This window comes from Pan paniscus, chromosome 8 (genome assembly GCF_029289425.2).
Source record: "Pan paniscus chromosome 8, NHGRI_mPanPan1-v2.0_pri, whole genome shotgun sequence".
Taxonomy (NCBI): Eukaryota; Metazoa; Chordata; class Mammalia; order Primates; family Hominidae; genus Pan; species Pan paniscus.
Window position 1 is genome coordinate 96,747,276 of NC_073257.2, and position 144,179 is coordinate 96,891,454.

A 144,179-nucleotide genomic window follows, 5' to 3' on the forward strand; every position below is an offset into this window, starting at 1 on the left:
AAAGTTAAACCAGTAGGATTTCCCACATGGTATGGATATGAATTGTGAGGGAAAGAAAGATCAAGGATACCTATTAGCTTTTGGGCTCACAGAACTGAGTTTATGGTCATAACATTCTCTGGAAAGACTGGAATGAGGAGGGTGGGTGTGGAAGTTAATGTTTGACTAGGCTAGTTCAGAGAGATCATTACACATCTAAGTGAAAGTGTTGATTTGACATTTGGATATCTGGCTGAAGGTGAAAATTGAGGCTGGAGTAATAGACTTGGGAGTCAGCAGCCTAGAGATGGGACTTAGACCAATGAGACTGGATGAGATCACCTAGGGAGAGAAGAGAGAAGGAGAAAAGGGAAAATGAAAAGGCCAAGGACAAACCTCTGGGGATTGTTAACATTTAGAGATGTAGCAGTGGATGGGACTGCAGAAAAACTGAGATGGAGCTGTAATTGAGGTAGGAGGAAATCCAGGTGAGTGTGGAGTCCTAGGATTCAGGAGAAGAAAGTGTTTGAAGGACTTTATTGTCAGCTTCATCCAATGCTGCTAGAGAAGGCTTATAAAACGAGAACTCAGCATAAACTCTTGGGTTTAGTGGTATAAATGGTTTAGGTGACCCTGATAGAAACCATCTCAGTGGAGTGGTGGAGAGATAATAGAAGACGGAAAGTGATACAGTGAGTGTGGAAATTTCTTATGAAGATAAACGGAGAAACGGGAAAGAGCTGGAAAAGGTTGCATGGTCAAATGGAGTTTTTTTTAAAAGATGGGCAATATTAATGCATGATCTGCAAAGTGGAAGAAGACAGAGAAAGAAAGAGAGAGAGTGAAAGGACGTAGGCATGTAGGTGAGGAGGTGGATTCGAGGATGCAAAGATGAAATTATTTTTATTTGATTATATATATTTTCTTTTTCTTTCTCTATTTCGAGGCTAGGTCATTAGGTGAGAGTGGGAACATATGTTACTAGGAAATGAAATAGTCATGACTGTTGAAGTTGGGTGTTAACTTGAGTCTTGAGGACATAAACCAAAAGTGAGGCCAGTAGCATGGTTGCAGACCTTTTTTTTTTTTTTTTTTTTTTTTTGAATGATTTAGCTCAGGATTTGGCAAATTTCTTCTGTAAAGTGATAGATAGTATTTTAGGCTTTGTGAACCATATAGTTTTCGTCTGACTACTCAATTCTGCCGTTGTAGCATGAAAGTAGCCATAGACAACACAGAAATTAATAAATGTGTCTGTATTCTGTATTCCAATAAAAACTTATTTATAAAAGCAGGCAGTGTTCCATATTTGGTCAAAGGTTATAGCTTGCTGACTCCTGGTTTAGCTGCGCGGGTGTGCATGTGAAGGCGGAAGATACGTGGATAGCAATAGTCTTTTCTCCAAGTGAGTATATGGATTGAGAGAGGTGCCAGTGAAACGGGGAGGTTCCCTTGTCCTCCTCAACACGGTGTGCAATGGGGATGTGGCTCGCTTCTTCAGTGCCCCGCTGCTAAAACCTCTAGGGGAGCGTACAGAGGGGCAGGCTGCCGGGCTCCTACCCCATGGCAGTGTCTAGGGGTGAATGTTTACAGCTGAAGCCCCACTGGGCGTGCATTACAGGGTGCTTTTTTTGGGTTTAGCGTCTGTTGGCGGCTTGTGTTAACCAGCTTAATTAGACCCCCTTCCTTGTCACAAGGACAGAGGGATTTCTGTATCCCGGGATTTCTTGCCTTGGTGTACCGGAAGAATCGAATCTTCTTGGCTTGGAGAATGAGCGCAAAGTTTTATTCAATAGAAGTAGCTCTCAGCAGATGCGGAAGCCAGAAGGAGATGGTTTTCCCTTGGAGTCAGGCCGCTCAGTGACCCCGCTCTTCTCTGATGGCTCCGGTCAAACTGCGGTTAGGGTCAAACTCTGCATCATTCCACCAGTCGATGGCCTGCCGGCATGCCGGTGCCTGTAGGAGTGCTCTTCCGCCGCTGTGCTCTCCACGACCAGCCACTTGTGTCGTCTTCCGCTGATGTGTTTCTCACGATGTCCCGCTGCTTCTGTCTCTGCCTTGCTAGGGTCTCAGGTTTTCATAGGCCCAGGATGGGGGCGTGGCGGGCCAGGGTGGTCTTGGAAAATGAAACATTTGGGCGCAAAGGCATAAGTGCCTGTCCTCACCTAGGTCCGTGGAGGTGGAGCTCTAGTCAGGAACCCACCTTTCTCTACCCAGCAACCCACCTTTCTCTACCCAGCACTTCCCTTCTGCCTTCCCTATCATTTAAAAGGACTATACTCTTCCCTTCCCAGCACTCCCGTATCACCAGGAGATTCGGAGGGCTTACAAAAGATTTCGATAAATGTGCCAGAGGCTTCAAGTAGGGCAAGGAGGAAAATGAACACATAAGGACAATGATTGACAAGGATTCCAGGTTTCAACGAGATTAGAGAATGTCAGTAGTGGCAATACTAAATCAGTGAGCCGGAAAGACAGGAGAGGGAGGCAAGATACAGAAGGGTGCATGAAAGAGAGATTGTTGGAAGGTGGGGTAGTTACTGGTGGCAATAAGGTCTGAAGGGTGTGTAATTGAAATGTTTTGGAAGGGAAGATTAGGTTGTTGATTGGATTAGCTATGCGTATTACAAGAATGATAATGTAATTGGTGAGGAAAAGGAAGACAGTGATCCAGGCCCTGTGGAAGAGTGACCATGAGGTCAGCAGATGACCATAACCATAAAAGGCAATGAGGGTAAAGTTCAATGACTTGAACTTCAAAAGAATGGAGGTTTATGAGAGAGGAAAGAGGGTGTTTCAATGGCGAGAACGAAGGATCCTGACCCCACCTCCATTCAGAGCATACCAGGTTATGAAAAGAAAGGTTGCCACTACTGAGAGAGCTGCAGGTGTGCACAGTAGACAAATGAGATATTTCACTGAATCAAGGAAAGGAAAGTTCAGCCAAAGGCCAAAGCCTGAGAATTTAGTGATGATGGGAGGATGAGTTCCTGTGGTCACAGAAGCTGTTCCCTAAGCTGGAGGAGCTGTGGCCATTGAGAGTACCTGGTGGTTGAGCACCCTGTGGTAGTGGCCTCTTTCCTCCATACAGGGGGCAGGTGGGTGGGCAGTGTAGCAGTCAGGAGAACAAGGCAGTTGGCTTCTGGTCAACCCTCCCTTCTGTGATGTGTCAAGATAGATTTTTTTCAAAACCTTTTTTTTCAATGCACTTTTAATAGACTTGATTGATGATTGGTTTTAATTGACAAATAAGAATTGTCTATATTTATAGGGTATAGGGTAATGTTTTGTTCTATGTATCCACTGTAGAAAGATTTAATCAAACTAATTAACATATCCACTCTCCACCAACTTATTGTTGGTGGTGAGAATGTCAAAAATGTTTTCTTTTAGCAATTTTGAAATATATAGTACATTATTATTAACTGTAGTCCCTGTGCAGACCAATAGCTCACTAAAACTTATTCCTCCAGACTAATTGAAACTTTGTGCCCTTTGAGCAATATCTTCCTTTACTCTGTTCCTCCTCCCACCCCAGTCCCTGGTGACCACTGCTCTACTCTCTGCTTCTATGAGGTTGGCTTTTTTAGATTTCACATGTAAGTGAGATGATGTGATGTTTGTCTTTCTGTGCCTGGACTATTTCATCTCTCATAATTTCCATTTCCTTTTATTATAGCAAATACAGTGACCAAATTACATCTGTTCTCAAATTTAAATTGGGATGACTGGAACTTTGTTTAAAACTTATGAAGAAACGAGTTCATATTTAATTAAAATGTGTTTATGTCTCACATTCAGGATAATTATATTCCCACTGCATTTCTGGAAGGGGGTTGAAGGATTTCCAACCTGCAGCAGATTTCCTAGCTTTGGTTTGGGTGAAGTCAGACTAGATGGTGACAGTGACACCTGGACAAATGGAGAAAGGTGGCAGGATGGACTTCTCTGGGGGAAATTCTGTGTCTACACAGCAGAACACAGTCTAGAAATGTCTTTGCACTGAAGTGAGGGGCATGTGTTAGAGTTTGTCCTCTGGAGGCTGTTTTTTTTCTTCCATGGGCAGAGCAAGTCTCTGGTAAATCCAGCAGCATAAGATGCCACAAGGGGAGGGATGCTCAATGACAGGTTACAGCTAAGGGCACCGTGGGAGGCGAGAGCTGGGTTTTGCATTCCCGTAAAGGGGTATATTTAACTTGACATTTCCTTTGCCAACAAAAAGGAAAAGAAAGAAGCATAATGCCATATAATAAAATGATATGGGACAATTGGGGAATGGAAATTAGGCCATATTAATAAAATCTTAATTTTATAATTACATTCTTAAGTGGGGCGATCACCTTACTTGATATTAATTTGGGTGGGGAAAGTTTTTATGGGCAATTATTGTGAAATTTTATATACTCTTTCGTGGGCTGTGAATGAAGGAATAGTAGAACTTAAAACTGTGGATACAAAGCCACAGGCTCTATTGGGAACACCTGCTACCAGATTCTGATGGAATTTGCTGAGAAGTACAGTGTCATTTTGATTCTGTAATTTCCTCTCTGTGCGTATATGTGTGTTTGCTATATTTGGAAAAGATTTCATAGTTGTACCAAAGGTGACTGAGAACCAATGTAAATAATTTCAGGGAGTATCTGAAGGCACTGGAATGCAGCAATGCTTCTAGAATTGCAGAGGTAAGCAGGCTGTTCTGCATCCCCCTGGGTGCCACATCAATAGCACCATCTTTGTGGAAGAAAAATAATTTCCATTTAAAATTGTAAGTGACACCAGTGATCAGTTTCCTGCAAAGAGCAGGGATCAATAAATGGATTCTAAGCAATTATCAGATTCTAATTATTTTGTATTTCAAAAGATGCCAGAAATCTCTAGGAAAATGTTGAGATTTTTAGGAAAAATGTTGGAATAAAAGGCTAGGAATGCAGAAGTAAGTAGCAAAGGATTGAGGCATTAACTCATCCAATACTTAATATTTTTAAATGAATTTCTTATTCTTATGCTTGTGTCATGCATTATTCCAGGAGTTGAGGGCAAAGTAGTGATAAAAACAGAAATCTCTACCCTCATGGAGCTTACATTGTAGTGGATAGAGACAGATTGTAAAAAAATATATAAAGAAGAAAAACACAGACTGGGTAGACAAGAGCTAGGGAGAAAAATGAAGCTGGAAACATGGATACTGAGTGGTGTGTGCAAGGAGTCAGTTTTCAATAGGGTGGCAAGGAAAAGCTGTTCTAGGAAATAGCATTTGAGCAAGAATTTCGCAATGCAAGGGAGTAAGTGATATTTAAGAATGGATGGTCCAGGCAGAGAGAATAGAGGTTGCAAAAGCTGTGACTCTGAAGCATGCTGTGTGCCTCTGCAGACCAGCAAGGGGACACTGTGGTTGGGTGGAGTGAGGTGGGAGTAGTAAGAGATGAGGACAGAAAGTGAAGTGTGGGAGCAGCATGTGCTGAGCCTTGTGCCTTGCAAGTCATTGTAAAACATGCATGGCTTCTCTAACTCAGATGGAGTGGCTTAAGCTGACTTTTCTTTTAACAGGTTTATTCTGGATAAAATAATTGCAATTAGATTGTAAGCCATCAGGAGTGCAAGTAAGAAGATCAATTAAGGGGCCATGGAAAGTTCCAGGTGAGAAATGATAGTTGCTTTGGACTAGGGTGGTAACAATGGAGATGGGCAAAGGGATAATATTCTGGGTATATTTTTGAGGAGATCTATGAGCATTTGCTGATAGATTGGGATGAGAAGTGAGAGAGGCAGAGAAATTAAAGATGAGGCTAAACTTTTGGGTCTGAACAACTGGAAGGATGGAACTGCCATTCATTGACCTAGAGAAGACTGGAAAGTTGTGGGTGATAGGGAAGGTCAGGACTTCAGCTTTTTTACCTGCTGCATTTGAGCTGCCTGTTGGGCATGCAAGTAGAGAGGTCTTGTGGCAATCAAATATAAGAGTCTTGAAGTCATAGAAGAGATCAAGGCTGGAGCTCTAAATATGAGTGTTAGCAGCATAATAATAGTATCTAAACCCATGACATGGAATGAGAACACTAAAGGAATGTGTGTAGATGTTTTTTTAAAGGTCAAGTAAAATGCTGAGAATTGGCGATCGGTTTTAGCAACCTAGAGGTCACCAGTGAGTTTGACAAGAGTGGTGGGGATGGTAGAACTGATTGGAGAGGGTCCAAAAGAAAATCAAAGGAGAGAAATTTGAAACAGCAAGCAAATAAAATTATTTTTTTAACTGTATATTAAAGGGTGAGCAGAGAAATAGAGTAGTGGTCGGAGGGGGAAGCAGTGTGAAGAGAACTATTTTATTTTATTTGTTATTTATTTTTTAATATTTAAGAAATGATACCAGGTTTGTGAGTGATCCGCTAGAGAGGGAGAAAGTGATGACACAGAAGAGAAGGAGAATTGCTGAGCTCCATTAGTGAACAGGTGAGAAGGGCAGTGATCTGGTACGTAAGTAAAGGGATTGCCACTATCTAGCACTTAGAGCAGTTCACGGTATCAGCAGGGAAGGCTAAGTACTTAGGCCCTGATTCTGGTAGGGCATAGAGATGTTGGCATTTATTCAAGATGACTTCTGATTGCTTCTATTTAATTCAGGAAGTTTGGGTGCAGAAAGTGTGAAGGTGGCTAAATCTGCAGATATTTATTCTCTACCAATGAGCTTGGGGCTGGACTGGATGTGATCTGAGATGCTTGGGGGATAGCTTCAAGTGCAGTGGGTGGGATTGGGCCAGTGTCCTTCTATAATGTTTCCTTATGCCCCAACACTACCTTGTCCCCTACCACCAGGATCCAATTATTGATGTGAGGCCCTGAATTTTGTCTGAATTATTCCTGATTTGTATATTCCGTCATTCTAAAAGAATAGACAGAAATAGTGTTTATATATATATAATATATATATAACATTTATATAACATTTATGTATAACATATATATATTTATATATATTTTCTTTATTCAGTCAACAGTTGGGGGGACACTTAGGTTGGTTCCATGACTTTGCTATTGTAAACAGAGCTGCAATAAACATACGAGTGCGGGTGTTTTTTAATATAATAATTTCTTTTCCTTTGAGTAGATACCAGTAGTGGGATTACTGGGTCAAATGGCAGCCCTATTTCTAGTTCTTTGAGATATCACCATACTATTTTCTATAGAGAATGAACTAATTTACATTCCTACCAAAAGTGTATGAACTTACCTTTTTCACTGCATCCATATCAACATCTGATGTTTTTTGACCTTTTAGTAAAAGCCATTCTGACTGGTATGATATCTCAGTGTGGTTTTAAGTTTTATTTCTCTGATTATTAGTGATGTTGAGTATTTTTTCACATGTTTGTTAGTCTTTTGTATTTCTTCTTTTGAGAAATGTCTATTCATATCATTTGTCTGGTTTTTCATGTGGTCTTTTTTTATTATACTTTAAGTTTTAGGGTACATGTGCACAATGTGCAGGTTAGTTACATATGTATACATGTGCCATGCTGGTGCGCTGCACACACTAACTCGTCATCTAGCATTAGGTATATCTCCCAATGCTATCCCTCCCCCCTCCCCCCACCCCACAACAGGCCCCAGAGTGTGATGTTCCCCTTCCTGTGTGCATGTGTTCTCACTGTTCAATTCCCACCTATGAGTGAGAATATGCGGTGTTTGGTTTTTTGTCCTTGCGATAGTTTACTGAGAATGATGATTTCCAATTTCATCCATGTCCCTACAAAGGACATGAACTCATCATTTTTTATGGCTGCGTAGTATTCCATGGTGTATATGTGCCACATTTTCTTAATCCAGTCTATCATTGTTGGACATTTGGGTTGGTTCCAAGTCTTTGCTATTGTGAATAATGCGGCAATAAACATACGTGTGCACGTGTCTTCATAGCAGCATGATTTATAGTCCTTTGGGTATATACCCAGTAATGGGATGGCTGGGTCAAATGGTATTTCTAGTTCTAGATCCCTGTGGAATCACCACGCTGAATTCCACAATGGTTGAACTAGTTTACAGTCCCACCAACAGTGTAAAAGTGTTCCTATTTCTCCACATCCTCTCTAGCACCTGTTGTTTCCTGACTTTTTAATGATTGCCATTCTAACTGGTGTGAGATGGTATCTCATTGTGGTTTGATTTGCATTTCTCTGATGGCCAGTGATGGTGAGCATTTTCTCATGTGTTTTTTGGCTGCATAAATGTCTTCTTTTGAGAAGTGTCTGTTCATGTCCTTCGCCCACTTTTTGATGGGGTTGTTTGTTTTTTTCTTGTAAATTTGTTTGAGTTCATTGTAGATTCTGGATATTAGCTCTTTGTCAGATGAGTAGGTTGCGAAAATTTTCTCCCATTTTGTAGGTTGCCTGTTCACTCTGATGGTAGTTTCTTTTGCTGTGCAGAAGCTCTTTAGTTTAATTAGATCCCATTTGTCAATTTTGTCTTTTGTTGCCATTGCTTTTGGTGTTTTAGACATGAAGTCCTTGCCCATGCCTATGTCTTGAATGGTAATGCCTAGGTTTTCTTCTAGGGTTTTCATGGTTTTAGGTCTAACATTTAAGTCTTTAATCCATCTTGAATTGATTTTTGTATAAGGTGTAAGGAAGGGATCCAGTTTCAGCTTTCTACATATGGCTAGCCAGTTTTCCCAGCACCATTTATTAAATAGGGAATCCTATCCCCATTGCTTGTTTTTGTCAGGTTTGTCAAAGATCAGATAGTTGTAGATATGCGGCATTATTTCTGAGGGCTCTGTTCTGTTCCATTGATCTATATCTCTGTTTTGATACCAGTACCATGCTGTTTTGGTTACTGTAGCCTTGTAGTATAGTTTGAAGTCAGGTAGTGTGATGCCTCCAGCTTTGTTCTTTTGGCTTAGGATTGACTTGGCGATGCGGGCTCTTTTTTGGTTCCATATGAACTTTAAAGTAGTTTTTCCCAATTCTGTGAAGAAAGTCATTGGTAGCTTGATGGGGATGGCATTGAATCTGCAAATTACCTTGGGCAGTATGGCCATTTTCACGATATTGATTCTTCCTACCCATGAGCATGGAATATTCTTCCATTTGTTTGTATCCTCTTTTATTTCCTTGAGCAGTGGTTTGTAGTTCTCCTTGAAGAGGTCCTTCACATCCCTTGTAAGTTGGATTCCTAGGTATTTTATTCTCTTTGAAGCAATTGTGAATGGGAGTTCACTCATGATTTGGCTCTCTGTCTGTTGTTGGTGTATAAGAATGCTTGTGATTTTTGTACATTGATTTTGTGTCCTGAGACTTTGCTGAAGTTGCTTGTCAGCTTAAGGAGATTTTGGGCTGAGACAATGGGGTTTTCTAGATATACAATCATGTCATCTGCAAACAGGGACAATTTGACTTCCTCTTTTCCTAATTGAATACCCTTTATTTCCTTCTCCTGCCTAATTGCCCTGGCCAGAACTTCCAACACTATGTTGAATAGGAGTGGTGAGAGAGGGCATCCCTGTCTTGTGCCAGTTTTCAAAGGGAATGCTTCCAGTTTTTGCCCATTCAGTATGATATTGGCTGTGGGTTTGTCATAGATAGCTCTTATTATTTTGAGATATGTCCCATCAATACCTAATTTATTGAGAGTTTTTAGCATGAAGGGTTGTTGAATTTTGTCAAAGGCCTTTTCTGCATCTGTGGTGATAATCATGTGTTTTTTGTCTTTGGTTCTGTTTATATGCTGGATTACATTTATTGATTTGCGTATATTGAACCAGCCTTGCATCCCAGGGATGAAGCCCACTTGATCATGGTGGATAAGCTTTTTGATGTGCTGCTGGATTCGTTTTGCCAGTATTTTATTGAGGATTTTTGCATCAATGTTCATCAAGGATATTGGTCTAAAATTCTCTTTTTTGGTTGTGTCTCTGCCTGGCTTTGGTATCAGGATGATGCTGGCCTCATAAAATGAGTTAGGGAGGATTCCCTCTTTTTCTATTGATTGGAATAGTTTCAGAAGGAATGGTACCAGCTCCTCCTTATACCTCTGGTAGAATTTGGCTGTGAATCCATCTGGTCGTGGACTCTTTTTGGTTGGTAAGCTATTGATTATTGCCACAATTTCAGCTCCTGTTGTTGATCTATTCAGAGATTCAACTTCTTCCTGGTTTAGTCTTGGGAGAGTGTATGTGTCAAGGAATTTATCCATTTCTTCTAGATTTTCTAGTTTATTTGCGTAGAGGTGTTCGTAGTATTCTCTGATAGTAGTTTGTATTTCTGTGGGATCAGTGGTGATATCCCCTTTATCATTTTTTATTGCATCTATTTGATTCTTCTCCCTTTTTTTCTTTATTAGTCTTGCTAGCGGTTTATCAATTTTGTTGATCCTTTCAAAAAACCAGCTCCTGGATTCATTAATTTTTTGAAGGGCTTTTTGTGTCTCTATTTCCTTAAGTTCTGCTCTGATTTTAGTTATTTCTTGCCTTCTGCTAGCTTTTGAATGTGTTTGCTCTTGCTTTTCTAGTTCTTTTAATTGTGATGTTAGGGTGTCAATTTTGGATCTTTCCTGCTTTCTCTTGTGGGCATTTAGTGCTACAAATTTCCCTCTGCACACTGCTTTGAATGCTTCCCAGAGATTCTGTTATGTTGTGTCTCAAAGAACATCTTTATTTCCACCTTCATTTCATTATGTACCCTGTAGTCATTCAGGAGCAGGTTGTTCAGTTTCCATGTAGTTGAGCGGTTTTGTGTGAGATTTTTAATCCTGAGTTCTAGTTTGATTGCACTGTGGTCTGAGAGATAGTTTGTTATAATTTCTCTTCTTTTACATTTGCTGAGGAGAGCTTTACTTCCAAGTATGTGGTCAATTTTGGAATAGGTGTGGTGTGGTCCTGGAAAAAAATGTATATTCTGTTGATTTGGGGTGGAGAGTTCTGTAGATGTCTATTACGTCCGCTTGGTGCAGAGCTGAGTTCAATTCCTGGATATCCTTGTTGACTTTCTGTCTCGTTCATCTGTCTAATGTTGACAGTGGGGTGTTAAAGTCTCCCATTACTAATGTGTGGGAGTCTAAGTCTCTTTGTAGGTCACTCAGGACTTGCTTTATGAATCTGGATGCTCCTGTATTGGGTGCATATATATTTAGGATAGTTAGCTCTTCTTGTTGAATTGATCCCTTTACCATTATGTAATGACCTTCTTTGTCTCTTTTGATCTTTGCTGGTTTAAAGTCTGTTTTATCAGAGACTAGGATTGCAACCCCTGCCTTTTTTTGTTTTCCATTTTCTTGGTAGATCTTCCTCCATCCTTTTATTTTGAGCCTATGTGTGTCTCTGCACGTGAGATGGGTTTCCCGAATACAGCACACTGATTGGTCTTGACTCTTTATCCAATTTGCCAGTCTGTGTCTTTTAATTGGAGCATTTAGTCCATTTACATTTAAAGTTAATATTGTTATGTGTGAATTTGATCCTGTCATTATGATGTTAGCTGGTTATCTTGCTCGTTAGTTGATGCAGTTTCTTCCTAGTCTCGATGGTCTTTACATTTTGGCATGATTTTGCAGCGGCTGGTACCGGTTGTTCCTTTCCATGTTTAGTGCTTCCTTCAGGAGCTCTTTTAGGGCAGGCCTGGTGGTGACAAAATCTCTCAGCATTTGCTTGTCTGTAAAGTATTTTATTTCTCCTTCACTTATGAAGCTTAGTTTGGCTGGATATGAAATTCTGGGTTGAAAATTCTTTTCTTTAAGAATGTTGAATATTGGCCCCCACTCTCTTCTGGCTTGTAGAGTTTCTGCTGAGAGATCCGCTGTTAGTCTGATGGGCTTCCCTTTGAGGGTAACCCTACCTTTCTCTCTGGCTTCACTTAACATTTTTTCCTTCATTTCAACTTTGGTGAATCTGACAATTATATGTCTTGGAGTTGCTCTTCTCGAGGAGTATCTTAGTGGCGTTCTCTGTATTTCCTGAATCTGAACGTTGGCCTGCCTTGCTAGATTGGGGAAGTTCTCCTGGATAATATCCTGCAGAGTGTTTTCCAACTTGGTTCCATTCTCCCCATCACTTTCAGGTGCACCAATCAGACGTAGGTTTGGTCTTTTCACATAGTCCCATATTTCTTGGAGGCTTTGCTCATTTCTTTTTTCTCTATACTTCCCTTCTTGCTTCATTTCATTCATTTCATCTTCCATCGCTAATACCCATTCTTCCAGTTGATTGCATCGGCTCCTCAGGCTTCTGCATTCTTCACGTAGTTCTCGATCCTTGGTTTTCAGCTCCATCAGCTCCTTTAAGCACTTCTCTGTATTGGTTATTCTAGTTATACATTCGTCTAAATTTTTTTCAAAGTTTCAACTTCTTTGCCTTTGGTTTGAATGTCCTCCCGTAGCTCAGAGTAATTTGATTGTCCGAAGCCTTCTTCTCTCAGCTCGTCAAAGTTATTCTCCATCCAGCTTTGTTCCGTTGCTGGTGAGGAACTGCGTTCCTTTGGAGGAGGAGAGGCGCTCTGCTTTTTAGAGTTTCCAGTTTTTCTGCTCTGTTTTTTCCCCATCTTTGTGGTTTTGTCTACTTTTGGTCTTTGATGATGGTGATGTACAGATGGGTTTTTGGTGTGGATGTCCTTTCTGTTTGTTAGTTTTCCTTTTAACAGACAGCACCCTCAGTGGCAGGTCTGTTGGAGTACCTGGCCGTGTGAGGTGTCACTGTGCCCCTGCTGGGGGGTGCCTCCCTGTTAGGCTGCTCAGGGGTCAGGGGTCAGGGACCCACTTGAGGAGGTAGTCTGCCCATTCTCAGATCTCCAGCTCGTGCTGGGAGAACCACTGCTCTCTTCAAAGCTGTCAGACAGGGACATTTATGTCTGCAGAGGTTACTGCTGTCTTTTTGTTTTTCTGTGCCCTGCCCCCAGAGGTGGAGCCTACAGAGGCAGGCAGGCCTCCTTGAGCTGTGGTGGGCTCCACCCCGTTCGAGCTTCCCTGCTGCTTTGTTTACCTAAGCAAGCCTGGGCAATGGTGGGCACCCCTCCCCTAGCCTCGCTGCCACCTTGCAATTTGATCTCAGACTGCTGTGCTAGCAATCAGCAAGACTCCGTGGGCGTAGGACCCTCTGAGGCAGGTGCAGGATATAATCTCCTGGTGCGCTGTTTTTTAAGCCCATCGGAAAAGCGCAGTGTTCAGATGGGAGTGACCCAATTTTCCAGGTGCCGTCTGTCACCCCTTTCTTTGACTAGGAAAGGGAACTCCCTAACCCCTTGCGCTTCCCGAGTGAGGCAATGCCTCGCCCTGCTTCGGCTCACACACGATGTATGCACCCACTGACCTGCGCCCACTCTCTGGCACTCCCTAGTGAGATGAACCCGGTACCTCAGACGGAAATGCAGAAATCACCCGTCTTCTGCGTCACTTATGCTGGGACCTGTAGACCGGAGCTGTTCCTATTCGGCCATCTTGGCTCCTCCTCCAAACTCATGTGGTCATTTTTTTTCTCTTGTTGAGTTGTTTGAGTTCTTATAGATTCTGGATGTTACTCCTTTGCCAGAGGGATACTTTGTAAATATTGTCTCCCATTCCGTAGGTCATTTGTTTATTCTGTTGTTTATTTCTTTTGCTGTGCAGAAGCATTTTAGTTTAATTAGTCTTGTTTACCTATTTTTGGTTTTGTTGTATTTGTTTTTGGGGTCTTCATCATAAATTCTTTGCCTAGATTGATATCTGGAAGAGTTTTTCCTAGGTTTTGTTCTAGAATTTTTATAGTTGCAGGTCTTACATTTAGGTCTTTAATCCATCCTGAGTTAATTCTCATATATGATGAGAGATAGGGGTCCATTTTCATTTTTCTGCATATAGCTAGTCAGTTATCCCACACCAATTTATTGAATACAGTGTCCTTTCCCCATTGTTTATTTTTGTCCATTTTATTAGAAGATCAATTGATTGTAAGTATGCAGCTTTATTACTGGGGTCTTTATTTAGTTCCATTGATCTATGTGTATATTTTTGCACCAGTAACTTGCTGTTTTAGTTACTATAGTCTTGTGTTATAATTTGAAGTCAGGCAATGTGATGCCTCCAGATTTGTTCTTTATGCCTTTAAGTGCTTTGGATATTTGGGCTTTTTATTGGTTCCATAACAACTTTAGGATTTTTTTCTAATTCTGTATGAAAAGACTGGTAATTTGATAGGAATAGCATTTAATCTGTAGATCACTTTGGGCAGTATGACCATTTTAACAATATTGATTCTTCCAATCTATGACAATGAGATGTTTTCCCATTTGTTTGTGTCATCTAAGATTTATTTCTTTCTCTTGTCTCATTTCTCTGGCTAGGACTTCCAGTACTATGAGTATTGAAGTAGTGAGAGTGGACATTTCTCTTGTTCCTGTTCTTAGGGGAAATGTTTTCACTTTTTTTTTTTCATTCAGCCTGATGTTGGTTGTGGATTTGTCATATATGGGTCTTATTATTTGAGGTATGTTCTTGTGATGCCTAGTTTGTTGAGGGTTTTTATGATGAAGGGATGTTGGATTTTGTTGAATGGTTTTTTTTCATCTATTGAGATGATCATGTGATTTTTGTTCTTAGTTCTGTCTGCGTAGCAGATTGTTAATTTGCACATGCAGAACCATCCTTGTATCCCTGGAATTAAGCACTCTTGATTATGGAGAATTATCTTTTTGATATGCTGTTGGATTCAGTTTGCTAGTATTTTGCTGAGGATTTTTGCATCTGTGTTCATTAGGCATACTGGCTTGTTGTTTTCTTTTTTTGTTGTGTTCTTGCCAGATTTTGGTATCAGGGTGTCACTGGGCAGAAAGATTTAGGGAGGAATCCATCCTGTTTGATTTGTTGGAATACTTTCAGTAAGATTGGTGCCAGCTGTTCTTTGTATATCTGGTAAAATTTTGGCTGTGAATCCATCTGGTCCTCGGATTTTTAAGGGGGATTTAAAAAAATTAATGATTTAATTTCATTATTTATTATTGGTCTGTTCAGGACTTTTGTTTTTTCCTGGTTCCATCTTGGGAAGTTACATGTTTCAAGGATTTTTTTTCACTTCTTCTAGATTTTCTAGTTTTTGAGTATAGAGGTGTTCATAATAGTCTCTGATGATCTGTGTTTTTCTGGTGTCAGTTGTGATGTCATCTTTATCATTCCTGATTGTACTTATTTAAATTGTTCCTTTTTTTTTGAGAGGGATTAGTCTAGCTAGTGGTCTGTCAATTTTGCCTATTCTTTGGAAGAACCAATATTTCATTTTGTTAATTCTTTATATCTTTTTTTGTTTCAATTTCATTTAGCTTTGCTCTGATCTTTGTTATTTATTTTCTTCTGCTACTTTTGGGTTTTGTTCTTGTTTTTCTACTTCTTTAGGTGTGATTGTTAATTTGAGATTTTTCTGTCTTTTTGGTGTAGGCATTTAATGCCATAAACTTTCCTCTTAGCATTTTTTTTTGCTGAATACCAGAGGTTTTAGCATGTTGCATCTCTATTTTCACTCATTTCAAAGAATTTTTTGATTTCTGCCTTAATTTCATTGTTTACCCAAAAGTCATTCAGGAGCAAGTTGTTTCATTCCCATATACTTGTGTAGTTTTGAGGGTTCCTTTTGGTATTGATTTCTAATTTTATTCCATTGTGGTCTGAGAAGATACTTGATGAAATTTTAACTTTTTAAAAAATTTATTGAGACTTGTCTTATGGTCAAGCCTATGCTCAATTTTGGGGAGTGCTTCATGCACAGATGAGAAGAATATATATTCTGTGGTTGTTGGGTAGATTGTTTTACAGATGTCTATTAGGTCCATTTGGTCTGTAGTCCAGTTTACGTCCAGAGTTTCTTTGTTGATTTTCTGCTTTGATGATTAGTCTAGTGACGGCAGTGGGGTGTTGAAGTCCTCATTATTATTATTATTATTATTATTATTATATTATATTATTGTATTGTATTGTATTATTATTATTGTATTGCTGTCAGTCTATATTCTTAGGCTTAGTTGTATTTGTTCTATGCATCTTGGTGCTACAGTGTTGGATGCATATATATTTATGATAGTTAAATATTTTTTCTTTTATTGAACCTTTATTTTTATATAATGCTTTCCTTTGTCTTTTTGTACTGTTGTTGGTGTACAGTCTATCTAAGAATGGCTACTCCTGCTCGTGTGTATTTCCAATTGCATCATATATCTTTTTCCACCCTTTTACTTTTAGTCTGAATGTGTCTTTAGCCAGTAGGTGGGCCCTTTTGCAGACAACAGGTGGCTGAGTTTTTTAAGAAATCCAATATGCCATTTTGTGTTCTTCAAGTGGGGCACTTAGACCATTTACATTCAGAGTTAATACTGATATGTGAGGTTTTCTTCCTAATGTAGTGTTGTTGGCTAGTTGTTTTGGAGTTTTGATTGTGAATTTGCTTTATGGGATCTGTGAGCTTTGTATTTATGTGTCCTTTTTTTTTGGTATTATTCTTTCATTACCATATTTAGAACTCCTTTGAGCATTTCTTGTAGGACTGGTCTAGTGGTAACAAATTCTCTAGCAATTACTTGTCTGGGAAAGACCTTATTTCCCCTTTATTTATGAGGCTTAGTTTGGTAGGATGCAAAATTATTGGGTGGCACTTTTTTTTTCTTTAAGGAGGCTAGAAATAGGCCACCAATATTATCTGGATGTAGGGTTTCTGTTGAAAACTCTACTGTTTGTCTGATCAGTATTACTTTGTAGGTGATTTGACCCTTTTCTCCAGTTGCCTTTAAGATCTTTTTCTTTATTGTTGACCTTGGATAGACTGATGACTGTACGCCTTGGTAATTGTCATTTTGTATGGTGTGTCACAGGTGTTCTATGGGTTCCTTTATCTGGATGTCTACCTCTCCAACAATATTAAGAACATTTTCTTGAATTATTCTCTTAAATATGTTTTCCAAGTTGCTTATGTTTTATTCTCTCTCAGGAATGCCAATAAGTCATAGGTTTGGTCACTTTACATAATCCCATATTTCCTAAAGGCTTTGTACAGTCTTTAAAATTATTTTCCCCTTATTTCTGTCTGATTGTGTTCATTCAAAAGACTGTTTTTCAAGCTCTGAAATTATTTCCTCTCCCTGGTTTACTTTATTGTTAATGCTTTCAATTATATGTTGAAATTTCTTAAGTGAATTTTAAATTCCAGATGTTATGATTGATTAAAAAAAATTTATCTCTTCCTTCATTTCCTGGATTGCTTTCATAGTTTCTTTGTGTTGACTGTCAATCTCTTCTTGGCATCTTTGAGCTTCCTTGCAATCCGTACTTTGAATTTTTTATGTGACATTTCTGAGTTTCCATTTTATTTATGGTCCATTGTTAGAGAGCTAGTGTAGTGACATCACTTTTGGTGGGTTTCTGCTGGGAAATCTGCAGTCCACCACCTTTGGTGATGTTACAACATTCAGATTTTTCATGGTGCCGGGATTCTTACACTGGTTCCCTCTTCTCTGGAGTCACTGCCACTTCTAACTTTTGAAATTATTTTTGTGCATATATATATTTTTTCTTTTTTTTTTTTTTTTCCTTTCCTCTCCTCCCTAGGGAGTGTGACTATAGAGTATGTTTGGTAGGTTCTTTTGACTTTGCTTCTATAACTCTGTGCACTTCTGGGGGCAGGTTTATATTGGGCTATGTGGTTCAATCCGTAGGCCAGTAGATGGCACTGCAGGTAAGAGCCAAGTGCACCACAAGCAGATGGGTAATTATGGAATCTTTGCTTAATGTGAGGTGCTTTCTGTTGTTTCAGGTGATGGGCTAGACAATGGAGTGCCTGGTGTCCTGAGCTTCCTGTTCAGCAGAGGCAGAGGACCCTCTGGCTTGGCCACAAATTCCCCAATGACAAGAGCAGTCACCAGCCCTAAAGAGGGTGGCTGGGGGAAACGTGCTGAGGTCTCTGTGGGGAGGGGTGTGAGGGGCCCTCACTGGCTCAATCTCCTAGATAGGCAGGAATGCAATCTGTTTCTCTTTCACATCCCTGTCTCAGGGTTCATGACTTTCAGTTCAGATGCACACTGTATCCTATCTCTAGAAATCAATATAGCTGAGAACCTTGGAAAATAAATGCCTGTCCTTGAATCTCTCCATGGGAGTGGTTTTGGGGTGGAACCTCTTCACTCAGCATGATATAGTTAGTTTTATGGCTTACCTGCTGCAGAAATGCTGCTGCCTTTTATAGGGAGGGCTTCTGCCTCTTGGCCCATGCAGGTGGGTGTTAATTGTGGTGGTGTTGATTGGTTGGATCAGTCCAACCTCAGGCCCTGAGGGAAGTGGTCAGGTGCCAGCAGTGTTGGAATGGGCTAGGTAGTTCCCCACTTCCCAGGGCCCTAGATGGCCCATTGGATGGTGTGTATGAGTCAGGAAGGGGCTGGACCAGGGTCAGGTTAGCCCAGAGTTCAGGTGCTGGCTCAGATGGGGAGGGGTAGGCTAGTTTCTAGGTCTCTAGCAGAACTCTCAGGCAAAAGTAGGCAAAATGCTCAGGTGGTGAGAGATGTGCCTGAAGGCAGATCACAGGGCTATTGGGGCTGGGCTTTCAGAAGGGCTGTGGGCTGCACCTGAAATGTTTAGGCAGGAGCAGGATGGCTGTGCTCTGGGCCTTTCAGTGGGGGAGGGCTGGTCCCCTCAGCTGGACAGTGAAGACTGGCAGCTGTGGGGTGTGTGGTCCACTCCCACTTTCCTCCTGCAGATGTAGTGCTGGATTTCACTGTTAGGGGCACACAAAGGTGCCAGGCTTCCCCACTCCCTCCCTGCCTGGGGTGGTGAGGCAGAGGCATTGGTAGCAGCAACTGTGGAAGAATTGTCACTGGCTTCTGAGAATTGAGCTCTCAGAAGAATGCTGAGTATCAGCCATAGTGTTCAGACAGGGGTGAGAAGCCTGCATTAGGGGCCTGCCACTGAAGCCAGCAAGTCCCATTTGGTAGGGAGCAATGGAGGTGGGAAGTCATCGGGTGCATAGTCTGCTTGTTGCTCCTCTGCACCTCAGCTACAGTATCTGCACTGGAGGCACTAAGAAAATGCCCTGTCTCCCTGTTCTCTCCTTGGCCCAGGGATGGCAATGAAGGAGGCAGCAGTGGCAGTGATTCCAAAGGGCTTGTGACCTCTGGGAGTTACAATCTCAGAATAATGCAGAGCTGCAGCCACAGTGTTCAGGCAGGGGTGAGGCAGGTGCTCTGGGGTCCCAAGCTGGCAAGGCCCACTTGGCAGGGAGAAGTGCAGGTGGGGAGTTTAATGATACAGTCTGGAAGCTCCTCAGTACTGTGGCTGCAGCATCTGTTTTTGGGATGTGCAAAAGTTTCTGGCCTCCCTTCTTGGTGGGGTGGTGACAGTTGGTGCTATGTGGGATTGAGTTCTGCCTCTGCACAGGCTCCAGGCAGCTCTCTTTGTTTGTCTGGAGGCCCATGATGAAGGTGTGTATCTCTTGTTGGGGGTCTCTCATTCACTCATTGTTTTCCCACATTAGGGAGCCTCCCTCAGCTCTGCTGGTCCTGGGTGAGCAGCTGCCCGGCTTCACTCCTCTTTGTTCTCTGTGGGTCCTGTTACTTCCCTGGTGAATCCCAGTGTGATCTCTTAGAAGATCCACTTGAAGAGTTAGTATTTACTTGTCACTTTGTTTCCTCCCGTGAGAGAGGCATGCACTACCTACTTCTAGTCAGCCATATTGAACTGGAACTTTTTTCTTTTTTAATTTTTTTTCCTTTTAGCATGCCCTATAATTTTTTTTTTGAAAGCTGTACCTGATGCATTGGATAAAAGAAACTAAGGTAAATCAACTGTTAATATGAGATTTTATGTTTATATGGCTAGCAGTTAGACTGTTTATTTATTGTTTGTTATAGTTATAGGTGTCAGAGGCTAAAATTTCCTCTAGTATTCTCTTTTGTTTTTGTCTCTACTGTTGTCTTCAAATTTCCCTAGAGACTCCTTCTTGAATAGAGTCTGAGCCTTGCAGTTCTTTTCAACAGTAATCTGTTATGATATAGGAGAATATAGAATGTTGTAAGGTATTGGGGTAGAGGGAGCCTGTTTACTTATGATCAAGTATCAGTCTTTTGGTGGGCCTGTGCTTCTATGCTGTGACCTTCCCAAGTGCTTCTCAGCTCACTCCCTTCCTCTCTTAGTTGAAACAAAATGGCTGGGTATTTCCCACTTCTATTGTTGGTTTGGCTTAGGTAAAACTCATGATGGTTAGGCTCTGGTAAAATCGGGTCTTTTTGAGATTGGGTCTTAGTTAACAAGAACAGAAAGATCTGAGTGTATTTTAAAATGGTTACTTTTGGCCGGGTGCGGTGGCTCACGCCTGTAATCCCAGCACTTTGGAAGGACAAGGTGGGTGGATCACGAGGTCAGGAGATCGAGACCATCCTGGCTAACACAGTGAAACCCTGTCTCTACTAAAAAATACAAAAAATTAGCTGGGCGTGGTGGGGGGTGCCTGTAGTCCCAGCTACTCGGGAGGCTGAGGCAGGAGAGTGGCGTTAACCTGGGAGGTGGCGCTTACAGTAAGCTGAGATTGCGCCACTGCATTCCAACCTGGGTGACAGAGTGAGACTCTGTCTCAAAAAAAAAAAAAAAAAAAAAACGAGGTTACTTTTCCCCTCTCTCTGTCTAAAGTATAGGGGATTTTTTTTCTGATCCTTGCTCTGATAACTTGGTGGGGCTCCTGGAGATAACACTGAAGAACATGTCCCCACCCCATGGGCCCCCAAGAGGTTTATCTCTCAAGTTACTCCATACTGAGCCTCAAGAAATTAGTCAATTACCCTTTAAGCGCTCCTACCCACAGGCTCCACATGTGGTTTCTGCCCCTAATAAGCTCCAATTTTCTGTATTCACCTGTATCTCCAGATCTGGGGAAAGCAATCTGCCCTGTTTCCTCAACTGACCAAAGATTTGTTGATTTTTCTGTTTTTCTTCTTGCAAAGAGGTGAGTGACGACTTCCAAGCTCTTGCATGTTGGACGGGAAATAAGAGTCAAAAGGCCTTTCAATGGGAAATTATTCAGGTCATGATACACTTAGCCCAAAAGAAAGCAAAGGAGAGAAATTAATGCCAAAAATTTGTTGTTAAAAAGACAGAAGAAAGATGATCAATGGGATGAGTGAAGAGAAATAAGGAAGGGGAATTCTTATATTTTGATGGTTTAGAATTATATTTTGACCTAATCAAAAATAAAAATCTATTTTCTTTTCATGTTTTTCTTCCTCTTGCCTCTTCCTCATCTTTACTCTTGTCTTCCTTTATTTCCTCTGTCCTTCTCCTATTTTATTCTTTTCTTTCCTTGTGTTAGGAGTTGGGGAGATTTCTTCTCTGGTGCAGTCATGTCAGTACTGATATTTCTGCTAGGGGAAAAGTGGCCCATCCCCTTTTAGACTGGCTGCACTGGCATGCCAGACAGATGCATCGTGTTGGAATCACCTTGATGCTTACATTGGAGCCTGTCCCAGACCTTTTTTTCTTTTTTCAAATAATATCTTATAAAAAAAAATTTTATTGAGGAATAACTGACATACAAGAAGCTGTACATATGTAAACACAACTTGATGACAAGATCAAGTTTGAAGATAAGTATATACCAGTGAAATTATCACCACAATCTGTGCCATAAGCACATCACTCTTTCATGATTCTTACTGTACATTTTATTTGTGTTAACAATAGGACAAACATAGGGTGGCTTGGCTCTCAGGGATCCCCCCTGAAGGTCACTAAGTGAACTCTCAAGTGAGGACGATTTACTCACTTACCAAGTGCTGAATACAAGTGTCTAGGAGAAGGATTGAAAGCTATGAAGTACCTCTTCACTTGACATGTCAGAGTTTAGGGCATTGCTTTCCATTGTTTTTAATATACTTTGCTTATACTCTTGTGGACCATTTCAGTCTTCATTAATTTTCACAGGGCTCTTGCTGTAGAGAGAATGAACATATAAGCTCTCCTTTTTTGGCTTTAGTGGGATGTTATTCAGAAGTAACTGCTACAGTCTAGTGAGTCAGCAGTCCTGGTTTTTGCCAGGAGTGTGGAGAGCCATGCCTCTGTCGAGGCCAGCACATCGTCTGATGATGGGGCCATAACAGCCTGGACACTGATCACAGGTGTGTGCCTTATCAAATGGGTGATACTGTTAATGCTGAGACAAACAAATGTCCTTAGAATCTCAGTTAGTATGATGGACTGTCCTGTGTATACTCAAAACCTAAAAAGATTAGCAATTGTTATTCAGTGCTTGGCCCTCCAAGCATCCCAGGAATCTAGTTATAAGATCCAGGCTGCATATTCACCCAGTCTAACTCTAGCTTTTTTGTTCAGAACTTCAGTAAATCATTAAATATAGTATTAAGTATCCAAGAGCCTTGAATAAGGAAATAGAAGAGAAAGCATTGTATTGACTTTGAGTAGAAGGGAGTGGCAGATGTCTTGCAAAGGAGGAATGAATAAAGGTAAGCAAACAAGGCCTGATCTGTGGCAGAGGATTAAAAAAAAGCCCAATGTTGGTGCGAGCTTGGAAGTGAGTTGGACATGCATCACCTTCAGAGGAAGGTAATTCAGAAGGAAAAAGAAAGAGATATATAATCAGAGTTTTGCTTATGTATCTTGGGCCTAATTATCCTTAGAGGATATACCCTCAGGTGCCACAATCCTGAGAATTCAAACCCATTCTTCCACTTACTAGCTGTTTAGCCTTGGGCAAGTTACTTAACTACTCTGTTCTTAGAGTTATTATAAAAATTAAATTATTTAATACCTATAATGCTCTTGGAATACTGCCTGGCATGTTGTCAGCACTATTAAGTATATGAATCCTATATTACATAATTGTAGATTGCTTCCTTTGAACTATGTTGTGAGTATGGAGGTTATAGAGGTGCCTGATGCACGTGTGCAGATGTAAAGTTTGGTCCTGTCACTGAGGAGATTTCAAAAGTGCAATATTCAGCAAAATACTGCAACTTAAAGTTGCAAGGGAATCATGTAGATTGTCCACTCCACATAGTCTATAATCACTATTTAAGATCAATTTGGAGAAGGCTTTCCAGGGGCTTTGTGCAGTCTCTGACAGCAGCTATCCTGCCGCACAGGCTCTTCAGGGACTTGGGTGAAGATATAAAGGGTGTGCCCATTGGAGCTATGGGGGAATATATACAGTACATGTTTGTTTAAAACAAGTCAGATCCCAAAAGGTGTGGTTCAGCTTAAACTCTTCTTGCTTGTCTCACTGCAGCTCCTAACACTGCTCTCCTTTTAGTGTTAGGCTACACCACTTGGGTGTTTCTGTGCACACTGCATATCCTTTCCTTGTGCTATTCTTTCTTCCCAGGTGTTTGGGGAATGCTTCTTTTGGGTCATTAGCCGAATAAAGCCATTCCTCTCTGGGGCATCTTAAAGGCCATTATACTTTAATCACAACCCAGGAAACCGCCTGCAGCTCTTGGAGGCTCAAGGCAGACCCAGGGCTTTGTTGGAAAATCCCAGCTTTGCCTTGGATGGCAGGATGAGGTCAGGCACCTGTCCCCATGGGCTCAGTTCACACATACACCTTTATTTCACACTGAGCAACACGCTGTCAAACTTGTGAAGAAAAAGGATCTTCTCACTCTAGTGAGGACCTGCTCATACCCCAATTTGGCTATACCACTTGCCTCTGCACAGCCATCTGTGCCACCAGTGATGAAGGGCATCTCATTTAAGGGTTTATTAAACAGACTTAATTAGGCAGGGAGACAAGGAAATGGCTTTATTATTCTCTCTCACTGCATTCAATTCCATTCTGTTTGCTCTTCCTTCCCCACCACAGGATTGAATCTAGGGATGGTCTCACAGCATTTCTGATCTGTTTTAGATACTAGAATAGTCATGTCTTCAGGTATTAGCAAGTTGAGATATATTTAAATTAAAGCTTCCTTCCCAGACACAGAGGAAAGCCTCTCCTCCTCACCTGCTCAGGCCTAGCTGTGCTCATGGATCAGAGTTGGGATTGGGCTGGTTCTGCTCCTTCACTCTGCATAAGCATTGTCCTACCTCTTCCACATAGTCTGACTCCCTCTGCATCCTGCTGGATTTGGGCTTGGAGGAGGGAGCCATTCCCTCATTCAACAAATATTCACTGTGTTTTAAATTTACGTCTGGTACTGCTCAGAGTTCTGGATATAAACCCTGATGATAACGTCCTGCTTCATGGAAATTTTTTCAAGCAGGGTGAGGCAAAATGTGTTAATAAAAATATATTGAATCTTAAGACAATAGGAGGTGTGGGGGAAAGTAAGGCAGAAAAGGGGAACAGGGATTTCTGGCAAGGGGGTTTGCCATTTTATATAGAGTGGTCAATGAAGGACATTCTCGTTAAGTGACATTTGGGAAAAGATCTAAGGGAAATAAGTGAGTGGGTCATGGAGAAATATGGGGAAGAAAACCCAAGCAGAGGAGACCTTGTATTCAAAGGACACAAGATGTGAACATTGAGGCAGAGAAGTAGTGAGGATAAGATGGAGTGAAGTCATGGAGATGTCAAGGTCAGAAGTGGAGAGGCCAGTTGAGGGATTATTGCAGTAATCTAGGAACAGGAGGAGATCTGCACAGAGCTTGGCATTGCCCATTACCGACTATCTTCTGAAGGTAAACCAGAAGCTGGAGGTTTAAGGAGCAGGGAGAAGATGTGAAGGAGGAGATGAGGGAAGGGAAAGAACTAGGGAATTGTGGTTGCAGAATTGCGGCAGTCCTAGGGGCCCCTTGAGGTTGTGGTCATTAATTCAAACAAAAACAAGTCGGCTTGGTTTTACTTAGGTGACATTCTACAGCCTGAGTGCAGAACATTTTTTCCAAAACATAATTTTGTGGGTTCTTTGGAGACTCCCGTATGAGGACATCTAATGTAACTGATTCCTTTGTGCCTCTTTTCCATCTCTATGAGGCAAAACAATTCTGGGATCTTGCATTTTGGCAGGACACCATCTTGTTCAGGATCCTTTAAAAGTGACTTGAGATTTTATTTTATTTGCACTTCCCAGAGCATTCACATGCTTCTTGGGAATTTTGCATTCTTTCCTGTCATTGGTGGAGACATAGCTGACCCCCTGTTTTCCTCTCTTCTTGTTCAACTCTTGTGGCTGATTCAGACCTGTCCAAGTCAGAGTCCACAAACTATCTCGTTGCAACCCACACTTTAGGGGATACATGTTAAGTTCTTCCAAGAATTTTCCAGGCTTGATCCGGACAAACTGCTATGTTTCTGCAGCCTAGAAAGTACTGTCTAACTAGAGAATAAGATGGTAACTTCCTTTTTGTGGAAGTACAGACTTGGATCTCTTTTTAGTCTTCCTTAAAAAAAAGATTGCTAGGATAAAAGCACGACACCTGTGTAATAGGACACCTGCATACTATATACTATAGTAATAGAACACCTGTATACTCTTTACCCAGATTCACCTATTGTTAACTTTTTACACCATGTACTTTATCATTTGCATGCTCTCCCTATATAGATAGATAAAGAAGTCTATTTCTGTCTTTATTTCCTCTTGAATACTTCAGTGTCTATTTTCCAAGAAGAAGCATATTCTCTTATAAAACTACAACACAGTTATGAACTTATAAAAATTACATTGATATAATTATTTAATTTTAAATCTAATATATCATTTTGTACTTTAACTTAGATGTTGATTTAATAATGTCCTTTAAAGCATTTTCCTCCTGAGTACAAGCTCTGGTCTAGGCTCAGGTATTGTGTTTAGTTGTTATGCCTCTTTATCATCCATTAATCTAGAATATTTCCATATAATTTTATGACACTGACATTTTTGAAGGATACTTTCCCTTTCTTCTAAAAAATAAAACATTTCTCATTTTGCATTAATGTAATGTTTCCTTCTGATTAGATTGATGTTGTGTATTCTTTTTAAAGAACTGAGATAAAGTTCATTTACCACAAAATTCATTTTTTAAAAATGGACAATTCAGTAGTTTTTAGTTCATTTATAAGGTTGTGCAACCATCACCACTGTCTAATTCTAGAATATTTTCATCATTCCAAAAATAAACCTCTTATTGATTAGCAGTTAGTCCCTATTCACTACTCCCTCCAGCCCCTGGAGTCCATTAATATACTTTAATTCACCATGTATTTGCCTATTCTGAACATTTCACATAAACTCTGTTGTACAATGTGTGACCTTTTGTGTCTGGCATCTTTGATTCAGCATGTTTTTAAGGTTTGTCCTGGTAGTATGTATCAGTGCTTTCTGGATGAGTAATATACAATTACAGGGAGATACAACATTTGTTTAGCCATACATCAGTTAGTGGATATTTGAGTTGTTTCTACCTTTTGACTATTATGAATGATACTGTTGTGAACATTCATGTACAAGTTTTTGTGAAAGTATGTTTTTATTTCTCTTGGGTATATACCTAAGAATGGAATTGCTGGGTTATAAGGTAACTCCATGTTTAACTCTTTTAGAAACTACCAAAGTATTTTCTAAAGTGGTTGCATCAGTTTACATTCCTACCGACAATGGATGAGGATTCTAATTCACCCACATCATTGCCAACACTTCTTAATGTCTGTCCTTTTGATTATAGCTATTCTAGTGGGTTTGAAGTGGTATCTATCTCACTATGGTTTTAATTGTCATTTCCTCATTTCCCTAATGACTTTTTTTTTTTTTTTTGAGACAGAGTCTCACTCTGTCACCAGGCTGGAGTGCAGTGGCGCAATCTCACTGCAACCTCTGCCTCCTGGGTTCAAGCGATTTTCCTGCCTCAGCCTCCTGAGTAGCTGGGACTACATGCGCATGCCACCCCGCCCAGCTAATTTTTTGTATTTTTAGTAGAGACGGGGTTTCACCATGTTGGGCAGCATGGTCTCCATCTCTTGACCTCATGATCCGCCCGCCTCAGCCTCCCAAAGTGCTGGGATTACAGGTGTGAGCCAATGTGCCCTGCCTTCCCTATTGATTAATGATATCAATTGTCTTTTCCTGTGCTTACTGGCCACTTGTATATCTTCTGTGGGAAAATGTCTTGTTCAAATTTTTTCCCCATTTTAAAATTGAGTTGTCTTTTTATTGTCAAGTTGTGTTCTTCATATATTCTGGATACTAGACCTAGACCCTTATCAGATATGTTTGCAACTAATCACTCCCATTCTGTGAGCTTTTAATTTTCTTAACAATGTGTCCTTTAATGTACAAAAGTTAATAATTTTGATGATATCCAATAAATTTTTTCGATTATCTATTTTTTTCTTTGGTTGCTTATGCTTCTGGTATCATATCTAAGAAATTGTTGTCTAGATCAAGGTCATGAAGATGTACTCGTATGTTTTCTTCTAAGAGTTTTATAGTTTTAACTTTTAAATTTTGGTATTTGATCCACTTGAATTAATTATTGTACATGGCAAAAAGGGAGATCCAACTTTATTTTTTTGCAAGTGGATTTCCAGTTATCCGAGCTCCAACTTTTGCAAAGACCATTCTTTCTCTATTGAATTGTTATGGAACACTTGATGAAGATCAATTGACCATAAATGTATGGGGTTTTTTTATGGACTCTCAATTCTTTTCCATTGATGTATATGTTCGTTCTTATGCTAGCACCACATGGTCTTTACTACTGTAGCTTTGTAGTGACTTTTGATATTGGGAAATACAAGGATTCCAACTTTGTCCTTCATTTTCAAGATTGGTTTGCTATTCTGGGTTTCATATATTTTCATATAAATTTTAGAATAAGTATGTCAATTTCTGGAAAAAGGGCAACTAGAAATTTGTTTTGGTTTATTTATTTTTTATTTGTATAAATATAGGGGATACAAGTGCAGTTTTATTACATAGATATGTTACATCATGGTGAAATTTGGGCTTTTAGTGTAACCATCACCTGATTAGTGTACATTGTACTCATTTAATTTATTGTCTTTCACCCACCTTCCACTCTCACACCCTTCTGAGTCTCCAGTGACTATTATTCCACAATCTATGTCCATGTACACACTTTATTTAGCTTCCACTTATAAGAAAGAACGTGTGGTATGTGACTTTTTGTTTCTGTGATATTTCACTTAAGATCGTGGCCTCCAGTTCTGTCTATTGCTGTAAAAGACATGATTTCACTTTTTTTATGGCTGAGTAGTATTCCATTATATATATATGTGTGTGTGTGTGTATATACATATATACACATACATATACATACATACATATACACATATATATACATACATATACATATATATGTATATATACACATACATATACATATATACGTATATATACACATATATATGTATATATGTGTATATATACATATATACACATATATACACATATATATGCATATATGTGTATATACACATATATATACACACACATATATATTGAAAAAAAATATATATATATTCAATAAATAGTCCTCAGAAAACTGGATTGCCATATACAGAATAAAACTGGATCCCTATCTCTCACCATATAAAAAAATTAAGTCAAGATAGATTAAAGACTTAAACATAGACTGAAAATTTTAAAAATACTAGAAGAAAACCTAGGAAAAATTCTTCTGGACAATGGCCTAGGCAAAGAATTTATAACTAAGACCTCAAAAGCAAATGCAACAAAAACAAAAATAGACAAATGAGACTTAATTAAATTAAAAACCTTCACATCAAGAGAAACAGGCAACTAGAATTTTAATAGGAATAAATTAAATTGGTAGAATAATTTGGGAAGTATTGCCATATTAAAAATATGAAGTCTTCCAATCTGTGAACACAGGATGTTTTTCATTTATGCAGGTCTTTAATTTTTATAATTACATTTTTTGGTTTCAAGTTTTTCACTTCTTTTGATAAACTTACTTGTACACACTTTATTTGTATACTATTGTAAATGAAATTGTTTTCTTAATTTTATTTTTGAAATGTTCATTGTTAGTGTATAGAAACGCAGTTGATTTTTGTATACAGAACTTTTATCTTGCAACCTTGCTGAATGTGTTTCTTAATTCTAGTAGTTTCTTTGTGAATTTCTTAGGAGTTTCTGTATGTAAGATCATGCCATATGAGAATAGACATTTTACTTCTTTTCCAAACTGGATGCCTTCATTTCTTTCTTTTACTCAATTGCTCCGCCTGAAACTGCCAATACAATGTTGAATAGAAATGATAACAGCAAAAATATTTTTCTTGTTTTTGATATTAGGAGCAAAGCTTTCAGTTGTTTACATTTATGTATGATGTTAACTATGGGTTTTTCATATAGAGTAGTCCTCCCTTATTTGTGATTTCACTTTGCATGGTTTCACTTTGCACAATTTCAGTTGCCTATGGTCAACCGTGGTCTTAAGATATTATATACTGTAAAGCATTTTGAGAAAGAAAGAGAGATCCTACTCACATAGTTTTTTATCACAGTAAATTGTTATAATTGTTCTATTTTATTCTTAGTATGGCTTTTAATCTCTTACTGTGCCTGATTTATGAATTAAACTTTATCATAGTTATGTATATGTAGGAAAAAACATAGTGTATATGTAGGGTTCAGTACTATCCACAGTTTCACGTCTTCACTGGTGGTCTTGGAACTTATCTTTCATGGATAAGGGGGTACTATCGTATGCCCTTTTTCAGATTGAATTTCCATTCTATTCCTAGTTTGTTGAATTTTTTTTATCATAAAGGGAAGAAAGTTTTGTCAAATGCCTCTTCTATGTCTATAGAGAGAATTCGTGAATTTTCTTCCTTATTCTATTAATATTATTTATTACCTTGTTTGATTTTTGTATGTTAACCAGCATTGCATTCCTGGATAAATCCTAGTGGGTCATGGTGTAGAATCTTTTTAGTATACTGCTATATTCAATTTGGTAGTGTTTGTTGAGGATTTTTGCATCTATATTCATGAGAGATATTCATTTGAAATTTTCTTTACTCATAATGTGTTTGCCTAGTTTTGGCATCAAAGTAGTAAGATGGAGAGTTCTTTTTCTTCATTTATGTTTTTGGAACATAAATGAACATAAATGTTTGTAAAGGATTAGTTTTAATTATCTTTTAAGTGTTCGAAAGAAGTCATAAATGAAGCCATGTGGCATTCTTGTGCTTTTCTTCATGAGACTTTTAAAAATCTATTTTATCTAGGTTCTAATTCATTGACACATAATTTTCCATAGTATTTCCTTAAAATCCTTTTTATTTCTAGAAGGTTGCTAATAGTTTCTCCTCTTTTCATTTCTGATTCTTAGCAATTTGACATTTCTTTCCTTCTTTTTCTTGTTATTCTAGCTAAACATTTGTTAATATTGCTAACCTTTTTAAGAAACCAACTTTTATTTCACTGGCTTTCTATAATGCTTTTCTATTCTGTTTTATTTATTTGAGCTTCAATCTATATTTCTCCTTCCTTCTGCTTGCTTTACATTTAGTTTGCTTTTCTGATTCCTTAAGTAAAAATTTAGTTTATTGATTTAAATTTCTTTTTTAATATATGCATTTACAGTTATACAATTTCCTCTGAGTACCACTTTTGCTGAATCTCATAAGTTTTGGTATTTTATGTTTTCATTTTCATTTATCTTAAAATATTTTCCAATTTTCCGTTAGATTTCTTCATTGACCCACTGGGTAGTTAAGGGTGTTTCATGAGATTTCTTTGTATTTCTGAATTTCCGAAATGGCATTGTGTGTTAATTTCTAACTTTCCATTGTGTTTGGAGAATATATTTTATATGGTTTTAATCCTTTAAATTTATTGAGACTTGTTCTATCACCTAACATAGAATCTATCCTTGAGATTGTCTCATGCATACTTCAGTAGAATGTGTATTCTGCTAATATTGGATAAAGGACCCTGAAGGTGTCTGTTAGGTCTAATTGGTTTCTAGTACTATTCTTCTTTTTTCTTGTTAGTTTTCTGTATAGTTGTTCTATCTATTATGAAAAGTGGAAGTATTGATGTCTCCGACTATTATTGTTGATGTGTATTATTTCTTACAACTGCGTAAGAATCTACAATTATCTGTAAATTAAAAAGTTAAATATTTAAAAACTATAAAGTTTTTCAATTCTTAGAGCTCCCATACCAGCTCTTTGCTTGGCTTTAATTGTTGGGGACATTTCTTCCCTTTATTCCTCTCAACTTGAGAGCCTTAGCTAAACTGCTAAATCAAAAGAAAAGTTGCCATTTAACATCCTGTTACTGAAGTGTCATGATGAATCAGATGACAGCAGGCAGAGAAGGAAGCAGCGGCTGAGCTCTTGGCATGACTGAGTCAATCTAGGAGGGATTGTCCAAATGCAGTACTGATTAGGTATCAATGTCTGCTGAGTGGAGTCTCAATTATAGGTCAATAATAAAGGTAGAAATTGAACTTGTTGAGGTCAGGGTGGTCAGTGTAGTCCAGGTGGGGTTGAAAATTAAAAACTAAGTGGGGACAATGGGTATCACTGTGTCAAAGATAAATTGGGTAGTTGCCAAAGTGGAGATCAGGAGATCTCCCAAGTCAAAGCAAATGATTCTTTCTGGGAGTGCACCTTGATTCTGGCAGTCCTTCCTGATACCTTATTTCAGGCTGCTTTTATTTATGCTCTGTGCTAAAGGGAATGTTCCTACCCCTTTAAAGGTACCTAGGACTTCTAACAAACAGGGAGTTCCCTGTGTGCCTGCAGGAAGCTGACGCCTGTGTTTGGTCACACAGACCACGTAGGGCCCAAGTTGTCTGAGCATCTGGCACGGCCTCCAGCTCATAGAAGAGACTCAACTAAGGTATCTTCCTGTTTTTTCTTCTCAGGTTGTGGTGTGTCTTGTATGCCAGCCAAATTGCATTGAAATTTATGTATGCACGTACGTATGTATTGCCTTTGGGAAATCCTTGAGATTCTGCTTGGGGTACAACGTGATATAATAAAAATAAGTCATTGGATCCCTAAACACTGAGCATGCCTAGCTCTAAAAGTTACTGAAATTTAGGCAAGTTATTAAACTTCTATGTGTGTACATATGCTTGTACATTAGCCATGTAGGCATGAACACCTATGCATAATTGCATATACTGGCACATATACACTGGAGGGTGGCTGATGCAATTATTAAATATATTATTTGTAAAGTACTAGCACTGTGTCTGATGTTCAAAGGATGAGAGCTTCTTAGTATTTTCTCCCTCTTTTCCTTCCCTTCTGCTTTCGTGTGTGTGTGTGTACCTCAGAGAGAAAGAGTAGTAACTCACTCAGTTGGAAAAGAAAGCTGAAAAAACACAAAAAACAAAAAACAGCGATTGCCTTGGCTTTAGGCATTTCAACCTATAGCTTTAACAATTTTGTTCCTGAAAGTGACCATTTCTTTTAGCTAAACTGTGTGGAACAGAGGCTTTGACATTAGGTACAAGAATAGGTAGAAGAGTGTTACTGCTGGTAAGGGCTCATTTTGCCTTATAAAATAGATGTGAGTGCAACCTTTTCTGAGCAGAACTAGATGTGGTCCCTGGACAGACCCCAGGCTGCATGTGAAAACTGCAGCACTGTTTTTTCCCTTTCCCCTCTCCGTGCTCTCCATCCTCATAGAAATGGTGGTTGTGCTGCTGCACCTGGATTTTGTTACCGTGGTTACAGATGCAGTCCCTGGTGGAGAAGGGGAGGGAGCCGTATTTTTATAAGGGCAAATTGTACTGACATTTAGATTGGAGGCATCACAATGAAGAACGACTGCTGGAGAATGGATGAGCATGTGTTCCCTTTGCAAGTGGGATGTTGGGAAGACTCCTGCCTCCTGCCCTTTCTCAATGTTTGTGTGTGTGTAGCGGGGAGGAAGGGGTGTGGACTCAGCCCCTAACATATTCAGAGGACCAAGATTCTGGTCGGGAATAGAAAAAGAGCCTTTTTCAGTGAGATTTTGAGGGGTCAGGGCTGAATTAGAAGTTTCTCAACAGATGCTGTAAATTATATCAAACCATAGTCCGATCTGAATAGAAAGCCAAATCCCCAAAGCCTAAAGGAAATGGAAAGGGTAGCCAAATGTAAAGAGCTGGCAATGATGTGGCAGAGAGGGAGTCAGCAGTCTGAGGATGAGGAAGACAGGAGCAGTACATGGTGCGCAGATTAGAGCCTTACCTGTGGAAGAGACTCATGTTTGCAGCCTGCTTCTTGGGAGTGGTGCCTGCGTGGGCTGGTGGAACTTATTTACTAGGGGGAATCTAGCTGAAGGATGCCTATGTCATTTGGGACGTGGAAGAGCCAACCAGGCTGCTGAGCTGGGGCTTCTTCCCCATCCTTACAGAAAATGATGTTTTTAAGGATAAATCGGTTGCAAAAGTTTTCTTCTGATCAGTAACAGGCTTAATGTATATAAAATGTCTCCATTCACAGAAGTGCAATTGTCACTGGATCTTCCAGTTTTCCTTGTTGGTTAGCCAATCAGTCAGTTAGTCAAAAACATCTACGAAGTTTTCACTTCATGCCAGGGCTAAAGGGCTAAAGGTGCCTAAGGTTGAAATGCTATTTTTTTTTTCAATTTTTAATTTCTGATAATTTCAACTTTTATTTGAGATTCAGGGGTACGTGTGCAGGTTTGTTACATGGGTATATTGTGTAATGCTGAGGTTTGAATGATTGATCCTGTCACCCAAGTAGTGAGCTTAGAACCTAGTAGTTTTTCCATCCTTGCCTCCTCCCTCCCCCTCTTGTAGCCCCCAGTGTCAACTGCTGCCATCTTTATGTTCATAGTACCCAATACTTAGGTCCTGCTAAGTGAGAACATGCAGTATTTGGTTTTCTGTTCTTGTGTTAATTCACTTAGAATAATGGCCTCCAGCTACATCCATGTTGCTGCAAAGGACATTATTTTGTTCTTTTTTATGGCTGCAGAGTATTCCATGATGTACATGTACCACATTTTCTTTATCCAGTCCACCATTGACGGGCACGTAGGTTGATTCAATATGCTTGCTATTGTGACTAGTGCTGTGCTGAACATGTGTGTGAATGTGTCTTTTTGGTAGAATGATTTATTTTCTTTTTGGCATATACCCAGTAATGGGATTGCTGAGTCAAATGTTAGCTCTGTTTTAAGTTCTTTCAAAAATCTCCAAACTGCTTTTCACAGTGGCTGAGCTAGTTTACATCTCCACCAACAGTATTTAAGCATTCCTTTTTCTCTGCAGCTTCACCAGCATCTGTTGTTTTTAATAATAGCTTTCTGACTGGTGTGAGATGGTATCTCTGAAATGCTATTCTTTTGTTCAACCTCAGTATCCTCACCTTAACTCAGCATCCACACTCAGAATTTAAGCATACTCTCCCTAAGGACAGGAATTGGGTTACAGGATATTGGAGAATGACAAACACAGAGTCGTGGAAAAAGTCTCTGATTGGCTATTGATCTAGCCTTGGCCTTCAAGCAGGCAGATGTTCACGGGCTCCTTGGAGCCCCTGTGCCAGTTGCCAACTCAGCCAGCCAAGAGTCCAGGACTGTAGATAGAGGGGCTGCTTTGTCCACTCTTAACTTGTATTTCTGATATTGTGGAAATTAACTGGAACTGCTTATTAACATGAATACTTGGAGAGATGAAGAACTTGTGTCTTCCATGTTCCCATTGGTCGGTCTGGAGAGAATGTATTTACCAACTTGTGTGTATAGACGAAGTGATATAGACTTCTGTTTGTATGTTCTGTGTATACATTTAAGTGGGCGCTTGCATGTGTTCATGAGTGCAAATGTGTGTGTGTGCACTTACATACGTACATAGGTAAAAGGCTTCTGGATTTGAGCGTTGAATATTCTCTCTCTCTCTTTTTTCTTTCTTTCTTTCTTTTTTTTTTTTTTTTGAGACAGAGTTTCACTTTGTTACCCAGGCTGGAGTGCAGTGGTGTGATCTTGGCTCACTGCAACCTCCGCCTCCCAGGTTCAAGTGATTCTCTTGCCTCAGCTTCCCAAGTAGCTGGGATTACAGGTGCCTGTCAACACACCCAGCTAATTTTTTTTTTTTTTGTATTTTTAGTAGAGATGGGGTTTCACCATGTTTGCCAGGCAGGTCTCGAACTCCTGACTTCACATGATCTGCCCGCCTCAGCCCCCCAAGTGCTGGGATTACAGGCATGAGCCACCACACCCAGCCAGAATATTCTTCTTATTAGCCCTGTGATCTTGAGAGACCAACATTAGATCTTTCAGCCACAGTTTTCTCATCTGCAAATAGAAATAATTAATCCTATTTCACAGGCATCTTTGTGAGGATTATGTGTAGTAATTAATATAAAGCATCTGGCAGATGTCTGGTACAGAAAAGGCAATTAACAAATATTTCAGCTCTCCTTCATTATACACTGCTCCCTCTCCATGGACATGGAAAAGCATACCTCGAATTTTGTGTCATTATTCTCAATTGATGGAGGAGCAAATGGCCCTCAAAACAGGCATATCAATAGCTTGAATAGTAGGCAATTTATGGAGTTTTGTGAAAGCATGTTCACATACTTGCTGTCCTCATGATATCCATTAGCTAAAGTAAAGCAGTCAAAATCATCTTAGTTGTTGACATGCAGAAGAAAAGTGGGAAAGCACAGAGGAGCTATTAACACAGATTGCAGTTCCTGGTTCATGTATCTCAAGCACTCTGACCTGGCCAGAGGAGGATAAGGCTGCCCCGTGTACAGTGACAGTCACGTACAGATAAAGTGCCTGTCCCCTTTCTTTGTGTTTGGCTGCAACTGGTCCATTGACCCAAAGTCTTGCAATGTTACCCTAAATTGGAATGGTGCATATTGAATTCCCATTCCCTCCAGACTGAAGCAATTATCAGCTTGTTGCTTCATGCCAGGCAGAACAGGCGTACTGGAGCAGATGGGAGAGGCTCTCATGGTGCTTCCTATCTTGATAGTAGCCAGCAGAAGGCCCCTCCTGATGGCCCATTCACTGGTAGGTGACACCAAAGCCTGAGCAGGAACCTCCACTTGGTTCCTTCTGAGAGGTGGTTCACACTGTTCTCACAAGGGCTGCTCCCAATGTTTGGTACTCACAGCCCACCTTTCATGGAGGTTCATGTACATGTGTGTGCTTACATCTTCAGCAACACTGAGCAAAAGCCGTAGTGGGGTCTGTAGTTATTCTGGTCAGATGCAATGGTCATTTTGTTGAATTCAGGAGCACAAGGTTAAAGAGAAGAGCTACAGCTTAAACTGCAAAGAATAGGATTTAGGTTAGAGATAAGGAAGAATAACTTGTCTCTCTGGCTAAGTCAGCACTAGAACAGACATGCCAGAGTGTTGGCTTATCTCTCCTTATGGGATTTCCTTTGTTGATCTGTCTTGGCCACTGTTGAGGCGGGCAGGGGTCAGGGAATGAGCTGAACAGAGGTAATGGCCCTTGACACAGGTACAACTAAAAGGCTGAGATATTTACTGCAGCAGAACTACACTAATTTCTTATTTGTCACTACACTGCCAATTTTCCTTTTTGACGTTAATCCTTTAAAATCATTTTAAATTCTTTATTCTATTAGAAAAAGCAAAGCTCTGATCTAGTAGACTTTCATTAAGTTATATTGAATGAACGAATATATCATCTCTATGCCTGTTTAAGGCCTAAGTATTTCTTCTTCTTCTCTAGAATATACCTGATCTCTGATAGGTTGAAGTATTGTTAAAGACTGTTTTGTAATTCCTATAGAGAGACATCCAATGAGTTCTTAAAAGTCTTCCAAATTTGAATTAAATTAAACTATGAACGGAAACCTGTTCTAATGTAGTATCCTGTCCAGCTGAGCCTCTCTTTCAAAAAGTGCAAGTCCACTGTTCCATTTCTAACCCTGTCATGTGTCACTTACATCGTCCACCCCAGCACTACTTGCCCATCCAAACCCTACCCATTTATCACATCCCTGTTCATGGCACGATTCCTCATCACTCCAGCCCATTGACCCACCTCCTCTAATGCCCAGAGGGTGTAATTGTCTGAGCAAGTGTCAAAGTGTGAGTGTTGAAGCCCAGTCAACTGGGTTTGAATTTCATCCATAGACAGTGGCCACAAAATGATGTTTTGGTCAATGAAGGACTTTATAGACAATAGTGGTCCCATAAGATTATAATGGAGCTGAAAAATTCCTATCACCTAGTGATGCCTTAGCCACATGCTGCAAGGCATTACTCACATGTTTGTGGTGATGCTGGTGTTGACAAACCTACTGCACTGAAAGTCATATAAAAGTAGACCACAAAAAAGAGATTACAATTATGTACAGTGCACAATATTTGGTAATGATAATAAATGGCTATGTTCTGGTTTATGTATTTACTGTATTATACCTTTAATCATTATTCTAAGGTGTACTCCTTCTCCTTATAAAAAGGAAGTTAATTGTGAATCAGCCTCAGGCAGGTCCTTCAGGAGGTATTCCAGAAGAAGACATTGTCATCATAGGAGATGACAGCTTCATGCATGTAATTGCCCCTGAAGATCTTCAAGCAGGATAGGATGTGGAGGTGAAAACAGTGATATTGATGATCTTAAATCTGTGTAGGCCTAGGCAAATCTGTGTGTTTATGTCTTCCTTTTTAGCATAAAATGTTAAAAAGTAAAAAAAAAAAAAAAGAAAAATAGGAAAAAGCTTATAGAATAAGCATATAAAGAAAAAATATTTTTGTATAGCTGTACAATATATGTTTTAAGCTAAGTGTTATTACAAAAGAGTCAAAAGTTAAAGAAAGTTTATAAACCAAAAGTTTAAAGTAGGGTTAATTTATTATTAAAGATTTTTTTCAAATAAATGTAGAGTAGCCCTAGTGTACAGTGTTTTTAAAGTCTACAATAATGTACAGTAATGTCCTAGCCCTTCACATTCATTCACCACTCACTCAGTGACTCACCCAGAGCAACTTCCAGTCCTACAAGCTCCATTCATGTAAGTGCCTTATACAGATGTACCACTTTTTATCATTTATACCATATTTTTACTGTATTTTTTCTATGTTTGTTTAGGTACACAAATTTTTACCACTGTATTACAATTGCCTGCAGTATTCATTGCAGAAACATGCTGTGCAGGTTTGTAGCCTAGGAGTAATAGGCCATACTATATAGCCTAGGTGCGTAGTAGGCTATACCACGTAGGTTTATGTAAGTACATTCTATGATGTTTGCACAACTAAATCACCTAACGATGCATTTCTCAGAGTGTATTCCTGTCATTAAGCGATGCATAACTGTATATATAATCTGCAACAGGCAGGCTCTTAACATTCTTATCCATTCTATCCTCAGTTGTCTTTATTCTCCTTTATAATTTCGATACTTGGCAGGAATACTTTAGTTTTAAGTAAAATAGGTGCTCCCTAGGCCAGTTTACGTTAAAAACAAATAGGGAGTGGAATTTAGTAGTTTTTGCATGTGGGAAGTCAAGGGATAGAATTAACTTAGATGAAAATAGAATCAAAATATCAAAATATTATCAGGAACAAATCAAAAGCTCAAAATGAGTTAGGTTTTCTTTTTCCATCTTTCTGTTTCTGTACTCATCCGCCACCCAGGAAGGCATATTCTGCCTTGTGGCAAAGATGGCCTCCTGTATCTTTAGGCTTATTATAATCTAATCCACCCACAGACAGCAGAAATTCTATTTTCCTAAAATGTCATCAAGAGTGCTGAAGCTTGATCTGGAAAACCTTTGGTTTAGGTTTCCTGGCCAGCCCTGACCTTTGACTCAGATGAGTTCATGCCCGACTTGAAGACCCTCACTTTGATCTGAGAGTGGGCTCAGTGCCATTAAAATGTGTAGAAAAGAATGTGGGAGATGAAGAATTTTCAAAGGAAAATGAAGCTTCTTACACTAAAAAAGAAGATATTGTCCTGTCCTGGTGGCTCACTCCTGTAATCCCAGCACTTTGGGAGGCTGAGGCAGGCGGATCACAAGGTCAGGAGATCGAGACCATTCTGGCTAACATGGTGAAACCTGTCTCTACTAAAAATACAAAAAATTAGCCAGGCATGGTGGCAGGCGCCTGTAGTCCCAGCTACTCAGGAGGCTGAGGCAGGAGAATGGTGTGAACCCAGGAGGTGGAGCTTGGAGTGAGCCGAGATCATGCCACTGCACTCCAGCCTGGGCGACAGAGTGAGACTCTGCCTCAAAAAAAAAAAAAAGGAGATACTTAATGCCTGGCAGACAAAACAGCAGATAACCAGTGTAATGCCTCTATCCAGCTTTGACCAATTTGTCTTCTTGGGCAACATTTGGAGTCATTTGTGCACCAGACTTAATGCCCAAGTCTTTGTTTTCTGTTCTTTCTTGTTTCTTTTATTTGTCTTTCTTGTCCCCAGATTGCAAACTTCAGAAGGACTGTGCCTCTTCTGGGAAAAATGCAATACACTCAGAATGAACAATACTTGTTTGGAACCAAATGTAGGTTTATATATTCTTCCTGCATATCAACAGCATCATCATGACCATCATCATCATCATCATCATCATCTCCACCATCGTCACCATCACTGTCGTAAACATCATCATCTTCATCATTATAATCATACACCCATTTCTTGAGTACTTAACATGTGTCAGGCCCTGGGTAAGTGCCTCTAAACATTGTCTCATTTTATCTTAACGATAAAACATTATCTCATTTTATTTTCACAATGGGGCAGGTTTCTTTATCTTTTTTCTTTCTTTCTTTTTTTTTTTTTTTTACAAATGAAAAACCTGAGGCTGAGGTTATTGTGTGCAGAGCCAAGATTTGAGTTGGATTTGTCTGACTCCCAAAGCACTTTAACACTAATAATTTACCAAGTATTGAATATTAAAGTTATTTTTTCTGTTTTTAGAGCACTGTTATTCAATATACAGTTTGAGGACCACCTATGACAACATTGCTTGGGGTTGTATGCTAAAAATTCAGATTCCTGAGCTTTATCCAGAAATATGGAATCAGAAACTTTGGGAGTAGAGTTGAATCATATGTCTCTCACATGATTCTTACTAAACTCTGAGAATCATTGTTCAGGGAGTAGAAGATTTCCCATCTTCATGACTGTCTTCAATTCTTTGGTCACGTCCTTATAATTGTTCTCACAATAGCCATAATTTTTATAAGCTAAGCAATATGCTATATGGTGAAATCAAAAGAGATCTACTGGAGAAGGGAGAAGCCAGGAACAGGCATGGCCAAAGTCAGGAGAAGCAATCTATGAAGTTCAAATTTGTGTTTATAATGTGTGAGAAACTCAAGCTCATTTGGAAAAGCTCTAAATTAGTGCAGCATTTGGCATGACTGACTCATTCCCATCCTTCAGTTCTTATGTAGTTTATTCTAGTGTACTTCATCATCCTTATTATTTCCTTCATAATATTTATTCAAATCTGTAATTATTTATTTATTTGCTAGATGTGTTAATTATCTGCCTATCCAATTAGAAGCTAACTTCCATGAGGACAAGATGAGGACAAAGGGTTTGACTTTGCTGAGGAAAGTCACCATGAAATTCACAGAGCCTAGCCCATGTTTGTAATCTTACAGATACTCAAAAATATTTGTCAAAAAATGCACCAATAATCTAGTGGAAGAGGCACGGCCATAGCAACCTTCCAGGAATGACCTAAAGGCTGACACCAGTTGGTTTTGTGGATTGAAATGCTTTATACTGTTTGAAGTCAAGCCTCAGCAAACATGTGGGAAAATCAGAACAGTGTCCAGGCACCACTTAGAATAATTGAGTGGGTAGGATCCAGGGTAGGGCTCTGATCCAAGCAGAGGTCTGAACCAAGCCAGAGGCCAGATTGAGGAAATGTAATAGAGATTATGGGAAAAATAAATTGGATTGGCCCATAGCATGCTAGATGCTGGATTTAGGTAAGATGTCATTGTGCTTATGACTAGCATAGGCTGTACCTACATATTCTATTGGCTGGGCCAGGACCATTTAAAGAATGCATAGGCCAAAGCCTGAAGTGTATAGTTGTTAGTGTTGAACCATAAGAAAATTCTCTCAACCTTTTTTTAATAAACTTTTATTTTAGGTTCAGGGGTATAACTGCCCAAAGGGTTCACCTTGCCTGTTGCCTAGACAGAGCCAATTCATCAAGACAGGGGAATTGCAACTTAGGCTTTTTAAATTGGCTTTGATGGAACTCCATTCCATGAAGAATTTTAGATAAGACTTTTTAAAAGCCAAGCCCAGCCATGGGTTTGTATCCTTAAATATCTATGAGTTGAGCAAAGTCTTCTTCTTTTGAGGTCCCAAGATAACTTGGGGTTCCTGAACCTGTTAGAAAGTGACATTTTTTACTTACCACAAGTCAGGAACCTTGTATAGAGACTCTGTGTGGACAAGGTATGAGGCCAGATTTCCCAATGGGCTTTAATTAGCTTTATAAGTCAACTTTGACTCTTTAAAGGATGCATGCCATTTTAGGCAAAGCCTTGGTAAAATGATCAATGTTTTCAATGGTGTCCTGTTACAAAAGAAAACAGATTGTTGTTGCACTTATGCAATTAAGTGTACTGCCATAAATTGGGAATACTCACAAATGGTTTCCAAATTCTAGAGAAATTAAGTAGAGGGAAAAAATATGCTTCAAAATTTTTCACAGGAGTGTATTTTACTCACTTGTTAAAAGTTGCAAATAGCTTTAAAGAAATAAATTATCTTGACTCTGAAAACAAAAGGATTAGCAATGTTTAACACATTAGCTCTCCATGAGAGTCCTAGAAGTTTTTCTTTTTCCTTTATTTCAATAGCACAATTTTTAAAGTTATTTGAGACTTGCATTCACAGTTTTATATCTGATTATAAACTGTCTTTTGAAAACGACCAAAGCAAGACAAAATGTCTGTGGAAGACAAAAGTCTATAGCCACTATTAAAGCTACAATTGACTAGTAATTTTGGTTAATTTTGTGGCATACAACAATTTTACATAACAATTATAATTATTAATAATGTACACTAAAGTATATTAGAATTATAGGAGTTTCCCATAAGTTTTAGAACACATACTAATAACATATTTATACAAATATAGTTTAAAGAAAACCAAACACCATTCACTTTTTTATTTGAAAGTTTTCTAATGTCATAATCTCCAGAGTTATTAATCAGAAACTTGCATTTAAGAGTACCTATTCAATTTTATAGCTGATTATAAAACCATTTTTTAAGAGGACCAAAATGAGACAACAATTGTCTTTGGATGACAAAATCACTTTAGGGCAGCCACTGTTAAGGACAGGATTGACAAGGAAATTTGTTACCTCTGTGGTACACAACCATTTAACATAATTATAATTATTACTGACAACATATACTAAGTCATATTAGAATTATAGGAGTTTTACAAAATTTTGCAGCGTATGCCAATAATACATTTATACAAATATAGCCCAAAGAACGCTAAACACCATTTAATATTTGACAATGTTTCCTGTATGATTTTTATACGAAATAAGCCAAATGTTATTTTTGGACTTTAGAGGACCTAATATTTAAAAGATTAGGCTAGAAAGACACATAATTTACAATTTGATTTTGGAAAGTTTGTCAAATATCAAAAGTTTAGAATACTGGATATCACGAAATAGAATCTCAGGTCACCATAAGTCATTCATTTGGCCAAAATGATAATTTCAAAATCTTAAAAAGAAAAACCTTTACTCTGATAGAGGAGACTTAGCTTTCCAAACAAGACCCAATAAAAATAACATGAGGCTAACTGAAATTGTCTCTTTTTTCTCCTTCCTTTTTCCCCTGCCATTTACCCAAAGGAGAAAACAAAAATCTTTCATTATTTTTTAATATTACATACAAATTGTCTTCGAAAGAGAAAACCAAATTTCATGCTGGCATTAGTGCATCTTTAATGTTAAAGCTAGTTTTTTAAAATAAAATTTTATATCTTCATCCAGTTTTAATTAGTTTGACCATAACGTAACATTTTCATAAACTTTTTAGAACCCTTTACAATTTTCCATCAAATAGCAGATCAGTTTTTAAGAAAACCCTGTTATTTGGACACATGGGCCCAGATTCTGGCCCCATATCAGTGTGATTTTAATGTTTTAACCTGTGGAAAAAGCTAATTTTTGTTTTTTAATCTTAGCCAACTTGTTTTTACCCACAGAATTTTTTTTCAAGATTAATCCTTTATAAATCCTTTTTAGTTTGCTTAAACCTTCAGTTTTGTTCTATTACTTTTTTAATTTAAGAAAGTCTTTAAAACCCTCTGTATTAGACAAAATTACATTCCCTTTAACAAAAACCATATTCCTATGCCTTTTTATAATTTTTTACCAAAAACACATTCCCTATACACCTTGTATGTAAAACTGTTTCTTTGGTAAACTTAATTTCATGTTATAATGTTAACTCTTAGCAACTTTTATTTTTAGTGAAAAACCTGATAAGTAAGCGATTTTAATTATATACTGGGGTAGAGCTAGGGCATCAGACAGAAGTGAAGATAAAGTCTGGCTTTTTTCAGCATAGCTAGGGGCATGGCTTTCCACATGTCCCCAGGCCTTATCTTTAGTTTAATGATTCAAAGTGGGTAAACTGAACAATTTTCAAAAGTTAAGGAAACAGTTTGACCTTAAAGCATTTAGCAAATCTGCTATCTGACCTTAATTTAGACCAAATATCTTTATTTTCAAGACATTTTAGTAATAATCTTTAAAACTGTCTTTATTTCCAAAAGATTATTAAACTCATGTGAACAAAAAGGCATTAAAGTTTCTATTTTTTGACAAAATATTTGATTTAAGCACTTTTAAAGCCTATTAATCAGAGCTTTTTAATACATAAACATTATATACACACAACACATATACAGACAGAAGATTTAGCACTTGTAATATTTTTCATTTGCCAGTTTCTTTTTTTTCCTATTGATAACTCTTTTTATTTTTATTTTTTATTTATTTATTTTTTTAACCTTTTTTTTTTAATTATTATACTTTAAGTTTTAGGGTACATGTGCACAATGTGCCGGTTAGTTACATATGTATACATGTGCCATGCTGGTGTGCTGTACCCATTAACTCGTCATTTAGCATTAGGTATATCTCCTAATGCTATCCCTCCCCCCTCCCCCCACCCCACAACAGTCCCCAGAGTGTGATGTTCTCCTTCCTCTGTCCATGTATTCTCATTTCTTAATTGGACTACTGGTTCAGGGTGGAGCCCTTGGAGGAACAGGGCCAGGAAAGCATGAATTTTCAGGGCCTAATCACAACTGAAGGCAAAGACAGAGCCCCAAAATTAAGGGTGCCATTTTATACTGGATCCTGGATCTTCAAAAGGAGGGAAATACTTCAGGAGAAGACAGAGCAGTACTTTTACCAGCTGTGCATTTTATCGCAAGGCAACTTAAAGCTAGTCAGCCCATTTTGTAATTAGACCATCCCCCACGGGGGGTCTCATCTCTCAGTGGGGGTGGGGATGTTTCCATATCTTCCAGGTGGCCAAGAGCATGCTTCTTTGATCCAAGGGTGCAAAGAGTCAAGTATTCCTTCATAGCTACTGTTAACCATCTCCTAAAGTATATTTTACACTAGTTATTACACACCAAAGCCCTCTTATAATGAGAGGTAATTTCTGATAGCCCTAAAACTCAAAACCGTCAGATAACACAAGGCAAAACAGAAGAGAGCCTTTGATTTTGAGAGGGATCTATCTGCTTTTAATTCTTGGGCTTTCATGAGGAAAACAGAGCTTTTTTTCTAAAACAGGGTCTGTGGTGGTTCCTGTTTTTTCCAAGGAGTCCCAGGCTACCAGAAGTCATCTTAGGGCCTCTTATGTATGCATTAAGATTGGGAAGACAAAAAATGGAGAAAAATAATTCAGTCAACTGAGAAGAAAAGAACTTTTTCCAGAAAAAACAAGATCCAAGAAGCGAAAAACGTAAAAGTCTTTTAAATATATCTGTAGCTTGTTTATCTTTTAATTTAGCTGACTTTTTAACCATAGCTGTCTTAAAAAAAATCCTTTTAAATCTTTTATTACCTGACTTTAGCCACGTCAAGCGGCCAATATATTTGACTTTCGAATTCTACCACAGGCAACTTCCCACATGAAATTAGTAAGTTTTAATTAAGGTTATAACTTAACCATGGACACACAGGTGTCTCAAAGAGATGATAAGCAGTTTCTTTTTTTTTTTTTTACAAGATTTAGAATCTCCCCCAGGGTAGTTTAGAGAAAGGAAAATTCAAGACGGGAAATCAGAAGCTATCCGTGCTGGGGGGCAGGAGGGGGAACCTTAATAAATGGCAAAGTTACACAAATAAAAAACCAGAAAGGAATCATTCTGGAAGCCAAGAATAGAACCCAGGGTGCCATTGTCAAAAGGCAAAGCCTTAGCTACTCAGTTACAGCAGTGAGCAATTTTTATTGTTCTCCCCAGAAGGAGCCTAGAAAAGCCAATTCCAAGCTTGCAAAGGCTTTTAACTGCTTAAGAACAATCTTAGGGCTAACTATGACATGAATCCCCAAATTCCTGTCTTCTAGATGCCAGAAACCAAGAGAAAATATCCCCACATGGTCACGGGGTTAAGCTCTTAGAGACACAAAACAAGACAGAGAAATTTCATCCGGTGTTGGTTTCAGGGACCCGCAGCAAAGTTTGTAACTGACCCGCGTGCTGGGCTGGCTTAAAAATCAGGCTTATAGGGGTCCTAAACCCACATTCTATTCTGTGATGCTCCTTTTTTAAATTACAGAACACAGAAAGGCAAATTCCTAGCACAAAGTGCCCTAGGATTTGCTACTGCTTAAGCCTAGTCTTACAAATCTTTTTTCTATTAATCAAACCCTTGCAGAGAGACAAATAGTGACATTTACAGTTTACCCAGAGAAAGAGAGAGAGAGAGGCCAGAAACTTGGCTGGTAAGAATTTCTTACCCTTTTTGCAATCATGCCAGGTTTCTGAGCTCACTTTCTCTGTAGCTTCCAGAAGAACAGAGTGGCTTCTAATGACCCTGCTCACTGCATCATAGCTGTGGGGTTCAGGCCACTTTACAAGAGAAAATCGCCCTTTCCTATTTTATGGAACCATAGGCAAGATTCTTAATTTGCAAGATGCTGCCCAATGGGCTGCATGGGGAACTGAATTAACATTTTTCATCCTAGCAAAATACACATAACAAAACAAATATTAGTCACCTCGTTCAGGACCCAATATCAAACTGGTAAAGCTCAATTTTTTTCCTGTTGGTTCCTGTTTATGTTCCACTCCAGGTGGGGAGGGATGACCTCTGAATGGTAATTCACAATGGAGCCTCTGGACAAGGCGAATAGAGTCACCCGGAGAGACAGGCCTGTTGAGCTTTCTTTAGGGCTCACCGAATGTAACCAGACAAATAAAAAGGATTTCTGAGTTAGGTTCAATTAGCAACCCCTTCTGAGATCCCTTCCACATATACAAACACACACAAAGATGCGACAGACAGAAGGCCTTCCAAATCAGATCCCTAACCAAGAACTCCAAGAATATCCCTTCCAAATTATTCTCCATCTGAGAAACCTCCTCAAAATCTTCCTGATTAAGGATAAGTCTCCCAAACCAAGGCTCTTCCTACTAGTTAGAAAGGACCTACCGAGACCCCCCAGGAGCCCAACAGACACCCCACAATGGGGTTACAGACCCAGACACTCCATGGTGGAGTTACAAACAGATATCCTGCAATGGGGCTACAGACACCACACCATAGGGCTACTAAACCAGTCGGGAGAAGGAAGGAGGTGTTGGCAGCACCTAAGATACTCATCAACCCCACAATGGGGCTACAGACAGACATCCTATGATAGGGCTACAGTTAAGGGACATCTCCCCGTGACTATTTCTCCATTGCAAGTAAATCCATGCATGTTGGATCAGCAGCACCCCGCCAGTAGAGAGAGTACCAGAGTCAGTCCCCAGTCCAAGAGAAATAGGCAGCCAGCCACTTGGGCTGGCTTCTGGATCCATCACTCAAGGGGGGCCACCAAACTAAGGGCAGGTAGCCACAAATTTGTAACAGCCCAAGGGGTTCACCTTGCCTGCTGCCTACACAGAGTAGATTAATCAAGATAGGGAAATTGCAATAGAGAAAGAGTAATTCACACAGAGCCGGCCATGCAGGAGACTAGAGTTTTATTATTACTCAAATCAGTCTCCTGGAGCATTCGTGGAGCCAAATTTTTAAGGACAACTTGGTAGGGATGGGGTGGTGGGGAGCCAGTAAGCCAGGAGTGCTAATCGGTCAGGGGTGAAATCATAGTCTTCTTTCACTGAGTCAGTTCCTGGATGGGGACCACAAGATCAGATGAGCCAGTTTATCCATGTAGGTGGTGCCCCGATCCATCAAGTGCAGGGTCTGCAAAATACCTCAAGCGCTGATCTTAGGAGCAGTTTAGGGTGGGTCAGAATCTTGTAACCTCCAGCTTCATGACTCCTAAACCATAATTTCTAATCCTATAGCTAATGTTAGTCTAGTCCCCAGGCAAGAAGAAGGTCTACTTTGGGAAAGGGCTGTTACCGTCTTTGTTTAAACTATAAACTACAAAGTAAGTTTCTCTCAAAGTTAGTTCAGCCTGCGCCCAGGAATGAACAAAGACAGCTTGGAGGTTAGAAGCAAAATAGTGTCGGTTAAATTAGATCTCTTTCACTGTCTCAGTCATAATTTTGCTAAGGCTGTTTCAGGGGTATATGTGCAGATTCGTTATACAGGTAAGTTGAGAGTCATGGGGGTTTGGTGTACAGATTATTTCATCATCCATGTAATAAGCATAGTACCTGATAGATAGTTTTTTTATCCTAACCCTTTCCCCACCCTCAACCCTCAAGTAGGTCTGTTGTTCCCTTTTTTGTATCCCTATATACTCAATGTTCAGCTCCCACTTATAGGTGAGGTATTTGGATTTCTGTTTTTGTGTCCATATATACTCAAAGTTCAGCTCCCACTTATAGGTGAGGTATTTGGATTTCTGTTCCTGTGTTATTTGCTTAGGATAATGGCCTCCAGCTCCATCCTTATTGCTGCAGTGGGCATGATCTCATTCATTTTTATGGTTGTGTTGTATTCAGTGGTGTTTATGTACCACATTTTCATTATCCATTCTACATTGATGGGCATTTAGGTTGACTCCATGTCTTTGCTATTGTGAATAGTTCTGTGATGAACATAAACGTGCAGATGTCTTTATGGTAGAATGATTTATATTCCTTTGGGTATATACCCCAAAATGGGATTGCTGGGTTGAATGGTAATTCTATTTTAACTTCTTTGAGAAATCACAAAACTGCTTTCCACAATGATGGAACTAATTTACATTCCCACTAGCAGGGTATAAGTATTTCCTTTTCTCCACAACCTCGCCAGCATCTGTTGTTTTTTGACTTTTTAATAATAGCTATTCTGACTGGTATGAGATGGTTATCTAATCGTGGCTTTCATTGGCATTTCTCTAATGATTAGTGAGTTTGAGCATTTTTTCATGTGCTTGTTGGCTATGTGTATGTCTTCTTTTGAGAAGCGTCTGTTCATATCCTTTGCCCACTTTTTAATCGAGTTGTTGGTTGGTGTTTTTGCTTGTTAACTGGTTTAAGTTTCTTATAGATTCTAGATATTACACCTTTGTCAGATGCACAGTTTGCACATATTTTCCCCTGTCTGTTTAATCTGTTGAAATTGTATTTTGCCGTGCAGCAGCTCCTTAGTTTAATTTGGTCCCACTTGTTTATTTTTGTTTTGTGCAATTGCTTTTAGCATCTTTTTCATGAAATCTTTGCCAGGTCCTATGCCCAGAATGGTATCTCGTAGGTTGTCTTTGAGGATTTTTATAGTTTTAGGACTTATATTTAAGTCTTTAATCCATCTTGAATTGATTTTTTGTATTTGGTGTAAGGACGGGAGTCTAGCTTCAGCCTTCTGCAATGGCTAGCGAGTTATTCCAGCACCATTTATTCGATAGGGAGTCCTTTCCCCATTGCTTCTTTTTGTCAGTTTTGTCAATGATCAGATGGTTGTAGGTGGGCAGCATTATCTGTGGGCTCTCCATGCTGTTCCATTCCTCTATGTGTCTGTTTTTGTACTAGTACTATGCTATTTTGATTACTGTGGCCTTGTAGTATAGTTTAAAGTTGAGTAACATGATCCCTCTTTACTCTTTATTCTTTTTGCTTAGGATTCTTCTTAGCTAAAAACAAAAACCACATGATCATCTCAATAGATGATCATGCTTAGCTTAGTGCGCTTGGCTTTATTCTTTTTGCTTAGAATTTTCTTGGCTATTGGGACTCTTTTTTGTTCCATAAGAATTTTAAAATAGTTTTTTTCTAATTCTCTGAAGAATGTCATTGGTAGTTTGATAGGAATAGCATTGAATCTGTAAACTGCTTTGGGCAGTATGGCCATTTTACCAACATTGATTTTTCCTATCCATCAGCATGGAATGCTTTTCCATTTGTTTGTGTCATCTCTGATTTTTTTTGAGCAGCGTTTTGTAATTCTCGTTGTAGAGATCTTTCACCACCCTTGTTAGCTATATTCCTAGCTATTTTATTTTTCTGTGGCAATGGTGAATGGAATTTCATTCTTGATTTGGCTCTCAGTTTGGATATTGTCGGTGCATAGGAGTGCTACTGATTTTTTAAATATTTATTTTTGTATCCTGAAACTTGCTGAAGTTGTTTATTAGATAAAGAAGCTTTGGGGAGGAGACTTTGGGGTTTTCTAGGTATATAATTATATTATCTGCAAACAGAAATAGTTTAACTTCTTATTTTTCTATTTAGATAACTTTTATTTCTTTCTCTTGCCTGATTGCTCTGGCTAGGACTTTCAGTACTATGATGAATAGGAGTGGTGAGAGAAGGCATCCTTGTTTTGTTCTGATTTTCAATGGGAATACTTCCAGCTTTTGCCCATTCAGTATGATGTTGGCTGTAGATTTGTCATAGATGGCTCTTCTTATTTTGAGGTATGTTGCTTCACTGCCAAGTTTTCTGAGGGTTTTTAACATGAAGGGATGTTGAATTCTATCAAAAGCCTTTTCTACAATCTATTGAGATAATAATGTGGTTTTTGTTTTCAGTTTTATGTAATAAATCACATTTATTGATTTATGTATGTTGAATCAATCTTGCATCCCAAGTATGAAGCCTACTTGATCATGGTGGATTAACTTTTTGATGTGCTGCTGGATTTGGTTTGCTAGATTTTGTTGAGGATTTCTAGTGTGTATGTTCATCAAGGATATTGACCTGCAGTTTTCTTTTTTTGCTGTGTCTCTGCCAGGTTTTGGTATCAGAATAATGCTGGCCTCATAGAATAAGTTAGGGAGGAGTCCTTCCTCCTCAATATTTTGAAATAGTTTCAGTAGGACAGGTACCAGCTCTTCTTTATACATCTGGTAGAATTTGGCTGCGAATTTGTCTGGTCCTGAGCTTTTTCCGGTTGGTAGGCTTTTTATTATGGATTCAATTTTGGAACTCATTATTAGTCTGTTCATGGTGTCAATTTCTTCCTGGTTCGATCTTGGGAGATTGTATGTTTCCAGTAATTTATCCATTTCTTCTAGGTTTCCTAGTTTGTCTGCATAGAGGTGTTTGTAATAGTCTCTGAGGATTTTTTGTGTTTCTGTGGAATTAGTGGTAACGTCCCTTTTGTCATTTCTGTTTGTTTATTTGGATCTTCTCACTTTTTAAAAACATTAGTCTAGCTAGTGGTCTATCTAATTTACCCTTTCAAAAAACTAACTTTTGGATTCATTGACCTTTTGTATGATTTTTCACATCTGAATTTCCTTCAGTTCAGCTCTGATTTTGGTTATTTCTTGTTTTCTGCTAGTTTTAGTGTTGGTTTGCTCTTGGTTCTTTAGTTCAGTTGTCCCCAGCCTTTTGGCACCAGGGACTGGTTTTGTGGAAGACAATTTTTCCATAGATGGGGGTTGGTGGATAGTTTTGAACAAACTGTTCCACCTCAGATCATCATGCATTAGCTAGATTCCCATAAGGAGTGTGCAACATGCATTCCTTGCATGTTCAGTTCACAATAGGGTTCATGCTCCTGAGAAGCTTAAGCCATGACTGATATGACAGAAGGTGGAGCTCAGGTGGTAATGCTCACTTGTCTGCCACTTACCTCCTGCTATGCGGCCTGGTTCCTAATGGGCAAGTTGCTTGCTTTCTCTCCCTCTCTTTTAGGGACACCAATAAGTCATAGATGTGGTCTCTTTACATAGTCTTATATTTTTTTTGAAGGTTTTCTTTATTCTTCTTAAGTATTTTTGCTGCATTTTTGTGTAATTCAGCTATTTCAGAGGATTAATCTTTGAGGTCTGAGATTTTTTCCTCAGTTTGGTCAATTTTGATATTAATATTTGTGATTATATTCTTATATTCTTAAAGTGAGTTTTTCAGCTCTATCAGTTCAGTATGGTTTTTTCTTAAAATGGCCATTTCATCTTTTATCTCCTGTATTGTTTTCTTGTATTCCTTAAAATCCTTTGATTGGGTTTCAACTTTCTCCTGCATCTCAATGATCTTCATTCCTATCTATATTCTGAATTCTATTCTTGCCATTTCAGCCTAGTTAAGAACTTCATTGGGGAACTAGTGTGGTTGTTTGGAGGTAAAAAGGGACTCTGGCTTTTTGAGTTGCCAGAGTTATTGTAGTGGCTCTTTCTTATTTATATGGGCTTATGTTCTTTCAGTCCATAAAGTTGCTGTCCTTTGAATGGGTTTTTCTCCTTTATCCTCTTTGATGTTGTTGGGGGTTTGACTGTGGTACAAAGTGGGTTCAGTGAACTGGGTTCATTTATTGAAGATTTTAGGGACCCAAGGCTCAGCTCAGCCCCTCTGGGATTCATGCTATAACTCTGGGGGGCTGGTATCAGTCCCTGGCTTTGTTCTCAGGCCCCTGGAGTTTCTCAACTCAGCACTTCTGGGATCCATGCTATAACTCTGGGGGGGGCTGGTATCAGGCCCTGGCTTTGTTCTCTGGCCCCTGGAAGTTAGGCGTCTGCTACATTGGAGAGGCTGGTGTGCTCCCAGACCATTGGCCACAACACCCTAATGGGTGGTGCCAGCCAAATTTCTTCATCAGGGCAGTGGCAGCAGGATCTATGTTCATGCCCAGGTGCCAGCAGCAGCAGCAGCAGCATGAGGGAGCAAGCTTGTTGGCTGGGGTGGGGTGCTGGTAAATGTGAGGCTGCTGACCTCCATGTATCCATCACACCAGTGGCAGTGGGAGTGCAGGGTGCAGGGCTGCTGGCATTCGTGTGCTTGTTTGCACCAGTTATGGTGTTGGTGCAGGGGCACGGTGCTGGCAGGTGCAGGGTGCTGGCCTCTGTGCTTGTGTTTGCACTGGCAGCAGTGGTGGCATGGGGTAGGATGCAGGGCCATTGGCCTCCGTGTGCACATTCATGATATTAATTGTGGCAAGGGGAAGGAGGCATGCTCATGCCAGCAGCAATAGTGCAGTGGGATACACATGCACATGTGCACCAGTGGGGAAGTAGAGGCGAGATCCATGCAAGCATGTGTTCACCAGCAAAGTGGTGGGGTTGTGGTGGTAGGGGTTGGGCATAGGCAAGTGTGTGCCAGCAAAATAGCATGGGGGCAGGTGCAATGGGGGGATGGTATAGGTGGGCTGGTGTGCATTGACAGAGGCTGTTCTGTTGGAGTTCTCTGACAGCCAGGTGCGGTTGGCTGGTATGTAGGCCTCCAGGAGTCACTCCAGTTGGGCACCGAGGCTTCACTGCAAGTGGGCATGGCCAGGCTGGGGCCCTGGGAGAGGTCGGCAGATAGGAGAGCCCTAGATCAGACTGCCCTTATCTCAGCAGCAAGGCTGCCATGCTCAGTTCAGGCCCGACAGTTCCCCTAAGGCAAAAGCCTCCTAGGGGAGCATAGAGAGTTTTTGGGGATGAGTGTCCTTGGCCATGCTCCACTGTTGACATTCCCACACCAAGTTCTTTGGGCTCTACACAGGCTAGATTCCTGCTCCTACCACCTCTCTAAGCAGCTTTCCATGCCAGCTCAAGTGTGCTTGGGGGTCATGGGGTCTCCTGTTGCCAGGATTCCAGAGGCCCATGGCTACAGCAGGTCACTCTTCACCTGTTCAACTCACCTCTTCCCCAGGAGTGGTGGAGGGCCAGGAATGAGTCCTGGTGCATGGTAGCCCTGTGCAGGGTTCCTAGCTTCCTCCCACTTCAGACCGGTGTCTGTGTCCTCCCTCAGTTCACTGTCAATGTCTTCCTTTCAAAGATCTGCTCGGAGTGCACCAGTCTTCCCAACGTCCTCCTCCCTGGGTGGCAGATGCTCCTTTCCTGGCTGCCTGTAGCTGGACATCTTGCCAAGAGCCCTCTCTCCCAACCTTTAAGCCTTCTCAAAGTCACCCTTCTCAATGTCAACAGAGCCCTAGGAAAACATAATAAATCATTTTAGCTCCAAGTAACTAATACCTTACTGTCTGTTGGGGATAGTAAAAGTAGAGACAGAGGGCATATGAAGACTAGTGATTTCAAAGAAACTTGTGATAAATTCATGATTGCTATCCCTTATAGACATGAAATGGAGATATTTAGGAATATTCATAACATAACCATCCCATGTTGACTGGGAGGAGGCCTTTCTACCCTGTCAAAGATTGTTCGTTGAGATGTTTGGGGGTCTGGAGATAATGAGGCATTTCTGTAGGCAACAATAAGACTCTTTTATTCTTGGCAACAGAGATCCTTCTCTTTCCTTCTTTAGAGCTTTCCATGCCCCTGGCTCCTGCTCTTGATGAGAGTTTCTGGAGCAGGTGGTGTAAAAAAATTTTTGGCTGATACTAAAACACCTTCCACAAATACTGAAATACCACACCAGGTGTTTCAATGATTTTGTGTCTCAGCAACGGAATTTTAAAAGGTTTTAGTTCTGCTTCTCATTTCTAACTATTCTCTACTTCTAAAAATTTATTGGTGGAGATTTCAATATAAAATGAACACATGCTTATTAAAATATTTGGAAAATATAGTAAATTAGAGAGGCAAAAATAGCATTAGTAATTCTATACCCCAAAATAACTACTGCTAATATTTTGGCTTATTATCATCCTGCAATTTTATTATGAATAGCTTTTAAATTTTTTTGTTTGATTTACTTAGTAGTAATCATGCTGTATACACAATTTTGTATCCCTAAGTATAAAATTATAATGATAACGCAGCAGAAGCTTTTCCCCATATCATTATAAGCAGTTCATAAATATCAATTGTGTTTAGCACACTTGATTGAATGATTTCCTTACTGTTGGACATTTAGGTTGTTTGCACTTTTTGAAAAATGCTGTGATGAACATCTTTGTAAATAAAACATTTCCCACATTGGGAATTTTTTGCTCAGTGTATATTTCATGGAAATGTAGCTACTGTGTTCATGTATGTAAATCACCCTTGCCAGTAGCTGATAAGGCAACTGTGCAAATTAGAAAGAGGCACCCTTTCCACTAGACACTCGACTGCCATCTACAGGAAAATTGCCTCCATAATTATGCTTACAATTCTTGGAAGGTGAATGGTGCCTCTTAGAGTTGTACAAAACACAACTGTACAACCATAAGTGGCAGACCTAATGTAAATATTTCTCTAAGATTCCAAATTTCTTTCCAAAATTTTTATAGTAATTTATTCTCTTAATGGAATCTATGAGTATGCCATTTTATCTCACTTTAATCCATATGGAGAATTATTTTAATTATTCTAATTTTATAAGGGAAATGGCACTTTATCTTAATTTATATTTAGCTAGATTATTAGTGAGGTTTAACGTAGTCAATGTATTTGTTGCAGCTTTCTCTAAGGAACAAAAAGCTTTACTTGTACCAGAGATAGGATTTTTTTTTTTTTCTTTTCAACAAAGAAATACTAAGCAGAAGTGGATTAGTGAGGCCAGATCTGGCTTCCAGCTAGACAGAAGGTGTTTCATGGCACATGCCCAAGACTTGTGCTTTCAGTCTCTGTCGCTGGGAAAACATGTAATTGGTTCTTTCTGTTTTTCACCTTTCCTTCTGAGAAGGATTCCCCCTGCTCTTCTGTGTCACTTCTGGGCTTCTCCAGGGAAGCCCAGGGTGTGTCCTATGAGGAACCCACAGTGGGAGGATGCCCAGCATGATCTGCCCTGATGGAAGCTTCTGGCTTGCTCAGCTGTCCACCAGAGACCTGAGAGATTGTGGAGACACATGAAGTGAGTTCAATGCTAACAAGCTCTTCCCCCTGTGCTTTGAGCCACCTGTGGAGCTGGAAGGTCATGATCTGCCTGTGATTCCTCCCTGAAGCCCTTGACCCACAGCAAACCCGAGTCAGTGCCGCCCTTTCCACACTGTGAGGTTTTCTCAGCTAGAGCCTATGCTGAAAATTTATTCATCCAACAAATGTTTCTGAGTTCCTGTGCTGTCTCAGGAACTGCTTTAGGCACTGCAGATAGTGGTCAGCAAGAACAGACAAGCTCCCTGCCCTCACAGAGCTCATAGAAATTGGCAAGGAAGATGCCGGGCGTGGTGGCTCATGCCTGTAATCCCAGCACTTTGGGAGGCCGAGGCAGGCAGATCACGAGGTCAGGAGATTGAGACCATCCTAGCTAACACAGTGAAACCCTGTCTCTACTAAAAATATAAAAAATTAGCCAGGCGTGATGGCGAGCACCTGTAGTCCCAGCTACTCAGGAGGCTGAGGCAGGAGAATGATGTGAACCTGGGAGGCAGAGGTTGCAGTGAGCCGAGATCACACCATTGCACTCCAGCCTGGGCGACAGAGTGAGACTCTGTCTCAAAAACAAAAAAAAATCAAAAAACAAAAAAATGAAAAAAACTAAATTGGCAAGGAAGAAAAACAAGTGATCAAGTAGATGAGTGAGTAAATAAGATCTGAAAAGTGATGTCCTCATGAGTGACTGAATTGGGAGGTGCTTTAGAGTGGGCTTTTGAGGGGATGATGCTGGAGGCCTGAATGACCTGAAAGACTTTGTAAATGACTGGGTAGAGGATGAAGGAGGGAATTAGTATCTATTGAGACATTACCATCCATGTACTTCATGGATATAATTTTATTTAACCCACATTACAAGGTGTAAGGTGGTACCTGATACTCACAGGGATTAAGTAAGTTGCCCAGGGTCTTGCAGCTTATAAGAGTCAGAACTGGCCGGATGCGGTGGCTCATGCCTGTAATCTCAGCACTTTGGGAGGCCGAGGCAGGCAGATCACCTGAGGTTGGGAGTTCAAGACCAGCCTGACCAACATGGAGAAACCCCATCTCTACTAAAACTACAAAATTAGCCAGGCATAGTATCACATGCCTGTAATCCCAGCTACTTGGGAGACTGAGGAAGGAGAATCGCTTGAACCCGGGAGGCGGAGGTTGCAGTGAGCCGAGATCGCACCATTGCACTCCAGCCTTGGCAACAAGAGCGAAACTCCTTTTCAAAACAAAAACAAAAACAAAAACAAAAAAAAACAAAAAAAGAGTCAGAACCAAATTTGTGGCCAGGTGGGTGCAGGTTCAAAGCTTGTGCTGTTTCCATCAAACCTCATAATACGTGAAAGAGGGCTGATAGGCCAGGGGCAGAGTAGCTGCAGTAGTTGGGGAGTTTGGCACTGGTGAGAAAGGATGAAACCAAGGAGCACAGTTGTCCCCTGACTTTTAATCTAAAGTTCTCTACAATTATAGTTGCAGTGGGTCTTGGTGGGAAGGGCTGGCCTAGTGAATAGAGAAACATAATTTATAGGTATATAAAATCTCACCTGTGACCTCTTCTACCTCCAGGGACAGTCATCCTCTACTAAGGAGATAGAGGAACATTTTTATTTATCATTTTGACCATCAATAGATAAAGACCCAAGTTGGAGCAAGGCTAGATCCTCATGAAAACCATTCTGTTCTGGCAGTGTTTAGCCTTCTGGAAACTGTTTTGGCTACAGGATGACTCCAGGGTTCTCTTGGGTTAGAATAATTCTGGAAAGGATGGGGGCAAAATAACCAACCTAGAGACTATCAGTGGAGCTCTCAAGCCCTGGTTTCTTTCCTAAGTGACCTATGTCTTAGGTCATTGACATTTTATGATACCAAATGCAGAAGGAAGGCAGTAGGGCCCTCTGACTGAACAGGCACTGTGGCCAACATGCAAGATGGGCAGACCTGACTGAGATTTACTATGCCCAGGCCCAGGAGGGTCCAGTGGAAACTTTGACAGCTTAATTGTGTTCTTACTCAGTCACCCACAGCTAATGCATCGTCCTGGCAAAGCAGGTGTCTTCCATAAGGAGCACAACGGGGCAGATTGTTATCATAAGAGCTTGCCAAGGTCTGCTCTAAATCGTCCCTGAACCAGTGATAATAAACCAAATTGCTACAAATAGACACCAATTTGCAGAAATGTGAGCAGTCCAAGGGAAGCCTTTGACTTGGGGAGCAGAGGCGAATGTGTGATAACTATCAGATTTGCAGAGAAGGAACTTAAATTTATCTTGTGGGAGAGCAGTGGAGTCAACTGTGAAATATAGTGAATTGCTCCATTCTTTGAATTCCTAAGAGTTTACATTCAACCTCCTCAAACCATAGTTTGTAGTTTTGACAATATGCTCCAATGGATTGGATAGGTTTGCAGTCTTCAGACACTGGGCCACTTAAGAGACTAAACATTGGAGTTCTTGGATGAATAAGACTGAAGTATAAGAAGCAGAGAGAAATTTTGATCCTGTTTTGTAACAGGGATGTGTGATGGAGACTGAAACTACAGATCCCCTTGGAAAGAAAGGATTTGGATGGGGCCAGTGTCGTTTAGTCTTGCTCAGTTTAGTCTAACATTTATTGAGTATTCAGCACTGGGGCTGGTAGGCAGTAAAACTCTGCTTTACCTGTCCAGATGCTAAGAGTTTAGTAGCTAGATGTGGAGGGAACACTCTGTTGGTGGCAGTAAATAATCCAACAAGGCATAATTACCTTGCTAGGGATAAGTCTCTGGGTGGAGGTCTTTGAAGGGTCAAGAAGAGAAGAGAGGAGAAAGTAAATGTCCTCCCCTTTTTCTTCCTTTTCTCATCTTTTCCTCTTCAGTTCTTACACTTTTTTCTTTCTTTTTTAAAACTAAATCTATTTTTTTAAAAGTATTTTGTAAAATTTAGAAAAAAGAGGAGAAATTTTACTCATAATCTTACTATACAAAGACAAGCAATAATAACATTTGAGCCATTTTTTCAGTTTTTTGCTCTGCCTACTTTTTCCTAATTATGATTTCTTTTTCTTTTTTTTTTTTTTTTTTTGAGACAGAGTCTTGCTGTGTCACCCAGGCTAGAGTGCAGTGGCGTGATCTTGGCTCACTGCAACCTCTGCCTCCCGGTTTCAAGCAGTTCTCCTGCCTCAGCCTTCTGAGTAGCTGAGACTACAGGCTCATGCCACCACACTGGGCTATTCTTTTTGTATTTTTAGTAGAGACAGGGTTTCACCATGTTAGCCAGGCTGGTCTCGATCTCCTGATCTCGTGATCCACCTGCCTCGGTCTCCCAAAGTGTTGGGATTACAGGCGTGAGCGACCATGCCGGCTCTAATTATGATTTTTTTACCTGTGTTTTATTTCACATTATGTGTTATTATGAATTCTTTATGAACAACTTTAATGGCTACATAATAGTCCAGCAGATGGGAATAATATCAATTACTTAGTAATTCTCTTATTGTTGAACATTTAGGGATTTTCAACATTCATTTTCATAAATAAATAAGAGTAAAATAAATATCTCTGCAAATAAATACTTCGCTGTATTTAAAAATATTTCCTGAAGATGGAGTGCTAAAAGTACAAATACTATGTTTAAGTATGTAAATATACTTACTACTCTTTCTTTTCTTTCCCTTTTCTCTCCTTCCTTCCTTCCTTTCTCTTTCCTCCCTTCCTTTCTCCTCCCCTCCTGCTTCCTTCCTTCCTTTCTCTTTCTTTCTTTCTCTCTCTTTCTTCCCTCCCTCCCTCCTTCCTTCCTTTCTTTCTTCCTCTCTTTTCTTTCTTTCCTCCTTTCTTTCTCTTCTTCTCAATAAAAATTCTATATATTTAAGGTGTACATGATGTTTGATATAACATATATCATATATACATACTGAACATACATATATATATACAGTACATATGCATAGTGAAGTGATCACTACATTCAAGCTAATTAATATATCTATATTCTTCCATGATTACCTTGTGTGTGTCTGTGTGTGTGTGTGTGTGTGTAGTGAGAGCACCTGACATCTACTCTTGTAGCAAATTTCCATATACAATATTGCATTATTAACTATATTCCTCGTGGTGTACATCAGATCTCTAGACTTACTCATCTTACATAATCACAACTTTGTTGTCTTTCACTGAGTATTCTTGATATAACAAGAGGACAGTATATGTGTGTGTGTGTGTGTGTGTGTTTAACCAAGTTGTTTTCTGAAAGGGTCATACACGTTTATACACCCAAACCTATTTTCTTAAATTTTGTATTTTACATTAAATAATCAACACCACCACAATCACAACAACAAGCTTTACTAATTTTGTGAAATCTGATTTTTATGTTGGCAAATGAATAAAACATTCTTCAAGTACATTCTGAGGTCAAAATACACTTGGGAATGGAATGTGTCTGTGAGTCACCAGCTTACAGAAGCAGCCTTGTCTGGCAGGGAGCTGGTGCTGCAGCAGGGACCCTCGCCTGTCACCCACAGAAGTATGGGATCTGATGGTCAGAAACAGAGCTTGGTGCCCGTAAGAACAGACACAAGGTGAACAGATGTCATCTACATTAACTCCCAGCCTGCCAGAGCCTTACACATGATACCAGCTTAAAGAACACAGAAATTATCCTTAGTTGCACAGTCAGATAATCACATAGATATAAAGCTTACAAAGTAAAAGCCAGAGTAGCAACATTGGATACCTTAAGTTCTGGGACCCCAAAGAGGTCAGGCCAAGGAAAGGATCAATACATAACATATTTATATTTACATATATATTCATAATATATTAATTTTTAGTTTTATTATAATTACAGATATCTACATATATATGTTAGCTTTCATATCTTATATATTAATACATGGTTAAATTATAATTATGTTATTGTGGGTTTTATATATAATATGTATAATATTATATATACATAATATGTATATATTTAGAGAGAGAAATATAGGGTGCCTTTGTTTTTCCTTATCTTTCCCTGGCAGGCACACCTGAGGCTTCCCATTTTTTTCTATTACATTGTTTGTCAGGACTGTTCCCAATACTCAGTATCTGAGAAAGCACTGAAGAGTGTCTAGAAACCTCATCTGAGTCTAGCCATCACCATCACAATAACAACAAAAATTAAAGCTCACGTTTATTGCTTACCATATGCCATATACTGTGCTGAGTGTTTACATCCATTTCCCACTTGATTGTCCCAGCAATTCAGTGGGATTAGTATTTTCCCTAGTTCACAGATGAGGTGACTGGGATCTGGAGAAGTTAAATGACTTACTCAAGTTCACACAGTGAGTAAACAGGGGAGCTGTGGAGGTGAGGGACATTCTCAGTGTGAGGCAATGATGGAATCATTTCATGGTTCCACTCCTAGGTCTCTGTGCTTTGGAAATTAGAAGATCTTGCCAAGCAAGATGAGCTGTGCCTATTTCATGGGGCCTGATTCCTGAGTGGCCTTGTACCTGCAATGCTGCTCTTTCCTCCAATACAGTCAGTCAATGCCCACGTAGGGTTGATATAGTGCACAGTTAAGGCTTGCAGAAAAAGGAAATAACTTGTTTTACAATGAACCCAGAAATGAAATATCATCATAGAGAAGGTAGGTCAGTGGAATCGCTCCTAAACATTTTTTTAAAAAATAAGTAACAATAAAGTTTTAACATTCTTGCAGTTTAAAAATGAAAACTTACAGTGACAAAGTCATAAGATAAGAATGCTCTTCAGGTTTAGCAGAGTGGCTCTCTGGTGTCTGTCTGGCTCTCACAGCCGGTGGCAAACTGTAAATACTAACAGATGCACCACAGTGAGCTGAGAGATCCCTGAATGCCCGTGGTGGGGAAGGTTGCACATAATGCAGGGGCTCTCTAGAAAGAGCCGCTGAGCCTGGTGTCTGTGCTGTCAAAGAAAGGGATGGGGGGAAGGACCCACACAAAGTATTTGCCAACCTTGTTACATGGGCTTTTCAGACTTCAAACCCAGAGGCTGTGCTTCTGAATGTTGCAAGCCCCATTTTTCTTAATTTCAGATATTTAGATTTCATAAGACTTCCATTTTATAGCAGGAATCCAGCTCCATCAATACTTTCAAATGCATTCTCATCAGGAAATATGAATGTTTAGTTCAAAAAATTAATCCAGTCAATCACAGTATCAGATGGGAAATAAAATATGCAGTTAAGCTAGAAAGCAATGATAACATATCATGATCAAAACTGTAGTAGATTTCTAAGTCTATACTTTGAGGAAATTTTATAGCCTCCAACATCTACATTATTTTAAAAGTGAAGCTAACAATAAACTGATTATGCATCTAACATTCAAAGAAGAACAACAAGATAAATCAAGGTAAAATGGGAGGAAGCATTAAGATGTTAGCAAAAATGAATGAAAGAGAAAACAAATAGGAGTTGCATGAAGCACAGTTTACAAAGGAGGAACAAAGTCTGTGCTGTGTGTGGGATGATTTGTCCTCTGCATTCCTGGAGCACCTTGCCAGGGCCCTGCCAAAACTTTCAAGTGCAGGCCCTGAGGGGCACGAAGATGGACCCATTCTGATCAGGTATATGTTTCATTTCTGAACGGGCCCTCTGTCAGTGTCTAAGCCTGCTGTCCTGCTAAGCTTGAGAATAATAATAATAATAATAATAAAATAATATAATAATAATGATAAATGGCACTGACAGTAATTGCTATATTTACTGAGCACTTACTAGGAACCAGTGGCCTTGTTGCATCAGCTTTTTAATCCTTACAACATCCCTAGGAGGTGGATGCATTTTCTACTGTTTTTAATACTAGGGAATGAGGTTTATTGTAGATATTTCATTTATTCAACTACTCAGTGCTGAAGATACAGTGATGAACAAAAAAAATCTACCTGCCTTTGTGGATTTTCATTCTAGTAGCAGCTTCCCAAAGTGACCTGTAGTGGAATTTTGAGGCTGACCCATGCTTTTCATCACTTTCAGTCCGCCTTCCTTAAAATTGGAGGCAACAGAAGGAGGAGTCAATTTTCAGCACAATCATACACTGACCACATGGCCTCCTGGCTCCCATCTGTACCTTTTCCACTGGGGGTTCAACTCCTCAGTGTGGTAGTTCATTAAGGGGGTAGCACAGTGCCTGACACCCAGAAGAGCTTAGTAAGACAGCTAGTTCTATTAATATTCACTTTATTACCATCTGGCTCTGATCTCTTTCACCTCTCCTTAATGAGCCTAAGGCCCAGCACCTCTGTGTAGTAAAGAATTTAACTTTACCCAAAAAGAAGTCAGGCATTTGTCATTGGTTTCTGGGAGGTGAACTCTAAGCCCTTGGAATGTTATGACTGATAGGAGTTTCTTTGTTTACCTGGGGGCCTTGGGTTTTGCCAGAGAGTCTAACAATATGATTTAGGGTGGGAACTGACCATGTTAGAAAGACCAACAATGTGATGTGTGAGGGCTTTGGGTCATGCAGTATCAGTCAATCTCTGGAGGGGGACAGGAGGCTGAGGTCAACCATGTAGGCAATCAATCATCAAGTCTGCATGATGGAGCCCCAGTAGAAACCCTGAACCCTGGAGCTCAAGTGAGCCTCCCTGGTTGATGATACTCCATGAGTATTGCTGCAACGGATTGCTCAGAGAGTAACAGCATCCTGGCACTGCAGGTGGAGGACAACTGGAAGCTCTGGGTTTGGAACTTACCCTGGACTCTCTCCTATGTGCCTCATCCCTTGGCTGATTGTCTGTATCCTGTTTCTGTAATAAACCGTAACTATGACTATAATAACTTTCAGTGAGTTCTCTAAGTTCTTCTGGTAAATTATCAAACCTAAGAGTTGTTGTGAGAACCCCTCCAACTAGCAACTGGTGTCAGAAGTGAGGGTGGCCTTGTGAACTGTTCCCTCAAATTTTCCAGTTGTGTCACTTCAAAACTCCCCAAATAAACCTTCCCAGGTCTCATTTGTGAAGATGTTAGATTGAGAAGAACTGTCCGGAATTCTTATAAAATACATACAAAATTTAAAAATCGGAGGAAAAAAGGAAATAAATTCTAAAATATTAACAAACTACTCCACCTTCATGCCAGAGTCAAAGGCTGATGAGCTGTGAAGTTCCATCAGCGGCCAAAGCAGGCTGTGCCTCTTGAATAGAAATAATGGGCTCACAGACAAATTCTAAAACTATCACCCAAAGGCTCCGGGCTCTGCCTCCAGCAAGGACAAAGGTGCAGCTCACACCTCCTGCAGTGAGAACGACTTCCTGTATAACCTCAGGACATTTTTTCTGACTTACTTGATTATTTATTTATACCCTCCATTATTCTAAAGGGACGTAAGGTGACTTGAATACATATCTACATGCTCTAGTTAAGTAAGAGAAGCAAAAAAAGTTAAGTGAGAAAACTAGAAGTGAAAGAGAAAGAGGGTAGGGGGTAAAGAGGATAAGAGAAAAGAGAAGGAGCTGGGTTAAGATTAATATCCAAAGTGCATGCCATAAAAATGTTCTGCACATATTCATTATATTGTTTAAAACCTCCACGTTCTTATTTATTTGTTTGCTTGTTTATTGACTTTCTTCTTCATTTATTTTTGGCCTACATAATCTGCCTTTGATAATTCATAGCACTAAGAGCCTTCTACTGTAGTAATTGCTGTCAGTTTTCTCCTGCCTGCTAAATGGTTTGTGCCCTGCACTTTGATGCTATGTAATTCATTTCCAGAGGATGATGATAGTTAGGTCTTCATTATGGGCTATACTTTTTATCTATGTAAAGTAACTTTCTCTCTATTTAATGCATTTTGCCTTGGATTCTAGTTTGTTACTAAAATGGCTACCCCTGGATTACTTTTATTTGTGGACAGCAGCTATAACTTTGAGTAACCTTTTTATTTTAATGTTTTGGTGTCATTTGGTTTTGGCTGTGTCTTATAAAAGCAGCATATGTCTATATTTGGTTTGCAACTTAATCTGAAAGATTTTGATTTTGAGAGAAGAGCTTCAAACAGTTGCATTTTCTCCACAGTTGATGTTTGGTGTTGTCTCATACCCACATTAAAGTATCTAAAATAGAATTTGGATTTCCTCCACCTATTTCCCCAAATCTTACCACCTCTCTGAAACTAATATTCCCTCATCATCCTTACCTCCTTAATTTGTATTACCACACAGCCCAGATGTTACTATTTATGAGAAAAGGTGGATCTGTTTTTCTGGCAAGCATCTTTTTTTTGTTTATTTGTTTTTTGCTTTTTAAATGGAAGCACCGACCACAGCTTCTGTACAAGCAGGAGAGGCCGTTGCATAGGCTGGCTACCTTGTTGGGTCTGTGGGAGTAGAGCAGGCTGGCGGGCTGGACACACCCCCTCAAATGGCAAAATAATAAAATGGGCTTTGCTTGGGAGGTGAACTTCCTTCATTGTAGCTGTTCTGAGGCTTTTCCTTTTTTCTCTCTCTTCTCAAAGTCTCCTGAAGAGCTCTGGGGTGGGTTCCCTCTGCTCACCTTCTTTTTCTAATATACCACCCTTGTATTAGGAGGTGTCTGCAGCACATAAACTACCTTTTTTTTTTTTTTTTGAGACAGAGTCTCACTCTATCACCAGGCTGGAGTGCAGTGGTGCGATCTCGGCTCACTAAACTACCTAAACTACCTTTTTAAAGAGAGTTCTTCTTTGGTTTTGGCCTGAGGTCAAAGGCCTCTGCTTCCAGAGGCTCTGTGGTTTTAAGGGTTTATTGGGAGAGAATGGTCTCTGCAGCTGAGCCAGATCCATGTTTTAAATCAGTCATCTTGATGGCACCTTGGCCTACTCTGGCTGTGTGTGTGTGTGTGTGTGTGTGTGTGTGTATCTTTGTTTAATCTTGAGCTTTGAGCTTCCCCTGGGTTATCTTGGAACAAATTTTGTTCATCTCTGTTGTTTTGAACTATTTTTACTTCTTTGATTTCTCTGTCAATCCAATTTTTAGCTAGTTGTCTATATTCTTGAAATTTTAAAAATAATTTTTGGGGCATTAAGAAATTGCCTTCAATGACCCAAAAATTATTCAAGCATTCTTCTTGTTTCATTACACTAACAAATCTCTTGTGAAAAGGTAGATTCTCATGCTTCTCTTTACGGAAACTTGTGATCATTTCTTAAAAACCATATATTTGGGGTTCTATTGGGAACATACACCAGATAATTTAAAAGCTTTTCCTACTCATCGAGTATTATTTTTAGAGAGTTGCTTTTTCTTGAATTCTCTTATGATTTACAAAGTCTGCCTAGGCCTTTATGCCCCCTCCCCCACCTCACTTCCCTCCTTGCCTTTTTCTATTTACTTATTCTTCACTGCAAAGCCATTTATCCAGTCCCAGCATTTTGCCAAGAGAACATTCAGTTCATTTTGTCCAGGTACAGTTCATAAAAAGAACACCCTTCGGCGAGAAAGGTTACACATGAATTTCCTGAATCTGTCATTTTCATTGGAGTTTAATTCATCCTAGATTGCAAGACACCCCCAAGTGCCCTTTTTAAAGCCTTCAGCAAGGGATAGTCTTCAAATGGTGCTTGAGTCTAAAAGAAACATAAATATAACTACTGAGTCATTTTTTCTTCATTGTTAGCAAATGAATGCGTGATTTACGTAGTGAACAAATACAACTTTTCTCCATAGTGTCTTTCTCATGATGTTTATGGGATGAAGTGGGTGAGAGTAAATGTTACAAGGTCATAGTGTATTAGCTAAGAAAAAGATATTACTAGAGAAGGTTATAAGATAAAGATCAGCAATATAAGGTTCTTTGTCCCTAATCTCTGCCTCCTGCAGCCAGACACACTCTGCCCACAGCATTCAGGCTACATCTTGGCTGCAGGGGAGGCTTCAACAGAGTCACCACCTTCTTGTTGCTAACACTTTTAATGAGCTTTGATAGTAGCCTTGTTACTACAGGAACAAGATGTTTGGGTACTAGCGTCACAAAATCTGAGGTTAGATACCATTTGTTTAGGGGAGTGTTGGGATATAAATCTGGAGACAGGCCGGGCGCAGTGGGTCATGCCTGTAATCCCAGCACTTTGGGAGGCTGAGGCGGGTGGATCACGAGGTCAGGAGATGCAGACCATCCTGGCTAACACGGTGAAACCCCGTCTCTACTGAAAATACAAAAAAAAATTAGCCGGCCATGGTGGCGGGTGCCTGTAGTCCCAGCTTCTCGGGAGGCTGACGCAGGAGAATGGCGTGAGCCCAGGAGATGGAGCTTGCAGTGAGCCGAGATCGCACCACTGCACTCCAGCCTGGGGGACAGCGCGAGACTCCGTCTTGGGGGAAAAAAAAAATACTGGAGACACTGGGAGCCTGTGGAAAACTGTAGGTCTTAGTACTGAGAAGAGATGGACAATTGGATTCAGACTAAGCACCTACCACTGGTGTGCTGGAGGGGATCTTGGTCTCAGCTAGCTCAATGTCAAGCATTTTTCAAAAAGATATCCAGGTATCATTTTCAGACAAACTTATCTAGTATGTCACAGATTATAACTCATAAAGGCCTCTAAAATTTGATCAATAAGTGTAATGTCCTTAAGTTCTCCTTCAACTTTGAGAATCTATGGATCTGTGATTTTAATGCAATGTGTGTCTATTATAGGTTTATATACAGTTATTAATTTCTTATTTTTAACATTTTATTTCAGAATAATTCTAGATTTATAGAAAAGTTGCAAAGATAATATAGAGAGTTCCTGTGTACCTGTGGACACAGCATTGGAAACTAAAGACCATCATTGTTATCAAGTTGCAAAGAACTTGGTGGAGTTGTGTCCATGTCCTAGGACTTTATGAAAAGCCAAATGTAAGAGCAGTAATCTAGCATATCTTCCAGAACAAATATCTAAGTAGCAAAGCATTCAAGGTACTGCGTGACGTCTTCTGGCTGTTAATAGTAAAATGAGGGAAGAGAAAAATTATTTAAAGATAGAATTTAAAATTAAAATGGAAGCAGAATGAAAAGATTTGGAAAACTCTTAGTCTGGTCATTTAAAGAATTAAAAAGCATGCAACTTTAGCCTGGGAAAGCTGCAGGCCTGCGACTTCATCCTGTGACTTCAACCTATGAGCAAAGCCATAGGGGTGAGGCCTGAAACCTTGAGAGTCCAGCCCTGCCCCAGTGTGTCCAGAAAGTGGGACATGGAGTCAAAGGATATTATCCTCCAGCCTTAGGGCTTAATGTTGTTTTCTTTGTTGGGTTTTGGACTCACTTAGGACCAGTTACCCCTTTCTTCTTGCCTATTTCTCGCTTTTGGAATGAGAATGCCTATCCTATTCCAGTCCCACCATTGGATTTTGGAAGCACATAACTTGTTAATTTCACAAGCTCACATCTGGAGAGAAATTTGCCTCAGGATAAATCTCACCTGAGTTTCATCCATATCTGATTTAGATGAGACTGGACTTCAGAGTTTTGAGTTGGTGCTGAAATGAGTTAAGACTTTGCCATTATTGGGATGGAATAAATGTATCTTGCATGTAAGAAAGATATAAATTTTGGGGGCCAGGGATGTAATACTATGGTTTGAATGTGTCCCCCAAAGTTCATGTGTTGGAAGCTTAATCCCAAATGCAACCATGTTGAGAGGTGGGACCTTTATGAGGTGATTAGTTCATGAGGGCTCTACCCTCATGAATGGATTAATGGTGTTACTGTGGGAGTGGGTTCCTGATAAAAGGATGATTTTGACCCCCTTCCTCTCTCTCTTTCCTGCTGCTGCTCTCTTACCCTTCTGCCTTTCACTATGGGATGATGCAGCAAGAAGGCCCTTACCAGTTATGGGCTCCTCAACCTTAGATTTCCCAGCCTCCAGAACTGTAAGAAAGCAATCTGTTCTCCATAAATTACTCAGCCTCAGGGATTTTGTTATACCAGCACAAAGAGGTCTAAGACACCTGCCAACATCTTGATTTTAGCCAAGTGATATTTCCTGGTCTCCAGAACTGTAAGATACATTTTTATTGTTTAAGCAATTTGTGTTAATTTGTTACAGCACTAATAGGGAGCTATTATAATACCCTTCACTCAGCTTTCCCTAATATTAAAATCTTACAAAAACATGGTACAATTATTAAAATTAAGAAATTAACATTGGTATAATATTGTTAACTAAACTTAAACTTTTTTCAGATTCCCCAGTTTTCCCACTAAACATTCTTTCTCTGCTCTGTGATCCATCAAGGATACTGCATTGTATTCAATTGTTATGTCTCCTTAGTCTATGCAATTACTAAGAGCTTCTCAGTCTTTTGCTTTTATGACCTTGATTCTTTTGAAGAATACTTGTCAGGTGTTTTGTAGAGTATATATCAGTTTAGGTTTGTCTGATGTTTTCTCGTGATTAGAGTGAAGTGTGGATCTGGAGGAAGAAAACCACAGAGGCGATGTGCCCTTCTCATCACATCACATCAAAGGATATTACATGATGTCAACATGTTCTATTTTGGATAGGATAGTGTCTGCAAGTTTTTCCACTGTAAATTTCTTATATTTCCATTTCTAAACTCTATTCTTTAGAATTGCTGCAATTTTTATTTCACAATCTTCATTACTGAAGGTATGCAAGAACTTTGAGTCAACAAAATTAATTTTGAATGCCAAATATGTCACTTTTGAGTTTTAAAAAGTGGGAAAAATTATTTTCTTTCCATTTGTCTCATGGCCTCATATGTAAAATTGGGAGAATTATAACTCTTAGGACTGTTCTGATGATTACATGAGCTAGCACATCTATTTACATGACAAATATTTATCCACAATTTGCTAAGAATCTTATTAAGTGAAAGGGATACAGGTGGTAGGTATCAGAGATGAGTAAGTGATGATACCGACTTTCCCATGCAGAATTCACAGTATGACAGGAAAGATAAATTATTGAACCAGGAGCCACAGTGGAGCATGCATGTTACAGTTGGGGAAGTACAGAGTGCTGTGAGACTGCATAATATGAGGACCTATTGTAGATATCGGGAAAGTCACTTAGCACAATGTCTGGTAATATATAGGAGACCCTTCAGGATGGATTGATGTCAGTTCTCTTCCCTTTCTCATGCTTGGATCTCTCCCTATTCTTCCAATCTAACAGGATAAGATAATAGGATGTTTTCCTTTTTTCCTTGTAGGATTCAACAGAGACTTTAAAGTGCTAATGTACGTGCTGACTTGCTGAGCAGGGACCCCATGTGTGTAGCTGTTTCTTAACTGTACATGACATTGGGACCACATCTTGCTTGGAGCTTGTCACTAGCCTGATGTTGGGCAGAAGAGCTTTAGAGAAATGTCACTTTATCACATTGGTGTCTTCATCACACACTGATTGCCTGGTCTGAAATCCACCTCAAAACCATCTGAGCTTTCAGATGCACAAATGTTCACAAGCATTTCACAAAGTATTTTGTCCATGTGCATTTCAGATCATTTCACCTCTAAAAGTGAGATTAACCTTTCCAAGAATTGTTGATGTATACACATGTAGTAGTTGAAAAAAGATTTTAAAATTTAAATTTAAAAAGAAATTAAAAAATTTAAAAAAGAACCCCTCCCTATCCATCACCAAAATTTGCCCACATTTTCTTAATCTATCCCCTGATATTTTTTTCTGTGGCTGAATATTTTAAAGTAAATTCCATATCACTTCACCCCTATTTTCTTTGGTATGTATCTCTAAAAAATACAGTTTTTTTTTTTTACATAATGACAAACCATGTCAAGTCTAGTAAAAAAACAACAGTAATTTTAATTTGTTGGTATCATCTACTGAGAATGAAGTGCTCGGGAAGGTGCACAATCTGCTTTAGAATTAGGTACAATGTTGGTCTCTGGTAGGACATAGGATGTGGCTTTTTCACTCATCTTTCTCCCTGTGTAAAACCACTCTTCAAATCCTCTCAGAGGGCCGGGCACGGTGGCTCATGCCTGTAATCCCAGCACTTTGGGAGACTGAGGTGAGCAGACCACTTGAGGTCAGAAGTTCGAGACCAACTTGGCCAACATGGTGAACTCAGTCTCTACTAAAAATACAAAAAATTAGCTGGGCGTAATGGCACATGCCTGTAATCACTACTACTTGGGAGGCTGATGTGGGAGAATCTCTTGAACCCAGGAGGTGGAGGTTGCAGTGAGAGGAGATCGTGCCACTGCACTCCAGCCTGGGTGACAGAGCGAGACTCCATCTCAAAAAAAAAAAAAAAATCCTCACAGTGCCTTAGTATCTCTTATATCCTTATATCTATGGCAGATTTGGAAAAGAGGAGTTATTCAGCAATTGTGGGCCAAACTGAAGCAGGGTGAGTTCACAAGAAATATAGAGGTTCCAGAAATCAAGAGAGAGTTTTGTAAGTTGGATGAAGAGGAGGCTCTGAGAGAGATATAGGGGCTGTTCTTATTCTCACAGGGTTCAGGGACAGACAGAAAATGTAATTGATCTAAACAGGTACAATGCAAATCAGTAGTACAAGATTAAGCTGATTCCATTGCAACTGATCATAAACCAGCTAATTATTAGGTTGGTGCACAAGTAATTGAGGTAATGGCAAAAACCTTAGTTACTTGTGTGCCAACCTAATACATTGCTTTCTGAGACACTGTGTATGTTTGAAATATGAGGCCAGTGAAATAAACTGGCCAACAAAATATTTGATGGGCTGTGTAGTGTCACTAGTTTTTGACCTCTGTGTAGTTTTGGGAAAAGCTTGAATCAACTTGTCTCTTTTCACACAAACTATTGGATGAAATGCTGTTTTTAAACTGGTTGCCCTGTGGAGTCTACTGAGTGACAAAGTGGAGAAGACCTATAGACTGATGTGGCACCCACACCTCACACTGTGCAGTTTCTCTCTTTACATTTTGTTCTTTGATTTATGAGTTCATGACACCCCATGATTCTATGGCTCAAAACAGGTTAGAAAACCACTGGTCCATCTAAGAGAAAGCTCTCCCACCCAGGCAGTTCTTCAATTGTTTCCCTTCACAGAAGAGCTGAGAGCTGAGGGAATATGTCCCTTTCCTTTTCTATGGGATCTGGGCTGTCCCAACACAGGGTAGAGCTGTGACAGTCAGACCAGTCTCCTACTGCATGACCTCACCCAGGAGAAGCATGTGGCTGGATTCCCAACTTGAAATGTGTGCACTGAGGAAGCCCAGGTCCTCATTGCTCAGCAGGAGGGGAGGGTGCGATTGAATGCTGCCCAGCTGTGGGCTTCTCATTGGAGCAGGACCCCCTGATCAATCATCCCATTTATCTCTCAGCTGAATAAGGCTGTTAAACAATACCCAAAGCACTTACTGTCTGGGGAAAGCAGGCAAATGATGGCTTTCATATTTATACACTGATAGTTTCTTCTGTTATTTACCTTAACAAAGCAACTCAACACAATTAGTGCAAACTACCAAAGGCTCCTGGTTATATTTAGCTAACAGATTCCATTTAAAGAGCAAGTAGCTAATGATCTGAAGCACACACTGCTATCACAGCAGCCCTAATAAGCTGGAAATCAGGAGAATAAGCACTGAACATTCGCCTGGTGGGGGAGTGATTGAACCTGGAACTGCACCAACAGGTTCCACTCAGTGTCCTTAACTGTTTTACATGCAGATGCCCTGGAATTGGGAGGACACCTGAGGATTTTACCCCTTTTATGTTTTAATCCATCCATTTTTTTTTTTTTATTGTTAGCTCGCAGCTATGGGCGTCCCTGGGTCCAGGACAAAGGTGGCGCCCTGACAGAACTCAGAAAAGGGTGACTGAGATGACCTTCGAGGAAGGGACAGGCTCACTGTATCATGCTCACACCAACAATGAAAAACAGAAAAATGAATAATGACAGTGGGGTTTTGAAGAGTGGGAGCTGAAGGAGCGGGCTGGCACACAGGCCCTGCTAAGTCACGGGTAGAATGCGGACAAGGTGAAGGTAGGGACAGTCCAACTACAGAAAGGCATGGGCTTGGCCAGAAGCCCAGGACTGGAAGGCTTCGGGCATAGAAGGCGCCAGGCTTGGGGGCAGGGTGACCACAGCACGACTCAAACGGATTCATTTGGGTGTTCCTCAAATGTGATAAGCCTCTGTTTAGTGGTTCTCTTTTTATCTGTCAAAGGAGGAACCATAACGCCCACCGCATATGATTGGTGTGCCACAAAAATGTAATAACGTTAAAAATGTGTCTATATGCTTGGCAGACATAGACAGTCTGAGCACAGGCTGACTGCTTGGATCTTTGTCATTGTTGTCACAGTGCCGGTTCTGGTGGCTTTACCAGACATTAGCTAACAATGGAACATCTTCTCAGCACACTGTCTCCTTGCTCTTCAAAGAAGATATTTAGCTTCTCACTTGACTCTGGGTGTTTTCTTGAGCCACTAGTTGCATATTTTGATTTTTGAGCCAGACATATTGCAAATATTTTGGTAATTATTTGGTCCTGCACCAGGAGGGGATATGAATCCACATTTTCAAATTCAGTGTCTTTGTGATGGGGACATATTTAGGATGTGGCAAACAGTCTTACCTACATATTTAGGCACGTATCTTTGTGAATTGACGCTTAGTGGGGATTATGTGCCAGCCTCTGTGATGTGCATACATTTTTAAAATTTAATTCTCACATCACCTAAAAGAAATTATGATTCCATACTTCTTTTTATGGGAGAGGAGACTGAGGCGATTTGCTCACAGCCACAGACATTGACGTTGGTTATTCATGATGCACTAAATCTTTTGTACTCCCTTCACTGTTTGACAATTACCTGTTTTGTAAATCCTGCGTTTCCAAAACAAGTCTTAAACCACCACCGCTGCCGCCACCACCACCAAACCCCTGCCGTCCCAGCCTTCCTTGCTGCTGGGGTGCAAGTGTATAACTTAGATTCTACCAGTTAGTTGCTAGCCATCTGGGAGGCCAGGCAGGCTCTGGTGCACCCACTTCGTGGTGGGACTGTGGTCAGAGGCAACATGGTTGTGGGTTCCTGAAACAGCAACTTATGTACCAGAACCACTGTGGTTTGGGGTGATAATCCTGAAAGTTTCACCTAGTGCCTGTTGCCCCTGCCTTTCCAAAGAGTAGATAATTTTTTTTATAAATCCCAGAAAAAGCTTCCCACTGCCTGCAACTCAGAAACTTGACTGAAAATCTGATTTGGGGTCTTTATTTCTCTATATTTTGTTAGAGCTGAGAAAAATGATTGCCTGCTACTCATGTCTCCTGCTGCTCCTCTGTGCAGACTCTGGGATTGGCAGAGTCCTGCATCCTCGCCAGCCTCCACCTCTCCACCCGGTGACTGTCAGACCTTCATGCCGCAAACCCAGGCAGCTCCCACTGTCCCTTTCTTGGCAGTTAGGTTCCTATATTGAAGAAAACTCCAAAGAGACTTTAGGGTTCCAAGGCTGAGCAGCGCAGAGCAGATTGTACCCCATTGTGATTTCTTCTCTTGCTGTTGGTTTATGTTTACTTTTTTTTATGTTATTCTGTGTTATTTTTCCCTTTTTCCCATTATTTTTAAGTGGAATGCTTAGAATCATTATTTTTGATTTTTTTTAATTGTATAGAATCATCTAATGCTTTAATTTCACAAATAAGGTTTGCTGTACCAGGATCCCATAAGTTTTGCTATTTTAAAAATTATTTTAATTGTAACTTTACAGTTACTGTATTTTTTTTTCTCCCCTAAACTATGCAGTATAAGATGAAATTTACAAGTGTGGCTTTATCATAAGACTGGCTGGGTTAGAGTCCCAATTTCTATACTAACCAACATGTGACCTTGCTTGAAAGTTTACAGTGAGGACTGGCTAGATGATCCATGGGAAGCGTTTTGCTTAAACCAGTCTGTATGTGTTCATAATCAAGTTCCTTAGGGCACACTGAAGGATCTCTGAGTATTTGGGGTGGTGGAGGTACTGCCTATAAGTGGGCAGGAGTCTCTACAGAGGTATTGCATTTCGTGCTGGGCTCCTCCATCCACTGCTGCTGTCTTTATTATTTTCTTTGTGTTGTGCATTTGTTCGGATGTCTTCTTTATGCAGCACAACCTCCCCCTACCTAGACAGCTCCTTCTTTCTACACACGGTATAAATTATTCATCCCATAAGCCATCTCACATTTACTTAACTTTTTTTCTTTCTTCTGGCCTGTCTTCTGTTGCGTGGCACTTTTTAAAGAATTCATAGTAAAGGTTGGCACATAATATTCTTGTTTTTAACAATTAAAATGATTATTTCACATTAATGAGCATTCTTATATAATCACCCAGGTGTGATTAAAACACAATAATTTTACACTCCCCTTTACTGAATATGAGAAATATGAGAAGTTCTTGCTTTTTAGCTTATTTCTGTAATTCCTGTTTCTTCCCCATTCTTTGCTCATCTAACTTGACTTAAATTGTTGATTTTTTTTCTTGCATTTTTTTTATTTTTTTTTTTGAGATGGAGTCTCGATCTGTCACCCAGGCTGGAGTGCAGTGACGTGATCTCTGCTCACTGCAACCTCCGCCTCCCAGGTTCACACCATTCTCCTGCCTCAGTCACCCAAGTAGCTGGGACTACAGGCACCCGTCACCACGCCTGGCTAATTTTTTGTATTTTTAGTAGAGATGGGGTTTCACTGTGTTAGCCAGGAATGTCTTGATCTCCTGACCTCATGATCCACCCACCTCAGCCTCCCAAAGTGCTGGGATTACAGGCGTGAGCCACCGTGCCCGGCCTCTTGCATGATATTTTTGTTTTAAAATTAGTATAGTTATACCTCTTGGCAAAAACGGTTGTCTTCTGTTTATGCTCATCCTGATTTTGTTCTGGGCTGGATAGTTTTTTTACCTGTTTATCAAAATAGTCTCCAAGGCAACATTGCTTTAATTCAGCCCTTAGCCTTCTGGATAATTGGTTGACATATTTCTTAGGTTAATGTGAACACTTTCTTCTCTGCAAGCTTTACTTACCAATGCTAGTTTGATTCCATAGTGTAGCCATTGGGTCAAAACTTTTCCCCTTTAGGTTTTCTGAAAATTAAATTAGGTCAGTTATAAACTTTTGTGGCCCCTCTGTGATGGTTTATTTTATGGTTTATGTGTCAATTTGAATGGGCCAATGGGATACCCAGATATCTGGTAAAACATTATTTCTAGGTGTCCATGAAGGTGTTTCTGGAAGAGATCAGCATTTGAATTGGTGGACAGAGAAAAGCAAATGGTCTCCATTGATGTGATGGGCATGATCCAATCCACTGAGGGCCTGATTAGGACAAAAAGGTAGAGGAAGGTTTGATGCTTGAGCTAGAACAAACATCTTCTGTTCTCAGTGCTCTTGGTTCTTAGGTCTTAAGCTTCAGATTGAAATTTCTACTATCAGACCATCAGCTTTCCAGCTCTCCGTCCTTCACACTACACCATGGGCTTTCCTGGGTCTCCAGCTAGCAGAGAGCAGATTATGGGACTTAGCCTCCATAATCATGTGAGCCAATTCCTAATAATAAATCTCTTTTTACACACACGCGCATGTGCACGTGCACGCGCGCACACACACACACACTCAGAGTCATCCTTGCTATCTATGCAGGATTGGTTCCAGGATCCCCCTCTGATGCCAAAATCTGTGGTGCTCATCCCTTATATAAAATGGTGTAGTAGCCAGGCCCGGTGGCTCATGCCTGTAATCCCAGCACTTTGGGAGGCCGAGGCGGGTGGATCATGAGGTCAGGAGATCAAGACATTCCTGGCCAACACAGTGAAACCCCATCTCAACTAAAAATACAAAAACTTAGCCGGGCTTGGCGGCACATGCCTATGATCCCAGCTACTTGGGAGGCTGAGGCAGGAGAATCGCTTGAACCTGGGAGGCGGAGGTTGCAGTTAGCCGAGATCGGGCCGCTGCACTCCAGCCTGGGTGACAGAGCAATACTCCATCTCAAAAAAAAAAAAAAAACTGTGTAGTATTTTCATATAACCTACATGCATCTTCCTGTATGCTTTAAATAATCTTCAATTACCTATAATACTTAATACACTGTAAATGCTATATAAATAGTTGTTATATGCTGTTGTTTTCTATATGTATTATTCTATTGTTATTTTTATTGTTATTTTTTTCTGAATATTTTTGGTTTACAGTTGGTTGAATCTTTGTGTATCTGCAGGCCTACCATATAGACATCCTATTGGTTCTGTTTCTCTAGAGAACCCTGACTAATACACGCCCACCTTTGTCAATTAAAAAAACAAGGTGCCTTCCTATTACTGGAAACCTATCAGGAAAAGTTATTTATGCAGCCTGAGACCTGTGGCACCAGCAGGTGTGAGTGTTACTTTTTCATAGGAATGGGTAGGATGAGTGGACTGTTGCCCACTTTCCAGTTCTTTGAAGTTGCTTTAATTGTAAAATGTGAGGAAAGCTTGTATGATCTGCTACAAGCCCCTCTGCTTAGAATCATGATTGCTTGAGTTTTATTTTTCTATCAAAGAATAAGAAGAAATTTTCACTTCATGCCCCCAAAATAGTTTTATGATTGGAAGGCATCTGTGGTCCATCTAATTTAATTTAATTTAACTTTTTGCCCCAAGAAATTGTTAAAAAGCCTTGGAACATATGCTTTCCCATCTCTTCCCTGAGTGTAATCCCTGGGTCCCTGGGTTATGTCAACAGAGACTCTGCTGCCAACCCTTGGCAACTCATTTCTCATCTGTTCGTTTCACCAAGGAGATTACCAGTTTGGCTCTGGATCTTGTAAATAATTAATGATCCATCTTCTGGTAGAGGGCAGAAATGCTGCATGTAATATCTGGGCATTAATGCACACCAATTTTGAATGGGAACAAAAGGAGAATGGCACCCTTGGATTGGTGTTTCCCAGGTAGGGGAGTCCATTGGTTCCTGGTGCACTTTGCAGCACTCTCGGAGTCAGCCATTCACTAACTCTGGTGGGTGTCAGCATCACCAGGAAAACTCAGTAAACATACAAAGCACAGGACCTATTCTATGTTAATGTACCTGGGCCTCTCTGTTTTGTATTAAGTTCCCCAGGTGGTTGTGATACATCCCAAGTCTGAGAACCACTGCTAAATCATAAGGATGTTCCATTCTGTCTTATCAGCTCTCTGATGAATTTCACCTTTCCTGAACACCACCATGATCTACCTTGTAAGTGCTCCGAAGAACCCTCGAACACTCAAATTCTCTTGATTTTTCTTGCCCCCAAACATGCTAAGAAGTTTGTTTGAAACTCTGATTCATAGGCATCAAAGAATCTCCTTGTTTTTATGTCTTTCCAGATGTGAATGGCTGAGTCCTGTGCTTGTGTCTTCTCTGTCTAGGTCTGCTGTCAGCTTTCTCTTTCCATATTTGTGTGCACTGGCAGGGGCTCCCCAATGATACCTGGCATACTGTGGTGACTTTGCTGCCCTTATTGAAAATTTATTCTCTTTTTGCAATTTTTGTTTCCTTTAAGCTCTGTGCCAATGATGTCATTATTCTTAACCTTCCACCCCTACTTCCCACCCAGACAGTCTAGTCTCAAACCAACAGCTAGCACAATCCATTGAAAATATGTGTCCTCAAACTTTCCAATGACTACACATGATATGCCCAGACTCTATCCCCGGTTTTGAAATAATCTGGTACCCGATGTATTTCTTTCCTTCCCTGTCTACATGTCCCCCCTTGGTGTAGTGAATGCTGTGATGTGTGGCCCAAATCCCACTTTAGGGCTGAAATTATTACTTTCTGTGGCTGTCAGGCCCCTGTGAAAGTTGCCTACAGATGGAGAAAGCTGCTTCTTCCAAGGCCATGCCCACTTCCTGGGGCAGATATATCTCACAACTGGGGGATGAATGGGCATGGAGCCTGGCCTCCTTGCCGAAAATCAAGACAACCCTGAAAAGCCATCCTAATTTGAGGAGCTGAGTCCTCTGTTGAAATTATATCATGGCCCAACTTCTTTTGTTCAGTCTTGTTTCTTCCCCTTTCTCTTTATGTGTATTGACCTGAGAATACTCTCTAAATAAATTGCTGGCACGATAATCTCATTCTCAATGTCTGCCTTGCAGGGATCCCAGTCAACGTAGTTGATCACTTTGCTCAGCCCTTGGCTCCCTTGCTTGGCTCAGATGATGCCAGGCATGAGAGCACCTCAGGGCCTTTGCATGAGCTCTGTCTTCTGCAGTTTCGCTCTCCCTTTGCATAGCATGATGGCCAGCTTCCTCACTTCAAGCCTATGGTCAAATACCACCTCATCAAGCAGGCCTTTGAGGCCTCCCTGTGTAAAAGGAAAACCCTTTGCTCATTACCTTGTTTTATTTCCTGCGAACCCATATGAGCATCTGACACAAAGATTTTCTGCTTTACTATGTCTTTCCCTATCAGTATGTATGTCCCATGGAAATATTTAGTTTATTACTCTTTCGCCAGTGTCTGGCACAGAGTAAAAACCAAATAAATATTTGTTGAAAGAATGAATAATGAGAGAATTATATTTGCTTTCCTGCTTTAAGTCTGCAAGTACTTTCTCTTTCCATACTTTCCCCTGTTTGGCTGTAGTTTGATGTCCGGGATTTCCAACTGGAGACAGCATACCCTGTAGTATGTTCTTGACTAGCTGATTTAATTGCTTGGGAGAAGTGGGGGAGATAGGATTTTTGGAAGAATGCCTGGATAAAGCTCATGTTCCCAGGAGAGAGGGGGAAATAATCTTCTGGCTTGTTCCTTTTTAAAATTTTTTTAGGAAAAATTTTCCTCTGCTATATTTGAGCTGTCATATATCAAAGCACCGGACACCGACCTCTGTGTCTATAGACCTTTTGCCTTTAACCTCATCACTATCTGTTATGTGTGAATTACAAGGAGAGGGGTTGAACTGTCATTCACAGTGATTAGCAGCCCTTTGGCCATAGGATTACACATCCTCATTTTGGAGGACCAGTTACTTACTGGTAAATGTCCCCAATTCACTAAGTCACTGAATGCACACTTACATATTTCTCTAATGTTTAAGAATCCTGCTGGGCGCAGTGGCACACGCCTGTAATCCCAGCACTTTGGGAGGCCGAGGCCGGGGGATCACCTGAGGTCGGGAGTTTGAGACCAGCCTGACCAACGTGGAGAAACCCCGTCTCTACTAAAAATACAAAATTAGCTGGGCGTGGTGGCACATGCCTGTAATCGCAGCTACTCGGGAGGCTGAGGCAGGAGAATGGTGTGAACCTGGGAGATGGAGGTTGCAGTGAGCCGATATCGTGCCATTGCACTCCAGCCTGGGCAACAAGAGCGAAACTCTGTCTCAAAAAAAATAAATAAATAAAAATAAAAATTAAAAAAAATCCTCCTTCACTAAAATAATGAATACAAAGCCCTTGTAAGAAAACTTTTCAATTAACAGAATGAAACTGAGCAAATCCTAAACTTGCACTTGCCCTGTGCTTGACAAGTTTTTGTTTATTTGTTTGTTTTCCCACATGGGAATACAAGACCTGAACTTTCCTTTCCCACTGTGGTTGGACAACAGTGTGAGGGAAGCCATCCAGTCCTCCTTGTGATTTTGGGAAGATCTTGATTGTGAAGGGCTGTTTGTAGACCCCATCAGAGGTGCCCAGGTAAATGAGCAGTGGCTGATTCAATTAACTGATAAGAATCCATTAGCACATCCAAGCCATCTTGTTTGAACACAGAGCATTGTGTACAAATAACCACCAGGGTGGCTGTCACTTCTTACTGGAGAAATCTGAGGCTCCTGTGTGTGCCACAGCCCAGAAGGTGGCGCCATACACATATAAGGGACAATTGACTTTAGAATGCCAATGAGCCCTATGCAGGTAGCAATCTGTGAGAAAAAATCCTCTAATTGGATGGCTTTAAGAGCAGAACCCACTTTTTCTGTGTCTGGCAGGCCTTCCGCTTTGAGAAGGTCAGGGCATTCACAGTCTGCATATTTTTCTCTATTGCCCAGCGTGTTGGGGAGAACTTGAGTATGGGAGTTGGCCTACTTCATTTGAAATCTTGACTTTGCCATTTACAAGCTGCATGGCCCTGAGTGTAGTATTTAACCTTGGTTTTGCTCAGTATAATTTAGGATTAATAAGAACTCTGTCATCAGGCTCTGAGGACTAAATGAAATAAAGTTCACTGAGTGTGTTACATACTGTCAGGTCTGCACACTTCCCCTTTGCATTAGAAAAGGGCACCGTTCTTGGCTGACACAGCCCCTCAGACTGGCATGTGAGTGGAAAGTGGGCTGGAATGCAGCCAGCTCCTATCAGCCCAGGGACCAGGCACTCAGGTGGAAGTCCTACCTCTAACCTCTCCCTACCTTACCTGGGGACTGGTGAGCCTGGAGTTTGTTGTGACTTAGATGACTAGTCATGGCAAGCGTTACTTCCCAGGGGGACAGATTCTGGTGCAATGTTACTCCTTTGGAAGAAGATGAAAGATAACCATGAAGTTTAAGACCTACAGCCTTAAAGTTACAAGAAGTATGCTACAGAGCCAGACTGAAAGAAAGAAATGCATAAATTAATATATCAAATTGATCTTTGTTCAATCATAAATTGAACAAAGAATTCTTAGAAATTGGAAGTGGAAGCTTAGCCCCAAAGTGGGAAATTTTACCTGCTTGGAAAATTGAATTTGTTACCCTTTGGGATAGTGAAGTTCCTGGATAGCTTAAAGGAGTGTCTAAAATGTGGGTCCCTGTAAATGATGACTGTGAGCAGTAGAGCTCTAGCAGTGGGGACACGTTGCCATGGAAACCCTGAAGCTGGAAGCTCCTCAGGGCCTCAGAAAGGCTGTCAATTAGATCCATACCCTTGGGGAGTTTAATGAAAACAGACACTTGTCATTTTTTAAGCAGCCATCTAACATTATATACATTTAAAATATTTCCATGGAAAGAAAAGCCTGCGGTTAAGTTTAGCTGTTTATTTTAAGAGAATTCCCTTGTGTGGCTTTGACAGGGCAGATTTTTTTTTCCTTCTTTCTTCACATTAAAGGAGCAAAGTGAGGCCCTCCAGTGTTTAGCAGAAACACAATTAGGAGAGTCACTGATGGTGGTTCATTCAGGCTGTTCAAGAGGCGCTTCAGTCCTCCTGCCCTTATTTACATCACAGTGGGGATGGGTGGTCCTACTGGCCCCTTCATGTTGTTGCCTCTCAAACTAGATCCCTCAGACTTCTTTGGAATTGTGCACCTACGCTGACTGGCTGGTAGGCACTTTTCTTTTAATGGGGCAGCTTAGGAAAGAAATCTTCATTAGATATCACTGTCTTCAAATGTCACATGCTGAAGAATAAGGAATCTTATTAGACTGACTTGCCATCTGAGGCCGGCTGCTGGGATCTGACTCTCCCCAAGAACACAAATCAATAGTCAACACAGAAACCACACTCCAAAGAGAAGCTGGTTCCAAGAGTGGCTATTACTATTTGCTTTCAATTGAATGTATGTATGTAGATATGTAGGTGTTTATGTATTTGTTTATTTGTACCTAAATATGCCATTTTTGAGTTGTATTTTGCAGAAGAAACATATATATCTTGTATCATGGATATGACTGACTGTGAGATGGGAACGCTTTTTCAAACTAGAACTGGGAACAGAGGCCCTGGTGGTCATGAACAATGTCAGGCGCATACAAAGAGCTGAAAGCCCATTCCAATCAAGTCTGTCTTTGCCCAACCCATTAGGCAGTCAAATGACAATTGAAAATCCAGTTCCCCACATTGAGAATCAAAGACTGGTGTCTCCTTGACTTCTGAGCCCAGGGCATCCTACTCTTTTTACTTTCCTTTTAAATGTCAAATCATAAGTAGGTCAACAGAAACCAGAGTGTTGTTACTTCTCCAGTTAAGTTTGGCTCATAAGAATGTAGCAAACTTTACTACATTTGGTTTTCAGCAATATTTGAAAATTGCATTTTATCGTTTGGATCTGCTAATTATCACATCTCTACTTGTGGCAAAGAAACTAACAATATTGATATGGAAAAGCACAGATATTGCTCGACCTCACTGATTGAATCGGTGGGCGGTGGGGGGCGGTGGGCAGTAATTATACAGATTCCCAAGGTATGTATATTTTGTGGCCCTGGATAAAGATTATTCTAAGAAACCCCTTCTTGGCATAGTTACAGTAATTGTGGTAATTAGCACAGTAAAAAGAAGAAACATCAAGCCCTCATCAGATATCTGTCCCCACACAGCTCTTTCCTCTATTATCACACACTGCAAATGGTGGTTGGCAGAATGATTATACACATCATATGTATTAAAGTGGGAAGTGTTGAACAATGGTCAGAATGTAAGACTTAACATGGGGCCCAGCCACTAATTAACTGTCTGATCTTGGGAAAGTCATTTGTACAGCCTGGCTTTCAGTTTTACCAGCTATAATATAAGAAAGCTGAACTAATTGATCACAAGTTTTCTTTTTGATTTTTCATGTGCAAAGCCTCCCATTTTGCCTTGAGGACCATAGCAAATGCCTCCTTTCTGGATGGACAAGGGAGACCCTTGTCAGCAAGAATTGTGCTACAGTCTCCCAGCCTAACCACAAGGACACACAAGGACTAGAACATTCGCTCTGCTTCTACACAGCATTGGCAAGAGTTTGAACACCTCTTTCTCAAACCAACAGCAAGAGTTGCCCAGGAAGTGCACTCACTAACATACTCCCCTAAATATTCTTGTGTGAAAAGAAGAGATATGTTGCCATGAATGGGTCTTTCAGTTGGTATTTGTAGGACTGCAAAGTTGCAAAGCTGGCAACATGGTAATAGCTTAGAGTGTTAAATTTTGTGATTTACTACTTGATATGGTAGCACAAAATTAGAACTACAAGAAGAATAAAGGCTTGGTCACCTTACCTGTAAGATCTACTAATGATAATAACTTTATAGAGAAAATTGCTCCTCTTTAAGCAATGCCTCATCTGACTTGATGCTCTCTGCTGCAGAAGGTGAAATTGCAACAATTACAAACTTGATCTTGGCTGTGACCCCTGAATTGACCTTTTGAAGGAACCTGGATTATGTCTGAATCTGTTATTTCTGCAAGGAGACCAGCTGTCTTCAGAATTGCTTTTGGGGCCCCGTAATGTCATCGTGAAATTGCAGTTAGTAATCTTGCCAACAATTTCCAGATTTGGTGCAGATAAGCTTGAACACATTTGACTCTTTGGTTTCTAATGTTATTTAGAGAATTGGATGACTTAAAACATTTATTTTTTTCAACTCAATTCTTATCATAATCCATCAACATCACTGTGTTTTTATTCTCTATTTCATTTTTATATGATCCTATTAGTTGAGAGAAACACAAGTGACATTTTTCTTTCCTATGGCCTTGTCTCCTTTTTGCCTTTGCTAGAACTCAGAGATCATATACCTTTTACTAAATTAGAATTCAGCCATATCCTCTGACCAACAATTTTCCTAGCACTGATCTTCTTCACTGAGTTTTGTTAGGGATGAAACAAAGGCAATTCTTTCTGCTCCATGCAAATGACATTTGCAACCTGTCCCTAAATCACAGACCGGAAATGCTTCTCTTAGATGACTGAGGCTGATACTTTTGAAATGTGCTGCACTCCAGGTACCTTTGTGCTGTCTCCAGGAAAATGAAAGTGAGTTTTTGGATTGAGAGTGAGTCAAGCTTCCAAGCTGTTAAGGAGCATGAGTTTGATGTGGCTCCATCATGGCTATGTGGTAACTCAGCAGAAGTGTCATTCAGGATGTGTGAAGGGCATCAATCTCAGAGACGTGGCTGCCTCCCTTTAGGTTTCCAGATGAAACTGACACTCTTTGTTGTCAAGGAGCCAGTGGTGCTGAATGACCTTACACCAAAGTGGGGTGCTGGCCTGCTTTGGGGGCATTTCTGCTTCTCCTCAATTGCTTGCCTCGATATAAGAAAGTTCACTGATCATGGGCCAGTATAGAAGTGCAGAATTTACTTTATCCATGTGGGGTCATATCTAAATTCCAGATTCCTCCTGTACAATTTATTTTTTCGTTTGTCATAGCAGTAGACAGAAAAATGATAATCAAAGTACCAGTCATTCATTCCAATTTGACAAAACACTCATTAAGACTCTGCTGCACTGGGATTGGTGAGGGGATTAAGAGATAAGACAACCCCTGTGTATTTGGTGCCATAACTTGAGTGGATTTGATGTGAGACATGCCGGGACTTAGTGGCATGTGGGGAAAGGGAGGGAGTCAAAGTGGGGAAAGGGAGGGAGTCAAGGCTGAAATTACGGATATGAACTTTCTGTGGGATATCTCTCTCTCAACAGGTGGCCAGCATTGGATTCTATTGCATGGAAGGTATTCCAGTACCTTGTACTTAGTATTCAAATGAATGTAACTCTAGGCCAGGCTGATCTTTGATGTTCTATGTATGGGAATATCTTGAACTACATGATTTGTTCATGCAGACATGGCCCCTGCTACTAGTTAGGTCTAGTGAGCCAGGACTCTGTTTCCTGAAACAAGGACCAATGTGGGTTATATATATTGTTATCATCCTGTTCAAATAAATAGGAGTTTGGGGCATGGTTTCATTGCAGTGATCACTCTATGCTCTTTCATATATTTACTTCACTTGGTTTCTGGTACACCAAATGCCTTGAGTTTTTTTTTCTCTCTTACCTTAATAGTTAATCTCCTCATTCTCCCTTACTGGTTCCTCATTCTCTCCTGACCTTTTAATGCTGGAATGCCCCTGAGCTCAGTACTTGATTCTCTCCTCCTTGTTGACACTCACCCCTTTATTCAGTCTCTTGGCATTAAAGAGCATCTATATCCTGACAACACTCAAATGTCCATTTCTAGCTGAGGCCTCTGTCCTGAACTGCAGACTTACTGAGCCTGCAGCCTAATCCGCATTCCACAGTGGTGTCTCAAACTCAACAGGTCACACGGAACTCCTTTCCACCTGCTCCTTCTGCAACCTTCCACGTTGCAGTTGATGGCAAACCTGATCTTCCAGTTGCTCAGGGAAAGAAGCCATGAAGCCATGTTGATTCCTCTTTTTCTCGCACACAGGACATCCAATCTGTCGGGAAATGCTGTTGGCTCTCCATCTGGAATATATTCAGAGTTGAAGACTTTTCACCACCTCTTCTAATATCACCCTTGGGTGAGTTATCAACATCTCTGGCTTGGAATATGCCAATAACTTCCTAATTGCCTCTTGCTCTGTCCCTCCTGCATAATTTCAATTCTATAGCCAAAATTATTCATATAATACTGAAACTGTCCCTATAAACTTTATAAAATTAATCAGGGAAGAAGACAGTGGGAGAGATGAAACTAAACTCAACTTGCAGCACACTCAGCATTAATCACTAGGTCAGCCTGTGCCCTGACCTGCTTCCTCGTGGTTGCCTGGTGCCTCCTGTCCTGGAATCACATAGATCCTAGATTATAGTTCCCTCTTAACGGTTCTATGGGTAACAATTTGAATGTTATAAAACATTATCTTTGAGCTATTCCTTCAGGTCCTGCATACTGATGAAACTACTGACTCTGCTGGTCTCTAGGACCTCACAAGGAGCTGACTCACCTAAGAATGCAGTTTCCACGTCCTGATAATTTCATTCCCCTTACTGTGATGAATTAATAACCCCAATTTTCCAGCCTCTCACCTTCCATGATCCCCTTAAAAACCCTAGCCCAGAACTTCTTGGGGAGATGGATTTGAGGGTCTCCTCCCTTCTCCTTGCTCAGTACCCTGCAATCATTAAACCCTCTCTCTGATGTAAATCCTGCTGTCTCAGTGTAATTGGTCTGTTACTGCATAGCAGGCATACAAATCTGTTGGTCCTATAATAATACCTAAGCCAGTCATGCCACCCTTTAAAAACCTTGCAATGACACTATTTCATTCTCATTTAAAACCACTGTCCTTATGAGAGACTAAATGGTCCAGTCTTAGTGACCTCTCAGACCTGAAGCCTTCAGGCTCAGTGGTTCCACTCCATCTCCCTGGCCCCTGCAGCCCTCAGACAGGCTCCTACTTGTCTCTGCACTGGTCATATCCTCCGCTTTCCTCCCGTTATCTGCATACTTACCTCCCTTACCTCCTTCTTGTCTTTACTCAGAGGTCACCTTCTTAATGTGCCCTGCTCAGATCACCCTATTTTAAATTGCAACCTGCATCCACCCTCCCCACCACCCTTCTTTGGCAGACATCCCTGATTGCTGGTACCTTGATTGACTTTTTTTCTTTTTTTTTTTTTTAACCATAGAAATTGTCATTTTCTAACTTACTGTTTCTGCGCTTATTTACCGTGCTTATTGTTTGTCTCCTTTCAATCCTCCTCTCCTCTTCTCACAGTAGAATGTAAAGTCCACGTGGTTAGGGATTTTTATTAGTTTCCTTCACCGTTGTGTCATAAGTGCATTGAGAAGGATGTAGAAAATGGTGGGCCCTCAGCACATTTGTTGAATCCAGAAATTCTGTGCCTTCATAATAAGTGTATTCAAAATAAGTGCCTTCATAATAAGTGTATTACTTTCAAATACTGGAAAATTCAGAGTTCCAGTTTAGAAGGAATTGGTCAATGGATTCCTAACTCACTTGTTTTTGCTCAGCCCTGGAATATATTCTGTCATATTCTACTGCAGAATTTCCATGTAATTTACAAAAATGACATCACTCATTCTCTTCCCTACCCTAGGAAAAAAGACACTCAAATATTTGAGGGAGAATCAGACCCTTACTGAATGACTTACACCTCATTTTGGTTATCTTAGGAATTCTTGGAAATTTCATTCTCCACATTAAACTAACATAAGCTATTTCAGCCCTGACATGCTAGGTTTAGACTATTTGAGATAACTGACTATCACTGAGATATGCCAGTTGAGTGAGCCACCTGAAGTCCTAGCACTCCTCTTCTCTGGCGTTATCAGTGCCATGAAAAAGCCACTTTGTCACATCCTTCATTACAAAGACTTATGTAAGCGTCTTTCTCCCTGGAAAACAGAATCTTGTATCTTGCCCATTCCTTCATATAGAACACCAAAAGGGCATGTACCCCAGTGCTTGGAAGCATCAGATTCAGAATTTCTTCAAGATGAATCAAGATAAGGAAATAACATTAACCCCAACTCTTCTCTTCTCTAAGAATAAAACAAAGTGAGACTGTACTGGTATTTAAGAGCAAATTCTCACATGACTTTGCACACTTAGGGGGTGCTCCATTGGGAATTTCAAGCACTAAACAATACTTTTTAAAATATACTTAGGTTTTAATACTGTCAGGAATGCCTTTAATTATTTTTGACTCTCTGGCAACAGGAAGATTGCTGATTCTGATGGCCATTCTCTAAACTAGAATCTGCTCTAGCTGTTTGTATCTTTTTGGGTAATGGAAGACAGAAAAATACTTGGCGATGGCTTTGCAATACAAATGAAAGGAGAGAAAAATAGAACAGGCCCTTCCTGAACTCACGCTCTGCTTTTCCTCTGAAGACGTTTTTGTGATTCCTAACAATTCTCTCAAGACTGAAAGATAAAGATTGCATTGTAGATGTAGCAATCTTAATTAGTAAAATTGACAAGAAAATACTTATCTCTTTATATTGAATGACAGGAAAACACAACTTAGGGAATTTGTCACTTATGATTGAACAGAACCACATTTTAGTTTTACATATTTGTCTCAACCTGATTAGTTCATGAGCAGGTTTTTGTTTAGCTTCCTGGATCATGAATATTCTGAATTCTTAGCTTTTCTTATCAGCAAAGAAAAGCAATTTATAACATAGGGCTTGAACAAACAAAGTACTTCAGACTCTTTACAATTTTCCTGTTACAGACGTTGTTTCTCTCCTTAGAAGGGAAATTCATTATTTTTAAAAAGATTTTTCTTGATCAAAGAGAGGCGATTTTATTATATTATTTTCTAATTTTCTTAGGGAACAGAAGATTTGTACTTCCAAATTTCACAATGCTAAGCTGAAGATATTTTTTCTATCTATATTTTGTTTCATAAAAGGAATCATTTAATAAAACAACTATCTCTTCTGAAAGAACACAAATATTTATCAAGCATTTTTCCATTATAAATATTACATACTCACACTTAGAACCCATTCATCTTTTGAAAGTTGTCAGTTTCATCCAATAGTGTGAGGCATTTCCCCTTTCATGCACACATGATAGTGATTGATATTGTGTGATTTTATTTGTTACAGAAAATTTACCCAAAGCCTGTTCGGAGTTTCTCCGAGCATGAGTCATTAATCCTGTGTTAATTTCAAGAGTCTTATCAATAAATTGTATGCTTTGTATCTTTTTTCTTTATGTAATATATAGTCTTGAAAAATGTCTCTTTACTTTTGGTCTTGTAAGTGTTTTACTTCACTAATTTGGGGACATTAAGCATTATTATTTTTTTTTTCAAATAAGACATTGTAACTTCCTCAAAAATGAACCTAAGACATTGAGGACTTCATGCTGCTATTAGACGAAGTTTTCTCACAGCTGTAGGATGGTATTTCTGGGTCCCTGGGGAGCTGGAGAAAGGCTAGTGCTAGGGACTGCTGCTGCTGACTCTTCTTTCTACCCTGGATAAAGATGTTGTATGTTTGCAATTGCAATTCTTGCTTAATAGGGTTCAGGAAGCAGGAAATACTCAAATTTATAAATATTTTTTTCAAGATCCCACAATGACAGCCTGTGCCTGTTTTTGACCTGGGGCCACCACTATGCTTCTGTTAAGATTTGTATCCTTTGCCATGAAAGTTGGGAATTTATATAGGCATATGAGTTTATGTATGTGTGTTCTGTGCCCACAGATTCAAAATCCGTTTCCAGAGGTGGAATAACACACTAAGGTCTAGGAATTAATAGTGCTTGTTTCAATCAATCCAAATTTCAGATGCCTTGTCTTTGTATTTTCTAGTTATATTTTACTTATTAGCCACTTTGACTAAATCACTGTAGGTGCAGATTGACTTGTCCCAGCAGATAGTTATGTCGTCACTTAAATCCCCTCTATTATTTACTTGTACAATATCACCATGAGTAGTATTTCATTTTCAAACTTTTTAAACAGCTTTATTGAAGTATACTTGATTTATAATCAACTGCACATATAAAAAGTATACAATGTGATAAGTGCATGCATGCATATATCTATGAAACCATCCAGAAACCATTTTGCAATCAGGATAATGAACATATCCAGCAAACCTGAAGGTTACCTTCTGCCTGTTTATCATTTCATCCTCTGCCTTTCCAACTCCCTATTCCCAGGCAAGTACTGATCTGCTTTCTGTTACTGTAAATTACTCTGTATTTTCTGGGATTTAATATAAATGGAATGATATAGTATGCACTGTTTTTTATGTGGGTTCTTTCACTAACCATAATTATTTTGAGATGCATCTGTGTCATTGTGTAGTATATTAGTAGTTTTTTCATTCATTGTTATTGTGGAATATAATTCCATCATATGGACATACAGCAATTCTTTTATGCTGTGGATGGATATTTGTGTTGTTTCCTGTTACTGACTACCACAAACAAAGCTACTATTGACACTAATATACAAGTTTTTCTATGTACATATGCTTTAATTTCTCTTGGGAAATTATTATACCTCGAAGCAGAATGGTAGATATATGTTTAATTTTTTAATGAAACTGCCAAACCGTTTTACAAAGTGTTTCACATTTTACATTCAGAAGTGTGTGAGAGTTCCAGTTGCTCCACATCCTTGATAACAATTGTTATGGTCAGGTTTTTAATCTTAGACTTTCTAATAGGTGTGTAGTAAAATCTTGTTTGTATGTCTTTTATTTGAAATATTTAAAGAAATCTTTCCTTTTCACTGTATTAGAGCTTGTATATTTTGGTTACATGTTCTATATCAGGTGTCTACCTGCAGAACATGTCTACCTTCAATATTATACAGGAGATTCTTTATGTGATTTGCAATTTTTTTTCTCCCAGTCTGTGTAATTTGTCCTTTTATTATGTTAACAGTATCCTCTGAAGATCAGAAATTCTTAATTTTGATGAAATCCAGTTTAATGTGTTTTTCTATTTTGGATTGTGCTTCTTAGTTGAATCTAAGGAATCATATATATATATATATATATGTATATATATATAATAGGCTCACTATTATATTTTGTTAGTCTACTTGTCTAACTCTTTCTTACAGTTATTTTTTGGGGGGTGCTATTCTATGTCCTTTGCATTTTCATATACATTTTAGCAACAGGTTTTCAATTTATACTTTTAAATGGTTTGCTGAGATTTTGGTTTGGAACACAGTAAACCTACAGATTTATTTAACACTAACTGAAATCTTAAAAATATTGATGAGGCAGGTGAATCACTTGAGCTCAGGAGTTTGAGACCACCTTGGGCACCGTGGTGAAATCCTGTCTCTATGAAAAAAAGATGAAAATTTAGCTGGGTGTGGTACTGCCCACCTGTAGTCCCAGCTACTCAGGAGACTGAGGTGGGAGAATTGCTTGAGCCAGGAGGTCAAGACTGCAGTGAGCAGTTACTGTGCCACTGCACTCCAGGCTGGGTGACAGAGTGAGACCCTGTCTCAAAAAAAAAAAAAAAAAAGATACTGAATATTCCATTCCAAGGCACTATATGTATCTCCATTATTTAAATTTTTACATTTTCTCAACCAAATTTTGTAGTTTTCAGTGCACAGAGTTTACATGTATTTTGCCAGACTTATCCATGAGACTTTTATATTTTTGATGTAATTGTAAGTGATGCTATATTTTGTTTCAATTTCCCAATGTTTGTTGCTGGTATATAGAAATATCATTGATTTTTGCAAAGTAACTTTTTTTACTCTGCAATATTTTGTATCTCCTTTATTAGTTCCAGAAGCTTTTGTGTAGACTTCACAGAATTTTCTACATAAATCATAATGTCACTTGCAAATAAGACATTTTTACTTGTTTTGTAATCAAGATGCATTTAATTTCTTTTTCTTAACCTACTGCATTAGCTAGAGCCTCTTGAATAATATCAAATAGACAAGGTCTGCAGAGAGACATAATTTTAATTGTTCCTTTCTAATTTGGGTGCCTTTAATTTCCTTTTCCTGTTTTATTGTACTGGCTGGAAATTTCAGCACTATTTTGAAAAACAGTGATGAGAGTGAACATCTTTACCTTGTTTTTAATTTTAGACAAATTTTCAGTCTTTCAGCATTAAGTATGATATTACCTGTAGGTTTTTAGTACACTTCATTGCCCTATTGAAAACATTTCTATCCTACTATGCACAGGGTTTTTATCAGGGATAAATGCTGATTCTTGCCAAATGCTCTTTCTTCATCTGTTGAGATAATTTTTGTAAGTCTGTTATTACAGTGAATCACATTAATTGATATTAAATTTGAATACACCTTGCATTCCTGTGATAAGCCTCATTTGGTCATAACACATTTTCCTGTTTGTGCATTATTGCATTTGCTTTACTCAAATTTTTGTTAAGTTTTATATATAAATTTATTAAATATATTGGTGTCCAACTTTTGTTTTTCTTATAGTGTCTCTATCTGGTATTGGTATCAGAGTATTGCTGACCTCATAGAATGTGCTAGGAAGTATTCTCTTTCCTTCAATTTTCTGGAAGGGTTTGTGCACAATTGTCATGATTTCATCCTTGAAGGTTTGATAAAATGAAATCATTAGTGCTTGGGTTTTTTTTTTTTTTTTGGTGTGTGTGAATGTTAAAATTCCTACAAATTGAATTTTTTAAAAAAATACAGGAATTTTAAAATGATCTATTTCTTCTTGAGTGGGTTTTGGCAGCTTGTGTCGTTCCAGGATTTTCTCTCTTGTATCTAAGTCATTGGATTCATTGGCAATAACTTGTCAAAATATTTATTACCCCTTTAAAACATATAGTGATGTTATCTTCCTCTTTTCTAAAATTGGTAATTTATGTCTTCTTCCTCTTTCCCCTTCAGGCTAGTCTACCTAGAAGATTATTAATTTTACTGACTTTTTCAAAGAAGCTTTTAGTCTTTTTTTTTCTTCTACTTGCCTTGAGTTTAGTGTGCTTATTTTTGTCATTTGCTAAGGTGAAAGCTTGAGTTATTATTTGTTCTTTAATTTTTTTTCTTTTATTATTATACTTTAAGTTTTAGGGTACATGTGTACATTGTGCAGGTTAGTTACATATGTATACATGTGCCACGCCGGTGCGCTGCACCCACTAACTCGTCATCTAGCATTAGGTATATCTCCCAATGCTATCCCTCCCCCCTCCCCCCACCCCACAACAGTCCCCAGAGTGTGATGTTCCCCTTCCTGTGTCCATGTGATCTCATTGTTCAATTCCCACCTATGAGTGATAATATGCAGTGTTTGGTTTTTTGTTCTTGCGATAGTTTACTGAGAATGATGATTTCCAATTTCATCCATGTCCCTACAAAGGACATGAACTCATCATTTTTTATGGCTGCATAGTATTTCGTGGTGTATATGTGCCACATTTTCTTAATCCAGTCTATCATTGTTGGACATTTGGGTTGGTTCCAAGTCTTTGCTATTGTGAATAGTGCTGCAATAAACATACGTGTGCATGTGTCTTTATAGCAGCATGATTTATAGTCCTTTGGGTATATACCCAGTAATGGGATGGCTGGGTCAAATGGTGTTTCTAGTTCTAGATCCCTGAGGAATTGCCACACTGACTTCCACAATGGTTGAACTACTTTACAGTCCCACCAACAGTGTAAAAGTGTTCCTATTTCTCCACATCCTCTCCAGCACCTGTTGTTTCCTGACTTTTTAATGATTGCCATTCTAACTTGTGTGAGATGGTATCTCATTGTGGTTTTGATTTGCATTTCTCTGATGGCCAGTGATGGTGAGCATTTTTTCATGTGTTTTTTGGCTGCATAAATGTCTTCTTTTGAGAAGTGTCTGTTCATGTCCTTTGCCCACTTTTTGATGGGGTTGTTTGTTTTTTTCTTGTAAATTTGTTTGTGTTCATTGTAGATTCTGGATATTAGCCCTTTGTCAGATGAGTAGGTTGCAAACATTTTCTCCCATTTTGTAGGTTGCGTGTTCACTCTGATGGTAGTTTCTTTTGCTGTACAGAAGCTCTTTAGTTTAATTAGATCCCATTTGTCAATTTTGTCTTTTGTTGCCATTGCTTTTGGTGTTTTAGACATGAAGTCCTTGCCCATGCCTATGTCCTGAATGGTATTGCCTAGGTTTTCTTCTAGGGTTTTTATCGTTTTAGGTCTAACGTTTAAGTCTTCAATCCATCTTGAATTGATTTTTGTATAAGGTGTAAGGAAGGGATCCAGTTTCAGCTTTCTACATATGGCTAACCATTTTTCCCAGCACCATTTATTAAATAGGGAATCCTTTCCCCATTTCTTGTTTTTGTCAGGTTTGTCAAAGATCAGATAGTTGTAGATATGCGGCATTATTTCTGAGGGCTCTGTTCTGTTCCATTGATCTATATCTCTGTTTTGGTATGTTCTTTAATTTTTTAAATTTCAGCTTTTACCTTAGATGCAGGGAATACTTGTGTAGGGTTGCTACATGGGAATACTGGACCCACATAGTGAACATAGTGCCCAATGTACACCATGAAATACTATGCAGTCATAAAAAAGAATGAAATCATGTGCTTTGCAGCAACATGGATAGAGCTGAGGGACATAATCCTAAGTGAACTAATATCAGAACAGAAAGCCAAATACTGCATGTTCTCACTTATAAGTGGGAGCACACATAGACATAAAGATGGGAATGACAGACACGGGAGATTGTGAGAGACGGGAGAGAGGGAGAGGAGTGTGAGTTGAAAGACTGTCTATTGGGTATTATGCTCACTAGTTTTTTTCTCTGTTGTTCTTCAGTTATTTCACTGTTTAACTCTAGTTTTTATGATTTCCTTACTTAGATTATTTTGTTTTTAATTTGTTCTTTTTTTAAAAAAGATAGAAGCTGTGATCATTGAATTGAGAACTTTCTTATTTTAAAATATCAGTGTTTAATGATAAACTGCCTTTAAATATAAATTTTACTCTGTATAGTCAAGATATACCACATGACGTTATGGTATACATATAGATAGTAAATTGGTTACTATTGAAACAAAGTAACATATTTATCATCTTACATAGTTCCCATTTTTTTTTGTTTCTGTGTCAAGAACAGTTAAATCCACTCATTTAGCATGAATCTCAAATACAGTATAATTTTATTACCCATAGTCCTCATGCAGTACATTAGACCTGGGGACTTGTTCATCCTACATATCTGTTACTTTGTATCTTCTGACTTACATCTCCCCATTTCCTTCAAACCTCCTTCCATCTCCACCCCGGTAATCACTGTTTTGTTCTCTATCTCTGCATATTTGAATTTTTTTTAAAGATTCCACATACAAATGAGATCATACAATATTTTTCTTTCTGTGTCCAGCTTATTTACTATTTCACTTAGTATAATGTCATCCAGGCTTATCTATGATGTGGCAAATGGTAAGGTCTCATTCTTTATATATATTAGAGTTTCAGTTTCTTTATCCATTAATTCTTCAACAGACATTTAGGCTATTTCCACATCTTAGCTACTGTGAATAATGCTGCAATGAATACAAGAGTCCAGTTATCTTTATGATGTGGGAGGATTTAATTTCCTTTCGGTATAAACCCAGAAGAAGGATTGCTGGGTCATATGGTGGTTCTATTTTTGATTTCTTTAGGCACTTCCATACTGTTTTCCATCATGGCTGTAATTTGATATGTTGTGTTTTCATCATCATTCAGTTTTAAACTACCAATTTCCCATTTCGATCTTTTTTTTACCCATGCATTATTTAGAAGCACAATTCAGAGACAGAATTAAATGCAAATGGGGGAATAAACACCCACAGTAGAGCTTGCTCTGGAGCCCAGCTCAGTGTGGACAGTCAGGCAGAAAATCAATAGGAAAGAGTCAAGTGCGGCAGGTCACAGTGGCAATGGACACTGATAACATTATTTCCAGAAAGAGGATTTCACCATGAGTGAGAAAATATAAAACAGGTCAGAGTCCTCGTAAGTTGGAGTACTGATTACTAAATAATTTAAATAAACAGACTTGAAAATGTTCAGAACCAAAGAGGTAATCCTGGAAGACCCTGTTCTACGGAAGAGGTGGTAGCTAGAAAGAGAGAAGCATCTCTGGGTGGGTTGGTGGTAAATGAAGAAGGAAGCAGGTAGAGGGAATTCACAATTCTATCAAAAAGAAAGAGAACTGATGAATCAGAAGACATTTTAACTTTCTTCATTCATGATTTTATCTCCAACAAAATTCTCTCTGTACCAAGAGAGAAGGATGCTCTTGAACTAGAAAACCTAGTAGCCTCTCTAAAAGTTTTTAATCTTCCCATCTAGATGGGGATCAGTTGCTGATCTAGAAAAACAGAAGACATTTTAAAAGGAAAGAAAATGGCAGAAAAAAGGCAGAAAGCCATACAAGCATAAATAGGAAATAGAAAGTGAGATGCAATATCATTAAATAAATGATAATAAAACATTTCTCTAAAACAAAAATGAAACAAAAAAACTGTAACATAATACTCTAACAAAAATTAAATACTATTAAACAAGAATATGCAGATATTAAAGAGCTTCTTTATTCCAAATGTAAAACTTTGACTTAAAATTAAAAACCCAGAAGAAAAATGACCCAAAAAATGTTAAAAGAAAAAGAAGTAAAATAAGAACTGATCAACTTCAGGACAGAATTTGTAAGAAAAGGACAGTCTAAGAAATGAAGAATAAATAATATGTTTCCATGGGATAATGAAGTGAAATAATAAAACAGAATAATAAGAAATAAATACAATTAAGATAGTGGTTAAAAAGATCAGAAAAAAATACAAATGGAAGACAGGCAAAGAAGATCCAAAATACCTATTATTGGAATCTCTGAAGCAGAAAGACAAAATATGAAATGAAACTAATATTTACAACTGTAATTTAAAAAGTCTGTAAATGAAAGAGATCCTTATCTGTATATCAATATTTTACCCTGTATGTTTGGAAAGTGAACCAGTAATGTTCAACTCTGAGATATATCCTTATGAAACTTTTACAATTTAAAGGTCAGGATAAAAAAATATCCTCTGGGCCCCCAGGCAAAAAAGATAATACAGCCAAGAAAGGAAATAAAATCATTTTGGCATCAGAATGCTTTCCAGCAACCTGCAAAGCAAGAAGAAAGAGGAAAAATGAATTCAAGAAACAGAAGGAAAGAAAGTGATAGCTAAAGCCTTTATGTCCAAATACACTGTTCTCCAAGCTATCAGAACTTTAAAATTTTTTTTTAAATATTCGAAACTCCAGGAATACCATCACAGAGCTCTTCCTGAACACACTCTGAGAGATAAGCTTCAGCTTTACCAAGAGTGATAGGGAGTTTTTCAGCAAAAGGACAGTGAGGACCATGAGCATTGAACCTGCTCCAAGGAAGGTCCAGGCTCTGCTTTGCTTGACCTCTAAACCAGCTTGACTTTCAGAAATGCAGCTCAGATGGGCAGACCTAGGATCAACCAGGCAGGGATGTGAGTGTAGGCTGTGTGCAAGCTGCTCAACTGTTAAAAAACAAACTAAAAACATGTTGCTCATTTCAATAGGAAAATATGTTCTCCATGGATTCCTTCCACAGCTGTGGCTGCTTAAGATAACAGACAGTCCAATGACAGTAATGAAAAGCGCAGAGGGCAGAAAGCTGCAACCTGCCCATGAACATTTGCAGAGGAGAATTTGTGAATTTGAGGCATACAGGCAGGAGCAGACTGTCTTGTGTAGAGAAATCAACAAAGAAGATGAGAGATTCTAATTGTTTTTGGCATTCTTCCCTTGGGTGTTTGAATCTCTCTATTGGTTGACAAAGACAACATTCTGTACCCTTCCATATTATGTTAAATTTGTGGGAGGATGTGCTCTTTGGGTTTCATAAACATCTGAAGCCCACATAGCATTTTTTTTGGTGCTGGTAATAGGAAATGGGCATCCCTGAATGGTTTTAAGGATTTCCTCCCTCTATTTAACTTCTGGTAATATAAACCCTACTATGTAAAGCTTGTCCTTCTACTAGAAGAATTGGCATCATCAGGGAGCTTGTTAGAAACGTGAATCTGTCTGCATTTTTAAAGTGTGTCTCAAACTTGAATATACATCAAATTATCTGGGGATCTTGTTAAAAAGCAGATTTTGGTTCAGAAGTCTAGGGTGGGGCCTGAGATTCTGTATTTCTAACAAGCTCTCAGGTGATTTCATTGCTGCGGGCCCTTGTACTACACCAGATTACTTATGCTCAACTCCCTTCCTGAGTATTTGTTAAAGAATCTTTTCTGATATCCCGTGGCAAACTAGTGTCCTGTGTTTCTCTATAAATATCTAACAAGAGTAATAAGGTACCATAACTGGAGAGACTCTCCTGCTACTCTTCCGAGGACCCAGGCCTAGGTATTGTATGCTGTGGTTGTTCTAGACTAGATTTCCCTTTGCTGGTATTCTTAGGAGGTCACAAAGGGTCACAAATCACATTTGCCCATAGCTGTCTTGAAGTGTTTAATAATCTTGTTTATTACATAGATTTAAGAGAGGGCTGGCTCTTAATATATAGGAGAATTTATTTTGCAAGACATCAGTAGGAGTATAATCAAGAGTAATCTAACAAACATAAAAATAGGGCTTTTTTTTTTTTTTTTTTGGTCAGGGTTTTACTTGCATGACCCAGGCTAGAGTGCAATGGTGTGATCTCGCCTCACTGCAACCTCCACTTCCCAGGCTCAAGTGATTCTTCTGTCTCAGCTTCCTGAGGAGCTGGAACTACAGGCACACACCACCACACCCAGCTAATTTTTGTATTTTTTTGTAGAGACAGGGTTTTGCCTGGTATCAAACTCCTGAGCTCCAGTGATATGTCCACCTTAGCCTACCAAAGTACTGGGATTACAGGCATAAGCGACCGCACCAGACCCAAAATAGGGCTTCTTGATCTTGATTGTTCATTATAATCATATGGGGCCTTTACAAATGCTGTTTTCTAGGCCTCACCTCAGAGACAGTGAATCAGCATGGGGGTAGGCAACAGGTGTTTGCATTTTAAAAACTTTATGGGGGTTGTCTGGCCTGAGGGCACACACCTACATTCCAGGTACTCAGGAGGCTGAGGCAGGAAGATTGCTTGAGCCCAGGAGTTTGAAGTTACAGTGAGCTGTGATTGTGTCATTGCACTCCAGCCTAGGCAACAAAGTGAGACCTTGTCTCTAAAAAATAAATAAGTAAACAAATGAAAATAAAAATTTCATGGGTGATTTTGATGCATAGTCACTTGAGAACGAAGCTCTGTGTAAACAATTCCCCTAGAGTTGTATAAACTGGTGGTACAAGGTCAAACAGATGACAAAGGGGCAAAGATAGCAAGAATACAGAAGATTCAAATAGCCCAATTAACAAGTTCAATTTAATGGAGAAACAGAACTGTGCACTCAGTAATTGGAAACTACACATTTTTTCAAACATACATTAATAATTACCAAAATTGTACATGTAATGGGGTATTAATCAAACCTCAACAAATGTAAAAGAATGATCAGTACACAGATCATATTTCCTATCAATAATGCAATTATATTAGATTTGAACAATAAAAACTTTTTTTTACTGAAAAAGCCCTACATGTTTAGACATGAAAAATACACACTTCTAATATACACAATTTGACTTAGGTCAAAGATAAAATCATAATAAATATTAGAAAATGTTTAGAGTGGAAAAATGAAACCACTAAATATTGAAGTTTGTAAAATGCAGATAAGTGGTAATTCAAGAGAAACTTGAAAGTTTAAATGCTCATATTAGGAAAAAAGAAAATTTGAAAATCTATAAACTAAGAATCCAACTTAAGAAATTTGAAAGTGAATATCAAACTACAGACAAAGAAAAAGAAAAAAGAAATACAATGCATAGTTAGTTTTTTAAAAACTCACTTGAAAATGTTCAGAAAGATTGAATAAAGAAGAAATAAAATCAGTATTAAGAATAAAAAAAGGAGGGCATGCCAAAATATATAATAGAGATTAAAAATTAATAAGGTCACACAATGGTACTTTATAAACTTGAAAAAGGAAGCAAAATTACTAGAAAGTAGAATTCATTAAAATTGAGTCAAAAAGGAAAAAATAAATTAACAAAATTAAATCAGAGACTAAAATATTTCTACACTGAAAATACAAAAACAAAAACAACGGCAACAACAACAAAAGACTGACAGTTTTGCATTTGAATTCTACCAAATACTTAAGTAACAGACAATTCTAAGAGTATACATATTCCACTAGAGAATATAATCTTATTTTATAGGAATAATAACAAAGCCGTGTGAGGACAGTATAAGAAACAAAATTATAGGCCAATCCCACTCATGAATTGGGAGCAAAAGTCTGAAAAATTTTTCAAATAAATTCTTAATATATAAAAAGATAATGTATCATATCTGATATGAATTATCCACGAAAGCATGGATAATTTAACATTAGAACACCTGTTACTGTATTTCACCACATTAAGGACTAAAGGAGAAAAACACGTCAATAGATACAGAGAATCTATCCATACTATTCACATGTAGTCAGAAATAAAATCCCTAGAAAACTAGTAATAGATGGAAGCTCCTGAATCTCATAAAGGATATCTATCAATAACTGATTGCATGTAAGTTATTCACTTATAAAAATCTAGAACTGTTTCCTTTAAAATCAGAAGCAATATACGTAGCTTTCAGTGTGCCTCAGCCACTTGGAAATAGCCAAATAGAATGTAAAGATCAACTCTATGACACTTAATTCAAGAAGGAAAATGGAAATTCACCAGGATAGTGAAGGACACATCAAACCTCGTGTAGAGAAGGTGGCAAAGCAGCCACTATACGGTGTTTCGCTGACAAAGTGAGTGAAGCCTCGGTACATGAGAGGAGTAGCCACTCTCCCGGTGTGGCTCTCACTTTTCACTAGGGATCGGTGCAACCCAGGCCAAGGGAGAACACCCTGTTTCTCCCAAGCCCAGGAATTAGCATGGGGAAGGGCTGAAAGACACAGAGAGGGAAAGATAACTAGGAAAATCTGCAGGCATTTTCCCAGACATAGACTGAGAGAAGGACGCCATTTTTAATCTGGGATCTTACAGTCAATGTTTGGCAATGGTGGCCACTGCAGACATTTTAGTCTTCGGCCAGAGATTAGAGTGCTTGCTCTGTAGCAGGGGAAGGACCCCCACAGTCAGAACTGAGTGGCGAATGTGGAGAGTGCCCCAGCAGTAGGCATGGAATTAGGCTCTTTCCTGTTGCAGGACTGGAATGGGAGGAGAGTTATGGGAGAGAGAGAGAGAGATGGGAGATAAAGCGATGATTCTCCTGGGTGGTGTGACTTGGAGTCAGGGACAGCTTTGCCACGTGGAACCAGTCTGCATGTGTCATTGCTGGGTACCCCAGTCTGCTCCCTTGATCATTTGTGGGAGAGTGCTCCACCAGCTCTGTGGAGAGGGAGGGAGGCAGATCCCATTTGCTTTGAGATCCAATCCTTGTGAGGACAGCCCCTAAGGGTGAAGGGGGGGAACAAAACCCACCAAAGCCCAAGAAAACAAGAGCACAGCACCAGCTGCTAAAGGGTGCAAAACCAAAGGCCAGGAACAGACTTGGAGTGGGGGTCATCTCTTGACCCCAGCCCTCCTGGCAAATGCACTGTTGTGGATGTGGCAGCAGCTCTTCTCATTAGATTTCTGAGTGTGGGCTGAAAGAGGCACTTATTGGGCTTTTCCAGTTGCTCCACCTCTGCTGAACACCAGCTGTGCTGAGGGAGGGTGATTTTTGACTTCTCCCTTAGCACCCCCATCTGGACTGAGGGTGAATGGATGCAGAGTAAGTCTCCAACTGTCTCTTACTCTTAAGTCCCATGCACTGGACGGCAGCCTGTATTACACCATCAAGCAAAAATATATTCCTACACCAAGCAATGTCTGAGAAAGCCAACATAGTAAACTCTCTGAAACCAAGGAACCCATATAGAGCTGTGGGCCTCTGAGAGTACTCAGAAATGAAGCCTATCAGTCATATACAACATACACCACAGTCATACCCTCAAGAGAAAAAAGGATAAAAAAATCAAAAAGTCCCATCCAAATGACAGAAAATTAAAAAAAGAAATGTCAGCTCCCTCAGATAAGAAGGGACCAGTGCAAGAACTCTGAAAATACAAAAAGTCAGAGTGTTTTGTCACCTCCAAAGGAACACAATAGCTTCCCAGCAATGGATCCTAATCAAAATGAAATGTTTGAAATGACAGATTCATAACTCAGAATATGGGAGGCAAGAAAACCTAATGAGATCCAAGAGAAAGCTGAAATCCAACACAAAGAAAACAGAAAAATGATCAGGATTTGAAAGATGACATAGCTATATTAAGAAAGAATCAAACAGAACTTCTGGAATTGAAAAATTTACTATAGGAATTTCAAAATACAACAGACTAGAGAAAGCAGAAGAAAGAATTTCAGAGCTCTGAGACCAGTCCTTTGTATCAACCCAGTCAGACATGAATAAAGATAAAAGAAACAAAAGAATTAACAAAGCCCTTGAGAAATATGGGATAATGTAAAGTGATCAAATCTACCACTTACTGTCATTCCAGAGAGAAGAAGATAAATTCAACAACTTGGAAAACATATTTGAAGATATAATTCAGGAAAATTTCCCCAGTTTTGCTAGAGAGGTTGACATGCGGACACAAGAAATCAAAAGAACTCCTGTAAGATACTATACAAGATGCATCCCCAAGGTACATAATCATCAGACTATCCAAGGTCAACACAAAGGGAAAAATCTTTAAGGTGGCTGGAGAAAAGGGCCATATTACCTATAAAGGAAAACCTGTCAGACTAACAGCAGACTTCTCGGCAGAAACTTTACAAGTGAGAAGAGATTGAGGGCACATTTTTAGCATTCTCAAATAAAATAAATGCCAGCCAATCACTTCATTTCTCATCAAAATAAGCTTCACAAATGAAAGAGAAATAAAATCTTTCCTAGACAAGCAATTACTAAAGGAATTTGTCACCACCAAACTGGCCTGAGAAAAGGTGCTTAAGGGAGTTCTAAACATGGAAGCAAAAGAATGACACCACAAAAGCACATGTAAGCACATAGTCCACATGCCTTATAAAGCAACTACACAATTAAGACCACAAAGCTATTAGCTAACAACACTACAACAGGTACAAAGCTTCACATATCAATATTAACCTTGAATGCCAATGGCATACACACTACATTTAAAAAATACAGAGTGGCAAATTGGATTAAAAAAACTTAATCTTTCTACTGTCTTCAAGAGACCTATCTCAGATGTAATGACCCAAATAGGCTCAAAGTAAATGGATGGGAAAAAAATCTATCATGCAAACGAAAAATAAAAGAAAAAGCAGAGGAGGTCACTACTCTTGTAATAGTTAAAATGGACCTTAAACAGCAAAAAACTGTTGTGGGAGAGTGCTCCCACAGAAGGGCATTATTACACAATGATAAAGAGTTCAATTCAGTGAAAAATTTAACTATCCTGAATATATCTGCACCCAACATTGGAGCACCCAGGTTCAAAAAACAATTACTTATTGACTTAGGAAAAAGATTTAGAGAGCCAAACAATAATAGTGTGGTCTTCAACACCCCAGTGACAGCATTAGACAGATCACTGAGGCAGAAAATTAACAAAAAAAATTCTGGATTTAAATTTGACACTTGACCAGTTGGACCTAATAGACATCTACAGAACACTTCACCCAACAACCACAGAATATACATTATTCTCATTTGCACACAGAACATGCTCTAAGATTGACCACATACTTAGTTATAAAGCAAGCCTCAATAGATTAAAAAGAAGAAATCATATCAAGCCTATTCTCAGACTACGGTGGAGTAAAAATAGGAATCAATACCAATAGGAACTTCAAATTCACACAATTATATAGAAACTAACCAACCTGCTCTTGAATTAGTTTTGGATAGACAACAAAATTAAGGCAGAAAGCAAAACACTCTTTGAAATGAGTACATCTAAACAAGGAGGTAAAAGGTCTCTAGGAGAGACACATCATACCAAAACCTCTGAGAAATTACAAAAGCAGTATTTGGAAGAGAGTTTATAGTGCTAAATATCTACATCAAGAAGATAGATCTCAAAATAACAACCTGACATCACACATAGAAGAACTAGAAAAAAAAGAAGAAACTAATACCAAAACCCACAAAAGAAAAGAATTAACTAAAATCAGAGCAGGACTAAATAAAATTGAGAAAAAAAATACACAAAAGATCAATAAAACAATAGGCTGATTCTTTGAAAGCACATACAAAGCACTGATGGCTAGATTAACAAAAAAAGAGACAAGATCCAAATTACTACAATCAGAAAGGACAAAAATGACAACTTACAACTGATCCCACAGAGACTATTACAAACACCTCCATGCACACAAACTAGAAAATCTAGAGAAAATGAATACATTTCTAGAAACATACAACCTCCCAAGATTAAATTAGGGAGAAATTGAAATTGTGAACAAATAATGAACTCTGCAAATGAATCATTAATAAAAACTTACCAACCAAAAAAAGCCCTGGACCACATGGATTCATGGCTTAATTCTACCAGACATACAAAGAAGAGCTGGTACCAATCCTACTGAAAACCAGTATCATCCTGCTACAAAAATCTGGCAAAGACAACAAAACAAAAACACTACAGGCCAATATCCCTGATGGACATAGATGTAAAAAATCCTTGCTGGGGGTGGGGATTACACCTATAATCCCAGCACTTTGGGAGGCCAAGGGGGGTAGATCACCTGAAGTCAAGAGATCCAGACCATCCTGGCTAACATAGTGAAACCCCATCTCTATTAAAAATACAAAAAAATTAGCTGGGCGTGGTGGTGCACGCCTGTAGTCCCAGCTACTCAGGAGGCTGAGGCAGGAGAATCTTTTGAATCCGGGAGGTGGAGGTTGCAGTGAGCCGAGATCGCCCCACTGCACTCCAGCCTGGTGAAAGAACAAGACTCCGTCTCAAAAAGGAAAATAAAAATCCATAACAAAGTACTAGCAAATTTAATCTAGCAGCACATTAAAATGTTAATTCACCACAAGCAAGTGGGCCTTATTCCTGGGAAGCAAGGTTGGTTCAACATATTCAAATTAATAAATGTGACTCACCATAAAGAGAACTGAAAGCAAAAACCATATGATCATCTCATTACACACAGAAAAAGCATTTGATGACATCAAATATCCCTTCGTGGCAAAAACCCTCAACGAAGTAGGCATTGAAGGAACATACCTCAAAATAATAAAAGCCCTTGTGACAAACCCACAGCCAACATCATACTGAATGGGCAAAAGCCGGAAGCATTTCCCTTAAGAACTGGAAAAAGACAAGGATGCTCATTCTCACCACTCCTATTCCGCATAGTACTGGAAGTCCCAGCCAGAGCAATCAGATAAGAGAAAGAAATAAAAGCCATCCAAATTAGAAAAGAGGAAGTTAAATTATCTCTCTTTGATGATGGTATGATTGTATACATAGAGAATCCTAAAGATTCTGCCAAAAGACTCCTAGACCTGATAAAAGTCTTCAGTAAAGTCTCAGGATACAAGATCAATTTACGTAAATCAGTAGCATTTCTATATACCAATAAAATTCAAACTGAGAGCCAAATTAAGAAGGCAATCCCATTTACAATGCTCACACAAAAAATAAAATACCTAGGAATACATCTAACCAAGGAGGTAAAAGATCTCTGCAAGGAGATCTACAAAACACCGCTGAAAGAAATAAGAGATAACACAAACAAATGGAAAAACCTTTCATGCTCATGAATTGGAAGAATCAATATAGTTATAATGTCCATATTGCCCCAAGTAATCTACAGATTCAACACCATTCCTGTCAAACTTCCAACACCATTTTTCTCAGAATTAGAAAAAATAATTCTAAAATTCATATAAAACCAAAAATGAGCCTGAATAGCCAAAGTAATCACAAGCAAAAAGAACAGAGCCAGAGGCATCATATTACCTGACTTCTATACTATACTACAAGACTTCCAAACTATACTACAAGGCTACAGAAACCAAAAGAGCATGGTCATGGTGCAACAATACACACACAGAACAATAGAACAGAATAGAGAACCCAGACATAAAGCCTCACAACTACACCCAACTGATCTTTGACAAAGTTGACAAAAATAAACAATGGGGAAAGACCTCCCTATTCAATAAATGGTGCTGAGAAAACTGGTTAGCCATATGCAGAAGAATGAGATTGGCCCCTCCTCTCTCACATATGTAAAAATTAACTCAAGATGGATTAAAGACTTAAATGACCAAACTATAAGAATCCTAGAAGTAATCCTAGAAAATATTCTTCTGGACACTGGCCTAAAGGAAGAATTTATGGCTAAGTCCTCAAAAAAATGCAACAAAAACAAAAATGGACAAGTAGGACCTAATTAAACTAAAGAGCTTCTGCCCAGCAAAAGAAACTATCAATGGAATAAATGGAAAAGCTACAGAATGGGAGATAATATTTGCAAAATATGCATCCAACAAGGGACTAATATCCAGAATCTAAAAGAAACTTAAACAAATCAACAATAAAAAACTCCAAATAACCCCTTGAAAGGTGGGGGAAGACATAAACAGGTACTTCACAAAAGAAGACATACAAGCAACAAACAAACATATGAAAACATGCTTATGATCACTAATCAGCAGAGAAACGCAAATCAAAACCACAATGAGATACCATTTCACACCCGTCAGAATGGCTATTATAAAAAAATCTAAAAATAACAGATGCTAGTGAGGCTGTAGAGGAAAGGGAATGCTTACACACTATTGTTGAGAATGTAAATTAGTTCAGCCTCTGTGGAAAAAAGTTTGGAGATTTCTCAAAGAACGAAAAATAGAACTACACTGTCACTCAGCAATTTCATTACTGGATATAAACCCAAAGGAAAATAAATTATTCTACCAAAAAGACACATCCGCTCCTATGTTCAATTCAGCTCTATTCACAACATCAAAGACATGCAATCAACCTAGGTGCCAATCGACAGTAAACTGGATAAAAAAAATATGTGGTACATATACACCATGGAATACCACACAGCCGTAAAAAAAACAAAATCATGTCCTTTGAAGCAATATGAATGCAGCTGGGGGCCATGATTCTAAGCAAATAAACAAAAACCCAGAAAACCAAATACTTCATGTTCTCACTTAGAAGTGGGAACGAAACATTGGACACCCATGCTCATAAAGAAGGGAAAAAGCAGACACTTGAGACTAATAGAGGGTACAGGGAGGGAGGGGAGCAAAACTTGATAAACTTCCTTTTGTGTACTATGTTCACTGTTTGTGTGACAGGATCAATAGAAGCACAAACCTCAGTATCACAAAATATACCCTGTAACAAACCTGCACATGTAACCCCGAATCAAAAATAATAAAACAGATATCAACTTAGAACAATTGTGTTGAGATAGTTGATTGTCTATATGGCAAATAAAATTAGATTCATTAATTATACAGTTCACAATGATAAATTCTAGGGAATTAAATACTTTAATCAGACAGGAAGTGTTTAAAAAACTTCTAATAAGAAATATGAGAACATTATGAATTTGAGTTAGAGAAACATTTTTTAATCAAGACACAAAAAACACAAACTGTAAACTTGATTGACTGCAGTAAGATTAAGAAGAACATAAAGAGGAAGAAAAGACAAGTTATAAACTAGGAGAAATTACTTTTCATAGATATAACTAACAAAATATTAGTATCAGAAAATGCAAAGAACTCCCCAAACTCAATATAATTTAAACAAAGAATTCCATAGAGTGAAATAATGAACAAAAGATACAAATAGATTACAGAAAAGGAAATGCAAATAGCTAATAAAATATGAAAATATATCCAAACTCAGTAGTATCTAGGAAATACATATTAAGTACAATATAATATAATTTATATCTTCCTGAATGGCAAAAGTTAATGTCAAATGATGCAAATAACTGGTAAGAATGTGGAGCAATGCTAATTCTTATATACTGTGGAAGGGAGGTTGATTTGGTAAAACCACTTTGGAAAAAACTTCGGCATTATCACTTGATCTTAGCCAAAAGGCCGAGAAGCGATAAAAATTTGGTATTATCTAGTGAAACTGAAGATTAGCCTTTCCCTATGCCCTGAGCATTTCTTACAGAATGGGAGCACCTTGTGTACATGCAAGAGGAGCCAGGCACGAGGATCCTTCACAGCTGTGTTATTTGTAATATCAGGAAATTGTAAATGAATATCAATTCAGAGGAAAATGAAAATGTTATGATTATACAAAGAAATATTATAATACTATAGCAAAAAAGAAATATATTACTTAGATGTATCTCCAGAAAAAAGAAGCTCCAGAAGAACCCATTTGGAACAACATAACTTTTGTAAATTAAAAACAAAACAAAACAAGAGTAAACAAAATATTAGGATATGCACATATATTAAAACTGTGTAGAAAAGCAAAGCTGTGGTAAATACAAAAATTAGGAATATGAGAATGTAGTTACCTGTAGGTGGGAGAGAGAAAGATACAATTGCCGATTTTCATATATAAAATGTTCTGTTTCTTAAATCTGGTGGTGAGTTCATGGGTATCTAACTGCTATGTCTTATCTCTTTCATATGTGTAATTATTTAAATATAAAACATATTTGAAGATAAAGTATTAAATAAATGACTCAGTCAGTTATATTTCTAGGTTTTGTTTTGTTTTAAAAAGCAGCTCCAAAGCTAATGCAAAACATGTTATGCCAATTTTTAAGGCAGGTAGAATGAGTCAGAGTGTAATGTTCCTGCCCTTACTTAGAAAACAAATCCATTAAATATCTATAGTAAAGGCCTTCAACAGTCCGCATTTAGTTAAAAGTCAATAGATTGCTTGTTTTTGAACTCTGAGCTTAAATTCTCCTCCTAATCACATTAATTTAATTTCCTGAGACATTTTCTTTTTAAAATAATTGTTATTGTGTGTATTTAAAGTGTACAACATGATGTTATGAGATACATGTAGATAATAAAATGGTTACTGGAGTGATGCAAATTAATATAGCCAACATTGTGGCTTCTAAGCCACATTTACTTGTTTTTTCTGTTTCTGTTTCATTTCAGGACACTTTGATGGCTCCCTACATCAGTCATGGAACATAGGAACCACGCTAGGTATTTCAGTAGTGAGTCCTTCTCTTCCCTCCACCTTTACAGTTTTCTTCTTGTGCCTTCTATTGGTAGAACCTAAAAGGAAACAGCTAGCCAAGATGACATTTTATTTCTAGGGTTTTACCTCCAGCATCACAAAGTGGAATATCAGAGGGTGGATTTGAAGCTGTGAGAATGTAGCTTACTGACGATCATGCTTTCCCTGTCTTTAGGCTTCAAGAACTGGACAACCTCAGAGCTTAGCTATGGGTCCATTTTGCCCCCTGTCTATCCTCTCTTGTTATGGAATCTCATCCAGTCTCATGCTTTCTATATCATATAAAATGAAACAGCTCCCAAATGTGTTTCTCCAGCTTTCACTTGCACTCCAGACTAGTATACCATCTACATAACTTGACAACTCTATTTGGATGCCCAAAAAGCAATTGCAAACTCAATATTTACAAAATGGAATTCTTGTAGTTTCAAACCTGTTTCCCTCTTCTCAGTTAATATCACCACCATTCACACAGTTTTTCAGGCAAAACACCTAAATGTAATTCTTGCTTTCTTCCTTTATATCACCCCATTCAACCTAATCAAAATTCTTGAGGTTTTACCTCCACAATACACTCAGATCCCTCATTTTCACCCAATGTGCATGGCCATGGCTGTGATACAAATTGCTTTTCACATAGACCACAAAGATAGCTTTTCAAACATTCTCCCTTGTTTGGTTCTTCATTCTTCACCCCACTTCACCCCGCTTCTCACATAGCAGCATAAGTGATCTTTTAAAAATATCAAGTATATCATGTTGTTTCCCCACTTAAAATCTTCAAGGATTTCCGTTAACAGAACAAAAAAGGCATCTGTGACCCCACATGACCTAGACCCTACATCTCCGTGATCATCTCACACGGTTCTCCTTCTAGCCCACTGCTTTCTGGCCCCACTGGCCAGGATGCCCTGTCAGTACAATGCATGGCTGGCTCTGACTATCCTACAGATCTGAGTTTATTTATTTATTTATTTATTTATTTATTATTTTTTTGAGACGGAGTTTTGCTCTTGTTGCCCAGGCTGGAGTACAATCTCGGCTCACTGCAACCTCTCCTTCCTGGGTTCAAGCGATTCTCCTGCCTCAGCCTTCCAAGTAGCTGGGATTACAGGTGTGCACCACCATGCCTAGCTAATTTTTGTATTTTTATTAGAGACAGGGTTTTGCCATGTTGGCCAGACTGGTCTCGAACTCCTGACCTCAGGTGGTCTGCCCACCTCGGCCTCCCAAAGTGCTGGGATTACAGGCATAAGCCACCGCGCCTGGCCCAGATCTGAGTTTAAACATGACTTTTTCGCAGAGGTCTTTCCTTATGATCTGTGTAAAGTTGCCCCCTTGCCTTCCAGTTACACCCTATCATTTCATACTATTTACGGTCTGTTAATAATTGTACTTGAAGTTTTTTTCCACGTGTTTCATAGCTAGACTCTAACATCTGTGTGGGTAGTGACCTTGTCTGTCTTTAAACCACTGCATCTCCAGGATCTATAACAGTGTCTAGCACATAGTGAAGTTCAATAAACATTCGTTGAATTAGCAAGGCCCATGAGAGCAGTCCAGCTTTCAATCATTTCCATGCTCATTGTTCAGGGTAAACTCAGTAAAAAGTAGACCAACATGTGAGGGGGATCTCATATGTTAAAAGAAAAACAGACCAGTTAAATTTAACAGAAGTTCAATTGAGCAAGGAATGATTGGTGAATTGGGCAGCCCTACAAACCAGAGTAGGTTCAGAGCAACTCAGGTGCTGCTGCACGGTCAGAGGAGATTTATAGACAGAAAAAGGAAACTGACATATAGAAAAAAAGAAGAAAGGTAGAAAAACATCTGCACTGGTTACAGCTCAGTGTTTGTTTGCCTTATGTGATCACGGTTTGAACAGCTGGCCACCTTTGGTCAAAATTCAGTGATTGGTACAGGAATAGGTTATAGTCTGTTTACACAACCAGTTTGGTTACAGTTCACTACTTATGGAGAAACCTTTAGTACAAACTTAAAAACAAGGAGGCAGCTTTAGGCTAAACCTAATTTAACTCATGACATGGCAACATGTTCAATTTTCTAAAAATGAAGGCAGCATGAAACTCTCTTATGCCTAGAAAGTAGATTAGAAAGGTTTGCTCTGCAAGTGGTGCATCCAAAAATATCACCACCAGTCTCCCAGATACTCAACCATTTACAACTATTAACTGCTGGCCACCCTCTCCGACCAGAACTGCTGATGAAAACTAGCTGGCTGGAGCCAGGTCACTTCCCTGCATCTAGATAGAGAGTTCATGGTCTTCATTCGATTAAAAGAGGCCACACAGACCCTACTGCTAATAGCCACTTCTGACACTAATTGGTTCTGTTCTTTTCCAGTGGTGGCCTAGAACAGACTGGCACTGGAAAAGAACAACTGACAGACCCTGGAGTCCAGTAGCTTCAGGCTTACATGCATTTTTTCCTGCTTGTTTTCCTGGCATCTCTGAGTTTCAGTTTCCTCATTTGTAATGTGCCAATACTAATATTTATATCATAGGATGTTTGTAAAGATTAAAAGAAATAAAATGTGTAAAGTGTCTAAAAATGTCTGGCACAAAATAGGAATGAAATTGCCAGGAATTATGTAAAATTAATCTCAGGATATTTAGAATTTAGGAGTAAGCTCACAATACTAACCCCCTCTTTTGCTTCCCTTTGTATGATGAAAGAAAAATATCTTGGGGCCCCAAAATCACTAAGCTAAAGGGAAAATTCAAGCTGGGAACTGCTTAGGGCAAACCTGCCTCCCATTCTATTGAAAATCATCTCTCTGCTCACTGAGATAAATGCATATTTGACTGTCTCATTTGGAAAGGCTAGTCAGAAACTCAGAAGAATGCAACCGTTTGTCTCTCACCTATCTGTGACCTTGAAAGGCCCTCCCCTCTTTGAGTTGTCCCGCTTTTGCTTCCAGTTGTCCTGCCTTTTGGGCTGAACCAGTGTTCATCTTATATATGTTGATTGATGTCTCATGTCTCCCTAAAATATATAAAACCAAGCTGTGCTCTGACCATCTTGGGCACATGTCAGTCAGGACCTCCTCAGGCTGTGTCACGGGCGTGTGCATCCCCAACCTTGGCAAAATAAATTTTCTTTCTTTTCTTTTTTTCTTTTTCTTTCTTTTTTTATTTGAGATAGAGTTTTGCTCTTGTTGCCCAGGCTAGACTGCAATGGCGCATGATCTCGACTCACCACAACCTCTGCCTCCCAGGTTAAAGAGATTCTCCTGCCTCAGCCTCCCAAGTAGCTGGGATTACAAGCATGCACCACCACGTCTGGCTAATTTTATATTTTTAGTAGAGACAGGGTTTCTGCATGTTGGTCAGGCTGGTCTTGAACTCCTGACCGCAGGTGATCCACCAGCCTCCGCCTCCCAAAGTGCTGGGATTACTGACGTTAGCCACTGCGCCCGGCCAGACTTTCTTAATTAATTAAGACCTGTTTTAAAATTTGGGGGTTCACAGTATTCACTAGAGAGGAAAAGTTCTCCCTTTCTGTGCTATCTTCTCTTTGCTCCCCAGCATCTCTTCTTTGCCCTTGTCCACTTTGCTCTTGACCGGAGAGGCTGTATGGGTCACACCACCAGCCCCTTATCCTGTGGTTGAGGCAGATGTGGAGCACTGGCAGGGGCAGGGGATGGGCATGCATTCCTCAGCTCTCTCCCTGCAGGATGGCCAGAGGGGCTGCATCCTTCATCCGCAGGTCTCAGCTCTGATACTGGATCCTCTGCAGGGCATCCTCTCTGCCTCTGAGTTGCTGTAACTGCTCCTTCCTCTTGCTTCTTCAGCCAAGAATCAGTAACTCCACTTTCTTAAGGTATTATACTATTCTTCCCCTTGTGGTTTCTGTAAACTCTGCTAACACCCTGGTCAACAGTCCCGTTTTTAAGCTTTCTGAATTATTCTAATCTGGGCATGTCATCTATTTCTGCCAGAATTAGGCTGGTGGAAACAGCCACTAGTGTGTTGTCAGACATAATTACATACTCTGGCCTGAACACACACGTGTGTGTGTGTGTGTGTGTGTGTGTGAGACAGAGTCATGTGGTTGTTTCTTATTATTCCCCTTGTGGGGACCAGGGATCACTGAGTCCACTACTGCCCCACTCTAGATGTGCCCATTTGGCCCATTGTTGCCACCAGCCATCCTGACTGTGGCCTGGGTGGGTCTCTGCCATGAACGCATTCATTTACGGCTATGACTCTCTGCTTTCAGCTATGTCTCCAATTTGCCATTTGACAAAGGTCCTAATCTGAGCAGGAACTTTCAGCTTCCTGGTCTGGGGACAACACTAGTGCTGTGGGTCTCTGGGTCTCTAACACTCGTAGAATGAGATGTCAGCTGCTTTCTCAGCTGAAAAACTCCCTTGGGCTCTACTTCTTTCTCTGTGCAATTCTTCCAGGATGGGAAGCAAAGGCTCTGTTCACTTTCCAGCTGCTTGCATGTTTGCCAGGTCTGTGGAACCACTGGGGCTGCCTAGCAGCAGAGTGAATGGAAAAGAGGCCTGCGTGGTGGGATTCTGGTCTTTCTTGAGTAGATGGCTGTATCTAATAAAGCTGGGTATTTGGTGGTAAGAGTCATAGGTTGCTGTTATTTAATAAATACCAATCCCATCCAGAGGCAGCTCTAATATTCTGGCTGAAAGCATTATTCTTAGTTCCTTACAGATTCAAAATTGCTGACTTTTTAACCACTAGAAAAAAATGTTAAAGAAGCTTCTAAAAGCTTTCCTTTGTTACCACCAAGACATATTTCTAGCCTCTAAAACACAGAATAAAATGATAAAATCTCCATTCCGTGGCTAAACTCTCCACCTGGCTTCCCTTAACTCTTGAGTCTGAACTCTGTACACTTCCTCCATCAGCCACAGCCACACACAACTGCTCCCGATGTCCAGACTTACCCACCACAGCATGGGTACCACAGGAATTCTGCTGAGTTACTAGTTTTTTAAAAGCTCTGACTTTAATAGGAATGCTACGCTAGGAAAGCAGAGAATTACAGTGGGCAAATACGACCATTTGATATGGTCTTAGGGACACTTTGGAGAAATAAGATCGGGCTCAGATGGTGGTTAGTTGCATCATAACTGGCGAGCCAGTGATATTCAAGGCTTTACTTCATTAAATGTCAACGTTGGGGGAGGCCTCTGAGAAACTGCTCCTGGGTTCTTCCCCCTCTCCCATCTTGTTCAAAAGACTATGACAATGTTAAATAAAGGTCTAAAAGGATGTTATAAACATTACCTATGACATAAAATTAGAAGGCATAGAAAATATTTGGTTGACAGAAATAGTATCCAGATGTCCTCAATTGATAGTAAAAATGAGTTGAAATATGCAAGAAAGAAAACACATTCAGAATGTCAATTGTAAACACAAAACTCACAGCCATATACACAGTAAGACAGTAACCTCTAATAGCAAGGCACAATCTGTTGGGAATTGCCACTAACCACAAAGCAAAGAAAACTATTTTGAAAAACTCCTATCCCAGTTTGGCCTCAGGATGTGACTACTTAATAAAAGGTAAGAAGACTCTTTATAGTGCCTTCACTGTCTGCTTTTTCACTTATATACTAGGTTTGACCAAATTTGAAAACATCTGAGCAGTCACTGTCAATTTCCTGCAAGGAGGCTGACTCCGTGTGGTCAAACAGTCAAAAGTTATTGCCTCCTCCTTACATTTTTCTGTATCAGTGCCAAAAACTCAAATGGCTCCAGGGCCTAGGCAGGCAATATGTTGAGTGAAGTATGGAAGAGAGGGAGGTGGGAACTGAAATGAGCTGAAGATGCTAAAAAATTCATGATTGCTGTCCAAGTCTGGCAACCACTCTTCAGTTCAGTTGTCACCGTCTTTGAATATGGGCACACTCTTATCAGATAGTCTCTTTTAGTTTATACTAAATCTGTTAATTATTAAATGCTGGCAATATATTTGATTTCTTTATTTTTCTCATTTGTTTTTTCTTTTCTTATTGTGGCAAAACATACACAGCATTAAATGTACCATCATAAGAATTTTCAAGTGTACAGTTCTGTGGCATTAAGTACATTCACACTGTTGCACAGCCATCACTACCATCCATTTTCAAAACTTCTTCTTCTTCCCCAACTCCATTAAATGATAACTCCCCATCCTCCTCTTCTCCAGCCCCCAGGGAACACCATTCTACTTTCTATCTCTATGACTTTGACTACTGTACATGCCTCATGTAAGTGGAATCATGCAATAGCTATTTTTTTGTGTGTTTGGCTTACTTCACATTGCATAATATCTTCAAGGCTCATCCATGTAATAGCCTGTGTCAGAATTTTATTTCATCTTAAAATTATTATTTTTATTCTCTGTAAGGGTAGAGTATACATAAGGTAAAATTTACTACTTTAACTTTTAAAAATTATTATTATACTTCCTGTTTTGGGGTACATGTGCAGAATGTGCAGGTTTGTTACATAGGTATACATGTGCCATGGTGGTTTGCTGCACCCATCAACCCATCTTCTACATTAGGTATTTCTCCTAATGCTATCCCTCCCCTAGCCCCCAACCCCTTAACAGGCCCTGGTGCGTGATGTTCTCCTCCCTGTGTCCATGTGTTCTCATTGTTCAGCTCCCACTTACGAGTGAGAACCTGCGGTGTTTGGTTTTCTGTTCTTGTGTACTTTAACTATTTTTAAGTGTGTAGTTCAATAATATTAAGGACATTCACATGGTTGTGTAGCACATCTCCAAAACTTTTTCATCTTGCAAAACTGAAACTCTGTACCCATTTGGCTACTCCCTGTTTCCCTGTTGCCTCAGTCTCTAGCAATCACTATTCTACTTTTTACTTCCACAAGTTTGATGACTCAGTTCTAGATACCTCATATATAAGTGGAATAATACAGTATTTTGACTTTTTGTGACTGGTTTATATCACTTAGCATAATGTTCCCAAAGTTCATTCACGTTGTATGTGTCAAAATCTCATTCCTTTTTAAGGAAGAATTATGTTTCATTGTACAGGCATACCTTGAAGATATTGAGGATTTTGTTCCCAATAAAGTTAGTATCACAATAAAGTGAGTCACACCGTATTTTTGGCTTCCCAGTGCATATAAAAGTTATTTTTATACAACACTATAGTCTATTAAGTGTGCAATAGAATTGTGTCTAAAAAACAATGTATATACCTTTATTAGTTAGAGTTCTTTAGAGGGACAGAACTAATAGCATAGACGTATATATAAAGGAGAGTTTATTAAGGAGTATTGACTCACATGATCACAAGGTGAAGTCCCACAATAGGCTGTCTGCAAGCTGAGGAGCAAGGAAGCCAGTCTGAGTCCCAAAACCTCACAAGTAGGAAGATGACAGTGCAGTCGTCAATCTGTGGCTAAAGATCCAAGAGCCTCTGGCAAAACACTGGCATAAGTCCAAGAGTCCAAAAGCTGAAGAACTTGGAGTCCGATGTTCCAGGGCAGGAAGCAGGCAGCATGGGAGAAAGATAAAGGCTGAAAGACTTAGCCAGTCCAGTCCTTCCGTGTTCCTCTGTCTGCTTTTATCCTAGCCATGCTGGCTGCTGATTAGGTGGTACCCACTTAGATTGAGGGTGGGTCTGCCTCTCCCAGTCTACTGACTCAAATGTTAATCTCCTTTGGAAACACCCTCACAGACACACTCAGAAACAATACTTTGCATCCTTCGATCCAATCAAGTTGACAGTGTTAACCATCACAAGTGCACCCTTGTCACCTTGAACCCATACACATATCCTGAAATCATGCATTATCTACAAATAATAAGAATAATAAGGTGATAATTATACCTAACATAATACAGTTATCCTTTATACGGCCAGAAACGCACCAATTCCTGCCCCAAATGCTATTATATAAAGTTAACAATACTTAAAAAGCTGATATGAAGTCTTATTTCACATGATAAAGGAAAAAGAAAATAAAATGAAGATATTTTCTTAGTACAAACACAAACATGTCCTTAACAAAGCAAGGAGGAAATATTCATGACAATTATAGTCCTCGTTTCTGCAGCTGGTCACGTGGTCATAGCTGGTATTGATGACTACCTTCTTCTACTACCCATTCTGTATTCCCTCTGCCTTCAGTAAGCACCTCGGCAAGTCGTGACTTTTTACCAGTGGAGTGACCCAAACCTTCATTCTTGAAGGGTCTGGGCCATTTGTAGTCCTGCCTGGATTGGGTTGTTGTAGTTTCCCATTGACCTTAATCACAGGACATGGTAATACTAAGAGATGCCCTAATGGATCTCCTGTATTCCATGCATACTCTTCCTCACCTCCATTGTGGAGTGGTAGACTGTTTTCATCTTGATAGTCCGGATTGATCACTCCAGCCAACACTGTAATCCCCTTCTTAGCCTGTTGACTTAGAGGTAGGAGGAGCCCAAAGTGGCCAGGTGGCAATCTTAACTTCCAGTTAAATGAAATCGTTGTTGTGTCTCCTGGTGGCAACATTCCTCCCTCTGGAACTAAGACCTCTAGGCCAGCAAAATGTAATGTCGCAGGAAGAGGAAGCAAAAATTTTGCTAGTGGGTCACTAGGGGTGATAGTGAATGGTGCCACTTCCACTTCCATCCCTTGATTCCTGGACCTGTGAATCCTGGCTATGGGAGAAACAGTACCCTATATTGGATGCTGATTCAGAGCATACATAGACATCCAGAGAACTTTGCCCCAGCCCTGCTAAATATTGTCACCTAATTGGTGTTGTAATTGGGATTTCAAAAGGCCATTCCACTGTTCTATCAATCCAGCTCCTTCAAGATGATGGGGAACATGGTAAGCCCAGTGAATTCCAGGAGCATGAGCCCACTGCCACATTTCTTCGCCATAAAGTGGGTGCCTTGGTCAGAGGCAATGCTGTGTGGAATACCATGATGGTGGATAAGACATTCCGTGAGTTCACAGATACAAGTCTTGGCAGAAGCATTGCATGCAGGATAGGCAAACCCATATCTGGAGTAAGTGTATATTCCAGTGAGGACAAACCCCTGCCCTTTACATGGTGGAAGAGGTTCAATATAATCAACCTGCCACCAGGTAGCTAGCTGATCATCCTGAGGAGTGGTGCCATATCGAGGGCTCAGTGTTGGTCTCTGTGGCTGACAAACTGGGCACTCAGCAGTGGCTGTAGCCAGGTCAGCCTTTGTGAGTGGAAGTCCATGTTGCTGAGCCTATGTGTAACCTCCATTCTTGCCACCATGGCCACTTTGTTCATGTGCCCATTGGGCAGTGACAGGGGTGGCTGGGGAAAGAGGCTGAGTGGTGTCCATAGAATTAGTCATCCTATAGACTTGATTATTAAAATCCTCCTCTGCTGAGGTCATCCTTTGGTGAGCACTCACATGAGATACAAATATCTTCACAGTTTTTGACCACTCAGAGAGGTACATCCACATAACTCTTCCCCAAATTTCTTCGTCACCAATTTCCCAATTTCCCAATCATGCTTCTTTCAATTCCCTGACTGTCCAGACAAACCATTGGCTACAGTCCATGAATCAGTATATAATCGCACATCTGGCCATTTCTTCTTCCATGCAAAGTGCACAACCAGGTGCACTGCTCGCAATTCTGCCCACTGGGAAGATTTCTCTTTGATGCTTTCCTTCAGGGATGTCCTAGAAAGGGGCTGTAGTGCTGTAGCTGTCCACTTTCTGGTGGTGTCTGCATATTGTGCAGAGCCATCAGTAAACCAGGCCTTTGTCTTCTTTCCCTCTGTCAACTGATCATAGGAAATTCCCCATGATGCCATTGGTGCATGCTTGGGGAGAGAAGGCAGGGTGGCAGAAGTGGGGATCATGGGCATTTAAGCCACTTTCTCATGTAACTTACTTGGACCTGCTTGAGCCTGATCACATATAACACTTCCATTTGATGATGGAATGCTGCTGTGCATAACCCACTTTATGGCTAAATGGGTCAGAAAGCACCCAGTTCATGATAGACAGTTGAGGCTGCATGGTGTTTGATGATCCATAGTTGAACGTTCAGTTTCTATCAAAGCCTAGTAACAGGCCAAGAGCTGTCTCTCAAAAGGAGAGTAGTTATCTGCAGAAGATGGCAGGGCTTTGCTTCAAAATTCTAGAGGCCTCTTCTGTGATTCACCTATGGGGGCTTGCCAAAGGCTACAAACAACAACTCCATCTGCCACTGGCAGCTCAAGCACCATTGGATCTGCTGGGTCATATGGCCCAAGTAGCAGAGCAGCTTACACAGCAGCCTGGACCTGTTGCAGAGCCTTCTCCTATTCTGGACCCCACTCAAAACTGGCAGCCTTTAGGGTCACTCGATAAATGGGCCAGCCAGAATAACACACCCAAATGAAAAACATGTTCCCTCCAAAATCCAGATAGGCCCACTAGGCGTTGTCTTTTTTTCTTGATTGTATGAGGAGCCAAATGCAATAACTTATCCTTCACCTTAGAAGGAATATCTCGACAGGCCCCACACCACTGGACTCCTAGAAATTTTACTGAGGTAGAAGGTCCCTGAATTTTAGTTGGATTTCTTTCCCTTCCTCTGGTGCACAAATGTCTCACCAATAAGTCCAGTGTGTTTGCTACTTCTTACTCACTGGATCCAATCAGCATAACGTCATCAATATAATGGACCGATGTGATTCCTTGTGGAAGTGAAAAGCCATCAAGCCCTCTCCGAATAAGATGATGACACAAAGCCAGAGAGTTGATATATCCCTGAGGGAAAACAGTAAAGGTATATTGCTGGCCTTGCCAGCTGAGGACAAATTGCTTCTGGTGGGCCTTATGGACAGGAATGGAGAAAAAGGCATTTGCCAAATCAATGGCTGCATACCAGGTCTCAGGAGATGCATTAATTTGCTCAAGCAATGAAACCAAATCTGGTAGAGCAGCTGCAATTGGAGTCAACACTTGGTTAAGCTTACAATAGTCCACTGTTCATCTGTCTTCTGCACAGGCCAAATAGGAGAGTTGAACAGGGATGTGGTGGGAATCACCACTCCTGCATATTTCAAGTCCTTGATGGTGGCACTAATCTCTGCAATCCCTCCAGGGATATGATACTGTTTTTGATTTACTATTTTTCTAGGTAGAGGCAGCTCTAATGGCTTCCATTTGGCCTTTCCCACCATAATGGCCCTCACCCTACCAGTCAGGGAGCCAATGTGGGGGTTCAGCCAGCTGCTAAGTATGTCTATACCAATTATGCATTCTGGAACTGGGGAAATGACCACAGGATGATTCTGGTGCATTGTCAATGTGCAGTAATAGTTTGAAATTTTTTTTTCTGAGCAGTTCTTATTAACAGTGGGTTTAAAATATTTAGTAAATCATGTGGTAAACAGATGTGCCATTATCCAGGCTTTGTTGTTTCATTTATAAAACACAGTCAGAGTAGATTTAGCATAATTCTTCAGGATCCTAGGATTTTCAGAATGGTAAACAAGCATTGGCTTCAACTTAGATTCACCAGCTGCACTAGCCCCTAATAAGAAAGTCAGCCTGTCCATAGAATCATTGAAGCTAGGCATTGACTTCTCCCCTCTAGCCATGAAAATCCTGCATGGCATCCTCTTCTGATGGAAAGCTGTTTTATCTACATTGAAAATCTGTTGTTCAGTGTAGCCACATTTATCAATGATCTTAGCTAGATCTTCTGAATAATTCGCTGCAGCTTCTACATCAGCACTTGCTATTTCATCTTGCACTTTTATGTTATAGACTTGACTTCTTTCCTTAAGCCTCATAGAGCAACCTCTGGTAGTTTCAACTTTTCTTCTGCAGTTTTCTCATCTCTCTCAGCATTCATAGAATTGAAGAGGTTTAGGGCCTTTCTCTGGATTAGGCTTAGGTTTAAGGAAGCATTATGTCTGGTTTGATCTTCAGTCCAGATCACTAAAGCTTTCTCTATATTAGCAATAAGAATGTTCTGCTTTCTTTTCATTTGTGTGTTCCCTGGAGTAGCACTTACAATTTCCTTCAAAGCCTTTTCCTTCCCATTCACAACTTGGCTAACTTCGGCACAAGAGCCTTAGCTTATCAATGTGCCTTCTTCACTTGGCTTTATTATTTCCAGATTTTGATTGAAAGTGAGAGATATTACTCTTTTTTTCACTTGAACACTTAGAGGTCATTGCAGGGTTATTAACTGGCCTAATTTCTTTCTTTCTTTCTTTTTTTTTTTTTTTTTGCATCTCAGGGAATAGGGAAGCCCAAGGAATATGAGAGAGATAAGGAAACAGCTAGTTGGTGGAGCATCAGAACACACACAATGTTTATGGATTAAGGATGCTGTTTTGTATAGATGTGGTTTGTGGAGCCTCAGTACAATTACAATAGTAACATCAAAGATAACAGATCATATGTCACTATAACAAGCATAATAATAATGAAAAAGTAATGTGATCTGTGACATGGAGGCGTGAAATGAGCACATGCTGTTGGAAAACTAGTTCCAACAGACTTGCTCGATGCAGGGTTGCCACAAACCTTCAATTTGTAAAAAGTGCAATAAAACAATGCAAAAAACAATGCATTCCTGTATGTATATTCCACATTTTGAATTGTGGAAACAATGCAATAAAACAATGCAAAAAAATATATTCCTTTATGTGTATTCCACATTTTGTGTATCCATTCATCTTTTGTTGAACATTTGGGATGCTTCCATCTTTTGGCTCTGTGAAAAATCTTGCTATGAACATTGGTACATACATAGTTTTTTGAGTCCCTGCTTTCATTCTTCTGAGTATTTACCAGAAGTGGAATTGTTGGGTCAAATGGCAATTCTATATTTAATTTTTAAAGGAAGTGTCATATTGTTTTCTACAGTGGCCACACCATTTTACATTTCTACCAGCAGTGTACAAGTGTTTCAGTTTCTCCACATCCTCACCAACAATGTTATTTTCTATTTTCTGTTTTGTTTGTTTTTTATAATAGCTATTTTAAAGGGTGTGATGTGGAATCTCACTGTGGTTTGATTGGCTTTTCTCTAATGATGAGTGATGTTGAGCATCTTTTTATATGCTATGGCCATCTGTCTATCCTCTTTGGAGAAATCTCTATCCAAGTCAATTCACTCACTGTGGTTTGATTGACTTTTCTCCAATGATTAGTGATGTTGAGCATCTTTTTATATGCTATGGCCATCTGTATATCTTCTTTGGAGAAATGTCTATTCAAGTGTTTTGTCCATTTTTAAGTTGGATAATTTTTAGTTGTTTGAGTTGTAGCAGTTTTTTTATATATTCTGGAAATCAGTCCTTTATTTAATATCAGATTTGCAAATATTTTTCACATTTTGTGAGTTATCCTTTCACACTGTTGATAGTGTCCTTTGATGCAAAACACTTTTAACTTGGATGAAGTACAATTAATCTATTTTTTCTTTTGTTGCTTGTGCTTTTGGTGTCATATCCAAGAAATCATTGCCAAATTTTATGCCATAAATCTTTTCATCTATGCTATTTTAAGGGTCTTACAGTTTTTGCTCTTAGATGTTTGATAAATTTTGAATTAATTTTTGGATATAGTGTAAGATAATGGTTCAGATTTTTCCTTTTGCATGCTTTCTCATCACCGTTTGTTGAAAAGACTGCCCTTTCTCCATTGAATGGTTCTAACATCCTTGTTGAAAATTGTTTGACCACATATATGAGGGTTTATTCTTTTACACTTGTCAATGTGTCTGGCATTATGTTCATACCACACTGTTTTGATCACTGTAGCTTTGTAGTAAGTTTTGGAATTATGAAGCATGAGATATCCAACTTTGTTCTCTTTCAGGATTGTTTTGGTTATTTGGTCCCTTGAGATTTCATATGGATTTTAAAACAGATTTTGAAAACAATTCTGTCAAATAAAGTGTTTGAGATTTTGATAGGAATTGCATTGAGTCAGTAGAATTCCTTGGGGAGTATTCATTTCTTAATAATGGTATCAATTTATTTTTGAAGCACTTGGAGAGCAAACAAAAATCCACCCATAAGAGATGTTATCTCTGTTCATTAGTCATTCAGTGAAAGCAAATTTTAGAAGATAGTTATGTAGAAAGTAGTGTTGGGAATGTCCACAGTAACACATTGCATTCTGGATAGTAAAGAGCCCTGAATTTTGTTGTTTAGATTATCTCAAGAATATAAGAAATCTATATAACAAATCAATAATAGATGAGTGCTCTTAGAAAATGCAAACTGAACTAAGGCTGGGTTCACTAATCTGCCCACTAAATGTAGTTCAGAGGGTTAAATTCACCCTGCCTTAGGTGAGCAGAAAACATCAAAACACCCTGTCATTTTGCAGAAACAACTCTAGATCTGGAAGTTGGAAAATGGAGAGTAATCATTCAGGTAGTTCATTTGCTAAAGAAGCAAAAGTAATAAAAATGATAATCAAAGTTATAAAGAAGAAATGTTTCCTGAGTTTAAGAATAAACATACATATTTATATTTAAAAAAATCATCGATATCTTGAAAAAAGTGAAATACTTATAAACAGATCCTCTGTGGGAAAAAGTTATAGGTACACAGAGAAAAAAAACAGCTACCACAATCTTAATAGTATCTAGCCAGAATATAACAGTAGGTTCCCACAAAGAAATAAAGCTCAGGCTGCCATAATTCTATTTCATATCAATAAAACTTAGAAGACAATAGAACAGCGTCTGCAGAGGATTAAAGGAATAATTTTTTTTACCCAAGAATTTCAAATCAAACAAAATTCTCTGTCAATGTGAACATAACCAGAAGACATTTTCAGATATGAAAGGTTTCAAAAAACTTAAAACATATGTATATTTTCTCAAAAAAAAATTGAAGACACACCCCATTGGACTTAAACATGAAGCAAAATTAATAACTAAGAAATGGAGAAATTATAAAATAAATGTGTTTGCGGAATAGCTGACCTGGACCCAAGCTAGCTGGCTAATAGTAGGTATCATCACACAGCCACAGGAGAAATGGAGGAAAATAGGCTGAGTGTCCTCTGAGGAACTTTTTGTTGCATGGTAAAATAGTGATATGCTGCTTTGCACAGTGCTTTTTTGAGAAGCTTGAGTTCATACTTATGAGGCTGCAGGTTAAACAAAAGAGTAATACAGCAAAAGATAGCTAGAATTGAGTCTTGACTTCCTAATTTGTGTCCCAAGGCTATTACCTCAAAGTGTCTCAGAAAATAATATACAGAAGGCCGGGCGCGGTGGCTCACGCCTGTAATCCCAGCACTTTGGGAGGCCGAGGGGGGCGGATCACGAGGTCAGGAGATCGAGACCATCCTGGCTAACACGGTGAAACCCCGTCTCTACTAAAAACACACACACAAAAAATTAGCCGGGTGAGGTGGCAGGCGCCTGCAGTCCCAGCTACTCGGGAGGCTGAGACAGGAGAATGGCGTGAATTCCCGGGGGGCGGAGCCTGCAGTGAGCCGAGATCGCGCCATTGCACTCCGGCCTGGGTGACAGCGAGACTCCGTCTCAAAAAAAAAAAAAAAAAGAAAATAATATACAGAAAAAACAGTGCTTCATTGAGTACCTCTCACAAAATATGCTAAATGAGGCTGAATGTTAATTATATTTAAAAATTAAATAAACATTTTTATAATAAATCAACAATAGGCCATTGTTCAAGTACAGAAAGCAAGAGAACTGACTTGTTAGTTCTTCATGGAACTGAGGCTGATCACAGCTCATTAGAAACAGAGAGAGAGTGGTCTAATTTCATTCTGATTTGGTAACATCACATCTGAATCTAGGTTTTGGTGCCGGCAACAGCAAGGTTAGAGGGGGACTAATAACGAGAGACCACACCCCTCCTCTATAGCAGAGTTCTGGGAGCCAGGTGGGTCTGGGAACCTGCTGTGTCGTCAAATCTTCTGGTGAAGGGAGTGGACAAGTAATTTCTAATGTGAAAAATATAAATGTGCAGGGATTGGGCAATAGGTGGATCATTACAAGAAGTAGTGGTTGTGGTTTCAAACTGAAAACTAGATAATGGAGGAAGAGATATTTTTTAAAAGGGTCACTTTAAAGTTTTCATGTCAACATATATGACATATTTATTCTGCAGAGCAAAAGTGCCATATCCGCAGGGGACTGAACATACTCTGCCTCTGGTGTGTCGGCCAAACCCTTCACACTTGTCTGAGGTCCAGGCAGGGCCAAGGCCCAAGGAAATGCTGGCAGGAATCTGATCTAGAAAATTTACTCGTGTCTCCAGTGCTGTCAAAACTTCTTTGACATTTTTGGCCTGGTGAATGACAGAATAAAATTTGATTTTGCCACACAGATCTTGTACTGTAACCCTCCAAGGTGAAGAAATTTCTAATTTAATAGTATGTTGGTCAAACATTCCCAGAGCCATCTGTGGCTGCTCCAGTGGAAGTTTGGCCTGTCTCTGTTGGGCAGCTAGTCTGTTCAGATTATTCCAGTAGACTACAATTCTTACCCAAAAGATGAGTCAAGTAATTCTGGGGCAAGAAAAGGCTCTTTTCTTACAGTCTTTTAAGCCAAATGTAGATGATTCCCTGTAATCTGATTTTGGAATTATCCATGCTCCTACTCCCTTTATGGATGGTTAAAATTGGAAATACCGATGACTAAGGTCAAAGAAACACTGAGGTTAAGAGCTTGTGTGCAGATAGGTGGCAAGAGTGTGGATTTGAATCTAGTGTTGGGCCACAACTTTGCTTCAGAGTTACCGTACTACAAAGGAAATCTACTTGTTTTATTAGTGAGGCCCTACAGCTCCAGGCCAAACTTTGGTCCAGAAGCTGCTACCTTTATTAACCTTTTCCTTCCCACCTCATGCCTGTTACCCCAATACCTCTACTCCTTATCCAGAGAACCACCTGTAGGAAGGACTCTGGAATGGGGCCACGTTAAAGGGATGTAATCATTTTGATTTTATTACTTCTCTCCAAACCTGTGGCTTATAGCTGTTTTCCATTCATCAAAATAATGACAGCCCTTTTGAATTAAACATGATTTTCCTTCTCAGGAAACAGAAGCTCAAAGGAAACATCAGAGTTAATTAGGGAAAGTGATATTGTAGCTGCTCACAGAAAGAATCCCATCAAAGGCAATGTTAAGGGGGATCCCAAATCATCAAAGCAGAGTCATTCAGTTGCAAATTGCTTTCTATTTCAGCTTTGTAGGGCGGACGATGTTCTGGGATCTTGCTGGGCTGCAGTTTGGCCAGCATAGTACAGGAAGAAGGCTGGGATGCAAACACAGGGCTCTACTAGTGGTGTCTAAAGAGAAGATCAGATGTCCCTAGAGGGGAAAAAAAAAGCTTGAAGATGGCCCATCTCTATGATTTTGAAGTTCACAAGGATTAACTTAGAGGATTCTCATTGTATGAAGTTTTTGTCTGAGTGGTGTCAAATAGGTTGTTTATTCTGTTATGTGTGCAGAAGTACTTGGTTTCTTGGTATCTTAGTTTGTTTACATTTCTATAAAGAGATAGCTGAGGCTGGGTAATTTGTAAAGAAACGAGAGTTTTTTGACTCAAGTTCTGCAGGCTGTACAAGAAGCATTGCACCGACACCTGCTTCTGGTGAGGGTGTCAGGAAGCTTCTTCTCATGGAGGAAAAGGAAGGGGAGCCGGCATCACATGGTGAGAGAGAGGTGAGGAAGATGCCAGGCTCTTTTTAACAATCAGATCTTGTGGGAACTAACAGAGTGAGAACTCATTCATTACTGCAAGGACAGCACCAAGCCATTTGTGAGGGATCTGCTACCATTTTCCAAGTACCTCCCACCAGGCCCCACCTCCAACATTGGGGATCAAATTTCAACATGAGATTTGTTGGAGACAAATATCTAAATTATATCACTTAGGCTTCCAATTCAAATTTACCAACCTGCCACGTACAAGAGTCTGTACTAGGTACTGGCTCCCTTGTCCACTTCAAATACTTTGACAGGGCCTGTTTTTGATACCCAAAGTGATTGAAAAGATTGAAATCCGAAAGTGTTTGTGTATGTGTGTTTTGATTGGTTGTGACTTTGGCACAACTGAAGTAGACAACATTCTCCTCCTGCTTTAGGGTTTATAATATGCACTGTAAAATCAGTTTACTGATGTAATATTCATTTGCTTCAAGTCTCTCTTAGTCTTAGATGGGTTTCTCATTCCAGGTACAGATGCTCCCTCTCCTCAGCTGCTGAAACCCTGACAGGAGCAGTCTGTATTTTTTCTTTTCCAATGTAGTAGTCGTCCACGTAGTACTTGCACACTTTGAGTTCTACTTCTATTGTTCCTCTGACAGTGCTCACACTAAGGTGACCCATGGTGTCTAGTCACTCATCTACTGAAATATTTTAGATCTGTCTCCCTTTGCCTTCCTGGCAGCAGTCACGCTGTAATATGGTTTGGCTGTGTCTCCACCCAAATCTCATCTTCAATTGTAGTTCCCATAATCCCCACATGTAGTGGGAGGTGCCTGGTGGGAGGTAATTTAATCATGGGGTTGGTTACCCTCATGCTATTCTCGTGATAGTGAGTGAGTTCTCACAAAATCTGGTGGTTTTATAAGGGGCTTTTCCCCTTTTGCTAGGCATTTATCTCTCCTGTTGCCTTGTGAAGAAGAACATATTTGCTTCCCCTTCTGCCATGATTGTAATTTTCCTGAGGCCTTCCCAGGCATGAGGAACTGTGAGTCAACTAAACCTCTTTCCTTTATAAATTATCCAATCTTGGGTATTTCTTCTTATAACAGCATGAAAATGGACTAATACACACTGTGACCACATACTCCCCATCTTTTAATCTCCTTGTCTATTATTTCCCTCTGCTTTTTTACTATTCTAATTCTCTTGAATGGCTTTCTAACAATTTTTTTCTCAACTCTTTTTCTTTGACTGCTTTGTTTTTAATTTTTTGATTCTTTGTTTAATCATAATCAAAATAAGGTTCATATATTCCAATTGCTTCATATGTCTCTTAAGTCTCTTTTAGTCAATTAGTTGGCAAATGTTCTCTGGAAAGGCCCAGATAGTACATATCTTAGTCCTTAGGGGCCATATAATCTCTGCTGCAACTAGTCAACTCTGTCACTATAGCACAAAAACAGTCATAGACAATGCATAAATGAATGGACTTGGCTATGTTCCAATAAAACTTTATTTACAAAAACAGGGTGGTGGCCCTATTGACCACAGTTTGCATACCACTGTTTCAATCTATAGGTGCTTTTGTTCTCCTATTTCCCCTATACAGTTTATTTGTTGAATACATTGTATCATTTGTTTTATAGAATTTGCTATAGCTGAGTTTTGCAGATTACATGATCCTCTGTTGTCTGTATTTCCTGTCAATTTGTAAGAGATCTAGGGGCATGATCAAACCAGTTTTTTGCTTTTTTTGTTTTTTGGCAAGACTACTTTCAAGGAGGTGATGTGTATTTCTGTCACCTGGTACATAATATGAGGTTGATTCTCCTTTTATGATGCTAGGAGCTATTGATGACCATTTCCTAGATCCACTGCTTCATCAGGGCTTTGCAAAGCAGTGCCTTTACACTTATGTCATTCCTTCTTCATTTACTAGCTGGAACATGTCTCTAAAGAAAATTTTTCCCTCAACAACTGTTTTCTTATCCAGAAATATATCTTATATAGGAAAGGCAGGATAACTGATTATTTCCCTTGAATTGTCAGCTATCAAAATTTGAGTTACATAGAATCATCCAAAATTGACAACTAAGGGCATTTTTTTTTTCTTTTGTATAACTTTGAACTCATGGATTTCTTAGTATTTGAAGTGATTCAAACCATTGAATTAGTTGTGCTTTTATGGACCAGTGGGACCTTCTTCAAGGTGGTTCTTCCATTCTTTTGGTGAGCCCTCAGTGGGTTTTAAGACATTCTTTCCTTCAGGTATGAAAAAAATGTCCAGCACATCTTATACATTTGTTGCTCTAGACCTGAAATCAAGAACCTTTCTTCTTTTTAGTGGAAAGTATTAGAGACTGCAATCTGAGCCCTGAGATGTTTATTACTATCTACTTTATCTTTATTTCTAGTTTTGTTCAGTGAGTAAAGCTAGGAAATAGTGTTTTAAAGTTAATATCATCATGGGTTCATATACAAGACCACAAGGATTTTACTGAACTGTGGTTATTTTGCATCCATTCAAATTATTTATTTTAAAATCACCAAAAATTCTTTCTCTTTGTATTATGTCACTGTGGTGGTTATGACACCAAATCAATATAAAGTTATATTCATTTGTTTTATTCATCTTTTTATTTTTAGAAATTTTAAAATTTAATTTTGTTTAATAATTCCATAAACATTTTACAGAATTCCACAGTCAAAGTTATAAACCTGAGAAGTATAATTTTTCTCTTTGATGCCTGCCCTTCTGTTTCTTCATGCCATTTACTGGTAACCATTAATATTTTTGGTTTGGTTTATCCTTTTTCTTTTTTTTTAAAAAAAGCACAGAGTCATATATCTATATCATAGTCTGTTCTTAGATGAATGGGGATATCCTAGAAATCCTTTTTCCACATTGCCTTTTTACTCAGTAATATATCCTGGAGATTATTTCACAGCTGTGTATGAAATATCCTCACATCCTCTTTAGAGATACGTAGTTTTTTCATTGTGTGGGTGGACCATAGTTTATTCAACCACTCTTCTGTTAATAGGTATTTAGGTGATTTTCAGTTTTGTCAATCAGATATCTCTACTCATCTCTACTTTGCTGATCATATATCTCTACTTAACAAGATAACTTATGTAGTTGTCTTATATTTTTGCCAATGTATCGTCTACATAGAGTCTTAGAAGTTGGATTGCCAATTGAAAGGGTTGAAGTGCATAAAAATTTGCTAGATATTGCCAATTTACCTTTCACATTGGTTTTTACCCTTTGATATTCCCACCAGTGATTTCTAAGAATGCCTTTTCATGGACTTCTTAAGAATATGTTGTCAAGCTTTTTGTAATTTTGGTAATATGATTGCAAAATGTTATCTGTGCAGTTTTAATTTTCATATCTCATTATGAGTGAGGCTGGACATCTTTTCATATGTTTAAGGCACATTTATTTTCTCTGAACTTGCTCTTAGAGTCTCTTATGAGATTTTTCTTGATGTTTGTCTCCATTTTTAGAAAGTTTTTATATATTAGGGATAATTAGGAATAATAACTTTTGCAATATAAGTTGCAAGCCTTCTTTGTCATTTATTATATCTTTTGGAATTCCTTGTGGTTATTTTTGCCCTGTAGTTTGTTTTCATTTTAGTGTTGTCAAATATATAAATCCTTTTTCTTAAAGAATTTGGATTTTGTGTCATAGTTAAGAAAATTTTCACAGTCCCAGATTATGAAGAATTACCCATTTTTTTCTAGTGTGTATAAGATTCATTTAATTTTTTACCATTTAAATACTTGTTCCATTTGGAATAAATCTTAGAGCCCAATATGAAGAATAGATCCAATCTTAATTATGTGGTGATCCAACAAAACTTATTAAATAATCATTTTTCTCCTACTGATTTGAGATACTGCCTTTAGTGTGCACTATATTTCCATATAAAATTACATCTATTTTTGAATTTTTTATTTTTATTGATATATTTGTTTGTTCATTCATTAGTACTACACTGTCTTAATTATAAAGGTTTTATAATTAACTTTATTATCTGAAAGGGCTACCCACCACATCCCCACTAGCCTTCACTCTTCCTTTCCTGGATTTTTGTGGCTACTCTTGCTTTCCTGTTCTTAGAGATGTATGTTATAATTAAGTTTTATAGCTACAGGAAACAATATGAAGGAATTGGTATTGCTAATTCATTGAATTTATAAATCAACCTAAGGAAGATCTTTGTTATATTGATTCCTTCTAAGAACATAGTATGTCTTTTCAGTTGTTCATGGCTGAGTACATTTGACTTCTTTTTTTGCAATGGGTTGTGGGACAGGGAGACACTAAATCTTTGTTACTAGCCTGCTCCTTCTTCCACTGCAAAACCCAAAGAAACACATATCCTAGCTTTCTATTTGGAGACACACATGTCCTACCTTTCTATGTGGATTATTCTTCAAAACTGATATGAATTTGAATTTCACTGGCCATGTGCACCTGGGGCTCCTGTATCATGCTGTTCAGTATAGCATTACTGGAAACCCAGGGCTGCTGGTCAGAAGATATGCAGTAGCATCTTCTGTTGAATCTTTTTTTTTGCACAGACCAGGCATAATCCCATTAGTTGTGAGAAATATTTGGAAAGTTGGGTGACTCCTAGAGACTCCTAGTTGGTAGAACTTGGTAGAACTCCACTTTAAGCTGCCAATCATGTTTAAGAAAACTAAAATCGGAAAGGCTGAGCTTGCAAAAACCGTCTCAAAATGACAGGCATCAGTCCCTCTTTCCAAAATTTTATGTAATCCTCTAAAACTGACAGTGGCACAGAAAAAGAAATATAGTAAGCAAAGAGACTATTTTGCTGTGAATCAGAACACCTAAACCTCCCTGCCTTTCCCACATTCCCTGCGGTGAAATTGGAACTTTAAATGGAACCTTAATAATGGAACAATCTCCAGGTTTATTGATTTTCTTCAAGTTCATTAACCTACTCAGGTGTGGTTTTGCTTTCCAACATAAAGCAGAGTCTAATTCTGAGTCCTCGATGTTAAGTTATTTGAAGTGCTGAAAGGAACATAGAAGTTAGTTGGAAACTAATTCAATCAGCTGTAGTTACAAGCGGAAAGCAATATAAATATTCATTAGAAAATATTTGTTTACTTAATGCTACAAAGCATAAGAGATAGTTTTCAAATATATATAAAATAAAATTGACTTACTGTAAGGAATTAAATACCAGAGCCAGGGGAAATTTAAATCTGGACACAATGTTGAGGTCCTTGGGTAGGGGATGGAGTTGAAAGCATTATAATTCAGAAGTACTGAAGAATCTCAGATATTTATGACTGATGAGGTGGATATTCATTTCTAAATTTCCTAGAGTCCAAGATAAAAAGAAAAATATAGTAAATAACTTCATTTTCTATGTAGGAGGTATAAAATGGTGGACTTACACTGTCTTCAACAAAAACTTTACTAAATGTACTAACATCTCTATTGCTCCTTCTTGTGGCAGCTGTTAACATCAGCCAAAATCATGATGCTAAAGTATGAAGGATGATTCAAATGGAGATTCTGAGACAATATGATTCAAAATGAGTGTTCAGCTAAGCTTGCAGTCTCAATAACCATGAAGTAATGCCTTCGTAGGGGGCCAAGAGGAAAAGAGATATTTGAGAATGATGACTGTTAAATTATTCCGAATTATAAAATCACGAGGTATTTAAAGTCAGCTACTCTCAGAAGAGCCAATGGAACCATGCTTTATTATTTCTAGAAAACCAAAATTATTAAAGCTTTTTTCCTACATTGCTTTTTTACTGCTTTTATGGTCACACCAAAGCCCTGAAGCATGCCCTTCTTTAAAAATACAATTTTTGGTGTCACGTGGGTGGGGCCCAAAGCCCACAGCATTGAAACCCAATGGAATTGTGAATCCCTGGTGGAAGCATTAAACATCTTGTGGTGGCCTCTCCATCTACGTGGTTCACAAAGCTGGGGTGGAAAGTCTGCAGAGTGGCCGACTGTTAATGGACATTGCTGGCTACCTCACACTTTTCTGGAAATTGTGCATTGGAAAATATATGTTTTTATTTTTATTTTTTTGGCTTGGTAATGGTTGCTGTGCAAAGCATCCCAATATCAAATTTATTGGCTTCATTAGTAATTAGTAAAGGTTTTATGAATAAACTGATGGCACATAAATGTTTAGTTTATGCTATACACTGCTTCCAAATCATAGTACTTGCTGTGATTTATGAGATAAAATGAGAATGGAAAAATATGGGCTGCAGTGTGCATTGCCAGTGAAAAAAAGCAGTTGCGTGATCCTTTAATAGTGTCACACCGGGCCTCCCACTAATGAAGAGAAACTGGTCTGAAGGGCACCTGCCATTAGAGCAATTCACCAACTTTTGCTGGCTGGAAATCAGGGTCTTGGTGTCTCTTCAGATGGTGTGGGTGTACTTGCCATGCTGACATTTAAGTTCCTACAGTAGCCTACAGGTCAAGGGAGACCTGGGAACTGACTTCTCCAGATCAACGTTGCAGATGGCACAGAAGCCTGGGAGCTCCTTTTTCCTAGCCTTTCTGCTGTTTGAACTGCTCTATCTGTTTTTCTTTATAGAAGTAAAACAAGAAGAGGATTGGGCATCCTTAAGTGAGGATAAATAAAGCCTTTGTTTATTTATTTATTTTTCCCTTTCTACTATTTCCAAAGCATCCTTTGGAAGTACTTAACGGAAACACTGCTGGCTATTTGTATGACTGTTCTCACTCTGAACAGGGGAAGAGGTATTGCTTTTGGAGTCACATGGAGTTGTGTTCAGATCTTACATCTGCCACTTAGTTATGTGAGCAAGTTATGTCACTTCTCTGAGCCTCACTGCTCTGTGAAATGGGAACAGTGCTTCTTACCACAGAGGTTTGTTGTAGGGTTTAAATGAAATAAATCATGCAAAGTACATTGTGCAGTACTTGGCACACAGGAGGCCCTCGGTAAAAGTTTGTGCTCTGACCCTTGTCATAATTAGATACCAGATCCAGGCTCCTTTAAAGGCAGTGCCACCCTGAAGGCATTCATAAAGTTGATGCAAGTTTTACAAAGCCATGCATTATTCTGAGAATGGCTCTGACTTTGCACTGCTGGCTCATGCAGAGAAAGCTAACCTCCTGTAACCTGGCAACTGAGGAGACTGAGGGACTTCCAGAACCCTGGGGCTGGCTGGGGGGACTCTCTGGAATGGGGATTTTGTTTTCTCCAGAGACAGGTGTCTTCTCCTAGAACTAGCCAAACAGGAGCACTGGTTGTGACGTTAGGTTATGGAGAACCAGCAGCTTAACTAGGCCTTAGGAGGAGATGGACCTCATGGGCCTTCTATGGCTCAGCTGAATTCTCAGAACATTGTCTGGGCTCCTGTAGATAATTAGTCTTGAGACTTACAATAACCAATCTCATCAAACACCAACATGTAAACCAGGTGCCGAATTACTTTGTGTTGTGATGAGTATTCATTCCTCCCACCTAGATCCCTCCCCATCAAATATCATGGGACCCTATGAGCAATTAAGAATCATCAAAATAATCCAAAGAACCACCATTTATAGAGTGCCCACTGTGTGCTGAATACAAATATTTATCTTTTAAAAAATAACTTCAAATTTTATTTTATTTTAGATTCATGGGGTACATGCACAGGTTTGTTACATGACTATATTGTGTGATGCTACGGTTTGGGGTATGGATCCTATCACCCAGATAGTGAGCACAGTACCCAACAGATAGCTTTTAAATCCTTGCCCCTTCTCCCTTCACCCTCTAGTAGTTCCCAGCATCTATTGTTGGCATCTTTATGTCCATGAGTACCAATGTTTAGCTCCCACTTATAAGTGAGAACATGTGGTATTTGTTTTGCTGTTTCTGTGTTAATTCGCTTAGGATAATGGTCTCCAGCTGCATCCACAAACATTTATCTTAATCTTAGGTTGGGTTTCCCTAAAAGCAGGGCCTGGGACCAGAGCTTTTATGCAGTTTATTTTGGATGTGACCCAGGAGATAGGAGTGAAGGGGCTGGAAAAAATAAAATAGTGGAGAAAGGAAGACATGCCAAGGATGTGTTATTGGGCTGGTTTTTGTAGTAGACAACTGGGCATCAATCCCGCTGGAGACTCTGAATAGGCACTTCAGAATGTCTGCCTATGACTTAGACATGTTCATTTTCTGATTTCTGTCCACCATTGGTCATATGTTACTCCAGGGGTATTAACTCTTTCTAGCTTCTAGGTGTGTGCATGTGCCAGAATGGCTGATTAGACTCCTGTAAGGCATCCCACAGCAAGGGGCACGGAAGATCAAGGACAGGATGCAGGTGATGCTTGGTGCAGCTGAGCCAAGGTGCTCTGAAGCTGCTGCTCTGTGCAACCAGTGACTGCATCAATAACCAGATCAAAAAAGTAATCTGAGAGGATGTGAGACAGGGCACAACCTGCAATCCTCATAGCAGCCCCTCAAGGTGGATGATACTGGTGTCACTTCACTGATGGAATAAATGATACTTAGAGAAGGGAAATAACTCACTTAAGGTCTAGTGGCTCAAATGGCAGGGCCAACACTGAAATGTAGGCTTGGGTTAACTTTAAAACATGTGCCATGTGACTTCTCTGCCATGGCCCTAGACTAGACACCTTACAATTGTCCCTCTAAATTCCCTCTTCTGCTTCTCTACCCCAAGATGATGATCTATAGGGAGTTTGTCAAGGTGCTCTCTTTGCCTCTGGCTTCTGGCTGGGGTAGCACAAAGGGGAACACCAGCAAGTGGTCAAAGAGAGAAAGGAGGATATGGTTGGGGAAGTTATTTCTTTCACTCCCTCCTTGCCAGGTTGCATGCAATCAGCTACGTTTCCAGTTGGAAGATTGCAGCTCTTCCCAGGCTGTGTCTCTCCACGCTTCTCTTTCCACCTAAGTTCTTGTGGATGCTGCCTTTCCTTGCCCCTTGAATCCTGGGAGGGGAGGCAATATTAATAGTCAACTGTGATTTCCTCACACCCTGCCCTCACCTTTGTAAACAGTCACTTCATAACACCTCTTAGAATTATCCTAGTTTGAGTGTGCTATGTACTCCTGGGACCCTGATTGATACAGCCACCTCCCAGATGTGGGTGGAAAAGAGCCACGGATTGATCTCTGGTTAGGTCTGCCTCCACGTCACTTACCCACAGGAGAAACAATCTCTCAAGTGGCCAAAGACAGCTTGCAGGCAAGACCCCATCTGTCCACATAGCAAGCAATGCTGAGAAAAAGCAACACATCATTGCTCATGATTTCCCCTGATCTGTCTTCTAGGCTGACAGACATCTTCTCGTCCACACAATTTCTCTCCGATATAATAATATCTCAACAATAAAAGCTTAACTTTCAGTTATATTTAGCTTTGATGTCACAGCCCATCTCTGCCTTCTTTAGTTGAGGTGACATCTAACTTTTGAGGTGCTCCTGCATGTGGTTAATCTCCTTAGTTCCAGATGAATTTTGCACATTTTCCTCATGGAGAATCAGAGTATATCCAAGTACTTGTGAGAGAGAGAAGAGCCCTCTTTCAATTCAATTCCTCAGGTGGTAAGCGTGTTGGACTGATGCACCAACTACCTCCTTGAAGTCCAGAACATCTTCCCTTCAGTGGCTGGACTAGGCTGGGAGGATGGGAAAGGTGAGCCCTCCCTGCAACTGAAATTCCACTTGCATGCCTCTCAACACCTCTAGGTGTTGGAGAACTCACTGCATTCATTTTGAATAAAAAGAGACCGGCTCTGGGTTTGAACAAACATGTTTTTATTCAAGGTTTAAACATTTCTTTTATGGCTCCCCTGCTGGGTTTCTGATTGTTTCCCTTTCCTCAGAGCATGAATGATTGTTTATTAAACACAATAATAATAATAAAGTGGAGGTAGGGTCTCTTAGCTGGCATTAGTTCAGATTCCAATTTAATCTTTCCCCAGCCTCACTTCATTACAACTCTATTCCGTTGCGTATTTCATAACCAGCATGTGTCACGGTGAATGAAGTCAAGCTTCAGAATAACATGTCAGTAGGATGATTGTTCATGGAACACACAGTACCCCTAGTCTATGATTAAAAAAGAAAGCAACCTGGCTCAAAAAATAAGAAATTTGCTTCACTACATAGAACCCAGGAGCAAAGGCCTCTTTCCTGCCTTTTTCCTGTTCCCTGAATATCAGGGCAGGGAGTGATGTTTCCTGGCCTCCTAGGGGTGAGAGGACTCTTCTGGACAGAAGGGCATGTACCTTTGATTCTTATCTTTCCAGTAACAGCACTCTTAGGCCACAGTAGGCTCTGTGTCTTATTACTGATATGACCCCAGCTCCTTCAGCTACAGAGTGGAGTGATAATAGCTACATTCCTACAGCTGTTATGCAGATTACAAAACATGATATAGTACAAGTGATTAGCAGAGTGCCTAGCACACAGCGAATGCTCAATGCATAGTGGCTGTTTTTATTATTGTGCAAGATTGCACTCCAAATAGCCTTAACAATTGTCAGAGATATTGATTGCCTCAAAGGGCAGGATTCTGGGAAAAGATAAAGATGATGTTGTTCAGAACATAGGTCTGAATATTGGTGAGCACAAAGACTCAGAAATGGAAGAAAACATCAGCAAAATAGTTTGGGGTTATAATGGGATAAAAGGACATCTTTTGATTTGGGGGTTGAACTCTCCAAGAACATGTTCAAATTACCTAAAAAGAGATGGCTGCTAAGCTGTTATGTATAAGATAAGATGGGATCGAGGAAGAGATAGGAGCCTGGGGTCTGGGAAAGGGTAGCTGGGGTGGAGTGGAGGCAGCAGGGTGTGAATTTAAAGTTAGAGGAAGTCAAAAACTTGGGAAAACAGAAATATCCAGGAGAGCTTTCAAAGCTCTTTGGTGTAAGGTATATGATAAAAACTTCTTCCCTCCTCCAGGACAGCTTCAGGCAAATCCATCTAGTTTACAAATTCTTTTGTGTGAGTGGAATTTTTAGGGAAACTGAAAGTCACTGAGTTCTACCAGCTGAGAACAAAAATAGCTTTATGAGATAGAAGAGAGAAAGTAAGGCAGCTGGCCTCTGTGTTGTAGGAAGAGACACATCTTAGATGTCCTATGAGGCTGACAGTGTCTGCCAGATAGGGGCTCTGCAGCACAGGGATTGGTTGGACTCCAATTGACAGACACTCAGCCAAGCTTCACTTGTCATAGTTCAAGGTGGGTCAGGTCTAGTTTCTAATAAAGCAAGCTCCCCACTCTCTCCCACCCATCAACTCTCCGCAAGTGGTGATAATATTTTGAAATGAGATCATCTTGAGCAGAATTGTATTCTTGAGAATTTCCATTGAATGTCATGCTCTGGTTAGTTTAGAACCAAGAAACTTACTCAAGGAAAAGCTAAAATCAGGAACAAGAATATACAGTTATCCGTATCATATTATGGCCAGTTGTGGGTCCTAGCCATCTATGCTAAAGTTGGTTAACTCTGCCCAGAAACACGGAGAGCCCAGGTGACCCACCTGGGGCTGGGCTCATGACCAGGAAGTGTGTTCTAGATTTTAGACTTGGCCCACTTTTCCAACTGCATGTGAGCCTCTTAATAAACAACAGTATTTCTAAATAACAACAAGATTTTCTTGTATTCTGACACTCAAAGCACCTTGGAGTGAAAATAGATTCAGTGGTCCATTCTGACCACTGGATCTGTGGTGATGTCCCACTAGTCATGAGGCATACAGCCATACTTTTTTCTCTGGGAGGAGTGTATCCCCTGAGAGTTATCCAAGGCCTTGAGAATTTTGTTATGGGCTATTGATGGCCTTGATGTCTCTCAGCATTGACATTTTTTTCAGTCAAGCTCAAAGACATGATGTCAGGACGTCCTGGTTGCAGAAACTCCTCCATTTCTCACTTAGCCTGTCACATGGCCCCTATTGCTTAGCTAGGATTTCAGCAGCTGGGCAAAGGGACTAGGCCTCAGCTTTTAACAGCACTGAGAAAGTTTCAGTGCCTCCTTCCTTGATGCCTATCTTCCCCTGGTTTCTGGGATATTGCACTCTATGGCTGCCTCATGCCTCACTGGAAGTAATCCTTCATTTTTCTCTTTTCTCTCACTCTGCACATCCAACTGATCAGAGGATTTCCAGAGTTTGACAACTGCTCCCCTGATCCTCTACCACCATCTACTCCAAGTATCCATGGCTTGTTACCCAGTCGTGGCCAGAGGAGTCCTAAATTTCACATATAGTTTAGTCTCTAGAGTGAGTCCTTTACACAGCATTCTTGCTGGAGCCAGGGAGATTGTTGTAATATGTAAATCTAAACATGGCTCTCTTATCCAATAACTTGATATGGCAAAGTAAAATTCCAAATCTGCATCAGACCCTCCAAAGTCTTAAATTATCTGGTGCCTGCTTTGACTTCATCTTTTCACCAGCAATATTGGTGCCCTCACTGTTCCTGCAGCACACCAGGGATGCTCTTGTTAGGCTGGGGGCTTTGCACTTGCTCTTCTTTAAGCCAGCACTGAACCTCTCTCACATACACTCATAGCTCAGCCCTCACTGTGTTCAGGCTTCTGTTCATCAGAGAGCTGTCGCTCACCCTCACCACCTCCCATTGCTTTCTATACTTTTACATTTTTTGTTCTTCATAGAATTATTTCTGTTTTCATATTACATATTGATCTCCCTTCTCTAAAGTATAAGCTTGGTATGTTTTGTTCACACCATATTCTTAACACCTAAAATAGTGTCAGACACAAAATAGACACTCCATAAGTATTTGCCAAATGGATGAGGGTACAGGTAAATTAGGGAATGAGAAAGTACGTGGACTCCTAATGTGAAGAACATTCATATACAATAGAATTGGATTCATTCAAACTTTCCTATAAGCCAATCAATCTCTTAGGGAAGGAGCCCCCATTGTCACTTGGCAATGTCCCTGGATCTGAAATAGGTGGGGTGCTGCAGTGGTGGAGAGTCATGGACAAACTGATATAGAAGACCCGATTTGTTCATTTTATCTAGCTTGTTCTAGAGGCTTTGGACTAGAAAAGCTATGGATATGAGCCTTGCTTCTGATATAGCAGCTGTTTGTTCTTGGGAAAGTTACTTAACTTTTTGAGCCTGGGTTATGCAAAACTGCAAAACTGGGATGTATATAGGTCCTCCCTCACACAGTTATTTTCCAGATTTTATATATATATATATATATATATATATATATATATATATGTATATATCCAGCACATAGTAAATGCTCAATAAAGAGTAGCTGCTCTGATCATGGGGATAATGATGGTGATGAGGATGATGATAGTGGTGGTGATGAAGAAGGATGATGATGCTGTCACTGGGAAGGCCATATTGCTTAGAAAAAGATATGAGCCCAGGAACAGGAGACTGGTTGTTCAAGGCTTCCCTCTAGCTGGGCTGATAAGAGTCATAGAGTAAAGACATATTGGATAAATGCTTCTCATCTGTCAATAACCTTCTCCTACAATGAAGCTCTTCCATCCAGGCCCAGGGCCTCTGGGCAAGTATGGTGAGAACATGACTTTGTATTATTCCCAGCTCATGGTTGCAGAGCCACTGCAGGTGTTAGCAGCTGTGATTGGATGACACATGGAAGGCAAATGATTCAGACGCACTCTCAGCTCATTGTTCTTCTGCAAAAGTCTGTTGACATTCACCCTCCTGGGCAGTTAGAAATGTAAAGACCTCCAGGCCTTGTTCAGAGCAGAGCCAGGCATTCTGTAGCTCACACAACTCCCCATGGCCCCAACGTCTGCCTCACTGTCATCACTGGTCTCTTGCTGTGTGTGGCCAACTACGTCTCCCTGTCTCTCTAGGTCTTTCTGTTTCTTTCTCCTTCTACTTCTTCCTCATTTTCCCTTTCTCCTCCTCTCTTGGCTCTTCTCCTATTCTCCTTACTTAGATATTCCTGGAGCACTTTCTATCTGGATTTTTTAAATAGCTTTGATGCAGGCCATCCAATTGTTTTGGGGGATTTTTCCGGTATGAGACTCAATCTCCAGAAACAGACATTTTGATACCTACCTACATGTTTTTCAGATGACAGACTTATCCAGTTTTTTTCATAAATATTTTAAATAATTGCTGTTGAAAATTGCTCACAATATCCAAAGGAAAATATTCAAAGTATTCACTCTCCATGGTATCTGACAGGAAAACTGCCTGCCTGTTGGAACAAACAAAATAAGCTTGTCAATGATTTCTATAGAAATTTTCTATTATTTCCCTTCCACATAAAATCCTATAAAACATTTTTTCTGGTACAGCAACTTAAAAAATAAAAAAGGCTGGAGAGGATACAGCTATCTTACTGAATGAGAAATAATTTTTCTACTCTCTAATTATTTCCGTTCTGCTGGTCTCCTCTAGTGTTGGGAAACAGGGAGATAAAATACTCTTTATTTCAATCTATTCTGGTAATTTAGATAATGACAATAATTATAAGACAGGAAAAGATGTTTATAAGGTGACCCTTTTCTAACTTCTATAGAAGAGCTCAAAGTAAAGAAGGAAGATGAAAAATTATTACTCCAAGCCCTGTGGTGAGTGCTTTACATCTTTGATCTAATTGAATCCTAGAAATCCTTTAACAAGTACCCACAGATAGATGCGTGCGCATAAATATATGTACACATGTCCACAGTTATCTTAGGGGCTTTAAAGGTATACCATCTGAGGCTGCAGGGAGATGCCTTACAGTAGAAGGATCTGGGTTGGGAGTTGGGAGGAGGCTCTGTTTTGGACTTGCTTCAATCCTTCCCCACTGGATTTTCACATCATGAGAAGTTGCTCTTTTAAATTTTGTTTAAATTGACATAAATAACCATACATATTTATGGGATACAGTGTGATGTTTCCATATATGTATACATTGTGTAATGACCAAAGCAGGATTTTTAACATATCCATCGTCTCAAACTTGGATTATTTCCTTATGGTGAGAATGTTCAAAATCCTCTCTTCTAGCTATTTTGAAATATGCCATACAGTATTGTTAACCACAGTCGCCCTGCTGTGCAACAGAACACTGGGACTTTGAAGGGATCCTATCATATCACTTTCCCCTTTGATATTGCTACTGCTAGGGAGGGCCTGACTAGAAAGTCAGGCAAGGCGGGACTGATGCCAGAGCAATCCTGGCCCCAGGGTGGGCTTGGCTGGAGCCCAGATGCTGCCCCTGTAGCTGAGGGAAAAATCATTAGCAATACCCCAACCCAGAGAGGGGGCAGCCTTTCCCTCCAGGGCTTCTCATGGTTAGTGCTGGCAGAAGGTCTTGTCCTTCAACTTCAATTCAGCAGATAGAAGAAAAAGCCTATGTATAAATTACATGTCAGAGGGAGAGCTAAGAGCCATGCTCTGGGGTTGCTGTGTGGGTGGTCCCATGTAAGTAATTACACTGTCCACTTCCAGGATCACAGCTTTCTCTGGAGCCTTCTGGGAATGAGACTATAAACAGCTCTAGCTTTGCTTGCAGGGAGGTGACCCTCCCAATACAGTTGGCTACAGAAAAGAGCAGAGGAAGTGATAGACACTGTGTGGCAGCACCTGCAAAGCGTGGTGATAAGCGGTAAGTGGTGGGGATGACATGGAGGGCAAGGAAGCCAGCAGTTGGTATAGTCCCCTCCTCAGACTCCTCCTGCGGGCCAGGCTGCCATTACACAGCCTTCCCAGGCAGGGCCAATCTCAGCCGTGCAGAGAGCATCTCTAGCGGACTGTGCTGGGACCCGGGGTCACAGGGCTTCCCTGGGCACAGAGATATCTGTGTTTCCCTGGAGCACAAAGCATGCGCTGAGGATGAGCTCATGTCTTCTCTGGAGTGTGAATGTTGAGTGGGAGGGTCGTGAGCAGGTGGGGCTCTCTAGGCTTCTTCCAGCCTTCTTGGGGGAAGAGGCCACAGCTTCAAGAGATAAAGAAAGGAGAGAGCCAGAAAGACCCAAAGCCAAGGAGAGAAAGAGGCAGGGGAAGGTGGCAATATGGGAAAAATGAGAAAGGGAAAGGGAAAGATGGCAGGAGGGAGAAAAAACAGAGGGAGAGTTAAAGAGAAGAAAACAAAAGAAAGAGAGATGACAAAGAGGCACAGCCAGCACACAAGAAAGTAGAGAGGCCTGGGACCTTGTTTGGGAGCATCAGTTGCTGTGACAGCCATTTCTGTGCAACTCCCCGGGGCCAGTGCTCACCAGGATGGGACACCAGGAAGCTGGATCTTATGTGCCCTTTCTCTTAAACTATCTGAGGCTGGCTCCAGTTCCAGGAGGAGCTAGATGCCGTCTATGATTCATAAAGACTCACGACTCATAGACTAGGGACTCAATCGAGCTCCTAAGTGGCCCTAAGGAGAGGCTGTCTGTGTGAGGTTGAGACCTGGAGGCTGAGAGAGCAATGATATTTGGACACATCAGCACAGGGGGTTCGTGGGGCCAGAGTGTAGAATGCTGCTGTGGTTGGAAGGCTGGTTAATGGTAAGCCTTAGGGAAGGATTCAAAGCCCAAGTAATCTAACAGTGGCATCTAAGGGCCCCCAGTTTTCTGGGAGAGGTAAGGTAGGGCTACAGGGGTCTTGGGAATTACAGCTCAGACATGGATAAGAAATTCAGCAGGTGACCAGAGGATAGGGGACAATGTAGAGTCTCTGGAGAGAAGGCCCTACTCAATTCTGCTCACTCTTACTCAAATAGGGCCACTTCCCTTCAGTCCCTAACCCCTACCGCGCCGTATCTTTCTTCCAAGCAACTTCTTCTCTTTTCCTTCCAACCACTATGTGAAACAGCTCTAGATAGAACCCAGGGCTGTCTGACGCCAGAGCTCATAATCTCTTTGTTTGACAGGAAAGCATCCCTGTGGCAGTGAAATGTGGGCATAAGGAGGTGAACAATGTGGGGAGTGTAGCATATGGGTTGCTCCTGTGATGGTTCCTTGTGCCAGATGGATGGAACATGCAGAGAGAGCACGCACTCAACATGGAGATTATGAGGGTGAGAGGTGGGAGACACAGTGGAAACCAGAAGCCAAGTTTCCAGGACACACCTGCAAGAGCCCTAGCCACCAGGAAATTGGAGGAGCATACACTCAGCCTTCCTCAAGGTTGGCGGCACAACTGTTATTGAATCAAATTCATCACCTCTTTAATTTAGGATTCCTCCTCCTGACTCCACTATACTCCAACACCCAACTCAGCTGCTTGCCAGGAGCGACTCCCAGAAGTCTGTGTTTCTCTTGATGACTCTAGGCACCAGGGGATTCCTTCTGTAGATCAGTCAGAACTGAACTGGCCTTTTCATAGCAACAGGCATCTGTTTCTATGGAAACATTTGGCAGGGCAGGGAGTACTTAGTAGGGCCAGGAAGTGCTGTAGGCTTGGAAAGAACCGTGTAGATATTCCTTGGTTTGCTCCCTGATTCACAACATAAATTAAACGCCTCATCACACACTGATGGTTCTAACCGGGAGTCATTATGAACAGCTCCAGTAGCCTGGGGTCCAATCACTACCGACAGCAATAAAAATTATCTTCCCCAAGAAGATTCTATGTCAGCCAGCAATACCTTAGCTTTTAGGTTAAGTCACACTGAAGTGTGCATAGAGAACTCAGGAACCTGTCTCGGTGAGGTTGTCTTGTAGGCAGAAGTGTGGGAGTGGTTTGGAGAAAGAACCCCATGCTTTGGTTTTAAACAGGCCTGCTTCCCACTCTCACATCAAACATTTGGCACGTGACTGTCCTCAAAGATGTTGCTTACCATCTTAGGACCTCAGGTTCCTTATTTCCAAAGTGTTTCTTTGGAAATAGCAACCTAATATCCTGCATAACACCTCAGATTGCCAATTATTTGGAATTTCTTTGTTATCTTGCTTTGATGTAAGTCTTTGAGATTTCCTCATTTATTTTTAGAAAGGCATTGGACAGGCCACCATAATATAGTAATTTTTTTTTTTGACAGAGTCTTGCTCTG

At 39.6% G+C, this 144,179-nt stretch overlaps 1 pseudogene; it reads right to left on the reverse strand.

Moving 5' to 3' along the window:
• Positions 1 to 22,986: 22,986 nt before the first annotated feature.
• Positions 22,987 to 119,805, reverse strand: LOC129393137 (uncharacterized; annotated as a pseudogene).
• Positions 119,806 to 144,179: the final 24,374 nt, after the last annotated feature.